The sequence below is a fragment of the Pangasianodon hypophthalmus genome, chromosome 12 (genome assembly GCF_027358585.1).
Source record: "Pangasianodon hypophthalmus isolate fPanHyp1 chromosome 12, fPanHyp1.pri, whole genome shotgun sequence".
Lineage (NCBI taxonomy): Eukaryota > Metazoa > Chordata > Actinopteri > Siluriformes > Pangasiidae > Pangasianodon > Pangasianodon hypophthalmus.
In genome coordinates, this window is record NC_069721.1 from 20,052,079 (window position 1) to 20,196,257 (window position 144,179).

The window sequence follows — 144,179 nt, forward strand, 5'->3', positions numbered from 1 at the left end:
GAAGCAAATAACCAGGGAAGTTCAAAAATAAATGTATTTTCTTTTTTCTTTTTTTTTTTTTACCTTGACCTACAGGAAGGGATGTGTGTATGTACATGAGTGTGTGTGTCAGTCCTTGCCAGTTTCATAGCCAGTTCCCCTGTGGGGATGGGGTGGGATGGGTTGTAGGGGCAGACTTTCTCCTACAGCACCACCAACCTGGGAACAAGCACATGCCCTCTATGTAGATAGCATTTGAACCACTGGAGATGCTGTATGCTACTGAGTGCTTTAGCGCACCCCGTGAAGAATGCACAGACTTTAAGTATGTCACATGATCGTGCAGATGGAGGCTGATACGTCACATAATGACTACAAGAAGAGCAATGGTGCCTGCATGTCTTCAGATTGAGAATGCATTCTGTTGTTCTTTTAGGAATGAACTATTTGGATTAAATATGAGTGATAGAGCTCACTTTAGCACTGCTAACGTTTTTTTAACACATACTCTACTCTTTATAATGATGTAATGTGTATCTTAGTAGAGAAATAAGCTATTTTGTGCAGGTGCAAGCATAGGTTAGTGGTATAACATAGCGTATTGCATAATGGCTACTTTTTCCTTTCCTGCACTCATGCAGTTGCTATTTTTGCAGTCAGAAATGAATGCCTCAGTGTAAACATGAGTGTATCTGCTTTGGTCCTACATTAAGCTAAGGTTGTTATCTCTTAAGATCCATCTTAGAGTAAATACAATCTGTTTTATTCCTTATAACCTTTGTGCAGGTTGTGTCATATATTTCGCTTTTGTTTTATCATTGTTTAAATGTTTGTCATATTTCTTTTATACCTATGATTTAGGCTCGTAACCATGTTTTATATGATTTTAACTGTCTACACTCCTGGGCAAAAAAATGGGCCAAGCCCAAAATGGCAAAATATTAAGCTTTTATTGGTCTTAACAACAAATCATTGGTCAGGAAATTAGCAAGAAAGCCTTGTGGTCCTTGACGGGATGCATCAGGCACATAACCAAATAATGACTAGTCTTTTAAGGAAAAAAACCATCCCAGAAGATATTTTTGGACAATTTTGTACACCCAGACATGTGTTAGTTTGAATTTAAGATCAAACATTTTAATCATTATCATGATTTTACCTTTGCTTACAAGAAGACTATATAAGTCAAACAGAGCACTGCAGCAAAGGTAAACAAGCAAATTGTGGCACAGGAGCTCTCAAGAGTGCATTCGTTTAATTCTTGCTAATTTTCTGACCAATGATTTGTTGTTAAGACCATTAAAAGCTTAATATTTGCCATTTTGGGCTTGGCCCATTTTTTTGCTCAGGAGTGTACAGCATGTTGGTCAACTTTTGTTATTTTAAATGCAATTTAATGTTAAAATTACTCTATTTATGTCATCCTACTTTGTAGTTGTTGTTGTTCTTTTGCTTGCTCCTGTCGGGGGTCGCCACAGCGGATCATTGGTCCACTTGTTTGATTTGGTACAGATTTTATGCCGGATGCCCTTCCTGACGCAACCCTCCCATTTTATCCGGGCTTGGGACCGGCACTGAGAACACACTCTCAGTGGAGTTTATGTCACCCTACTTTAACGTAAATAAATTACTTTACCTATTCTAACTAAGAACAACTTACTGAATTATTCGATCTTTAACAAATCAGAAGCAACAACTGTTCAGCTGTGGCTGTTAAATGGATTAAAACATTTGATGAGTTATTATGCACAAATCATAGAGTTGAAGAGAGTGGGGAAAAAATGTTAAATACCAGACTCGCCAAATTTATTGCCATCACAGAAACAAAGAATTTACTGATATAAATGTATCCAGCTGCTGATTTCTACTACTATAATCTTAACATAAAATCAGAATGAGAGAAAGTTTGATTGGGCATCACACATCACATTTTGAACCACACTTTGTCATAATGTAATAATTCTAACCTCACCGCTTTTTAAATTAGGCTTCTTATGGGTTAACGCATGCATGCTGGTCATTAAAACACTGAGAATATATCTGCCACACCCACACACACACACCAACACTGCATTTCCATTATGATCATAAACAACAGCTTTTAAATTTCTATTACACCATCTCCCAGTAACAAAAATAAGATGGTGGTTTATAAGAAATCATGTTCTAGATTTTTAACTATCTGCTTTTTCTTAGTCAAGTATATTAGGAGACTAGAATATTAATTCATGTCATTTGCAGTACCAGTTTATTTAACACGTGTATGAACGTGCATCTCTATAATAATGCTCAGCTTCTAAACAATACACATATACATAAGCACATACACACACACAGAGAGAGAGAGAGAGAGAGAGAGAGAGAGAGAGAGATAAATGAATCAGCCAGTGGAAGTTCTAATGAACCTGTGGAGCTAATTGCTTCCAACAATGACTGGTTGAAATGTAAATGAACTGATCAGAGGAGGGAGAAAAAAGTAGATAGAGAATAAATAGATACTTAAGGGAGGGTGAATCAATAGCCACCAAGGCTACAGCTCCCAAAGGACCATCAATCATGATGACCATTCCCACTACAAAACTGCCCCCTTTCCCAGCACACACGCATAATCACTCTCTTAATACTCAATGAATCTAAATTCAGACGTGTGGCTATACATGTCGGGTTAAACAGAAATTCAAATAATATTCTAAATAGTCTGGATTCAGTGTGTCAAACGTCACAATGATGCAGCCTCATTTTGGGTTGAAGTGCAATAAAGGCATGGCTTATTAAAAGCAGCAGTTTTAGACATGGTCACTCATGTACTGCACATTTTTCTGCCTTCGTTGCTATAACACACCTGAGTCAGCTTATGAAGGGCTTGATAGTTACCAGATGAAATGAATCAGGTGTGCAGGGAAAGCACAAATACTATACAAGGTCTCAGGATCAGGGTTGAGAAGTGGTGTTTAAAAAGCTTAGGATACAAATAAAGAGAATGATATAAAATAAAGAAAGGAAAAAGCAATGCACAAGACAATATGTTTGAAGTTTAGCTTCAGGATTATGTCACCATTATGTCACCATTGATTATTGTCACCATTTAGAGGAAATATATGACATCACAACAAATCCAATAGCTCTAATTGATTTGATCTGCTATATAACCTGAGGTGGTTATCATGAAGCAAACATAAGATACTCATGTTTTCTTCTTAATATTATTTAAATTCACAAATATAAAAACCAACTCTGTGGATATTCAGCTGTTTAAATTGGATAAATTGGTAAATCATTTCCACAATGGAATTGAAATGTCCCTTAGCTTCAATCAAGCACTAAAATATCACAATGTAACTTTCTCTTATGATCATCTATCTTTCTCACATCATTAAAAAAAACAATATCAGTTAATTGACGTATTGGGAAATTTCAAGTTTCGATGTACTGGTGTGTGGGTTATGTCTCCCACACAGCAGTACACCACAGACTAAACATGAAACTTAGGCTTCTTCAGCAATGGCTCTACGTGGAATCCTACAAAAGACGATTTTCCTTATAGAGAGGGTTCAAAGTTAAACCTTTTGTACCCTAAACTATCAAAGAACCCTTAAAGAACACTTTTTTTCTGTGAGTGTACTGGAGAAATATATATTCATTGCTCAATTTTGGTCCATCATGAGCCACATGTCCTCCAGTAAAAGCTGACTTTGCGCTGTCTCTGATGATCCTTTCTGCTGATGTAAGCCAAATTTTATGAGCCTGTTTTCCATTGCACACCTTCATTTATACCCTTAAATAACTATACACACAGTAAACCAAATGAGAAAGATATTGAACCAAACTTTACTCACATCTAGTTTGCACTAAAAGCAGGCTGTTTTCATACAACCAGTAACACAACTTTATCAGATTTACTTAGGAAATCATGGAAATTATGGATGATATGCTAATCCGTCTCTGATAGATTTACTGCTAACCCCTTCTTAAAGGAATAATCATGGTCACATAATGAATATCAATGGGATGAGGTGGCAGTGGGGTTAATCCATGTTGCTTCATATTTTGCCCCAAGTACTAAGTGAGACCAAATAAAATTGCCTCATGCTTGCAAATTCGTGATAATTGGCACAAAAAGTTATAAGGGTTCGGCACTGAGGCGAGATTGACATCTTTTCTTACACTTTTTATCTTTTTATTACATTCTTATGAAATCGAATAAAATCCAACCTCATCACCTTCATTTTGTGATCTCAGTATTGTAAGGATCTATCTGGCATTAAACTCATTAATACCTTAATTTTGTGATCTCAGTATTATGAGGTTCTATCTGGCATTAAACTCATTAATATTTTTGGATTCATATTTTTAAAAATTCTATCTACAAACTTATACATAAACGTGGTATTTTAAGGTTCCATCTGCCAGGCAATCATCATCCAGGATAATAGTGTTCATGTTCTATTTAATCTCCAACTGGAGAGAGCAGACATATTTTCCAATATAACTATATTGTTAAATGTTTCAAAATTAAATTTTAATGTAAAAATTAAAATGGAATTTTACATTTTCTTGTTTAGTGAAATAAATATATTTTAATCCTTCAAGAATATGTTGAGGACAAATCCATTGCGACTGAAGGATTGCATAATAAGAAAAGCCAGATAGAATCTGACAGAACCAAACAGTATTTGAGCTTTATATAAGGTGTTCAAAAATCTACTCTCTAAATTTCTTAAAATTTTGATGCTGTGACCTTGGAAAAAAAATGTAAAGTGTGGCCTTAGTTTACATACACATGTAGATTATAGTATCTTAGAGTTTTGCTAGCTGGAGTGTCAACATTTAGCTCAAGAAGGTTTGATTTGTTTGTCATAAGAAGCTAATGATTTGGATAAATTTCTCATAAGACCAGGTTTATCCTGATATACACACTCATGAAAATAAATATTCTCTGAGTTTGCAGGTAGCTCACTGGATTATCCTTTATATAAATGGATGTTTTATAGGCATCACCCATTCTCCTTTTTTCAGCCACACTTTAGATAAGCCATCAAGGTTATTTTTCTGAGCTCTGTAGTTGTACTGTGATATTGTTTCGAAGTAGAGTCATAACTGATGAAAACAAATACAGCACTTCTAAATTGGGCAAACATGCATTTGTTTAGAAATTGCTATTTCAAGTCTGTGTAGATGAAGTGCTGAGGATCCCTCTGCCACTGGAAAACATTTTTCTTTCCTTCATGGGACAAATGAACTGTCAGCGTTTAATGATAGATATTTGCATTGTGATACAGATTGTGTCCTTGGCCCTAAACATAAGATATAGATCCATTAATAATGAATTCAGATGAAGTGTTCCCTTTTTTCCAGGCTCGCTGTCGTAACGTCTTAATAGATGTATGCACCCATCACCAGTGGCTGTGGAGCATTAGAATGGAGACTCAGCGATGCACCATCTATCATATGAACCCACTTTGTCCTGCGTTGTTTCATCCGGTCGGTATCTGCTACCTTTGTGTGGCTTTTTATACCTACACTGTATATCCATTTTTCCTTTGCACTATCATGTGGTTTATAAAGTAGATCCTATCTTAACACAGTGTATACCCTTTTGAGGTGAAATTGTTACAGTTGCCATTGTGTAAATATGTGTATGTGTGTGCTTATGAAGTGTGTTTTTGTCTCTTGGTGCATGTGTATGTGTGTACGTATATCTTTAAGTGGTTGTGAGAGTCTGATACGATGCTGATACAGTGGAATGTAGTATTTATAGCTTTATTGTGGGTAAGCTGGGCTGCTGTGATGGTTCTTTTCCCCTCTGCTTGTTTCATTATGAGATTCCTGCATAGACATAATCTCAATAAATCAGTCCAACATTATCCATTCATATCCTTTATGTGTACAAGACAGGATCAGATCATCATTACAGCCACACAATATCATGGTAGCACACATGCATTTGGCAAAAGACACATTTTAGCTCTGTACTCCAGCACATTTCATATTAAATGATGTTTAAAGTGCAGAGTGACAGCTTTAATTTAAACTCATATATGTGTAGGAATCTGTGAAGCTCTTTTCATATATGTTGTCCCTCGTCTTTAGGGGGCCATATGGAATTGGACAGTTGGCTGCTCAGTTATTTCTTGGCCTGCAGTGTGTCATTGCATCATTAGTTCATACACGAGAGAGCTAAAAAAAAAAAATAAAAGGACTCTGGAGTCTGTAGTCACTAAGCATGATGGCCAGCAAGACTTAATGTCAGTAAAGCAAATCAAAATAAATCTAGTCAAGATGTAATACACATTTGAATGAATAAAATATTTTTCTTTCATAATGTGGCATATGTGAAAGGGTTTTTGCTCAATTAGCTGAGAATTTGATAGAGTGTCAGGCAAAACATGACATGATACTGTTGGTTAATATTGTTTATCTCCATATATACAAGCATGGTGATGTAATCAAAACCCAAACACATTACATAGGTCATGGGGCCGTGTTCGTCTGATACATTTACATCATTCATTTATTCATCCTTAGGAACTGCCTGGTCAGTGTCATGGTGGTTTAAATTAGGCTATGAATTTGCTTATATTTTTAAAAATAGAACCAAGTAAATTAGTTAGAAAATATCATAGGAATGTCCAAAAAATACTAAACAGATACAGACAGTGTCATTGCATTATATGCACACATTTGATTCCCTGAAATGAGAAGGCTGTGCATAAAAAGGGCTGTGACTGCTATATAGTTGACCAACTATGGATGTATTTTAGGCTTATGGATGTATATTTATATTAGAATTGCTGAGATTTACTCTTTAAGTGGTGTGAATACAAATATAAAAGTAATTTGCTGCATGTTCAAAGGGTCAATCATCAGTTCTCAAGAGGAAAAAATTATTTAGATATTGTATACCTATATACTGTATTTTATATTCCCTTTATGTTTTTTCCCCAGAACTTTAGCACTAACCATTAATACCCTGGTGTGTGGTTTTTTTTTTTTATTTGTCAGGTTGTTACACAGATGTTGTTCTCCCCCTCCACAGTGAGAGTGTTTTAGCACTTCTGTCCTAATTGTTCTGGTAACAGCTATAACAATAACTTTAAGAACCTTAAACTCCACCATAGACCCGAGCTTTTCCTGACAAAGAACGTTACACCAGCCATAAGTGCAATATAGAACCTGTATATGGTCCAGCTGAGACTTAAATCTAAAGATGTTAAGACTGAAAACTGTTCTGGTTGAAAGGTTGAGTTTGTTTGGTTTAGCAAATGACAGGGGACCAAGCAGTCACTAAACCTGAATTGCTCTTCAGGGTCAATGTGTTGGCAGTAACTTTGACTGTGGCTGTTTTCTTCCCATTGTTTCCGCAGTTTAGTGAGCTATTGAGGAATCCTTTAGCTGCTCTCCAGCAGAGACTAAATACCTTCACACTTTTTCCCCACCTGGACTCACCACCATCAGACCATGCTCAGTGTTTCTCTTTAGGAGGCAAGAGAGTGCTTCATGTACCTTCAATCTCAATTATTTCCACTGGCCAGTTTTATATAGCCATCAAACAAAGAGCTGCAAAAATTAAACACCAAAGCCAATCTTTTACCAAATTAGTTGGATTTCTAAACTTGAGAGAATATCTGAATCCTGTCAGAGCAGTCATATCACAAGTGGGATCAAATTCCAGGTTGTCTTAGAAGCATTACTGATTTTCAGTTATTTTGGTGAGAGACATGCTGTTTTTTTCTTTTGTTAAACTACAGAAATAGGGGTTACTACCAAGTTAGATTGTTTCCTCCATTATCCACAGTTTTGTCTCAAAATAAAGTTCAACAGAAAAAGTTCTTAGGGTTGTACTGTATATTTTTTTTATAAAATATGTTAATTTTGAGTTTTGCTTTTTTGTTGTTGTTTATTTGTTTGTTTTATGGAATAACGTCTATTCTGTAGTGAGCTTTTATTAAGTTACATACCTTCAAGATTCAAAGCTTTATTTGTCATATGTGCATTTGTAGCTGGTCCAAAGGTACAGTGAAATGAGATGCAGCATCTCCAAAGACTGTGTAACAAACAATAAATATGCTATATAGACAATATACAAGAGCACATAAACAATGCACATATGAAAAGGTATGTATCTGTGTATCTTTGTACAGTATATACACCCTAAAGTGTCCAGTTGAATGTGCAAATATGTCATATGTGACATGTATGAGCTATGTTCTGGTGCTGTGTGTGTGCATTAGTGTAAGGAGCTGTAGTAGTGGTCATGAGTTCAGGGTTCTGATTGTTTAGGGGAAGAAGCTTCTCCTTAGCCTCTCAGTCCTGCCCATGTGGTTGCGGAGCCACTTTGCTGACCTCAGCCACTGGAACAGTCCATTGTTGGAGTGTGGGGGATCCAGGAAGCTCTTTGCTGCTCTGGAGGATAACGTGATTATGTAAACAACTAAAAAATGCAAAAGCTTACATGCCTTAATGTAGGTGTCACGATTATTTGGATTTCATATAAACGGAATTATAAGAAAAGCTACACTCACTAACCCCACTTTTAGCTCTAATTTTTGTCTTATATAAATTGGTTCATGAAAAAAAAATCTGCTCTAAATCTGCTGCGTAAAGTGGACTTTTATTATTATCTTCAAATACCAAGATTGTCCTGTGCTCAAAAATCAGTAACAATTCACAATTCAATTTATATGAAAAGTAAGGAGGAGCTTTAAGGCCAGGGTTAGCATTTGCAGCTTTCTTGAACATGAAAATAGATTTGTAAGGAATTTTAATCTGCTTGAAGCTGCCTGATACCAAAGGGTTATTTTTTGACTTTTGTAGATCACAGACAAATTGTTTTATTTTAAAATGTAGTGAGCAAAAGTGAAAATTATTACATTAAAAAGTAAATTACACATACTTAAAATGTACTTAAGTACAGTAAAGAATTACTTATACTTAGTTAGATCTACTTGTCAGATCTTGCCTGAGTCCCTATCTAGTTCCAAACTTTCTGCCCAGTTTGTCCCTTTTGGCTTTCCACTTTGCTTGGAAAGCTGGCGTATGTATCTTTCCTTTTGTTGTTACCTGATTAGTTACACCTGTAGCTTGTTACTCCTGGCTAGTCGATCTATTTAAATCTGTTTCCATCTCTGCTCACAAAATCTTGTCACGGTTTTTCACTGCAATTCCAGCAATTTGCATTACTCCTTGTTCCCTATTATTGTGTGTTTCTCATTCTTGGTTCTAGGCTTATTTCTTGTTGAATTCTTATGAATTGTATGCTGTGGACTAGAACTACGATTACAGTCTTGTGTCCCACCTCTAGTAATGTTTCACAGTTACTTCCAACCCCTGCTAATCTTCACATTAAAATAGCATTTGGAAACAGGGAAACTGAGTTCACATATCATTGCTGGAAAATACTAACAGTTTTGGCAAGGTGGAATTGGCACTACTATACCTTCATCACAAGCCATTATCATCAAGGAGTAAAACATGATGTGGTGTGCTTTCATAGGAAAATAATCAAAAAATGGGGTAGTGTGATGGTGTGATTACCACCCTAATTTGATTATTTTCCAATAACAATTATTCCTCTTCTTCTTACTATCCTATACCACAGCAAATTGGCAACATTTGCCATTTTTATTAATTAAAGAATGACATGTCATCCTTTTATTTGTTTCTAGTTACTTTTAATGTTGTGGAGTGTCCATGAAAAAGCTATAACTTGTGTTTTATAACCAGATATAAACATAAATTGTTATATAAATTGTTCCCTGTACCAGCCTGTCTTTTTTTCTCCTTTTTGAAATTAACAAAATTAAAAAAGCTTTGTCATGTTAAAGATGAAGTCCTCTGGCCTGAAGACTTTCCTGAGTGCATTAATATAAACCTGCCAAAACCGCTGTCCATTGCTATTATAGAAAATTAATCAGAACAGATAACTCAACAGTGTTGTAGTATAATGTGCCATAATATATACAGTATGACTTTAGTTATCTTATTTAGTTATCACTGAATCTTTACCTTTGATAAATGTCATATGCAAGGACAAATGCTTGTTAGCTTAGTGCTCTCATTATCTCACAGCAGATCTTTTGTGCCCAATTAAATTCTTTTTTTAATGCTGAAAATTGGATCAAGTTGGCTATATAAAAGATGTAATGCTTTTGGGAGGATTTTGATTAACATAATGAAAAAATAGCCCATGTAAGTTTATATTTTAACTCAGGGAAAGATGGAGCAGCCCGAGGACTCATTCAACCTCAAATTCTACTAGCAGTGTGCTCAGGATTGCCTCAGTCTCACTGCATTCCCTGGGTATTTATGGAAAAACATTGAGCTTTATGAGCAGCATACTTAATGAGGGCCTGAGTGGTATGGAAGCTGCAGATGAACCCATATATCTGCCTTAAAGGAGCCGATTCAGAGACTGCAGATGCATTTTAACCACATTTTACACACCATCTGTCCTGCCACTTCATCTACCCACTGAGACTGGAGCAGCATTCTCAGAGATGGATCTTTTATTACCTGGTGATGTGCAGGTTAATGATAGACATGATAGTTTTAAGCAGAGATTATAAGAATATACAACCACTGGAATTGCTTTTTGGCTTAGTGAGTTCTTTTGAAGAGTCTGATACAGTAAATGCATGTTAACATCTTTGGTGTTGTTTTTTTTTTTTCTTTGAGTGCCAAGGTAGTACATCTAAATGTGTTTAAAATGCAAATGTAAATACAGCCAATAAAAACAAAAAAAAATGCTAAATTTTGTTTGATGAAATTTTGGTGCGATATTTAAATATCAATATATCATCAATATATCATCTGCAGCTAATTCATATACAGAACTGGGTATGCATGGTTACACTATAAAATATACCAAAAAAAAGAAGAAGAATTTGTTGTCAGAACACTATAAAATGAAAAAAGTGCATTTAATTAATTAATTAATTAATTAGGACATTTTGAATATTTGAACATTTTTCGTTCAAGTTTTTTATTATTGTCTTTTGTTTTGTTTTGGCTGGCTGATTATACCATTAAAAAACCCTTTGTTTGTTTTTGGGAAGAAATATTAATCCTGGTCCAAGCTAGCGGAGGTTTAGTGATATATCAGATGAGATTAGATTAGAAAAGAAATAAACTCCTGCTCCAATAATGAAAGATCACATTCACAGAATCAAACACTGGCAGGTAACAAAATTGGGGAAAGTCAAATTAAGGATATTTATAGCCATTTTTGTAATTGTAATGTTCTATATGTTCTATGATATTTGGTCCCACTTCTTAGCTCACATTCATTTCTTGGTGTGGGATACATTTGAAATTGAAGAATTCACTCAATCAGAGATATCTTCAGACATTCTTCATTCAAAATTCCAAAAAATCGCATTTGAAAATTTCCTAATACAATCATTAGATGCATCTAGTACAAATTGTTTTTAATAAAAGATACACAAAAAAGATACCTTCTGCAACCTAAAGACAACTTGATGGCAAATTTACCAATTACAAATTTACCAATTTAACTAAACATGGGTGGGTTTCCTGATAATGATCAATCTTAGTGAATAAACAACAACTTAAAGAAGGATTTGTTACATACAAGCCTGTTTTGCAATAATAAAAACCTTCATTAACAGATATATGTGTTGTAACTAGTTTTTTGTTGGCTCCGCCCAGCTCAAGTCTGGTGAAAAACCACAAGTCAATAGTCAAACATTCGACTGACAGTCTGGAGGTAATTTAACAGATGAATCAGAGACTTAAACAGCAGAAAGAGATGCAGATAGACTGGATTTATAAATAGCAAATGATAGACACACACATAATGAACAATTTGAAACAGAAATTACATTTGTTTGAAAGACTGAAAAAGATATATGTTGGTGCTGACTAGTATTAAATTAGCTTGGCTTAATGTGTGTGTGGTGTAGTACTTAGTGAATAATGAATGGGTCAGGTTACTCAATTTATGAACAACTTTACATACTACATTAGTTATGAAGAGTATTAATTAATGAATGTTCTTACGAACAAAATAATGTACAAAGTACTGACCATTATGAACACTTTAGGAAACACACCCCAGTTTGAACATGAATCTATTGAATCTCATGAATCTACTGAAATTTTGATAGCTACACTTTTGTTTATTAAATTGGAGTATCATTTAGTATTTCTGTCATTTATCAATTCCTAAATACAGACTTGTTTCTGTGTAGTGCACTCCCAGTGTCTGACCCTTGTTTTTGTGAACAGGTGTGTGTATAGCAGGGCAACACTGCAGATGGCAGCATAATTAACAACAATTTTAGCAGTGTCACTCAACCAAAAGGTCTTGATTGGCTAACTAACCTCCTCATCTCCTAATGACTGGGATCAATGTTCATTTTAACACTGCACACAGAGGCAGTCCCACTCCCTTTTGACACGTCAGACTCTATAGCAGACATCATTAAAATGAGCCATAATCTGACACCAAACATTGACAGTTTATTAAAAAAAAAATACATAGCATGAATAGCAGTTAAGCAGATTCTCTTGAGGTTCAATCGCAGTTTCCTACAGTTTCCTAAAAAAAAAAAAAAAAAAAAAAAAACATAAAGAGCCTCCAGATCATCTTCACTGCACCTTAGCATTGATTTTAAAAGTATGTCTAATGGTATTGGACAGACAAACACAGTTCCTCCAGAAGATATTCTCTTGCTTAGTGTTTTGTTTTGATGATGGTGGTAGAGAGTGCTGTCTGACACTTCACTCCAAAATCTCCCATAGATGTTTAACATGGCTGAGATCTGGTCACTATGAAGGCCATACCATATAATTTACATCATTTTCATCCTCATCAAACCATTCAGTGAGCCCTCATGCCCTGTGAATGGGGTGGGGTCATCCTGGAAGAGACCACGCCCAACAGAATAGAAATATTTCATCATAGGATAAAGATGATCAGGCAGAAGAACTTTCCATGGGTTTTCAGTGATGCTACACTCTAAGTGGACCCTAAGCATGACAGTAAAATAAATAAATACCCCTCACAACACAACAGATTCAGTGGTTGTTCCTTTAATTTGTCACCCATACGTCTATTTAAGAAAATGTAATTTTTGTCAAATGTAAATGACAAAAATGTATGAGAGGCTTACCAGTGAATGTGGTAGTATTTTTGTTAAAAAACACTATAAAGCGCAAATTAAAAAAAAAAAACATCTACACAATATTTACAGATTAAAGGCTACATTGGTACATTTGCATTACAATGCCAGCAACAAACAGTCAAATCATGTTAAATTCTTATATGTTTCACCTTCAGACATCAACCTACTGAGGTTATATACACTAGTTTAAATTTTAGAGAGCTCAATGGCTTTAAAAATGCTTGTGGCTGTTTAAATCTCGGGCACGCTTTGGTGAGAGAGAGAGAGAGAGAGAGAGAGCTCTGTATCCTTATCTGGTCAGGTGTCGTGACTCATTATATTTAGAGTCAATTTGCATAACGCAAGAGGCATCAAATTAGATTTGCATAATGTATTTGATTACACCTGTTATTAACTGTGAGTGACATTGATTTAGCAAATGGGCTGGTTTAAGGTTAATAGTGCCTGTCACCTTCTCCACTACAGAGTGTCAGAGTATTGATGCTGTTTTACACTATCTCTGCCCTTCTTTAATCTCTGTTAATCTTTGTTCCTGCCCTACACCTCAGGACATGAGCACTAGAAAACATGGGGGTAATTGTATTACTGAGAAATTTAAAAATTCCCTCCTTTGATTGAATTTTTTTTATTTAAACAAAAGTGGATTTTGAGGAATTGTGTGTTAAGAACAGGTAATTATTGCATATATATATGGAAATGGCTTACAGAAGGGTTACAGTTCAAAAAAGTGCTGCATTCAGCTCAATCAAATTAATATTGTTCACTCACAACTGCACTTAAGTGAAAAAACTGAGAACATTTGGGAAATTATTTTCAATGAGAGCTATTTCATATGAGGTTATGAATATTATATCTGCCCATAGGCATTAAATCTAATATTTTGATTTACATGAAGTCACAAAAAAATGAATGAGCCCAAAAAGTACATTTAGAGTGATTTTTTTGTTTCCTAAGGAACCATTTTATGTTCCTTCTCATCCATAATTCATTAACTTTTTTAAACAATCAAAGGATTAATCATTTTCCACCACACCTTCAATATAATGCTAACATTTTTTGTTCATACTGACACCAATAGCAAAAATACATCAGTTAAATTAAATTCAAAATAAAATAAAAGATTATTAATAAAACATTATTTCAGGGCATCATTCTAACAAACATTTCTGGCAGCTTTTTTTTTAAGAGCGTACCACAGGCTGCAAATAAAAGCAAAAAAGAAAAAATAAAGGTATTGTATAAATAAAGGAATTTCCTATGAAGGTTTGATTGCTAAATATAAATCTAGACCTAACATAAATGCATACAATTTTCTACTAACCTTCTCGATATGGATCTACAGCAGACCGCAAACAAAAGCAAATAATGAATAATTAAATTAGCTACACTATAATTCATCAAATTATGCTAATATGATTTTATTGGATAATTTGCAGAAGAACAATAATCAGTCATTTCTGAGGCATATGTGCATATATGTATATGTTAATGTGGAACACACAGAGCTCACAGCTGTATTGTGTGTAACACCCACACAAGCGTGCAAGGTCGTGACATAAAACAAATGCTTAGCAGTCTAATAATCTTTACACAAAGACTGGCATTAACACAAGCAGAGAGAAGGAAGAAGGGCCAAGGAAAACAGTATTGATACACCACACATTGCCCTCATCAGGGGCTTTCAGTGTTATTAGCCACTTTATTAGCCAAAGACATTCCATTCGGGAAACGGATATGGCAAAAGTTAGCACTCACAAGCCTGGAAGGCCACATTAATCCACGGTAATTACCCCAGAGGAGAGCAAATCAAAACGAACTAATGCTCAGTGTGATCATCAATTTCCCCTAGAATGCCCTACATTTTCATACAGGAAGCCCCACTTACCAGTTAGCACTGCCCGACACTCTTCAAGTTAAGCTATAAATCCAAGCACGTCCTTGGATAACAAAACATCACGGCGACGCATTAGAGCAAATTAGGCTATTAACATTGAAAAGAGCATTTGCGGCAAAGGATCAATAGGCCTCTGTCTCGTTTAAAGGACCCTGCAGTGTCCTTAAGCCATCAGAGAGAGATTATGATTCAGTTGTAATTTATGCCGTGCAGATGAGACAATTATCAACACCATCCGAACCAGTAATTACGCTACCTCAGGTGATGACACGTTTAAAGATTTGGGAATAAATTGTTTAAAATCATGAAAGCACTTCAGTATAAGGAGTCACATATGAGACATTAATTCAGAGAGAATAGGTGTGCATAGAAGTAATGAATATAGCAGTTATTTGGCAACATTAGCAGTACATTGGTGATGTATTTTTTTATATTTTTATATTATATATGATTGCTTTTCTTCACTTCAATACCTACTATTTCTGGAAATGTGCAGGTTCATTAATAAATAAATAATAAAATTATTATGACACTTTATCCACCAGCTCAACACAAGCTGTATAAATAGATAATACCCCATAAATTAATTGCATGTTTTCAGTACAGAGATTTATTGTAATTTTACGGCGTGAACTCTAAAGTACTGGAAAGCACATGTATGTTAACAAAGCCTGACATAAACGAAATGTCTGACAAGTTTTGCAATTTAAAGGAGACATTACCGAAAAGAAGCAGAAGGTGTGTAAACAGGATATTCGGATACTAAGATAGTTTTCAGTTTTAAATCTGTCTAATTGGAAACATCAGTGGCTCAAAGTAGACTCTTGTAAAAGGTTTATTCAATAGGCACTAGTTTTTATTCCTAAAGACCTGTACTGCTACATAACTGAAGATTTGAAAATGACTAATAATTGTATTATTAGTTGTAGTAATGTGCAAACCACTTTATTACTAACTAAGTCTTGTTATAAAAACTACTCAGCATGAAATAATAAACTGAAATCATATCTTATTAGACTCTCTATGTTAGGACTTTAGGTTCTCAGTTGTATCAAGTGAGTGCAATTTATGGCTTTAAGAGCTCTCGGTGTTTGTCATGGAGCTCATGAGCTGACAGTGAGACAGGCTGAGAATTACGGGAACACTAAATAAATTAGCCTATATGTCAACCTAACAAAAATACTAAATATTGGTTACAATTTACGTTAAATTCATTTCCAGACACAGTAGTTATTCAAGACGATCAGGAAATACCTACAATTTTAGAATAGAACAATACTAAATAAACTAGTACATTGTTAAAATTACAAAATAGCTGTTACTTATTTGCACATATTAACTATGAGTTATTGGCTGTGAGCCCCTATACTGAATTACTACCCAAATAATTAATGTTTAAAATCAGAATGTGACTAAAAAGTCTCTTTATTGTTGATTTTTAAAAAAATGTAAGTTTCCTTCATGCTAAACAGTATTAACACATAAATTACACATTATGCTAAAAATGCAGCAACCAAAAATATGTAAAAAAAATAAAAAATAAATAAATAAATAAATTTTTAATTTTCAAAAAACATTTATTTTTTCAGTCCCAGTTGAGATTGGAGATATATTAGCTGACTCTTATCTTTTGAGGACAGGAAGCCTGAAATGATCTTTTCATTATCTCCTCAAGCAGCCAGTCTTTTGACGTTAGCCGTGTTGTTGAATGTTGGACAGACGCCTCCCCTTCCCCCAGTGTTCAGAGCAATAATGGCTCTAAATGGAAATAAAATGACTTTTTCCTTTTCATCAGTTGTTATGCTAAAGCGCTAACCTCCGAGTGACCGCAGTGTGAGGACGGGGACGAGGGTCTGCTGGGGGTATGCCAGGGTCTGGCTACAGCTGAATAGGGCAGAGGGAGAGCCTTCTGTTCTCCATATGGCCACATTGTCTTGATAATGCAGCACACTTCTGGCCTCACTGCTACAGAATACACTGCTGCTTTGGTTCACACACACACAAACACACACACATACGCTGGCAGGCGAGAAAGAGGCCCCAACATGAGAGTGTGTAATGTCCCACAAAGTATGGCATGTTAGATTAAAAGCCTGTACAGACATACGGATACACACACCTGCTCACAGTGACATCAGTGATAGAAATACACATTTCTCCAATTTGAATATTTTATTCACTTTGCTTCCTTCTGAGATGGGCCACTAGAAACCTCTGAAATAATATGACAATAATATGTATAATAAACTTTTTTTCAATTATTGACAATAATGTTTGGACATTTTTTAAATAATGGCAAAAATATACATGACAGTGTTTTAAATATGCTTTTCTTTTCGTTTTTCATTTATCCTTGTTTAATTTCCCATTTTTCTCATTCTCAGCCTCTTCCTGGTTTATCTCTCTCCTTTCCCAACTTTCTCCCCCTCACACCCCCCCCTAAACATCCCTTCTCTCCGTCATACCTCCATTCCTTCCCCAGTTGTCTTTCTCTGTAATGTTGTGCTGTATGTCTCTGCATCGTGTCCACAGTGCAGGCTGGAAATAGTTTAGAGCTGTCTTAGGCCCTGCTCGTGTCTCCACTTCCAGTCCTGCAGTAGTTCAAGGTCACCTGGTCAATGAATATGAAGGCTCTTCCTATTACAACTCTGTCAAAGACAAATAACAAAGTGTTGCTAAATGAAATGCTACATTGCACCATTTTGTGGAGGACAAGGGACATTTTCAGCATGGCTGCCCGCGCACTCGCCTCACGGCCGTCCCCTGGTAAAACCACTTTGTTTGAACCTAAGGAGTGAGAATTGACAAAGCAAGCTGGGAGCATTTGTTTCATCTGCTAAGCCAAAGATTGAAAATGATTTCCCAACACCCGTCTGAGGATCCCGTGAAAGGGGTCATCAATTATTTCCTGCCTGCCCGCTGCTGGTGTGTGGAGGCTGTTTTTACTGAGCACAGGTTTCTGCCTGAGCAGCTGCCGAGCCACTCTCTTAGCCGCACGTTATTGATGGAGAAAAAGGCCAAAGTAAACAGAGTACTAAAGTCCTCAGGCACTTTTTTATTTTTCAGAGTTTTTTTCCCCTGTTGTTCTGGTGGCTGTGTTGATCATGGGAATTAATTCTTTTTAAAGTAATTGAAATAACTTGCATTTCTTTTTATGATTCACTTTACATTCAGTTACCTTTCTCTATAAATATCTATAAATTTCAGTAAAATATGAGCTAATGTTTTGTATATTAAGTAGCCAAAAACCTATTTCTTATCACTTTATAAGATTTATCAACAGAAATACAATACGTAAAGTTATAAACTTTCGTAATAATTATTCTGTATATATGACTATCGCTCTTTCCAAAACACTTTCAAAAATTTTGGTGTGTTTGCATTACCTCAGAGGAGCTTTACATCCCCCCTGACAAGCACTTCACAGCCAAAAACATGTGTAGTTACAATTCTTACTGAGATACAAATATAAATAATTTCCATTACATCCAATATTAAACCTTTTGTTGTTAAACCTCTATGATCTTAAAGGCCTTTGTTAAAAGAAAACTTTAAGCATAATGGACATACTTTATGCAAACCTGAGTGTATTATAAGCTCTTTAATAGTAACACAGGTTAATTCAGATTTTGCTGAACTAGTAGAGACTCAGCTGTAAGCAAACCCTTCGCTTTTTTGTGAAAATTGCCTTTTAAATTGGCTTTTTAAAGCAGTGAGCACTAGGCTAATGTCTGGAGGCCCATACTCAGCCCAAGCCTGTCAGTGATTTATGGTGTGGGTCAGCTGTAAATTGACTCGTATGCAAGGAATGCAAATGGAAGCAGGACCATTTGATGGAGAAGCTCATTCCCGAGCTTAAATGTTCTAAATTAACCACACTAACGCACACACCACGATCTAAACAGACATTTTTCTTGCTCTTCAACCCACCTACCCCTCCCTCAGTCCACCCTGAACTATACCTGTATCATAAGTCAATTTATTATATAAACAGTGATATTGCTCTGGATTTCCGAGGATCAATGGGTTTGATGAAGAGGGTTCATTTCGGGAAATAAACCTATGAAATTAGCTCTGCAGTGGAGTGAGTATGTAAATTGATTTGGGCAAGGTACACAGAGGAAGGCAATGTTTCATTTGATGCAAAAAAAAAAAAAAATCTGCTTCCAACAAAACAATAAACTGAAACAGAAGGAAAAAAAATCTCATCGCAGATTCACATTTATCCTTTACCCAGCCAACTAGCTGATTATGAGTCTGAAGCATTTGTTGCACACTTCGTCTCCTCCTATTCAAGAGTACAAGCATTAGATCTATAATGGTATGATAATAAAATGTTTGTCCAGTTCATTAAACCTAAACTATTCCCTCTCACACTTTCTGATTAGCCAAATGGAGCACAAGGCTTGAGAGGAACAAATATTGCCTGTATGCTTCAAGTGTTTTTAGAGTTCACTAAAAAACTCATACACCAGTCTTATCATGTGCTGGATCAATTCATAACCTAATGCTTCTAATTGCATATGCAATTATACAGGAATTGAGTAAGACACTGCCATTCAAAAGGCTAATAGCAATTCAACAGAAGCCAAATGACTCAAAACACCATGTTTAACATATATACTTCATGTCCAGTGGTCTGTGCAACACAGATTATTGTTGCAAAATGCCGCCGCTGAGTGAGTGCTGCTAGACTGAACATAATGATTAGCAGTATTGGCAGTATCAGTGATCAAGTGAGCTACTTGCACTGGCTTCCTATGACGATTTCCTTCAGTTTCAGAGGAAATAATGAGCAGTCTTCAGTATATAATTTTGTTTTATGTTTATCTTTGTTATAGTACTGACTTTGTCCTTGTAATTTTGATAATTTACGTAATAATCTAGCAAGCTGTATGTTGCAGAGTATATCCAACAATGGTTGTAACACTAGCAATTTTATTTACTAATGGTTATTTTAGAAAGATTTAGTAATCTTACCACCCAAATATGAAAGTTAATGTGCTACAATAAGGTTCCCATAACCACTGTTAACATGAACAAACCAGGAACTACAGCATTGCTACACCTTTAGTAACTTTAACAGTCACTAAAACATATTATATTGTTGATTTTTTTTTAATAATAAACCAAATAATCAGCACCTCAATAAACCAAAGTTTATATTACAGCTCGAGCTGTAGCAGATTATTGTATTTTCATATAAAACACAGTTCGAAGTGTGTTATTCCATTTATAGGACACCAACTTGCTAATGATTTCAATGTTTATTTTTTTTAATGAATGACACGTCACACATTTTAATAATTTATAGTCAGATTTAATGATGTGGAATGTCTGTACGACAGGTTAGTTCCTGTTATCGCTTACGTTATAGCAACAATAAACAGTTGTTCCATCACCAGCATCTCCCTTTCTCTCTCTCTCATAAAAAACTCAGCTTGCCGATTTACTGAGAAACTGGAAAGTGTAAACTCCTCTGTCCTGAAGACTTTATTGTGCTGGGAAACTTTAAAGAGCACCATTACTGTTACAAAGCCCTGATACCCGAGACTCCTCTTCCATAAATGTTAAATACTGTATGTTTTTCCTTGTTAAACAACACATTTTTTTAACCCCATTTATTATTAGTCTTAGATTATGTGGAGCATCTGCCATTCAAGTCCCTGTGTATGAGCTGTTACTATAGAAACAAAGCAGTGTTACAATAAGTGCATTAATATAAACCTAATGTTCGTGTTACAGACATAAATACTGTCCAAGCCGTGCCATTATACAAAAATAATGCACACCTACTGACCAATCAGATTCAAGAATTCAACCGCTCTATATAAGAATATTTAGTAACATTGCTGTAATTTATTCTTTGCTCATTTATATTATTTTTAGTCATGGATTGAATACACATTGATCAGTGTAGGTGTGTTTAGTAAAAATTTACACTTCAATTACTACATATGTTAATGTGTTACTTTGTTACCATTACTTATCCTTTATTAATGCTATGTTCAACATTTGTTGATGTTAATGAATGCAGTAAGTAATGTTAATTAAGGGAATCATAATGTAAAGTCTTGTCATATGAAGCTTCATATGATTCTTTGTATGTATCCTGATATGGAAAACTATCACACATCTTCGTGAACTGTGTTTTATTCCAAGGGCTGGAAGATTTGCCAAAAGGGACAAAAAGCTCAGAATAACCCTATTCCCTCTGGACCATCATTAAATGTTATTCCATCAAATGTACAGACAGTTTACAAGCTGCTCAATTTGTAATGCTATCGTCTTTGCCCTAGAGATACACTTTAGCTCTTGTCTGTTTATAGATCTTTGAGGTCTTTTAAAATACTCAACAGGGGCCGTTTCATTACCACAATCTATTCAGAGAGATAGTCAGAGAGAATGAAAGTAGGGGGGATGAGACAATAAAAATGTATGTTAATGAGGAAAATCTGAAGGAAATTTCAGCTTGTTTTCTATGATATCTATAGTAGGATGACTTTTCAGTTCAATTCTATTTTATTTGTATAGTGCTTTTAACAAAAGTCATTGTCACAAAGCAGCTTTACTAGAATCCTGATGTGAATTTAGAGCCCTAATGAGCAGGTCAGGGGCGACAATGGTAAGGAAAAACTCCCTGAGACGACATGAAGAAGAAACCTTAAGGCTCAAAAAGGAAACCTATCATCTTCTGGCTGACACCAGTGTGATTTTGCTAATTACAGTATACAGTCATATAAGTGATTGGTACTAAATGTGTTGAAAGGATACAGAATGTTCGGTAAGAACATACTGTGAATAAGAGTCCTGGATGTATCTCTGGAAATCTGCCTTTCTTTAAAGTCTGTTCTGAATCATTCATGTTTATTTGGATGTTTTTCATGACTTCATGTACTTATGTAGGTCATGCACTTACATTTGCAACATGAAATAAGCAAAGTAGAATATAAACCAGACATTTTGCACTTTAACGAGAGGTAGAATTATTTTGAGATTTTATGATAATTATATAGTATATAAGGTATATAAGTCTATACCTTATATCTATTGTATAAGATATATAATTTGGATGATAATATGTTAAGTATGTAAATACTATGATCAGTAACTAGTCATTAATAAGAATTCCGAAAGAAACTATCCTGCATCTGACATTGCCTCTGCCACTCACATCCCTGATTTAAAGACACTGTACTTTAGGAGATTCTTTCAACCTGTTCTGGGTGACAACAGTCCATTGTGTTCTTGCTCTTATTTTGTTCCTTTAACTACTCATCCGTGGTTGTGTGGGCTCCCGATCACAAGGACAAACGCTGAATAATGTCTTCCTCCTCTTTTAAAGAGAGGACCATGCTTGATTGATTATAGAATGGCTTTGCCAGAAAGCAGGGACTGTGGCTTTTGTCCAAATCTGCACAAAGAGAGGTCTGAAAAAAAATAAAAGTTACAGCTGATGCACAATATATGCCATTCCTGAACACTTAGAACAAATTAACAATCCTTATGTCTGAACTGAACTGGTCTCATGGAAAGAATAAGGTTAAAACTATAGCAAACAGGCATGCCATTTTTCCTCCTTTCTGAATCTGTCTCACTCTCCCACTCTCTCGTATTAACATATCCATCCTTTATGTCATGGCCAATATGTTCCCAGACACTCTGCCATACTGAAACGCTAAAACCAGTTCTGTTGGGAAGCAGAGCCCGAGGCCGAGAAAGAGACACTTGGGACACGAACACACACACATACACAGAGAGAGAGAGAGCTGTGAAATGATTTGAATGATCCTGTATTTAAGCAGCCTGTCTCTGCTACACCAGATGAGACGCACACAAGATTTACTACCTCTCACATTATGGGTTAAACACATTCAGTGAAAACTGTGCCGGAGGGAGGCTGCAGTCCTATGGGGACGTTTGAGCTCGGTTCCTCCCCATTCAAATAGAACAAGCACAAAGCTTTTGTGACAAATACCCTCCGAGACACCACAATATCAATGCATATGCAAAGATGGAGTCTGATCTCCTTGTATTATTCATGTTAGGGAAAAAATGATTTCTTTGAAAGGGATTAATGTGTCTTTTGATATGGAGAGTACCTGATTAAGCGAAGGTTTATGTAAAACATAAAAGTGAACACCGCTTAATCAAGACAATCTCTAGGTTACCTGATCCTGTCTACCTGATCTAATGGAAAAAATCCAAACAAATTCAAAATTGTGTGTGTGCAACTGGATTTATTTTTGATTTAATACAAATGAAGTTGTACAAAATGTTATGCTAATCTCACCCATACCCCAAAGCTAAACCTTTGGGGGGTTTTTTCGTATGACTTTTACTAACTTATTCAAATATTGAATACTAATTCATTCAAATTGCCAAGAATTGTGAGCTCATGTTGCCAATATGTACATTTTATCCATTTTAGTCTATTATTTAATTTAACTTCAGGAATATAATTTAGTAATTACAATGACTTAGTCAATAAATGCAGTAAATTAAACATACATTAGGTGCATATTTAGTTAACAGCATGAGTAATTTTATGGAGTTTCAGTATACTTAAGCCATTTTATTGTCCAGGTCCCAATAGTGCAGCATCAAATTTCTGTGATTCAATTTATATGGAAAGATTAGTATTAGGGACGTAGTTATAATTTGTACCTTTTCTTTGCAACTTCATTCGCATGAAATCCAACCACTTCTCCTTCATGTGTTCTTATTTGTAAAAATTTCTCATAACAACACATGGATAATGGATAGTTTTGATAGTCTTCAAGTTATTGAATAAAGTTTATTTAATGCTTATACATTTACAAAAGAGAGAATAGGACTCTCCAGCAGGCCACTGACATTCCTCTCTCTGTGTAAACACTAAAAAAACCATAGAAATCTTCTTAATAAACTCCACTTTTCCACAATTCCCATTAACCAACATGGACCCTCACCGTGGTCGGATAATAATAATAATAATAACCCCAAAATAAGTCCTGTTGTTCGGGCTATTTAACAGCATGGCTCCCAGGGTGGGGGGACATTAGCACTAAGTGTGTGTTAGTGACAGAGATTGGCTTAAGTATCTTCACTGTGTGAGTCCAGTCTTCAGTCTTTAATTCATGTCGGAATAAAAGGCACCCCTGCCAGGATCATATCAGCATGATTAGGCTCACTTTCTAACCAGCATTCATAGCAAAGCTGTGTCCACCAGCATCCTGCTGTACCAGAGACACTCTCAGCAGCGCTTCACTTACACACACGGTGTAATGGTGGCTGTGTCAGAGTGGGGTGCAGACATAAATGTTGCATTGTTTTATTGTGTATTTATGTGTTCAGTACTTCTATTTTGCATTGTGTGAAACAGTCCAGTATTAGGAACATTACCAGCGTAGCATCTGTGACCAAAATCCATAGTTTGCAATTTGTTCAGTAACAGGTCATAGGATTAAATATAAACATATAAAACATAAAAATATTAAACATAAAACCTGCAAAAGTTTCTCACATAAACCTTCACAAACATTTCTTATGTATCATTCAAACAGGTGCCAGCTTTCATAAATGTCTTTGACATTATTTTACATAACAGCTAATTCATACATTTTTTGTTGACATAAGGTTGTGTTATAACCCACTGATGACTTACATTAGGAGGTCATGACAACTGACTCTGTAGCTAAGTGTACTTCTGCTATATCACATGAGGGTGATGATGTGAGTAAAACCATTGAGCTGAATATCAGAAACTCACTTTAATTTAGAAACAGAGAAAATGAAAATATTTCTGCCATAACAACTTGTGACATGTCGTGACCTCGCGTCATGTCATGGCCTTGAATAAGCATTTTTAAAACTCTTATACGAAAGCAACTCACTTTACTTAAGCGCCATAGAAAATGAAACTCTTACAAGAAAAAAACACTTTACTTAAGGTCCAGAGAAAATCTGCATAACTATGTCATTGTGGTTACATAGCACTGATATATGCATTCATAATAATTGTATATACATGCATAAATAAATGATATATGCATTCATAATAATTGTATATACATGCATAAATAAATGATATATGCATTCATAATAATTGTATAAGCAGAAATATAAAATATTTTACTTAAGAGCTAGAGAAAACATACATAAAATTGTCGCTGTTGTGTATTGGCGTTGGCAAAAATATTCATAATAATCTTCTAAGCAGAAATATAAATCACCCTGAGAGCTAGAGAAAACATACCATCATCATCATGGTGCCATAGCATTGATATATGCATTCGTAATAATCATATAAGCAGAAATTTAAAATATTTTACTTAAAGGCCAGAGAAACCATACATAACTCTGTCAGTATGGTGCCACAGCACTGACATATGAATTTATAATAATTGTGTAAGCAAAAATATAAAACACCTTACTTAAGAGCCAGAGAATATATACAGTACATAACTCTGTCATTATAGTGTCATGGCATTGGCAGAAAGTATTAATAATAATCTTATAAGCAGATGTATGAAACACTTTACTTAGAGCAAGAGAAACATACCTATCTCTGTCATTGTTTTATCATTTTTTTATCATGTTTTATCATTAGCATTGATATAAACATTCATACTCTTATAAGCAATATAGAAAGCACTTACAGGCCAAGGAAAATATATATAACTCTGTCATTACAGTGTCACGGAATGGATATATTCGTAGTCTTATAAGCAGATATATAAAGCACTTGTGTCTCAGAGAAAACATATATAACGCTGTCATTACAGCATCACAGCATTGTTATATGCATTCATAACAATTGTGTAATAATTGTGTAATAAAAAAATTACTTTAATATTTTAAGTCAAGAGAAAGAAACCATAACTCTGTCATTAGTGTCATGGCACTGCAATAAGTATTACTAAAATGAAAGTGTGTTTTATATCTTTAATCTTGTTACACGAGAAAATATACATACCCCAGTAACTGTGAGAGTGTAATAAATGTTTATGTTAAAATGTATGTACTGTGTAACGGTTTTAGACTGTACGCTATAAAAATATTATCTCTACCTCCAATTGCACCACTATAGTTTTAAAATAGTTACAGTTTCTTATAATGTTGTTGTTTCTGCAGGGTTTGTACTTCCAGTATTGTAGTATATACTGTTTTGCACCGTTTGTCACGCCCTTGCAGTTCATTTAGTATTATAACTGCACTCTCCTGTCTCTTTCTGTGTACTGCTGTGTTTGTAATGACTGTTGCACCAAAGAGAACAGTAAGAAAGCTTTTCGTTATCCTGTACTGTACTGCAATAAAGAAAATGAAGTTGAAATAAATTATAGATCAGTTTCTCATATTGATGTTTCCACCAGTGCAGAGTTCAGGAAACAGTGTAGAGCATCTTTTGGTAATGTAACATAGCTATGTTATGTCTGACATGCTACAAAATCTATTTCAGTCAGCCCAGAAAGTGGCATAACACAACCTCATGTAAACAATCATTTTATTTAGTTGGACAATTTGCCATCAGGATTGTTTGGCAGTTCGAATAAAGAAAAATGTTATGTACTGTAGGTGTCAGCTGTTATAAGTATAGTGTCATCACTTGTTTAGTAACTAATTGCATAATCAACAAAAGCGAAGGAGAGAGAAAAGCAGTACGATAATGAATTTTAAATAATATACAAAGAAATATTTATACACATTCAGGTATGAGTGTGCTTATTTGCAGTGATTGGTTAAAAAAACTTGTAGAGGTGCTTACCGTATAAACGAAGCTCTTGCCTTCAGGGTTCTCTTTCTTTCTTTCTTTCTCTCACTCATGTATTTATTTACTTTGCTCCTCCGTAAAGATGCGTCTCACTGCCTGCTGCTCGCGCTCAGATAAATTGATCTGTGTCGGATCACCTGCGGCTCTGTGGCACGGATGGAGAGAGGGACTAAGAGAGAGAGTGAAAGAGGCCCACGGTCGCATCAATAAAACTCTACTGTATACATCCAGCGTGCTGTTCACTCAGTCGAGAAGGACTGAACACTATACGGAGGCCCCAAAGCTGCACTGAAATTGTTGAGTCACTGGGCCCTGACTGACAAAATGGGGTGCAAATGTTAAGTACAGCTAGAAGTAAAGAATGAGGGCATTAGAGGAGAGTGTTAGACTAAAACGCAATAGAAAAGAAAACACTCTCACTGCCAGAGCCAAGCATACAAGACGAGGCACTGCAATTCAAAACCTGATAGAAGACATTAAAGTGTGTTTAATGGGGTAGATTAAAAGTTCTTTCCTCACTTTCTATTTCATTTCCAAGTATTTTAAATAAATGTTTGATAAATGAATACATTATTTTAAACTTTGTACTAAGATAGGCATTCTTCTGTATATTATACTATAGGCTTAGTCAATGATAAAGTAAAAGTTCTCCATTTGCGTTCACACTGTGAACCGTTTTTCATTTATAAATATGTGGACCGTATACTTTGACTGCCATTTGTCCTTTTCAGACTCCTGGGTTATTAATACTAGGTTGATGAGATGCCAGCCGATGCCGTTAAGAGTCTCTTAATGACAGTGATGGCCTTTAAAAGCACATCGAGGGACTTTTTTCATCTGATTTGCTGCTGCTCAGCAGTGCTTTCCTCGTTAATGAATTTTTAATACCCTTAATGACAGCAGAAGAATGATGTAATTAAGGAGGCCAAGTTGGGGAAAACCGCTGACCAACACTATTTCTGGAGAATATCTTAATAGCACTTTCATTAAACGATCATATTATTTTAATGAATAGATTGTCTTCAAGGGACTATGTTTCTTTCGCGGGCCTGAATGCAGTCTTCAGGTTAAAAGTTAATGAACGGTTGGAGAGACTGAATAGGTTGAATGCACAAGTCTATGAGCACACTGATGGACAAATGTATGCCATTAATCAAATCAACTTTACTATAGGTTTTGTTTGTGAATTGTGAAACGATAAAGAGAGATTAAACTTTGTTTTGATGCCCTTCAAAAGTTTTCACTAAGCTTTATTTGTAAGCTTGTGCTGTTGCAAAAGTTTCAACCACAGAAACTGAGCATTAAGGGGGGAACCCCATTTTACATATTACAGCATTGTTATTGGATGATTGTAGGATAATTTGATTATAATTTGTGTTTAGTGCTAGTAATATGGAAAGAAAAGGTTAATCTATTGAAAGTTAATCTTTTGTAGTGAATGTCTGGTAAAGTAATAATACGAGCTATAGGATAATACAATATTTGCTGCTTTTCTTGTGATTAACGTAAACCACAATCACTCCAGTGTGTTTTACATCTACTATACCACAGTCCTTTTGAATTCTGAATGGTCAGAAGGTGTTGATGAATTTTCTATAACAGCATGGCTCTGACAGTAGTTCCTTAATTAGTTTCTTAGTTCCTTCTAATATCTTATTGTTTCTATATACACAGCTTGTTTACATAATCCAAGGTTAACAATTAACTGATTAAAGTGTGTTGTTTAACAAAGACAAATCTTTCTGTTGGAAGATGTTTATTGATGTTTATTAACACTTGTGGAAGGAGTCTCCGGTGTCAGTGATTTGTAACAGTACGTAAGTTTTTTCTGCCATGAGCCTTCAGGATAGAGAACTTTGTGCTTTGCAGTTTCTCTGTAACATAACCTTCGTTTTTGTCTTATTAAGTTTAAGAAAGAGAGAAAAAAAGAGTCTGGCAAGGGAACAACTATGAGAGATCACCATCAACAATAACAAATTGTGCATCACAAAACCTCAGAATCTTTCTAAATATGCTTTCCACAATTATCTAAAACAGGATGACTTTTAAGTCTCCTCACAGTCTCCATAAAATCAGAACCTAGCTGCAAAATGTATTTGAAATAATCAAGGAAAAGCGAGTTGTCGTCAGTTTCATAGCACTGAGCAAGCAGATAGCTTTTGGCAAAATATTTTTTCATACTCAGTAAAAAAAAGCAGCATTCATGATATCGATTAAAAGAAAAGAGCGAAGACACATCCCTTGGCAGTAAAAGGAATGGGGAATGATTAATGTCCTTCTCAGTGAAAGGAATTATATGGAATAAATTAAACTACAACGGCAGCAAATTGAAAAATAAGGATGCAAATGAAGTTTGAATGCTTAATTTCTTATAAAGAAAAATAGCCAATTAGGACCAAAAATGGTGAGGGATTGGTTGAGAAACATGATATTAGCCATAATGACCGAGATTTTGCATTCTCTACTGTAAGAATTTAACTGTCAGGAACAATTTTACTCCAGAGGGCTGAGAAACGCAGAACACCACCATGGATACAGAGCAAGAAGGAACGAACAGACATATAGTTTAACACAATTGCAAATTTACAGAGCATCTGAAAATAATTTCACAAGCTAAAACAAAATGTTTAATGATCAAAATAGCTACTGTATAGATCGGTGCTTATTTTGTAGATAAATCCTTAGTTATAATTTGAGCTGTGTCTTTATGAAACTCTTCCCACTCAGAAACTTCTTAGATGTAGAATTAATAGTTTGGCTCTGGACATTTATCAAAAGTGAATTATTTTCTGAGGTGTTTTGCGGGAGAGTCTGGTACGCAATACTTTTCATAACAGAGAAGGTAGTTTATAATACTTCATTATGATTCATGATGACTTTTAGTGCACTGACAGTTATTTGTCTTAGTTCTGCATAAAAAGGTCAGATTATTCAAACAGGATCACTGCAGTGTGTATCATAGCTACTGTGTGTACTGATTCAAGGTTCTTTGTTGTTGTTTTTTTTATTTTGTAACATTAATTAATTAACAAGGTTTAAGGCAGAATCTCAAAACTATCATTAAGCAGTTGAACCGGAATGCCTATTAACATTTAACATTTAACATTTAACATTTTTGTGACAGTTTTAAGAAACTACAATTTGATTGGTTGCACCCTTCATGCATGATGACAGACATCATAGCTATCTATGGTATATCCTGCCATATCATAGGTTGTTTATCATTTTATTATTAGATGAAATCACTAAGTGAAGAGGCTTGTAGGTGCAACATGCTCTTTTTACAAAAAAGCAGAGTTACTTAGGCCAACTCAAAGTTAATTATATTCCAGTAACCAGAAGTGTTTTATACCTCTTATAACACAGCAATTTGCCAGTGATTGTATTTTTAAATTAGTAATGAACAACAATTAATATTTTATTCATTTATAGTTACATTTATTGTTAATGTATGGTCATGTTTATAGTTAATATTGTGGAATGTTAGTGAAATAAGTTCATTCCTGTTATCACTTATGTTATAGTAGCTGTATAAACAGTTATTCTCTCACCAGCCTCTCTTTATTTTCTCTCATGAAATCAAAAAATGCAGTTGTCATGTTACTGAGAAACCACAAAAGCACAAAGACCTCTGTCCTAAAGACTCTTCTGTGGTGAATAATTTATTATATTTCACAAAGCACTGGTACCCGAGACTCCTTCCATAAATGTTAAATAAACATGTCCTTACAGAAATTATCACCATATGAATGGTAACATACTTTTTTTAAACAGCTACATGTTGATTATTTGGATGATTTTGTTGATCGTCCACCATACAAGATTCTGTGAACCTTCTGACCAATCAGACTTGAGCATTCAATAGCACTGTGGTATAACTGACATCAACACAACACATACTAACATTTATAGTAGACTGTAGTAAAATTACTACTATAAGGTAATAAAAAATAGTTTTGGAGAGTCTTTGGTTGATAAAAACTGCATTTATGTGCTACGTGTATAGAAAGCACACAAAGATGCTCCTTACATAAGCGTGTGTGTGTGTGTGTGTGTGTGTGTGTGTGTCACACCCCATTACCTGAGATAGATAGTGGAGAAGAGGTATTAAAACAATGCTCTGTGAGATGGAACCCTTAATTACCTCCTCCCACAATCTCCTTCTTCAGCTGCACACAGATGCTCCAACACCTCCCCAAAAGCATGACCACTCCCGTGTGTTTACTCTCTCTCTCACACACACACTCACACACAGACCCAACCTCTCTACCTCTCTCTCTGACTCTCACCTCAAAGTAAGAATATTCCTGTAACTCAGTAAGGTTTCATTTCTTAAATATTCCTTCATGGCATATATATATATATATATATATATATATATATATATATATGTATGTATGTATGTATATTGGTCAGGGTGGTCAGAGTCGCAATGGAGTCTGAGGGGAATGTATACCCTGGATGAGGTGCCAGTCTATCTCAGTGCACCATACACAACACACACATTCACACACTCATTTATACCTAGGGGCAATCTTACTCCTGGCATGTTTTTTGGAGGTGGGAGGAAACCCACAAAGAGTATATTCCTCCAAAAAATTTATCAATGCTAAATATCATCATGGTTTTGCTGGTCATAGTATTTTTGATGACCAATGCCACCACAGGAACCTGCACAGCCACACTGCCTCCAGTGCTTTGCTGTAAATCCTGAAACATGCATGAAATAGTGCACATCTCATCACCGAGCAGCTACGAAGTCACTTAGAATGTGGAAAACAGCAGCACTGAACAGGAAAGACAGACAGTCAATGGTTCATCCAGCACTCTTCCTCCACCACTAACAACTTCAGTGCAGCACACACAACCAACGCACACTCAGCGACAGCAGCAAGGCACTGCACTGGATTCACACAGATCAAGTCCAGAAGAATTCAAGAAGAAGTCAGGAAGTTCCACCACTCAAGCTTGGACATGTGTGACTCAAGAACTGGACTCAACCACTGGACTCAACATTCCAATTAATTTAACAGAAAAGTAAACAGCACAAAACAAATACAAAAATATGAAAACACATATTCTTATCTCCCTTAGTGTCAGTAGTATGTCCACATTTTGTCCCAGTGAAAGGACCTTCAGCTGGGATTTTTGCATTACTGTCTTAATTGATTACAGTCCTCCTTTTGAGGCTGCACTTTTAATTGAGCTTGTAAATTCTTGCTTTCATAAAACATTGCAAAGGTAAAACAAACTTATACAGCTCAGTAATGACTGGTTACAGGACTGTTTTTTATGAGTATGAGTTTATTTATGGAGGTCATAAATTATTTCTGACTAGACCTATAAAGTTTTGACTTTGAATTAGCATCGCCTTTTCAAACCTGCGCTGTTGATGATTATATAAACTTTGCCATGTGACTATCAGTATCTCTCCCTTGTTTAATTACAAATTAAACAAAAGCAGCATTTTCATTGGAGTGAGGTGTATAAAAATCTTATAGTGAAGTGAGTAGAGGAGGCCTTACTTAATATTCAGTATTTTACCAGCCAGCTGCCTCTATCATATAAGATACGGATGATTAATTTTCTTGATTATTGAGAAACAAAATGACTTGTAACTCTTTTTAAACTTGATTCTAATTTGTTATGAAAAGACTTGCAAAGGACAACAAAGTAAAGCCAAAATGTAGGAAAAGGATTTCCAGATGTTTCCAGGTTCATCATTATTATGTAAAATTGAATCCTCATATGAAGTCATGTAGACAGATAACAATTTTACCATCTTGGTCTTGCCCCATTGGTCTTGTGAGGTGATGGGAAAATGTTAAAGAGACACACAGCATTATGCTCTTCTTCACGCCAGATAATCATGTTTCCCTCCAGGAACATTCAGGAACATGGATAGTGGATATTACAATGGATGCAAAGACAACATTTCAGTGTGGAAGAAAGCATCCTGACTGACAGCCTCAATCTCTTTATTCTCTTTCCTATACACACAAACACACGTCTGTTCCATTAAGTCAGCAGTAATGCATGGAAAGTCCCATAACACATTATGAACTTGTCAAATATTATAATATCTTGTATTATAAAATGAACAAGCCAACAGTTTTGAATTGTGGAAACGTACACAACCAAATAAAGCTCAGAGTTGCACCTGGAAAAAATAGTAACATTTTCAATCTGTTCTGTTGCTGTAAGACAAACTTTAGGTCGTGTTTGGGACCATGTACAGTAACTTAGCCGAGTCGAGCAATGAATTAAACTAAAGCATATTCTATGCACTTCCATTCATCAATGTCAAACACAAGCCGTTTTTTATAGATTTAAACGCACTGGTGCATGTTACCGTCTCTTCCTCCCTCCTCCGTCACTGTGGATCTAATATCAATTGGATACATCTCTAATCAATCTATTTACAATTCTCAGTGGTTTTCTGTCGCTTTCTACATTTTCATATTAGTGAATGTAGTTCTATGAGTATTTTGAAAAAGCAAAGTGAGATTTTGAAATATTTAAAGAAAACTGCTTTACATGATGACAGCCTCACTTGCTATACTGTCCAGCATCCTCCATGTAAATGTATTATCAATGGTTCAACTGTGGTTCTGAATAAGGACTTACTATGTATCTTAAATGTGATTTAAAGGTGCACTACATTCACTTTCTCAGTAGAAAGACTGATACTAAAGATACAAAGCATTTGAACATTAAGAGCTCAGTTTAGTCCAGTGTCTGGCTTTGGGAAAAGATTCATTCCTCAATTCAAGTAGCAAGAAAACAAGGAAGATATAACTTTGAGCTGTTTTTATTTATCTTTTCTATGGATTGAGTCTCAAACCAGACTTAAAATCTGCTGCCACTAAAATTCAGCACTACACTACAGAGATGAAGAAACATCACTACAGAGGGAGAGAAGAGGAGCTGGAATACCTGGAGCTGGAATACATTTTCATTATTTTGATCATTTTTATTATCATAGCTGTGTTGATATTCAGTATAGCTGCACTCTTGCTCCTGCCATACTGCTTAAGTATAATCAGAAAGGCCAGAAGATTTCCTATTCTGTTCTTCAGTCTATATTAGTTTTATGTAATTTCAGTGAAAATTCAAGCGTTTTTTTATTTTACTTATTTACTGACCCAATCTTAGACAAAATTCATTGAAATTCTGTATTCGTTCTGAAATTCTGTTTATGAAATTATTTGCATTTTACACGAAGAAAGTAAAATGCAATTCCTCACCCCAATCCTAACCCTGTTCATAGCTGTTCATACGTACAATTTGGCATGCAGAAGTGCTTCTGATTTTTATACCAAGACATTGTTCTCAGATTGTTCTGATCATCTGCCAAACTTTTTATTGAATGCAGATGTGATGTGCTATTATCTGCAAAACACAAACATTATTTTAATCTGTATGTTTTAACTTTATAACAGTGTCACAATTAATGTCATGTAGCATTGCTTTAATATCAACAGTAACATAACATTTATATTTAACTTTTTACTCCATACTTATTTCTGTTTTTTTCCCTAAAGTTGTTCTCCTTTTTTCTTTACTTTCACTTTTTCTGTTTATTATTATTACTATAATATGTTGAGTAAAGGCATCTGAATACTGACAGTTCCTGTAATGTGTAAATGGTATTGTGGAGTAAATCAAAGTCAGGCCTTAGTGTAAATATAAGGTTGGGAAAAGTGACAGTAGTCCTGGTTTAAATTACACAATGCAGTTAAATGAAGAAATGAACATGCTTATTTTGTAATTAATTATTTTGACTCAGTTTTAACATCACATAAGTTGAGAAGATGAACTGAATTATCTACAGGAAGATGTTTACAACATTTAGAAGTTTTTTCCCTCTCAAGCACTAAATTGCTTGTATTCAATCTGCACTCATTCAGCTATAATCCTAAATAGATTTAGCGCACTAACACCAAGCTCTGATTAATCAACAGGATAATACTATAGATAATACACAGAATAGTCAAACAACCAAACATGGAGCTGGAGGAATTTATCGTATCTTCAGTTGTTGTTGTTTTTTTTCCAAGGGTTTGTTCAACTTGTCAATAGCACAGACCAATAATTTCTTATAGTTCAGTAAAATCAGGTATAGAAAGAGAAAGAAAAAAGAGCCACTGTAAATAATTTGACCATTGCAGAGAGGAAATCAACTGTAAATCGTTGCTCCTTCATGGATGGTTATTTTAGCTCAGTGAGAAATTTAATCAGTTAGAAATAAAATGCTTGACTAATGGTATGTTCCACAGAGTCAGCGCATGGTTGGGTGTTTTCCTGATCGTCCCGTATCTAGTATTGTCCTTTTGATTCACTAGAGCTTAGCACTAGAGCACTAAAGCTAAACAGAATAATCAAGGCCTTTAAATGATGCACTGAGTTTGAAAGTTAAAGTGGTTGTAAATTTGCAAGTGAGCCAATACTTGCTAAAATCATGGAGAGAAGAGATCTCTGAAGAGATCTGAGATTTGTTCCTCCTTCAAATGTTGACAGGGTGTTGTTTGACATGCTTTAAAAAAAATGACTACTCAAAATAAACCTCACACCATTTACTTTTCCATGCAACCAGCAGCATTTGCAACTGCAATCCAGACACCTGGAAGAGGTGTGTGATGAGGTGTGTGTGTGTGTGTGTATATATGTGTGTATGTCTGCGTGTGTGTTCCGTTTGAACGACGGCGGTTAATACAAAGGCATGTCAGTAATAACCATGTCCCTCTCAGTGGTGACAGAGACAGAGTGGCTGTGCTAGGAGCATTCAGGCCTAAGGAACGCCTGACGGCTCTGATAGATCCTCGCCCAGAGCATTTGAATTTCATGTCCAGGAAGAAGCAGCCGTCATTAAAAAACTCTAATTTCTGTGTCAGGTGGACTTACAGGTAATCGATCATCTTGTCAGCCTTATTTCTTTCTTTTTGTCCTGTTTGTTCCTAGACCTTTCCAAGTGAATTCTGCCTCTTTTCCAATTAAACTTGATGTGAAAGATAGAAAAGGAAAATGTCTGTGACTATTAAAGCCACACTTTGCCATGTTACTGCTTTTCTCCAGGCTTCTGCATGGTGATTCATCTGGTTTGGAGACAGAGGGTCCTTGTAACTCTTTGTTCACACCAGGTTTTTTTTTTTAATAGAAAATGCTCTGCTCGAAGAGCGTTTTCGCTGTTATGAAAGTAACTAATGTAATATGCCCATTGTAACTGTTATGCTACTAATAAAGCATTACCTTGTCTTACCAAAGAGCAGAAATTGTGTTGTTAATATCACAAAATACAGTACAACAGCAATACACACCTATAATCATCCAATTTGAAATATCTCTGATTTGACATATAGTAGAGCTCAATATATTTACCAAGACTAATTTTCACACCACCAATCTACCCTCCATGTTTGTTGTTTTTACTTGCACCCTGAGCTGTGACCTGAAAGATCAAGTAACTAAAAAAGTTAATCTCATTTTAAAAAGCCAAATGTTTCTTAACTTTTGAAACTTTTTTAAAAGCATACACATTCTGACAGCTTTGTTAGATGTAAAATATGCACTTATCATCAAATATGCAAGTATCATCACAGGCTTAGTCATGTTAAGGTCATGGGGTCGTATTCAGAGTTGGCAACACAAGTTCAAAAGTTACATCAATATTAATGCAGGGAAAGTTACTCGAATTCAGAGTTGGGTTATGCTTAAGTTGTTTTTTCTGGGAGTCCAATTCAGATTATGCAAATCAGCTGCATGTCATTCACACCTCCAAGGTTGGCAGATTTTTCTTGAAGTGTGACATCGCTGCCTTTAAACACAAGCACCTGCCTTTCAGGTAAAAATAATCAGGGATAGAAAATATGGACTGAAGAAGCAATTATTGTCTTTGCTCTCAACTACAATGTATATAAAAGCAAGAAATAATTTTAAAAGGAAAAATAAAAAGTCGATAGTCAATATCACACAAGAATAATGTGTTTAAGTTCAAGTTCAGATCATGTATAACTGAGACACATCTGCTTTAGGCGAACTCCTCCCCTCATTGCATAATTATTGCATAACTTCTGAATAGTGCTTACGTCTGTAGTTATGTCAGAAATCTGAATACTGATGTACCCAATTTCTGCATTAAATTGTCACTAAGTATGCGTAACTCAACTTTGAATATGACCCATTATGCGATTGAGGTTAGGCTGGACCAAAAAAAAATATTATTTTGACCAAAAATTATAAATGCTAACCCCTAAATGTTGGTTAATGTGATTAGTCCATACTGCAATCATATTTCAATATATATTTTTTGTTTTAAAATTCTGTTCTAATGAAACATATATATTAGTTTAAACAACCAAAGGTGATGTTGTTGGATAACTGTATCATTTGTCACTTTCCCTACAAATTGAGTCATTTGAAGTGTTAAAATTTGTAACTTGGGGCCATATTGCTAATTAATTTTTTAAAAGTTTTGTGGGGTTTTTTTTGGTGGCACAGTTTGTATGAATTCAAATTAGATAATAATAATAAGTGGAATAATGTGTTACATGTGAGTTGTTTCAGTTTTGGGGGAAGATTTTTTAATGTTTGTCATGAATAAAACTGAATATCTATGTGGAGAAAATGTTGAGTTTTTTTTTTTTTAACCTCTATTGTGTTTATTTTAATAGGTGTGTGAGTATGTTTCAACATTTAAAACATCTTTTTAAGGTTAAAATGGCTCCTAATTACAGAATTAATAGATCATACACCATATACCATATACTGTCATACATTTGTCACATGACTATGTTCTAGTGGTGTGTTTTGTGGGCCACAACATCCTACACACACTCCCAGTCTCCACCTTTCTTCTGGACAGAGATGTACAGAGACATATCTACAGCCCAGAAGAGACAGAAGAGTTGATTAGCTGGGTTCTACCCATCATGCATCATGTTGACAAATGATTGACTTGGAACAATATCTAAAGTGATGAGGATAAAGTACCTACTATTCGAGCCCTCAGCAGAATTCTAATGCCAATTAGGTTTTGCGCCACAGCCCAAATGGAGATTATACTCTTGGCATTTAAGCTTATAGTCTTTCTCTCTCTCTATTTCTCTTTCTCTCTCTCTCTTTCACTGCACCTTCTCTCTTTAACCTTTCTTAATCATGAATAAGTAAAATGGTGAAAGTCCTTACATAAAATTTCAATCACAAGGCTACTTCACCATGCTCCAGTCCCCAGCCTTGCCCCATCAGCACTACGAACAGAAGGAAAGGGAGAAAGCAAAAAAAAAAAAAATCCAAGATAGAGAGATAGCAACATGAAAAGTAGAAAGTGAGACACAAATAGGCTTTGAGCTTTACTGTTATTAATGACTTGCTCCAAAAGCTCCCCACTTTTCCAATCTCGGGGAGAAGCGCTTGAAGGAGCTCGCAGATGAGGACGACCTTCAGAGCATTCTGTGCTCTTTAGTTAAGAAATTCGCTCTCCATTATGCCATCATTAGGGAAACAAGGATAAAATTACCTCATGCTTAATGATCTATGGAACCCACACCAAAATTTGTCTCGGATCTAATAAAACCCGAGCTTAATACACACAAATGAATCACCAGCCTCTGTAAGGCCAGGTGCTGAATTATGGAAAATAGATTTGCCCGAGCGACTGAGACTGAAGTTTTTCAAATCAGCTCCTGGAATAGACTGTTATGGATGATTAAATTTCTTCATGTCTCAACGTAATAACTTTTAATATGGAAAATTCTTTAGGTGTGGTCCAAAAGCTAGGCTCCATTGGATCTAGAAATATTAAGGTATAAATATAGAGATATCTTTCTGAGCGGATCAAATGACTGTTGAATTTAACTATCAGAATCATTTCTTCATGATAAAAAAAAATTATATGTATATGAGACATGAAACAGGAAAATTCTTGCAGGGAAGGAATAATTTATTAAATCTGTGATATTAAATGTGATAATTTACCATTTAAGCCTTGGATTCTGTGCAAACGGGATTCTGCATTTACATATGCACAGCAAGCTGTCCACATTAACCTATTCCAGGGAGATCGTTTGTGTAACACATCATTATAGAGATCTAACACCTCCTGTCTCACTCTCTTTCTCTCTCCACTGCTTATCATTGCTAACTAACTCACCTGACCACCTACAGATGCCTGTTCTAGCAGATGTTCACAAATCACTTTGTCAAAATAAGGACAGGGGTATTGTAAACACACAGCGACAGGCTAGTGCATTTCTCTGCAAAGTCGGTTTCTGAGCCATAATGGCTTTTGCTGTCTTTAAACTTTAATCTTTCCTATTAATTCCCTGCAACTGGAGGACGTGAGCAAGTTAATGTCCTGTGAATATGCTGCTCACTCCACAATCTCTTCAAGCTAATTACACTCAGGGACTAAATGGAGGGAAATTGCTACCCGTTTGGAAGAGAAAAAAAATTTAACTCCCCCTCTCAAGCTAAAGATTTTCTTCTTTAAAAAAAAACGCACTCTTATAGTGAATGGAGATAAAAATATTCACAAACATGCTCTCTAAAGCTCTCTAAAGACTCATCCTGCTTCTCACAGTTGCCTCTGTTGGGGTCACGTAATAGCCAACAGATGTTTTATCTTGGAACAAGGAGCTGAACTGCTGTCTGTCTCACATAGATCACAAAAATGATGATGGGGAAGAACGCGGATTCAGCTGGCGAGAGAGGCTGAGAGGCTTTATTCCAGCATTGTGGCTAAACATAGATACAATACTGTGAGGTCCAGATAGAGTGCATCCAAAACTATGAGGTCATCAAACTTTTAGTATTATTAGTAGTAGGAGTATTAGTAGTAGTAGTATAATAATAGTATAATAATCTTGTGGAAACCAATTAAACACTGTTAATGTGGGTTTTTTTTCTGCTCATGATTCATGTTTTTTTAATGACATGGACAGATATCATATTCAGGATGTATTTACCTGAGTTTACCAAAATGTATATACCAGGTTAAAGTGGAACATACAATCCAAAATAATTCAATTCAAACTCTCACAAAAAGCAGTGAAGTGTAAGTAACCTAGAGTCAAAACTAATCATTTTACCACTTTACAGTATACATGATGGCATATTTTCAATATTTAAGTCCCTCCATGAAGGTGGCATGTTATACTTTGTTTACACTTTAAAAAGGGGGGGGGGGGGTACTAAGCTGTATCTTTCGTGTTGCTTATCTTTTGTACATGTAATATGTATCTTTCACCTGGAAATGGAAATGGATATAGTGAACCTTTAAAAAAAAAAAGATTTAAGGTACATAATTGACCCGTAAGTAAAGATACACTTCATGCACATTTCTAAGTAACAGATATATACTAAATGTAAAAAAAAAAAAAAAGATGTACACTTGATGATATCATGCCAAAGACAAAAAAGGTACAGATTAGTACTCTTTTGTCAGAGTTTACACAGTCAGAATGAAGGAATATAGGATATAGGAAATGAATAAAAAAGACCGTGGTGTTGTGTATTCTCTCCTCTTTACTCCTGACCAGAAGACACACCGCAAGAGCACAGACGTCCTGTAGGTGGGAAGGTTGAGTGCAGAAGGAGGGGTTAGTCTAGGGGAGAGAGCCTCTTAAAATCAGCCAAGCTGCAAAAGTAATGAATATTAAATCTGAGCCTAAATAACTGAGGTCCAAGTGTGACACGGTGGGATTACACCTACCGATTTGTCCTCAGTGCTCAGCCAGGCCCCGGTGATAACCAAATCAAATGAAATCATGTGTAACTGAGCACAGCCTGTGTCTGTCTACCGGTGTGTACATTTCAGCCCATCCGCTGAGAGGAAGAATCAGTTCCATAATAATAATTGTTTGCTGTACTAACAATTTCAATTCCACTGATAGCTGAAAAGTCATACCTATAACATATACAAGCTAAATCCAATGGTTTAATGGTGTGTAAATTCCACAAGGTCAGTGCAGTGTCCATTAAACTGCATGCGTTATACTTCAATTCATACATTTAAGCATGGAAAAGATCTAAAAACAGTGAATGGATATGATTGCTTTTACTGAGCTCTTCTAGCTGAGTGAAACAAATATGCTTCACTGCAGCAGATGCTTCCTCTGCTGTAAATGATGGCTGCCACAGTATCTTCTCAAGCTACGGTGTTGTCAAGTTACGCAAAGCACTCAGAGAAGAACACCGCTTTGTCATGTCTGCTACATGACCATGGGTAATCATGTCCTCGTGCACAACCATGATTGACATGAAGCACAGCTGGGACCCGAACCAGAAACTCATCATCTTTACAAACGCTGGTTTAAATAATAGACATGTATGTGTTCTATGTCTCTACTTATTCCTTAACTAGGCTTTCAGTCATTTAATTTCTATAGATGTTTGAAAATTCTTCAGCATAGCATAAATGTATATATGTATGATAAATATTATTAGTGTACCATGGTTTGTTTGTACAAATTTAAGATGGATTTCATTCTATTTTATTTCAAACAAAGTAAGAAAAGGCACAGATGCTGACCCACCCCGAAATCTAGCGTTAACTTTCATATCATTTAATACACTTAATTATTTAAAATAAATTAAATACTTATAAATTATAAGTTAATAAATTAAGCTCTGACAGTAGTTCCAGCTGTAATTCAAATTACAAGTTTATAGTAATGCGCTTGGCATGATACGTTATCGTTTCTATAGTAACAACTTGGACACATGGATTTGTATGGCAGGCAATCAACATGATCTAATAATAAAATAAAAAACTCCTTATTTAACAAATTATTGAAATGGGGAAACTTTAAGGAACATATATTAGATTTTATAGAAGGCGTCTCCAGTGTCAGTGCTTTGTAACAGTCATAATTAAAGCTGTTCCTTTAGGTTTTCCACCACGGAAGAGGCTTGAGGACATTGTACTTTCTGGTTTCTCAGTAACATGACAAGCTCCATTTTTTTTTTTTTTTTTTTTTTTTTTTTTTTTGTCTCATTAACTTCAAGAGAAAGGGGCAGGTAAGGGAACGACTGTTTATAGCTGCTATAAAGTAAGTGATAACAGGAGCTAACTTGTTTCTTGGACATTCCACAACATTAAGTGCAACTATAAACTGATATAAAAAAACTAGTATGACACGTTGTTCATTAATAAATAAAAAACTCTTAGCATTGGCAGATTGCTGTGGTGTAAGAAGAATAAAGCATTTCAGAACATTGTGTTGTGGGAAAATAATAGTACGACTTTACTCCTTATTGATGTCATGTGAAATGTAACAAACCACAGTGGAGAAATGTTCCACTGTATTCCACTGAAATTCTGTATTAGAAGCTACATTGGGTCTAGATGTGTTTCTATTTACAGAGCTGCCTTTCTCCGTAACTGTAGTGATTTTCTTTCCCTCCACAACATTGTGCATTGAGATGAAGGGGGGGGAGGGAAGGCTGGGCCATGCAGAGAGTGTGTCTCTACTCTGTTTGATCTCCTTCTGTGGATGGCACAGTAGGAAGTGGAGGATTAGAGGCCTTTTCAAACTGCTGTCTAAATGCAGAACAAGCAGAGAGAAAGCTGCTCATTTCCTTCTCCTGAATGACACATTCACTCTCAGCGGGCATCTCAGTATTTAGGCCTCGCCGTTCTCAATAATGTTAGTTTGATGGTATTGTTTTTTCTGATGGATGAGGGGAAAGTTTACTAATAATGAAGTGCTGCTAATTATATTTCAGTAATGTAGTAGCAACCAAGATAATATGATAATATGATAATATGATAATATTAGAACAAGCTAATTAAACTGGGCCTACTGTAGTTATGTAACATTTGCTAAATCACTATACTGATAGTGTATATGTCAGAGTTGGGGTAGAGTAATGGTTCACAGCATTTCACATAAATTCATGCATATGAAATCTGAAGATCTCCAACTACATATCCCTGACTTGTTTAAGTTCATGTGAATTGCGTGGACTAGTTGCATAGACTAGCTGCACAGAGTATGAACTAGTTGCATTAAGTCATGCATTAAATGCTATGTACCAGTATGGCATTATTATGTTTTACTGACTAAGAGCACCAGATTCCACTTTCCATCCAAGTTATCTGCCTTCACATTTCCAGTTTACACGGCGCTATTGCACAGGATCCAGACATCAAGATAACATCTACAGTAGCAGGTAAAAAAATACTAAAAAGGCTGTGGATATATTTATAGCATAATCTATCCTTCTGGCAGTTTAAAAACTGAATCGGAGATCCCTGCAGGCCACCTGCACTCCAAAAATGTCTCTTTGATGCCTTTTTCTTTATCAGTCCAGGGTCACCACACGGGGCGACGGAGGGAGATCACTCGACTGAAAACTCTCCATGCTAATCCAATTTGCCACCTCCCCCAGCTACAGATAATTACTAAAATTAAAGAGAGAGGGGGAGGCAGGGGGCTTAGGGTTTGTTGAATCGCTCTCTTGTCTCTACGGGGGAAACTCAAGCAAAGGCATTGTTCAAAACTAAGAGAGTGTGTTAACTACGGAGACTAATGGAATTCAGCGGCAGGGAGAACATCCACAGCCAAGTGTCACAGCATAACACACATAACACACCTTCGAGCCTTACTGAAGTGCAGAATAGGAACAGATGAAGACTGAAAATTCTGTTCATTTGGTGTTTGTTTGAATGCCTAATAGATCAGAATGATCATGAATAAATTTTTTTTATTTAAAATTTTTATTTAAATTTTTTATTTAAATTTTTTGAATTTTTATTCAGGTATTTATGGTACCCATTCACTTGCAGAATTGTACAATAAGTTCATTTCGTTTTAGTCACAATCTGAGCTATTAACTACCATAAGCTAATAAAAGCTCAATCACTTTGCAAACACATTCAGTTCACTTACGAATCTGTCATTTAAACTCTATACACATTACGGACGCTTTCATGTACGCAGTATTCAGTCAGTATGAATCGAACCTTGGTGCATTTACTTCCTTGATGCAGGTTGTTTGTGCAGGCATGAACACAGAAATTACATTTGTGCAGGCACCAAAATGTCCACAGTTCTTCTCTAAGTAAATCCTAGCATGGAGTGACCAACAGTTTAAGAGGAATGTTAAGAGTATGTTAACAACCCAATCACTTCCCACACAACCTGCAGCAATATTTTGCTTGGTCTAGTCTCCTTAAATTACATGCAGCCTGAAGCCAAATCAGACCAAGAATTAAGACTATGTAAAAGTTTAATAAGTGACAAAGCAGCCTATGAGATACATGTAATAACTGGGTCACTGTTAAATGTTCTTATTCTGTAAATAAATCTATGAAAATTGTGATCACACACATATACACACACACACACTCACACACACACTACTATGAGTAACTACTATGAAACTAATAGGAAATAGTGAGGAATGTGAGGCCGGACCTGTTAGAGTTTATGACATCCACATATCCAAGAGATACTAAAATACTGAGACTTTGTGTAAATACTGACAGTAAGGATATATAGCTTCCTTTTTTCAGAAAGGATTTTTTTTTAACAAATCCCATCATACGATTGCCAGTTATGTTTTAGCTCAGTTCAGTGCTCATACTTTATGAGTGTACACCATATCTGTATAAAATATTAATATTAATAAACTATGAAAAATGAAACAATGAAAAAAATCATTTAGATTTTCTTATTCTTCATATCTCAAATATGGCCATTCCATTGTTTTGTTCTACATTTGTGCAACAGGGCCATAGATTTACATGTTACATGACTAAGAATTTGTTCTGTTAAAGTAATTTCTCCTAAACGCACTTACCCTTTCACAGTCAGACACTTTGTATGTGAAAATTTAGGTGAACTCACAGTGACGATGCTTGCAGAGGGGCAGAAATTAAGTTCTTCACACGTTACATAACTACAAGGAGGCTTTTGTGTTGTTAAATGACAGAATGTCTTATATGTCATAACACTTTTTAAATTTTATCACATACTCTAACCTGGAGAACTTAGAGAAAGCTATGCTGTAATTTTATTGCTGAGAAACGCCAGAAAGATTCTACTCTACCAAATCTCAGGGGGAAAAGTGCTATGGATATAAAGTTGGAGCCAGAGAGCCAAATGTTTTGATGAAGGCTACTGCAGGCAGTGAGGAAGCATCTCCTGTCTCAGCTACAGTGAATATGCATGCTGGGTTTTTTTTGTTTGTTTGTTTGTTTGTTTGTTTGTTTGTTTGTTTTTTCATTTTTACAGAGTAGAGGTCATATCCTGAAGTACTTCACACTGTACTATTATTTCAGTGTCAAACACACATATAGACACATATACGAAACAGGAACTGGTGAGAAGGTTGTCCCAATAGTGCTAGGCCTACTTGGAAATATCTGCTGGTTCCAACAGATTGCGAAAATGACAGCTTTAATCTCAGTCCAAAACAGCACAATTCTAGGAACAGCAAAAATACCCTCAAACTCCCAAGTCTCTGGTGTGAAGAAATATACCTCCCACATCAATGAACAGTAGATGTACACAGTAGATTTGTAGATTTTTATATAGATAGACAGGACACTGAGTCAGATTAAACAGTTTGAATACTCTTCTTGTTATGATAAGTATAAAAAATGTAAAAAAATATAAAAAAGCACTGATCTGGTTATCACTGTATTAAAAATGTAATAGTCTTAATGATAACTTTTTGTAATATTTATCTGTAATCACCCTTTTGTACATCACATTTTCCAACACAATTAAAATCATGGGAATATAATTTGATTTAATGTGATTATTCTATAATGGTCTCAGAGGTTCATATACATTACATTTAAAAAGCCACTTCTCTAGTACTGCTAAAGCAAAAGGCTAGGAGAGCAACAACTGAAGTGTTCTACTGCCCTCTAGGGGTTTTCTCTCTCTCTCTCTCTCTCTCTCTCTCTCTCCATTCCTATATAACTGTTATACATAACACTGCTACTGCAGTATTAGGCTAATTTCTGAACCTCAGAACAGCACATTTATAATGCTACATATAAGAGTCTAGCCTTTAATAAAAACAAAGATTTCCTTTATTTGTGAATCAGTTTGTATACGCCATATAAATATACTTCAAATACAAATATGATTAGAAATAATTTTAAGTTATTAACAGATTTCTGCAAACCAATCTGTTGGTATCTTTGTTTATTTGCTCGTATTTGTTTTATATAAATTAAATATGCTGTTGTAATTATTACCATCATCGTCATCATCATCGTCCTTGTTACATCGAATAAATATATGTTTCATTAATAAATATTAGATTACTACTACTTTCTTTTAACCACTAAAGATGTTAATAATTTAAAATATTAACTTGTTTTAGTTGTGTACCTACATACTTCCTCTACTAGTTTCTCTGTTTAATATAATAGTCAGATAGTAGTAAAAAACAGACAAATATATATGAAATATATAATAATTAATAGACTGATCAACAAAACAAGATTTTAAACTGTTAATAAGATACTCATACATTTATATATTTTTTTAAAAAGTACTAGATTGTACTAGGCTTTTTTCTTAAATTCAAATGTCTAATTTTACATCTATAAATTTAAAAATAAATTTTTGTGGTCTTATTTTTCAGCATATTTAACAGTCCATAGTTAAAATACACGATCACTAGTATGAGCAGTAAGCATTCCCCTTATTCTGAACTAATACCTAAATGTTTCACCAGCTTTATGTTCCAGTCACTGGAATCAGAGATTAACCAGTAGGTGGCACCTAAAACACCACAGTACTTATTTACCCAATCATTGGCGGTTATGGCAGGGATTTCCTGTGTAATCATTCGCTGCCTGTGTCCTGTGGTCCATTACTGTGATCATTAATATTGTAGAATGAAGACTGATGGAGCAGAACTGACTGATTTAAGACTACGTACCTGAAACCCAACTTGGCTGATTTTACACTGGGTTGATTGACAGGTTTTAGTTAACATTATTACAGCGCATCACACAGTAATGTGGTTGTGTATTATACATGAAGATGTATATGCACAAGCCTTTTGATTAATAAATAAGTAGATCGTTCAGGGAAATGGGCTTCATGTCTATCTGTATGTAGAAATTGAAATACTTTAATTTTAATATTCTAGGTTCTCGAATGATATTTATTCATGACAGGAGATTGAGATGCCAAATTATATTCTGTAATGAAACAGGTTTCTCCCTAAAGTTATCATTTTATAGGTTTGATATTCACTAAACAGGAGCAAATAAATCTATAACCATTGCATAGCATTATAGTGTGTATATTACATGCACTGTACACATTACCCAATCACTGCATAACATAGAATTATCTAATAATGGTTATTATTTTAGTAATTATTTGTAGTTGGGGGAGGTGACAAATTGGATTAGCATGGAGAACAGTTATTCTTTCCCAAATTAGACAAGATGAGACAAGATGAGACAAGACACGACAGACTGCATACTTTCTCATGAAAGAGGAGTGTGATTAGGTGTGCTGATAGAGAACTGTGTGAAGGCCTGCACACAGTCCTCTGTCCATGTCTTGACAGCTTTAGTGATCAGGTTAGTGAAGGGTATTTTTATGCTGGAGAACTGTGTTATGAAGCACAGGGACCACCCAACTAGCCCTAGGAAAGAGCGTAACTCCTTCTTGGTGCGCGGTCTGGGACAACTTCGACCTTGTCAACTTGGGGTCTCAACTCTCCGTTCCCTAGCTGAAACCCCAAGTAACAGGTCTCTTGCCTCACCCACTCACATTTGGACATGTTCAGGGGCAGGCCAACCTCACAGATCTTCTTCAGGATCCTGCGCAAATGCTGGAGGTGATCATTCCAGGTGTCACTGTAGATGACCACATCGTCCAGGTAAGGGGCACAGCAGTCCTCACAGTCTCTGAGAACATGGTCCATGAGTCACTGGAATGTAGCTGGTGCCCCATGCAACCCAAACGGTATAGTCGTGAACTGGAATAGGTCCATGGGTGTCCTGAACGCAGTGTATTCCCTGGACTTTTTTGCCAGCAGAACATGCCAGTAACCCTTGCAAGGGTCCAGTATTGTGATGTACCTGGCTCACCCAATCCTCTCAATTAGTTTGTTAGTTCTGGGCATCAGGTAAGCATCGAACTGTGACACAGAGTTAACTTTTCTTAAGTCCATACAGAGTCTTAGTGAGTGCCAAGACGATCGGACCAAGCAACACACTGGTCAATGGCTATATCACTCCCATGTCTCTCATCAAATTAATCTCCTTTTTCAGCGAAGCAACTAGGCTGTCTGGTACACCTTAAGGCCTCTGCTGAATAGAAGTAGAGGCAACAGGGCGAAAAGTGTGCTGCCACACATGGGTTCTCCCTGGCTTGGATCCAAAGAGTTCAGGGTAGGCAGCAAAGATCTCCTGAAGCTCCTCCCTTTGGGGACCCTCCAAATGACCCAGGCTCACCACATACTGGGGACGCTTCACAGCCTCGTCATCCACTCTGTCATCGTCTTCCTCATCCTCAGGGACTACCTTGCACATTATCAAGGCCTTCTTCCCCTCAGCCATCCTCTCTTGCTAGTTCTTGATGAGGTTGATATGGTAAACTTGAATTTACCTTTGTCTGGGTGGTGAACCTCATAGGTGACCGGTCCCATCTTTCTGAGCATGGTGTACGGGCCTTGCCATTTTGCCAACAACTTGCTGGATGATGTGCAGGAAGAACAGCACATTCTGTCTCAGTTGGTACTCGCATATTGGTCATACCACAGCTTCTTGGCTTTCTGGGCTTGCTGTTGATTTTCATGTGCCTGCTCCTGATACGTCTCCAGACAGTCTCTCATCTGCAGTATGTACTGGACAATACCTCAGTTTCCCTCAACAGATGATGTTGGAACCTCCCAGCTCTTCATCAACAGGTTCAGCTACCCATGGACAAGCCATCCATACAACTCTCTGAGACCCCAGAGTTCATAGAGAAGCCCCTCCTCCCTCCTTTGCTGAGCCATCAGGAAGTCTTGCATCAGCGTCAGCATGTCCCTCTCTGGAGCAATCATGAGCGGCATGAAACCCTAACCCTAACCTGCACTGAATCAGGTTTAAGTTTTAAGTGTGTTCATGTACAGACACTTGGAAGCTGAATATGTGACTAATGAGTGCTATAATGCTTCTGTGATAGAGATGAACATTTTGAGTCTTTTCAGTGACTCAATCCATACGAATCTGGGGTGGATTTCCCGATAACAATAAATCTTAGTAAAAATAATGAACAGCTTAAAGAAGGACATACGTTAAATACAAGTCTGTTTTGCCTTATTTAGCATTTGTTATCAGAGATTTAACAAACAAGTTGTAAGTATTTCTTTGTTAACTCCACCCAGCCCAAGTCTGGAAAAAAGCCACACGAGTCAATAGTCAACAGTCAGCTCCCTAAAGCTCCCTAGATCATGAATCTGTATATCGTGTACGTGGGTCCAAGCACTAGTAAGGACCTTCTTCCGAATCAAAGAAGGTCCAATCAAATATGCAGAAGTATTATCTGCTGTGGTGACTCCTAACAGGAGCAGCTGAAAGAAGAAGAAGAAGGAAGTCATATTGTTATCACATTAGAAATACTGCCAGACTGCTGCTGGTTGTCATGTGGAGAGACGCATTTCTCAGACTGCAAATCTTTCATTTCATTCTATGGGATCAACTCTAAAGTTCTAGAGTCAATACTGGATTTCCTAATGCCTGGAACAAAGAATCAGCTCTTTTTTGCCTGGAAACAAAGAATCGGCTCAGTACACACTGGGACACTGATGACTAAATTTCTGGCAACATGACTATGTACTCGCGTTGTAAAACATCGCCACTGGCATTTATCAACAACAGGCAGGACTGATATCTTTCTGACATCATATGTCATATAAATTTGTTAGTTTAATCACACGAGTTTCTGTCATGGTACTTCAAGCGGGATTGTAGGCTAGCTAATGGATTTTTTAGTCATTAAACACTTGAGAGTCATTAGACCCAAACAAACTGTATATAGAACATCAAATAACCATATAGAGCTACAACAACGATAACAAGCTATTTACATTTGTAGACGAAGTTGGCTGAGAGTTCGTCTGAGGTTTTTTTCAAGCTGAAAGGCTTCGGAAAATATGACATCATTTCCAGTAAAGGAACATAGTGAGCATCGATGTTCACCCAAAGAATAGCTTCAGAGGTACATTTAATTGATTTAATAGATGCAGCATAATCAAAAATCTACAACAGAAATTATGTTTGTTTGGTAGAGATACACTGAAACGATGGGAATATGTTGACACTGAGTAGTTTTAAATGAACTTAACTAATTCCTGTGTGGTGTAATGTAGTGGATAAGATTGCTGTTACGTAACTTCAGGGTCTTGGGTTTGACCCTGAGCTGGGGTGACTTCAGGGAGTTCAATTTTATTCCAGGGCTTTGAATAAACAAATATATACATCATGTATATGATGTATATACATGATTTACAAAAACAAATTGTGTTTATGCAAATCAATTAATTCACATGGAACCAATGTCCAAATTTGAATCAAGTAAATTCAGTGAACTTTTATATTATTGTTTATATTGGTTTTACGCAAATGAAATATTTTACTTCAGCATAAATTCATCCCTTACACTGAATGAATTGATTTACTTGAACACAGTTTTAAATGCAGTTTACTTCATTTGTTTTTGTACAGCTAACACGGTTAATAAATGTGATGCAACCTCACACAGATAGTTACCCAACTGGAGGCTCAAACGTAAGACGCTGATGTTGCAATGTGGCCACGCTACCCACTGCACCACCACGTGACACACAACCTTGTCAATCAAGTTAAAACTAGGGCAACAGATCACACACACTCTATCTAACTGAAAGGATTTTTGTATAGAAATTAGCTGCCCCTGTCTTTTTGAGGTAGAACTGCACACAAGCTCCGAATAACAAAGCACTTAGTGAATAAAAAAATGCTACTTAATTTACAAACAAGTTTACGTAATACTTTAGTTTGGAAGGGTTTCAGGAAACAGTTGTTAATCAACCGTTGAAGGCAAACCACTTGAATAGTGTAAAACAGGTAATAATGTATTTTATTTTACAATGTGTTTGTATGTCTGTGTTTAGAAGGATTATTTTTCACACCAAACCCAACACAGTCTACTGAATTCATTTAAAGCATGGAGTTGTGAATGAGGATTTTATCATGATTTACATTTGTTGAAAGGCTGATGTATATCATGCGTTTGTTCCCCACCTGCCACTATGGAAATCGAGAGTTTGTTGTCAGCAGAGAAATGCTTTAAGGCAATTAAAAACACTTTTGTCTTAATGCTGGTGCAATGCAAACACAGTATTGACTCAACTAGCATTAACATATTACTTTAAAAAGTTACAGTATTAGTATGATATACAACTGTCAACTTAGCAACAAAATTTAGATTGCGCTAGATTGATTCGATTATCTGGATAAATCTCTCTACTGACTGTCAGCTTCTTTTGGAGAGGCAACATTGTTTTAGATGTTTTAAAGTCAGGTTGTCATCAGGGTCCCTGGAGGACTAGTGGTTAGGCCTTGGTGGTCTCAGGGAACCACAAGACAGTTGTGTCAGGAAGGGCATCTGGTGAAAAAAAACAAAAAAACTGTGCCCAATCAAATATGCTGAGGAATGATCTGCTTTGGTGACTCCTAACAGGAGCAGCTGAAAGAAGAAGACAAAGGAAGTCATATTGTTATCACATTAGAAATACTGCCAGACTGCTGCTGGTTGTCATGTGGAGAGACGCATTTTTCAGACTGCAAATCTTTCATTTCATTCTATGGGATCAACTCTGAAGTTCTAGAGTCGATGCTGGATTTCCCAATGTCTGGAAACAAAGAATCAGCTCTTTTATGGATTGTCTCATAGGTTTTCATGGCAACTATTCTTCCGTTTTACAAATTATTAAACAGACTGATTCATCAAAGAAAATGTTACTATCAGCCTCAACCGGTTTAACTAGTCTACTCTATTCTGATGGAGGTGTTCTTCTTTTTTCATTTTCTACTTCAGTGCAATCTGAAAACGCTTATAAAGGAATAGTAAGAGGGCAATGTGTGTGCGCGCGTGTGTGTGTGTGTGCGTGTGTGTGTGTGCAGGAAGTTGTCTAGATGAAAAGCAGAATTTCTCTGATGAAAACATCGATTACAAAACGAGGTTGTTGTATTGAAAAAAATTGCAGTACATGCATGCAAACATCTGAAGGTAGGTCAAACATCTGAAGGTAGGTCTGAAGGTAGGACAAAGATCTGAAGGTCGATAGTTTTGCTCACTTTAAAAACAAATCAAATGTATCATTTTAATAAAGTCTAAGGAGCGTTTTGTTTCATTTTGGCATGACTTTTCGGGTGTACCTACACTGTCAGTGTTTACATGCAGATATTCTCCAGCACGTATGAATTCAGTCCAATTGCATATTACGAATGTTTAGACTATATGCATCCTAAACTAGACACTGGAAACAATCTTCATTTATATGCACTTTGCATGTAATCCGATTCAAAGTTATTCGCATGGGTGGAGTAAGGTTTAGTGCCAGCTTTACCAAACAAACGTGCATTAAATGTTATGCAAGTGTGATTATTAAACAGACAGAGTTTGTGACCGCAGTAACGTTGTTCAGCATTTTGTATATATCCGACATTCAGGAGCAAGAACGCTCTGCTTGTTTAAAATAACCAAATGCAAATAGTCTTGTATGTGAACACTGATGGATGCTGTTGTCTGCTGTATCTCAGGATGGCTGCGGTGTTATTTGAGGGTTTGAAGGTCCTGCTGTCTCGGCTGCTGTGCGCGCGCGCACTGTCTGGTGCGCTCGGTGTGTGTGTGCTCGCGCTCCTGGTGCTATTCGCCGCACGCCTCGCGCAGCTGCTGTGGAAACGCAAGAGCCTCTCCTGCTTCAGCTGTCCTCCACAACGCAACTGGTTTCTGGGACACATGGGCATTGTGAGTTACTTCCTAAAGTATGCAAAAGCAATCAATCAATCGATAATATCAATAATAATAATAATAATAATAATAATAATAATAACAAAGAAATAAAAGCAGAAGTAAAAACCAAAAGTGATTTAATTTTAAACAAAGAAAGATATATATATATGTAGGCCTAATTAAGGGCTGAATAGTTAGAATCGTATCATTAGAAAATTTAATTTGAATTTCCAAAAAAAAAAAAAATCTGAATTTGAACATTATACCATACCAGTTTAAATTTTGAAATTTTTTTGAAATCGAATCTAAAAATGTGAATTAATAGAGAATCTGAATGCTATTCAGAAACTGAATATACACACACTTGATGGTGAACTTCAGACATTTAATAACATGCCCTTACACATGAAATTCAGTTTTAGATTTTATGTTTTACAAACCACGAAATTCAATTTCAGTTCAAAATTCTAACTCAGACACTGTGGTGCAAATTCACAATAACACAATAACATTTAACATCAGGATTATGCATTCAGATTCTATTTTTCTAATGGCATGATTCCAACCCTATTATGAAAGAAACAGAAATGCAGAAGAGAACTGAGAAATAATAGCAGACAGGAAGACAGCTCACACAAACACATTGTGAGAAAGACCAACAGGAAGGCAGATAGAAAGATAAACTACAGGAAGACTGTTCACTTTTGAACAGAAACACTACTGTGGCTGTTGACTGATTTGCCTGACAAGGCAAAAATATGTAAACTAGATTATCATCAGCTGCTACTTTTGGTTTTGAAATACACATGTGCTGTTGAGAAAGACTGATAACATGCAAATCATCACGCACATACAGGTTGCGTCCAGCAAGTGTCAGTAGTATTTGATAATACTGTTGAGTTTCTCATAGGAAAACATCTCAGTAGAACAGAAGACATAAGGACATTTACACAGATAGATATGTCAACGGTTTGGCAGACAGAATTAAAAAAAAAAAAGTTCAACAGTTATAATACAGTAGTAGTCTTCCCTTCAAAGTCATAAATACCATTTTCCTGTCTGAAAAAATCCACTGGTTACCTATGTTGCTTACAAAGTTAGCCCGCTATGAAACTAGCTGGCTAGTGTTAAAATGAAGGTTTGTCATTTGTGTAGTTTGGGAAAACAATAATAGATAGCTAATTGCTAGCTACATAAGTAAGGTATTACATATAGGCTAGCTAATTGTCTTGTGTAACACAGAGGGGATGTCATTTGTCATTAAAAAAAAAAAAAAAAAAAAAAAAAAACATAAATAGCTAGTCAGCTTGGCAGTCATCTAGCTTCTATCACTAAACAATTATTATTAAATTTGTATAATTGTATTATTATTGGTATTAAATTAGGTAGTAAATAATCTGGTGCTACACTGATACAGGCAAGACAATTAGCTAAACATTACCTGTACAACCTACCCAGGTTTGTTAGCACCATTGGGCCTGTGGACAAAATTACATTGGGCCAACGCTGGCACAACAAAATGGCTGATGGTGGCCTAAAGTCGGCTCAGAATCAGTTTTCTACCTGGGTAGATAGCTAGCTTAAGTGTCCATAGCAAACCTTGCCAGTGGAAACTGCCACAATCATCACATGGTGACATTTAGGACTGTCTCCTTGTCTTTCTCTCCACAATTGGTACTGGACCCTAAGGAGTGAAAAAGAAAATCTGCTTTCAAATGTATACATTTACAGTTCACTGATTAGTGCCAGAGCAGTCGTCTCTCCATATTTTCAAATATTAGCTAACTAGTTAGCTTTGTTTGGTTTTCACAGCTAGCTAGCTAAAACTGGAGTGGGATTTTGGGGACCTTTATTTATCTGTTTATCGCTGAAATTGGCCTATACAGTGTGATATCCATTTTTGGCTTATGTCCTTGATATCTGAAACAGACAAGTGACTATGCTGTTATTAGCAAGTAGCTTATTAGTGAATATATCACTGTTATTGAGTAATTCTGTAATACTGTTTCCCTTATGGCTCATAAATAACAAATAAATCGACTCATGTTATTAGCCTTATGAGAGTGATGGGATATAAGTGATATATTTAGGGATATTAGTGATATAATTAGTTCTTTATTGTAAGACGTATAGAGGCTGCTTTGAGTATGTTCATTCATATGTATATACTCATGTATTATTTAATATTTTTGTTAATTAATGAGAGAAAGCCAGTGCTACTCATCAAATATGTAAATTAGCTCCCCTATAGGACACCAAAGATGCATCAGTACAGATGTATCAGTATTATTTCTGGAAATTCAATATTGTCTATCGTCCTATTACAACTGCACTGCTAATTTCTCTCTGTCCTCCTGTCTCTCAGATTCGGTCTGATGAAATGGGTCTTCAGGAGGTGGATGAGCTGATAAGGACGTACCGTCACTCCTGTGCCTGGTTCCTCGGCCCCTTTTATAACCTTGTGCGCTTTTTTCATCCTGACTACATCAAACCTTTGCTTCTTGCCTCTGGTAAATGTTTTATTGAACTATACTGAGTGACATACATAACTTGCTAGCATTATATCTTCAATTGTTCAAATAAAGAATGGCTCCTGATTTGTCTCTGGGGTTTATCAACCTTTGCTTTACCAATCATTTTTGACAAACACATAGAATCCACATTCTTTTACCATAAATGTCCCTGAGGAAAATTATACGAACTAAGTGGATCCTGGCTGGTCTAAGATAAAATTTAAAGAAAGGCAATATATAATATTTTTTTAATTATTACTGTTATATATTTATTATCATCACTATTATATGTACAGTACTGGATCTTTGTTTTGTTAAATGAATGGAAGGATCTGGATTTTAATGGCATTTAATTACAAACTGTCTGAAATGTGCACTGATTAACTAACAGCACCTGAGAAAATAAGGCAATATATTGATCCTATATAATGCTTTTTAGTATTGGTATTCATATATGTTGATTTTTTTTTCTCACCAGCTTCCATTACATATAAAGATGAGCTGTTCTATGGGTTTATGAGACCTTGGCTTGGTAAGTAATGCCCCCTCTTTGCTTTTCTTCTCATACACTCACCCATACACACACAAACACACATTGCTAAGGTATAGTAAAGTTCTGGTGTGTGTGTGTGTGTGTGTGTGTGTGTATGTGTGTGTGTGTGTGTTTTGGTGCTTCAGGTTAGCTAACTAGAAACATCACTGCTGTTTCAACTAGGTTACAGACAGTATTAGCATGGTTCCTTCATTAATAAGGATACACAAGGCTCAATTTTAGTGAGCTTCTCATATCCCTTGTAAGACTGTCATTTGTCTGAACCCATCACATTGCTTCAAAACTTCTTTACAATTCCACCAAAGGGGATAATTAAAAGAACTACAGGGTGTCCCAAAAGTCTCCATACACAGGGGACTATGTATGCCAGCACCATGTCAGTTGTGCCTTTGTCAGTGGATGTTTGTGGACATCCACTTCTCAGCTGGTACACAACACTTCCAGTTTTCTTGAATTTGTTAATAAGTTTGGCAATAGTGTCGTGTGTAATGTGCTTGCCATGTTTCCTGTTAAAGTCCATTGCAAACCTGTGACAACTTCTCAATCCTGCCATGATAATGATTTCAATAAGTTCTTCTTTTGTCAACGGCATTCTTAAAGACTTTCTGAAAAAAAATCTTGAAAATTTTTGGAAGACATTTTAAAGTGTTAATTTCCCCTATGTATGAGTCTTTTGGGACAGGCTGTATTATTAGTGTCATTTCATAACCCACTTATGCAAGAAACATTTATTTATCTGTGTGAGATGAGAAGAAAGAAGGATTGGTACCAGATCTTAAGTCATAGAAATGCCATAAAACTATGTTATATCGATAATGTGATGGCATGTCACATGTAGATGATGTTATTAAATTTATGTGATGACTGGTGCACACTTGAGCAGGATGAAGTTCAGTGATGTGTGGCTGTGTCCTCTGATTTTTTTTAATCAATAGAAACTAATGATATGATGAAAACTACAAGTTCTTCTGAACTGAAACAGCTGGTGTCTGATCACAGATTGAATTGATTAGGTTTATGTCCATTTCAGTACAGCACATAACTCTCCAGAAACATGATCAAATTGTGAGGAAACCTCACCAGCGAGGTTGTTGGCAGAATAACTGCATTTGCTGCTGCTTTTGTTAAAGTGGCTCCCCCTTCCGTGATGTGGTCTTTGCAGGCAGGTTAGAAAATAGCCTAAATAAAAAGATTTCCACATAGTTTTGGTTAAATGAATTTATGTTTTTTTTAAAGGATGTATTGAATTATATTACTTTTATAAAATTTTGGTCAAAACCAGGTCTTGTCTTTTTTGGCTGTTTACCAGAATTCAGTTCTAGCAACTTTCTAACCCGCCTCGTATATGGCATGGAAGAGCATTTCTTTTATTCATATTGTGCAGGAGACTCACCTGCTTCTCAGATTTTATGTGATAATCACATGAGTGCTTATTGGTGCTTGCTTTAAGACTTTTTAAGTCTTAAAGCCTGTGGGACCCTTATAAACAGTTACTATGCACTATGTGTGTGTAAGGTCACGACTACACCAGTGATGTGTGTGTGTGTGTGTGTGTGTGTGTGTGTGTGTAAAACAGGACAGGGGCTTCTGATAAGTAACGGAAAACAGTGGTCTCGTCAGCGTCGTCTTCTCACTCCGGCCTTCCACTTTGACATCCTGAAAAACTACATTCATATCTTCAACAGCTCCACCAATGTCATGCATGTAAGTATCATGTATCTGACACATTATAGCAGTTATTAGTCACATATTCAGCTTTCAGCAGTGTGTGGAATGTGGGCTGTGAAAGAGGAAATCACCAAGAAAAATGCTGTCTGGGTACTGTGAATGAAAAACACTTCTGTTTTTCCTGTGATGGTATCAGGCAAACACAGTTTCTACAAATGTGCTTGAACTTGATCCACTGTTTTGACTCAAGAGATTATAAAAGGGATTGATGCATACATATTTTACTTATTTTACATATTTTACAGTATTGTAAGCTAAAATGACCATCATGATTATTAATATCATTTTATTTCAGTGAGCATGACTTAAAAAGATGCTAGCCATAATCTCTGCACCTATGTGACCACTTGCAATATTGGTGCAACTTGGTGCAAAATATCAGGTTCATGCTCTGCTTTACATGTAGTATGTCATTATAAAATTTCACATTCTGCAAATCATTACATGCACAGTGACTTGTATGGTGGACATTCCACATAAACAGATTTTTTTTTTTAAATGTAATTGTTGATATGGGTATGTTTTCTGTGAGAAGATTATTATGAAGGAGTCTCCAGTGTCAGTGCTTTGTGAGCATCAGGGGTAAAGCTAATAGGAAAGTCTTTAGACAGAGGAGTTTGGTTTCAGTTTTTTGTCTTATTACCTTCAAGAGAGAGAAAAAGGTGAGTCTGAATTGTGAGGGAATAACTGTTTACTAATGTGTGTACTAATGTGTTTCATAGACATTCTGTATCATTAAACTTCACTATAACTGACTATAAACGTACATGCTGCACCTTAATAAGGAATTATTAGTGTGGCAAATTGCTGTAGTATAAGAGGAATAAAACCTTTCGGGATTTGCTGTTATATTAAAATAATCAACTACCTGATGTTAACAGTAACTCCACTTCATGTCAAGCCACGTCACAATACCACACAGCATGCACCTACGTGTTTTATTCCTTACTTATTTTAAATGTACAAAGTAAATGAAAACACACAAAAAACCTCAAACATTAATGATTTACATACATTTGAACATTCTTTCAACACATTTAATACCACTTTCCTTTTTGCTATTGTGTAAGGATCAAAAGCACACTATCTGGTGTCACCTAAAAGAAAAGGCTTTCCCTTTTGAGTTGGGTTCCTCCGAAAGTCTCTTCCTAATGTCATCTCAGGGGGGGTTTCCTTGCCACTGACACATCTGCCTTGTTAAGTAAGGATCTAAATCTACTTCCGTATTTCTGTGCAGCTGCTTTGTGACAGTTCTTGCATTCCTGTGCTGTTTAGGAGAAGTGGCGCCGCTTGCTGGCAGAAAGAAAGAAAGACTTTGACATGTTTGAACACGTGAGCTTGATGACTCTCGACAGCCTCCTGAAATGCACTTTCAGCTATGACAGCAACTGCCAAGAGTGAGTGGAGCTCTGTCAACACACACACACACACACACACACACACACACACACACACACGCACACACACACACACATACACATTTAGACCTTACTGTATGTAATGGACGCATGGACCTTAATGATTCCCAAGAGTAAATATAGCATCTAGATGGTGTACACATAATAGTCACATATGTTCACACGTTTCACATATTTACACGTGTATTTTATGTGTAATTCTCTGACAGAAAATCCAGTGAGTACATCTCTGCCATTTATGAGCTGAGCGACTTGGTGGTGAAGAGGCAGCGCTGCCTCCCTCATCACTGGGGCTGGCTGTATAAGCGCACTGCAGAAGGACAGCGTTTCCATCGGGCCTGCGAAATCGTCCACAACTTCACCACCAGCGTCATACAAGAACGCCGTACCCAATTCCTCCATCAGGGACAGACAGACAGCGCCACACAAACAGGCACGACAGGCAAGAAGAGGAGAGCAGTTGACTTTATAGAGGTGCTGCTTCTATCAAAGGTGAGTGAGTAATTTCAAACAACATTTACATTTTTTCATTTGGCAGATGCTTTGATCCAAATTGAAGCTGAATCCAGTGTGTGTGTGTGTGTGTGTGTGTGTGTGTGTGTGTGTGTGTGGACTGGTGAAATGGTTGTAGAAGATAAAATGACCAAACAGTCTCAAACAAGAAGACAGAGTGCTCAGGATTTTATTTAAGGTTTACAGCAAATAAAGTCTTAGATGTGTCTTGTCTCATGTTGAGGTAACATTGTTGAATCTTACCGTTTATACTAGGACTAGGACAATGCCTACACAGACATTTAAAGGTGAAATGACAAATGGCCTGTCAATGAATAGAATGCAGTGTTATAGGAAGTCTTGGTTTGCTCACAATGGCCTATGACATAGACATTGTTAGGTTTCATTGTTTAGATAATGCAATCAGTATAATGTAATCAAGAGTCATGAATAAAAATATCCAGTGCAAGGTTAAAGGTTTCCTCCACAACATTAGAATTAGAATCCATTTAGAATCCATTTCAAATATTATATGCCCATAAAATATAACCTTAAAACGAATACCTTCTGGAGCTTCTGGACCTATCCAGCAAAGTTTCAGCTGTCATATCTAACATAGGAGTGTAACTTGAGTTGCAGAAAAAAAAAAATTAAGGATGATCAGAAGTTCTAGGTAGATCTATCAGATAAGAGGAAGATACATTTAGTGAATAAAACTATGACTCTAAGAAGATTAGGAGAGTAGGTTAGGTACTTCATGGAGGTGTTGCCTGGTGATAAATTGTTGGCCAGTTATGGAGATCCTGAGGTAGTCTTTTCCAAGAATACTGCTGATTGTCCACTGTAAATGCAAGCCAAGGTTGAACCTCTTTTGCCAGGGGCACAGATGAAAAAGCACTGGCCATGTCAATCACAAGGTGTTCAGGTTTTAGGGCACAGAAAATAAGAGAGGGATCAGTTACTAGTGAGTGCATTTAAGCATGTACTGGTTAGCTATCTGGTATTAGCTATCTAGTAGTCCCCTGTGATTCCCCAGGCTTCCTCACTGCCCAAAAAGGGCTATTGCTGGAACAGTTGAGTTTTAATTATAACGTAATTTTTTTTCCCAACTGTACAATGATGAGGCAGTTGCCCTCAACAGTATGTGAATTTAGAGGATACTGGTTGGTGCATGGTAGTGGCATACCAGTAACGGTGACAGGTTCCATCTGCAGATTCCCACACTCATTCTTGTCTGTTAATGATACAAATGATACAGAAAAAAAGCAATGACCAGAATTGAAGGTTGGCGCGAATGCTTATCAGAGGTTAAATTAGGATTAAGGAAGTAGAGGAGCTCCTCATTATTCATTCATTTTCAGTAAGCGCTTTATCCTGGTCAGGGTCACAGTGGATCTGGAGTCTTTCCCAGAAACTATGGGCACAAGCAGGGGACACACCCTGCATGGGACACCAGTTCATCACAGGGCACCATGTACACACACATTCATACCTAGTGGCAATTTAGTGTAGCCAGTCCACCTACTGGCTTTTTATTGGGAGGTAAACCTACGCAGATACTGGGAGAAAGTGTGAAATTCCACAGAGACAGTAACCCAAACTCAGGATTGATCCAGGGACCATGGAGCTGTGAGGCGGCAACGTTACCCACCTCACCACCATGTCACCACACCTCATTTTTAGTGAGTGAACACAATATGAGAATACCGTTTCATTTATGTGTTTTATGTAGAGTTCTCAAGATTTTTAACATGGAAATTAAGTTAAAACAAGTTTCCTGAATATATATTACTTTGTCCTTATGGTTCAAATGAGCAAACTACAATTAGGTTATTAATGTTACATATTATGTTTTCTTTTTTCGGTTTTGGAATCAAAATGAAAACAGTATTTTTTCTGAAATTGTCACCACTGAGCTTGAAAGGTAAACTGAACCTGTCTTCATGCAGTAAGCGTGATTTAATATTCTAAGGAGCATGCTGACACTCCCAGCATGCCACACTACTCAAGCAGAACTAAACACAATGGTTCAAGTGGAGAGAGTCGAGAATACCTGCAATTATACCAATTATACTCATAATAATAATTTATCAATTATAAACTTATCAGAGGGGGGCATGGTGGTTTAGTGGTTAGCCTCGCAGCTCGAGGGTTGGGGGTTCGCTTCCCGCTTATGCCCAGATTGCATGTTCTCCCCATGCTTCGGCGGTTTCCTCCGGGTACTCCAGCTTCCTCCCCAGTCCGAAGACATGCACTGTAGGCTGATTGGCATCTCTAAATTGTCCGTAGTCAGTTAATGTGTACATGAGCGTGTGTGCGTTTGTGTCCGTCCATGGTGTCCTCCACCTTGTGCCCCGAGTCCCCTGGGATAGGCTCCAGGCTCCCCGTGGCCCTGTTTAGTAGGCAATGGTCATTTTCTTTTACTCACCTTTGCTTCAAAGCTCAGCTTTGAATGAATGTTTCATGTGGTAGTACATACTGTAATCTTGAGTACAGTTACGTGAGAGGGATGTTACTTTGACCTTGTCATTGTACAAGGTCACAAGGTTTATCCAAGATTAGTTTGTATCACAAGGGAAGAAATTCTGTTGAATGAATGAAGAACAAACAAAGAAATTCATTAACATGAATAAAAAATTATCATGCATTTTCTTTAGAGTACTTTTTATTTAAACCAAAGTGCGGCTTTTATAACTTACTATAACTAACTTATAACTAACTCCAGGTGAAGTGTCTGATAGATGTTTTATGTTAGTCTCTATGATATATGCCATACTTCTGTCAAACATGAGTGGGTAATTTTAAAACAAATGAATAAACAGATAAATTCTAGATAAAGTCTTTTAGATAAGAGTGGCCAGTTTGAGCCAGTCTAATGTTTTGAACTGATCATTGCTGGCAGGATGAGAATGGAGAAGGCCTGTCAAATGAGGAGATTAAAGCACAAGCAGACACGTTCATGTTTGCAGGTAACGTGCTGTTTTGCATCATTACATTTATATTTTCAAGCACAGAAATGTGGCGATACAAGGAAAGAAGCTAGTTCTCTAGGAAGTTTGTCCCCTCTTTCTCTCTTAGGTCATGACACAACAGCGAGTGCAATTTCCTGGGTTCTGTATAATCTGGCCATGCACCAGGACTATCAAGACCGCTGTCGTTCCGAGATCAATGCTCTTCTTGAAGGCCATGACACTGAGGAGCTCGTCTGGTACGCAAGTCATTTATTCCACTGAAGTTCTCTGTGACCTTCATCAATTTTATCAGCATCAATTAATTAATCTATCAGTTTTCATATGTATCTACTAATAGGATCTTCTGTACATTATAAAAATACAGTCAGGTAAAGGTGACATGGTAAAAATGTTAAAGGTTTCAATTTATTTGGTGCATTACTTCTTCAATAGCCATATATCCAGTAATGATGTAAGAGTGCTGGTAAAGTTTAGGGATAAGGGTCTTCCTCAGGGGTCCAACAGTGGCAGTCCTAGGATTTGAACTCACAGTCTTTTGGCCTCTTGCATAGAGCCTTAACAAATGTACAAATGAAAGCTGAGGAAAAAACAACACTAGAACTATGAAACAAGATGAGAAAAGCAGACAGCTAGAAGAAGATGAGGAACACTGCTTAGTATCACATTAGAGATTTGTTCTGCAAGTTCTACACAGATACTTTTTTACTGCTGATATGGAACTGATCCAGGTTTACTACTGGGCAGCATAAACATAACACATATCATGGAGGATTTTACTAGGTGTACCTCTGGCTTTGGTTTTTATAAACTATGATTAAGTTTATGTTCCAAAGTCAAATCCTTCATCATCGATTCTTCAGCAGAGAACCGTCACTTTTGTGGAACACCACTTTGGAATAGAAAAGTTTATAGCTGTTATAATGTAAGAGACACGTTCCACAACATACGTCGCACAGCATTAAATGTAACTATAAATGGAAAAAGGTATGATGTGTCATTCATTAATAAATTTAAAATTTAAATATTTGGCAAATTGCTGTGGTATAAGAGGAATAAAGCATTTTGGGGCTTGTTGTTACTGAAAAATATCGCAACACAGCCACAATCATTGCTTAATAAACTAAAACTGGATAATGAAATTCCCAGATTGAGATTTTTAGAGATATTTCTATAAAAATACAGATTTTACATGAATCAAATACATCACACAGATATGCTAATCACTTAATCAAAATATAAAGACAAAAATTCAGGAGCACAAAGAAGCAAAATTAACATAGTGGATGATTTATATACTGAGACTATTTCTGTTTTACATGTTTATTTGCTGTAGTGAGTATTTCTGTATTTTTATTGACTCTAGGGAAGACCTCAGTAACCTGCCCTTCACCACCATGTGCATTAAGGAAAGTATGAGGCTTCATCCACCTGTGATTGCTTTAACCCGATACTACTCTCAAGATATGAATGTTCCTGGGGGACGCACCGTACCAGAGGGTAATTAATCACTTATTCATGCTTTATATCCTTCATAACAAGAGTGGATCTCTGAATACAGATCCAGTTGACCCCATATTCACTCTGCCCATGACCAAAACTGTTTAGATTTGACAGTGTAACACAATGTAACCTTTTATTTCTAGCTGTATTTAGACTGTGTTTTATACGCAGCTCTATTTACTCATGTTCTCCTTCATGTTAAGATCATATTCACCACAAGGGGGAGCTATCAACACTCAAATAGCCTTTGTGTGCCTCTAATGGTGGTGCTTCACGTTAGAGATACTGTGGTCCTGGTCTTTAATTCAAGCCTTTATTTAAACTCAGTATTTATTAAGGGAGCAGCCTGATTTGCAATGCAGCTGAGAATATATTTTCTTGTTCACAGGCGCTATCTGTCTGATCAGTGTTTATGGCACCCATCATAATCCAGATGTGTGGCCTAATCCAGAGGTGAGAAGTTCATTTTCATATTGAAACAACAGAGAGAACCTCTGTTTGATATATAGATTTCTTTTATAATGCTATCTCTCTAACCATTTTGGTTTTTCATCGTTTCATAAAGTCCATTCAGATTTATTATTTATTAAGCCCATTAAAAGTTAAAGGTCAATATCCTTTCATCATTACGTCACCTCTCATTGAGAGACTAGATGATGCTCATCTCAATATATGATCAAAGATCTGATGTATGATTTACGTATTTATAAAATCCAACAATTCAAGATAAGATTGAAGTGTTTCAATACGATTCAGTGCGTTGGCTTAAGGCAAAAAGGCACAGAGGCCTCACTTGGACTGACAAGTATAGAAGCCATGCCTCCTTTACTGAAACTGACTGGCACAGAGGCCACACCTCCTTCACTGATACTGACAGGCTTAAAAGCCACGCTTCTTTCACTGAAACTGACAGGCAGAGAGGCCACATCTTTTACCCTAGGGCTGATAGGCACAGAGGCCACACCTCCTTCACTGGGCATTAACATTGTTTCTTGCAGGTGTTTGACCCCATGCGATTCGACCCTGACAACCAGAAACAACGCTCCCCATATGCTTTTATTCCCTTTTCTGCTGGACCAAGGTGACATTTCTGCTTCTTAATCACACAGCTGCACACACATTTGAGCACAGCTGACCTGCAGTGTGTTGTGTTGCAGGAACTGTATCGGTCAGAACTTTGCCATGGCGGAGATCCGTGTGGTTCTGGCACTCACTCTAAGAAGATTCAGGGTTCTTCCAGGGTCCAGATCTCCAAGTCGTCTTTATGTGCTCACACTGAAAGCAGAGGGGGGGCTGCTTCTAACGCTAGAACCCCTGTCACCACCTCAACGCTGAAACACACACGCACATAGAAACATAAATGGCTGTAGCCTAGTAGCATTTTACCACCTCACACACCAACAAATATGTGACCCTACATTTTGTCATTATTTTCATTGCTAAGTGAGCTGTACTGTAAGTGATCACAATGAATTTGTTTATGTGTATGTATATATATATATATATATATATATATATATATATATATATATATATATATATATATATGTATGTATATGTATGTATGTATGTATGTATGATCACTTACAGTACAGCTCACTTAGCGATGAAAAAAAAATAATTTTCCTAGCCACTGTAGTGCACAGAATAGCAAATGTCTTCCTACCTCTATAGATTATAGAATAGATTATAACATGCATTATATGGCCATTTAGGATTCAACCACTGTACTTTGTGATTCCAGAAAGGTTATTCGTATATAATATCACATTTAGAACACATACTTTGTTCTTTTTCTTATATTAGAATATGAAAATTGATGCATTACAATTTAAAAAAAATACATCATTTATATTTATATGCATACTGTACATAGATAATTTTATACACAGTTCTGATACATAATTTTAGCAATTGAAAATAAATTATTACATTAAGTGGTGTGTTAATTGGAAACCCTTAAATACCAGATGATAAGGGTCATTTGCCTCCCTTCATATGGTTTGACATCTTGAATGTGGCACATTCATGAGTAAGGTGACCTAAAAGAGATTGAATGAAGGTTTATGTCCTGCTTCCTTTACTATTGCTTGTTGACAAATAAAATAAAAGTTACTTCATTGTTTCACATATGTGGTTCAGTGGTTCATGATTTTTCTTTACTCTATACTTTCCCACTGGTCATAACTATAACCTGTAATAAAACATATCTTTGGTAACTAAAGTTTCTGTTATTGGCATGCACAAGGAGTAAAATTTGGAATTCCAGAGGTTTACATGAGATTACATAATTTTCTAATTTAACAATCCAAAATGATTGTAGCATCTTGAGCAAGCACACTCATTACAAATAAACAAGCTATCAACTCATCTGCCTAATGCCTAAATAAACAACTATGAAGCCAACTACTGTCTGTGCAGGAAGTGTGTCCTAAATTCATAACAGCTCATCCAGAGTAAAGAGGAAGCCGTTTTTAAAGGAACAGTTGTGCCAAAAATAAAAAATTTCCACTTAAACTAAATGTAAAGTTTGCTTCTTTAACTTATTAGCTATTAGTTTAGTACTGTGCAGGCTGCATGTGTAAATCCTCACACACTTGCCTCAAATCATATACAGTTTGTATCTCAAACAGACTTGTTTGTGTGCTTTCTGACACAGTATGACACACTGATGTCTATAAAAATGAACAAACGGATGTGACAGAGCTAAAAACAGTCACAGTAGACATCCTGAAGCCGAAACTTTCTTCCTCGGCACAAGGCTTGTAGTCAGGACCAGTATTAGACTTGGGTAGGAAGCGTAATATAGTTCCAATTCGACTTTCATGTTTTTTTTTTTTTTTTAAACAAACTTATTTAGCTGTTTCATGAAACAGTTTATGTACTAATCCTTTTGCTGAGCAGTTTGCATGACACTAAACTGGTAGCTATAAGCTTCTCTTACTTGTCAGCTACAACTTCAGACACATAACATGTCTTGCATGATAGACTACATTTGGGGTAGATGATATAAATTCATCCATGTTTATCACGTCCTTTTAGAATACTGGAAATATATTTCTCTGATCATCTGCAATATTAATGCAGTCAGCTTATAAATATAATGAATGCTATAGATTATATGCTAAATGATAAAGGAAAAAATCCCTTCTTCCATACAACACTTTTGAAAACAAATGAAAAATACCATAACTTTAAAACTTAAATGTTTGAATAAATACTGGGCTTGAAAGAAAAGCTAAAACTATAATTCATTGTGTGTGTTATTCATTTTATATACATTTTATCTCTTATTGTCATGAAGGGTGCCAATAATTCTGGAGCTGTGTGAATTTTAATACAGCACAACTGAAATTAGATTCTCTTGCGTGGTTGTTGATTAAAGGTTTTATTTCGAGATAAATGTGCTTTGTGTTTAGTTACATGGTTACAAGTTATTCATGTGATATCTAACGTATCACTAAACACAATAAGCTAAGCTAACAATCCAGAAGTGATGCTAAGTTAGCTAGCAAACGGTTACTAGCAAAGGTCAGCGTTAGCCAGTGATAAAGGAACAAACGGATAATAAAAGAAATTAAACCATTTTTAATTAAATAAAAGGTTAAATAATAAAGAATTACATTTCAGTAAGTTGAATGTGTTTACAATTTTGTTTGAAAAATCCCTTCACGTATGAAAGGACGTAGTCGCGAGCTAGGTAAGTTCCCAAACAACTGCGAACTTCATTTCCCAGAAGCACTCCGGTTTTTTTTTTTTTTCCCAGGTCCAATAGGAGGCGAGGCCAAAAAAAAAAATAGTTTGGGAAAGAATCCGTGGAATTCATTTCCTGTGAAAGTTAGTCGTAGTGGCGCAGAGATGCAGACTCTGTGTCTCAGGAAAAACATGCGGAGTGAAGTTTAACTAAACAGCTTTTATTTGTTGTATTTTTTCATCATCATTGTAAGCTCGTGCTCAGCAGGGAGGAACACACTGCGGGAATGGCTGAGCCTTTACTGAAGCGGACCTTGTCCAAGCTGCGGGGGAAAGACAGATCCCGCCGCAAAACCGACCCCAGACTCAACGGTACTCCTCATCCTAACCTCCAAACCTCCATTATCATGGAGTTTACTACTTAGGTTGAATGTTTGTTTTGTTGTTTTTATAAAGCAGACTTCTGTTTATGCACATAGTTGTATTATAAGATGGAAAAACATGCAGTCATGAGGAGAAACATGGGGCTTTAAACCCACTTAATGGTTGCTTTGTAAAGGTAAATGCATTAATGACGTCAGAAGGATGCTGGAGAGTTGAGATGCATGAGCCATGGCTTTCTTAGCAACACTGCATCATTTCATTTCCAGTCAGTATTGAGTTATAGTTGATTTTTGTTTGTTTGAAAGATTTTGAAAATAGAGTATATCTTCAGCAAGAAACAGCTTCCCTGTTGCTTAACTACTGAGCTGCCTGACATTAATCTGCTGAACTACTGATCACAGACTGGTTGAAGAGTGTGTATAGAGAGAGTGTTGATCAGGCTTCATGCAACTAATTTCCTAAAGCATTTCCAAAACCACTGCAGCTGATCCAAATCCTGGTGACCAGGTTATTTATAATAATGATTAAAAAAAATTATGTTGTAATAAGAACATGTAATAGAATGCACAAGAATAACTTTTTTTTAATGATAAAATGATGTTTAAGTACAAAAATAATTGTAAGGAGAGTTTTAAAAAAAAGTACACGAGTATAAATAAAATTCATCTAAATAGAGAATAAAACAGGAAACTGGTAATGAGATGATCTGGACTGAAATGTACGACAATTTCTAGGAACAGGGTTTATTGACCCTTGGAATAGGAAACACTGGTTTCAAAATCTGATTTTGAGCAATTCGGTCAGAGGTGTTTCTGCTTTCATTTTGGGTTGTTGAACCCACGGGGTCTGTGTACACTGCCTGGTGATCCTGGAGAGTTCATCCGTGATCCTGTATGTACTGGGAGTCCAGCTGATTCTGGTGCTTATGTGTTGCTCTGATCAAACTGATGTGCAGGATCAGAGTTTTTCAAATCCAGTGCTGAAGAGTTGCGTTTTAACTTTTCCTTATCCACATGATCTGACTGCTCAGCTAATAGTCATCAGTTGTGTTGTTCAAGCCGTCCGGGTCCTCGAGACCAGAGAGTTGAGAACCCTTGGTGTAGAGTGAATGACAGAAGGAGGGAGGAGGGAGTCATCTTCAGTGTTGAATAAAGTGTTTGTTAGAGCAGGATCATCACCAAACTGTCCTGAACCCCTGACACACATGACCACAGTGGGACTGTATTGATGTGGCAGGTGAGCTTACGCCATATGGTGTCCCAGCTGTAGGATGGAGGTCAGAGTGATAACCTGCAATTAACTCCTACGTAGACACTAAATCTAACTCTTCAGGAGTAAATTGATCCGGCGTCTGATGTCACGGTGGATCTATTTGTTTTTACACCCATTCATTTGGTGGTGCTACTTTCCCTGCTGAATAACTGCTATTTGCTGCGTGATGGGCGTTCTTCTGTCCAAGCTAAATTTGCTCAAACTTGATCATATGACCTTAACATAAGTCTTTCATTTTAATCTCTTTGGCTTGATGTCACACATAGCATAAAATACTCCATTTAATTACACAACATACTAGTTTAACAACAAGCAGGCTGGACTTGACACAGCACTACAGTGACTATAGTTAACTAACAAGCATATCTAATATTAACATTATATCAAGCAGTAACTATAGGATATTTTGTATCTGTTTAGGTTTGCCAGGTTGGTTAACATTGCTGTGTGCTTAAAACCAGTAGCCAAGTTCAGTACCAAGCTATCTACCACTAGAAATGATGGATAAACTGTTGTAGTGATGTCATATAATCATGTTTGCAATTGGCTGAAGAAATTTAACTTGAGCTCCACCCATATTGAGCCAGGAACACCTGTCAAATGCATTACCCACATTAAAATTATATCTTTAAAAAAAAAACAACAAAATTCTAGTACTGCAGATCAATGCTTTATAAGGGAATGAAATAGAAGGGAAAGAAGGGCTATTTGGTTCTTGAAAGTGTTAATATCAGTAAGGATTTACGATTCAGTACTCAGTAGTCAGTAAAATACATTGCAGTGTTTAAGACTCACAGTATTGTTACTGTGAACACATCAGTACTGGCAACATTTTAGGCTGCCTTTTTGTGAAATGAGATAATGATGCTTTTCAAAGGCCTGCCTGTCTTTTAAGATTTCTTATTTTGGATGAAAGGAGTATTGCGCATTTTCATGGATGGCAATCGTGTAACTCAGCTGTTCAGCTGAAAAGATGAGAGTTCTATAAAAGTTTGAAAGACATACTTCATAAAACAACATTGTAAATTGTGATAAGAGATAAAAGGTTAGACTGATGTGATGGGAAAATGCAATATTGCTGCATGACTTAGAGATAGTGTGTGATTTAATGAAGTGGTTTCCTCGCTCTTTCTCTCTCTCTCTCTCTCTTTCCCTATCCCTCACTTGCAATGTCTAAAATAGGGAAGGTAGTTTGCTGGCTGGTCTACATTAACACGTGTGTGTGTGTGTGTGTGTGTGTGTGTGTGTGTGTGTGTGTGTTTGTGTGTGTGTGTGTGTGTGTGTGTATAAACACCATGCCACTTCAGTTCCTAGTGTGAGTGTGTGTTGGAGTGTTTGTCGTCATTTCTGATGACACAGTGTGAGGTATGTGGTTGGGAAAGGGGTGAGAGAGGTTTTGTATGTGTGTGTGTATGAGAGAGAATGAGAGAGAGAGAGAGAATGTGTGATAGAGAGTCTTACAGTGTGTGTGAGAGATTCTGATGTAATAAGTGTGTGAGAGGAGCAAGAGATTGGAAATTCCTGTGATGCCTTAGGGTTCAGACTTGTAGTTATGATTAATATATGTTTAATCTTACAGTCCAGACTGTGTGTATGTGTAGTTGTGTGTGTGAGAGAGAGAGAGAGAGAGAGAGGGAGAGGGAGAGAGATTAAGTGAGAGGGAGAGAAGTAAGCTGCCCAGCTGCACTGTCATGGCTGTTATGGAGTTATCTTCATGTTCCTCACAGTGTGCACTTGGCCTCCTAAAAGCCTTCTCGGTGGTGTGTGTGTGTGTGTGTGTGTGTGTGTGTGTGTGTACTGTCTGTAATGACTGTCAATAGAACTCTTTATCTTAAGCATCTGTGAGCCACGTGAGCGTGAAGAAACAGAACTCTCTGTTCGCTCTCTTTCCATCCCATTTTATCATTTGTGTATTCCTTTTCCTCACTGATGTATTTTTCCTTTCTTTCCATTTTCCCTTCAATATTTAGATTTCCAAAGTTTTCAACATCATGACATTATCCTAAAAATGTCTGACTATATTGTTGTATATTGTATATTTCGTAGGATTGTCCAGATAATTTGAACACTTGAGTATTTGTTTATTATGTTTGTGTTTGTTTCTGTATTTAGTATTCAATAGCTTCGTCTTTAATTTCCTAAGCCCTAGATTGTTGCATCACATTGGCAATGAAATAATGGTTTTTCCACCCTATGAAGGGTACTGTATGTTCAAATTGCTGGGCACTTGGGATTGACCTACGCACACAACTTCCAGGAAGACTGACATGTGACCTAAATCATGTGCTACTTTATAATGACAGTTGTTGATGAAAGACAGTATCAGACTTCAAGTGTGTTGATGTGTGTTCCTGAATAATAGTCAATCTACTGCAAATTACACCACACCAAATGTTATTTACATTAAATTACTGTGTTATTAACACCAGCTACTGAAACATATAACATTTTTCATGGTAGGATATTTTTTAAAATGTAAATTTTTCTTAATTTCTTTGTAAAAAATTTTTTTTTAATTTCAGAGGGTTTTTTTTTTGGTTGTTGTTGATTTTGTTTTGTTTGTTTGGTTTTTTTTTGTTTGTTTGTTTTTATTTTAACCATGGTTTATGTGTTGCACCATCAGATACAGAATCTTGGATTTGTTTACACTCATGTGTTATTGACTTAAAAGCCTAAAAGTATGGTTAATTCTGAAGCATAATGGTTTTGTGGATAAGTATTTGGGTACTGGTTGGGAAAAACCACCATATATGTGAAGCCAGTAAAATGCTGTTTGGGACAGGCCTAATGCTGCATTCAACTAAAGCTCGTAGCTCGTAACTCCGATCTCTGACTAGGAAAAACCAAAGAACACAACACTCAACACGGAAATCCTATTCAGGAACTCAGGACGGTCTCCTCAACGCCGAGTTCAGCAAGTGACATTAAATCAACATGGCTGCTCACAGCATGAACAGTAAACAGAGTAGCACTTCTTACCTTTAATAGGTTATACTGTATATAGTATGTTTCTAGATATATAGTATATAGTATAGTAATATAGTATATTTATATTTGCTTTAGATCAATCAACATACAGGCTTGTTAAATCTATAACACTGACTATAAAGTTCACTGTTTTGAGGAGGTACATCACTCATCACAGTTAGCTGGCTAGCTTGTTGCTAATAAACGAGGAACACGGAGGCGTCCATGGTTTTTCCCCAATTTGTAGCTCGAATGCACAGAGTTTGAAAATGATGTTCTGACTTCCCACTTCCAAGAGTCGAATGTAGTATAATATTTGGAATCGATTTTAATCTAGTATTTACTGTTGAATCCCTTATTTTGAGCGCTTGATTAAAGATAATTTAACTTTATTGTATTTGTTTATTTAAAGCTGTTTTCAAATGTAAATTTTACACAAAAAAAATTAAATGATGTTATTCGATCAGTTCAGAATTGATAATGGATAAAATGGTAGTCATAATTTTGCTCAATGGTGGAATTATAATTACTGAGCAAATTTAGGAGCATATGATTTTCTAAAATTATTTATCTTGTTAAATCAACAATTAAAATAGGCTTGTTTATGTTGTATATAAGGTAAAGTTCATCCAAAGGTATAAATCTGCTCTTTAATCACATTACTTAAGTGCTAAACATCACAGTGACAGACACGAGTAAATAAATACATGCAGAAATTCACAACGTGCGAATAAAATAGGCAGTTGAAATATATATGAGTTCAGAGCTTGTGGTTTAATGCACCAGAGATAATAAACATTAGCTAGCGTAGCTACCTAAGATTGCTAATGTCATGGTTAATTAAATAACGAAGCTGAACATTTAATTATAAGATAACAAATTACCAAGAGCGTAGAGCTGAGACTTGGATCAAAGCCGTAGCTGTGTGTCAAGTTGCTCATTTCATTTGTTCTGCGAATAAATTCCTATCCTCCTCTTTTTACTGTACTACATTTGTTTGTATTTCTCAATGTGAACACACTAGACATGTATTCTCAATCTAGAACAGTACAGAAGTATCTGATTGAGACACAGCTTTGGAGAACTCAGTGGAGCAGCAGCTTCAGTTCAGACCATCATTACGTAATGAAGGATTTTATTAGTTACCAGACCGGGCTTCCTCCAGCTCTGCATCCTGTCAATGTGATGAAGATTAGCCTATTTATATTCGCAATCCCCTTGTCTTTTTTTTTTTTACCCCTTCCTCTTCCTGGACTTCCTGATAGCAGCTTTGCTGAACTCTTTATGTTGTTACTGTAGACTTAGAAAGAAATAGATATGATATCTTAAAAGAGGAATACTGAGAGGTACTGACGAAGCTGCTGTCCTTAACATAGCTGTTCTTGTGGAGCAAATTAGACACATTATTGTACATAATCATGAGAGGGCAGAGGGATTATGTGATGGTGTGTAATTAAGGAAAATATGTTTACAGACTTACCTTTCAGATGTGTATGTGTGCATGTGTTTTGCCAGATGTTGTTAAAGAAAGACAGGGAGAATCCGTCTGTCAGCAGTTAACCGGTAAATGACGAAGCTAATCTTTTCTAAGTGTCTCATTTACTGTCTGCTCTGTGGCTGTAGCTTGATAACGTAACTCCTCCAAATAAACAAAGCAGGACAGTTCAAAGTGGGACATGTAGCTGTTTACAGCAGAGTTTCCCCCACTGTGTCTGATGTGAGGACACATGGACATTTACTTGACTATCTGATCTGCAGAGAGAGCAGGAGAGTGGAGGTGAGTGAGACAGTGAGTGTATGAGTGCAAAGTAGTGAGGGGTGCGAGTGCATGTGAGTGAGGGGTGCGAGTGCATGTAAGTGAGGAGTACGAGTGCATGTGAGTGAGGAGTACGAGTGCATGTGAGTGAGGGGCGCGAGTGCATGTGAGCGAGGGGCGCGAGTGCATGTGAGCGAGGGGCGCGAGTGCAGGGGAGTGAGGGGCGCGAGTGCACGTGAGTGAGGGGCGCGAGGGGCGCGAGTGCATGTGAGTGAGTGAGGGGCGCGAGTGCATGTGAGTGAGTGAGGGGCGCGAGTGCATGTGAGTGAGGAGTGCGAGTGCAGGGGTGAGGGGTGCGAGTGCATGTGAGTGAGGGGTGCGAGTGCAGGAGTGAGGGGTGCGAGTGCAGGTGAGTGAGGGGTGCGAGTGCAGGGGTGAGGGGCGCGAGTGCAGGGGTGAGGGGCGCGAGTGCAGGAGTGAGGGGTGCGAGTGCAGGGGTGAGGGGTGCGAGTGCAGGTGAGTGAGGGGTGCGAGTGCATGTGAGTGAGGGGTGCGAGTGCATGTGAGTGAGGGGTGCGAGTGCAGGAGTGAGGGGTGCGAGTGCAGGTGAGTGAGGGGTGCGAGTGCAGGGGTGAGGGGCGCGAGTGCAGGGGTGAGGGGTGCGAGTGCAGGTGAGTGAGGGGTGCGAGGGTAGGTGAGTGAGGGGTGCGAGTGCAGGTGAGTGAGGGGTGCGAGTGCATGTGAGTGAGGGGCGCGAGTGCAGGGGTGAGGGGTGCGAGTGCAGGTGAGTGAGGGGTGCGATTGCAGGTGAGTGAGGGGTGCGAGTGCAGGGTTGAGGGGTGTGAGTGCATGGGAATGAGGGGTGCGAGTGCAGGTGAGTGAGGGGTGCGAGTGCAGGTGAGTGAGGGGCGCGAGTGCAGGTGAGTGAGGGGCGCGAGTGCAGGGGTGAGGGGTGCGATTGCAGGTGAGTGAGGGGTGCGATTGCAGGGGAGTGAGGGGTGTGAGTGCATGGGAATGAGGGGTGCGAGTGCATGTGAGTGATCTAGAGATAGAAACAGCAATTGAGTGAGGAAGGGGGAGAGCATGAGTGGAATAAAGCTTGAGGGAACTGCAGAGTGAAGAAGAAAAAGAGGCAATAAAAGACTGAAACTGAGGCAGAGTTTTCACTAATGACTTTTAGGGAAACTCTTTTGGTTTTTACAGGCACACATAGTCTTTCCAGAGAAATGCATTATGGGAAAGTCATGTGTACTGAGGGAAAGGAGACCACAGCTCACTAGACTTCAGAGAAACCTATTTATCAGTGTTTTTTTCTGGCATCTGCTGTAGAAATGAGCCAGTAGTTGATATGATGTACTGTGATATTGCCATCATAAACACTTCAGAATATCATCCTATTCGGGAGGCTGACTAACTACAGTCATGTGCTCACTGATTTCCAGCAAATGTTACCAATATTTCATTTATCTAGCTGAGCTACCACAACCTGAGAGGAAGTGTATGTTATGGTGCGTTCAAAGGGAAATTCATGCTTATGAAATACCAGATACACAACACACTCAAGTATTAATCCATACAACTGTTCAGGTGGTTATAACACAGTTGCTAAGCAACCAGAAACCACTGATGCTCAGCATAGACTGAGCTAATGACTGACACTAATTATTAAGCTATCATTGTAAAGGCAGAATTTTCCACAAAGGTTGGAAGGATTGTAAGGACCCTGTATGACCACAGTTACTATGTTATTACACTTATCAACTGCAAGCTGAACTTTCAGGAGCAACTGCCACATTGTGTAACACTCATGAAATCTGAGCCATCAGAAAAATTAGACTTAAGAAGTGGTAAATATTACAAGACTGCACCATACATATGGTACACTCTTTTCAAAAACTTGGTGATTTGAATTCATCCCTTTTTATACAGACAAGGTGCTAGTGGCAGTGCCTAATCTGGAACCATTTTGCAGCTGGCAAATCTGATCAGTCCCAGCACCAAAACACGTCAAGGGCTTGAGATCAGGGGCATAGTTTCGTCCAAACAACTCCTCTGTTAACAACAAAAGTTTTCGTTACAACTATTAAAATAAGACATGAACAATGCAGGGTGGTTTACAGGTTATTGTTGAAAAAATTAGCCATGGATCAAAGTCCAAGTATGAAATGATACAAACATACAAGTGCAATTTTATCTGAACTGACAACAAAATCTCTCTGCTATATATTATAATTTTTTTATTATTATTATTAAGGAGGAAAAGAACTCTTCAATTTTTAGTCTTCAATGAGAAAATGAGAGTGCACTCTCATTTCATTTATATGGCCCAATCACAGAGACACCAGACAGGCAGTTAGTTTATTAAACTCTGTTACTTTTAAATTAATCAACAAAAGTAAAATCTTATGTACAAAAAGTACAAAGGTATGGTCAGAAATGCTCCATACAAAAAACGAAAATTTAATAGCAAAAAACCTCCACATTTAAGGATGAGATGATCAAAAAGTAGATTAGAAAAAACTCTGAAGGGTCATTATAACCCAAAACATGTCAGTTTTGAACAAAACTACCCTCAGAACATGATGGTACGAACCACAAAACTAAACCAGCTAAAATCATCACATCGTGCTTGCTTTTATTTACAAGAGCTAACCCTGTTTAAAACTGCTAGTCAAGGAGATAGCCACTGGTATGCATTGAATGATATCAAGCTAGTCAGCTTGCTTTAAGCTATATGTTAAAGATTATATAAAATATAATTAAAAAAAAAAAAAAAAAAAAAAAGAAACTTCACTTACTAAGTGCTTGGTGTAAAACTGACTCACTAGCTAGCTGACTAAAACTAGCAAACACTGAGAGCTTAGCCTGTTTAAAACAGACATAGATAAATACTATAACATCATGCTTATTGTAAACATTTGAACAATTACTGTGATGTAAAAAATAGCAGTTCAGTACATGGAAAATCTGTTTAAAAAGATGGAATAAATGTCTCTGTTTATTTGGAAATTGGTTTCTGTTGCATGGAAAAGTTGCTCTGGAGTGATAATTATTTTTGATCTGCAGCAAAGAGGTTTAGAACAGTGCTGCTTTCTCACAGGATGTTTCAAATTATGTGTGTGTGTGTGTGTGTGTGTGTGTTTTAGGGGTGGGGGCGTTAGAGTTGGTATTTTTGGGAAAACACTTAACGGGTTGTTCGAGGCATGCATTCTCAGCAAACTTTTCCACCATGTCTTTGACTCGCTGCCGAACATGGCACGACACAGCTGGAATCAAATAAGAGCTTTCAGTTCAGGGAAACACACACTCATACCGTGTATACGCCTTCTGCATGTCAAATATGCATGAGCACAAAATCATCTGAAAATGATCAGTTAAGAGATGCCTGTTTGGCACCATTTTTTAGTAAGGATCAGATTTAGTGTAATCATTCATTGAATTTTTTTTTACAGGATTAAGATCCTTTTACGCAAGCAACGATGTTAAAATTTTCATATTGTGTAACTGTCAGTGTGGCAGTTTATCTTTCATGGCTTTCATCAAACTCTCGTGCTCTGAACTGAATTATGGGATTTCCTTTTCCAGGAATGACATGTGCGGTACTGCCAACAAACTTGGCCAATTAAGAAATCTCATAGGAGAGTCTTTATTTAATTCTGCCCCAAAATGCTCCCTACCCAGGCAGCCTCTTTTAAATAGAACACTGCCTTATTTCTAAGATAATGATGTTGTAGTTGCTGTCAACTTTTTTTTTTCCTTCAATCTTCCACTGCTTAGCGAACCTAGCCTCAGATTTATGTTCTTGGCTGACAGGAGGGGCACCTGATGTAAACTTTTGCTGTTGTAGCTCATCCACGTATGATATGCTGTGCATTCTGAGATGCCTTTCTGCTCACCGTGGTTGTAAAGAGCGGTTATTTGAGTTACCGTAGCCTTCCTGTCAGCTTGAACCAGTCTGGCCATTCTCCTCTGACCTCTCTCATCAACAAGGCATTTCTGCCTGCAGAACTGCTGCTCACTGGATGTTTTTTGTTTTTCGTACCATTCTGTGTAATCTTGAGAGGCTATTGTGTGTGAAAATCCCAGGAGATCTGCAGTTTCTAAAATAATCAAATCAGACTATCTGACTCAACCATGCCATGGTCAGAGTCACAGAGATCACATTTTTTCCCCATTCTGATGTTTGATGTGAACGTTAACTGCAGCTCTTGACCTTTTATTTATGCATTGTGCTGCTGCCACATAATTGGACGATTGGATAATTGCATGAATGTGCATGGGCACAGGTGTTCCTGATAAAGTGGATAGTGAGTGTAGGTTTATATTAATGTGTTTGTTCTAATATTTTATTGTTTCATTCACAGGTACTTGTATGTCAGACACTCCGAGCTAGTAATAAACGGGTTTTTAAAAATAGTGTTATTCTACAAAGGGAAATGTGTAATCATTGATATGGTGAAGCTTTCTGTGAGGAGATGCTTATTTAACAGTGATGGAAGGAGTCTCCAGTGTCAGCCCTTTTTAGCTGTTTGTTTTCCAAAGTCTACAAGCCAGAGTTTTGCACTTTACTGTGGTGTACGAGGAATGAAACACATCAGGATCTGGTATTCTATTGGAAAATAATTGAATTTGAGGAAATTTCTGAATAACGGTGTTGTCAGTAGGTGTTTTGCAACAGTATTGCTAATTTTCATCTGTCCTGAGTGTAGATACAGTCTGTCTCACATACACAGTGTTGGTAAATATGGATTCTCTCTACTATTTGACAAAATCGTTTATTTGATATTAAGATTACATAGTATAGCAATGCTGTGTAAAGTGATTGTGTGAAGATTTGGGTGTGTTTAGTTAAAGGTTTAAAGATTTTGGCTGAGATGGGTGTGTATTACATCAAAAGTGAAGAAGCAAATGATTGACAGGGAAATTGTGTAAATTCAATTTTTCACTAAGCTTTTCCTGTAAAGTTTATATTGAACATGCACAATCCTATCATTGTGCTGACATCAGTACCTCTCCGTTCCACTTTGTACCTCAGTGTTCTGTGTATTGTATGGACTGTGAGGGAAGTACATGTGACTGCAGTTTTTATTCAGCAGTGTTATTATAATGGGGCTTAAAGCTGTAGTGACCTCTGCATTCCTACTCTCGTTATGTTTAAAGACAAGATGTTCTGTGCACTCATGAAACATTGGCCTGATTAATTAATTGTGTGTGTGTGTGTGTCCCTTTCTCTCATCAAGCAAGAACCTGAACCTCTGCCCTGTGTGTGTGTATTTTTGGACATGGCAATGAATAGTGAATAGGGTTATGTGTGTGTGTGTGTGTGGGTGTGTGGGTGGGTGGGTGTGTGTGTGTGTGAGAGAGCGAGAGAAGCTATAAGGGAGGCTGCTCTAACAGACTGGTCATTGATGAGCTCTAGGCTGCACAACAGCTGCTTGTTTAGTACTATGATGACGAAGGGGTGTGTATATGTGTGTCTTTTTCCCTCTTTCCCTCCCTTTTCCATCTATTTTTTAGTTTTCTATCTCTGTTGCTTTTCTTTCCTTCTTCCCTCAGTCCCTTTCACTCTCTTTTTCTTTTTTGCCCCGATGTTTCCTTTCGTGTCTTTCATTTTCACTGATTCTTCTGATGTCGTCACTCTTCAATTCTGTCTCCTTCACATTTTTTCTCTCCTTCTTTCTGTTTCTCACCCTCTTTCTGTCTGTCTCTATCTATCTTTTTTTCCCTCCTTCCTATTTGTATCTTTTTCCTTTTTGTCCCCAATGTTTCCTTTAATGTCTACCATTTCCCACACATTTCTGTCTGTTCAGTTCTCTCTTTCACCTTTTCTGCCTCTATCCTTCTTTGTTTCTCTCTCTCTCTCTCTCTCTCCCTCTCTCCCTTCTTCTGTCTTTCTCTCTCTTTCTCAGCCATTTTGTCTGTCTCTTTTCTGTTTCTGTCTCTCTTCTGCTGTCTTTTTCTTTCTCTCCCTCACATTCTCTTTCAGTCTCTCTCATCTGTATTTTTTGTCTCAATCTCTCTCTTTCCATCTTTCTCACTCTCTCTCTTTCTGTCTCTCCATCTCTCTCTTTCCAACTCTCCCAACCCCCCAACCCCACCCCCATTCAAAGGAAGTTGTTATCAGGTCTAGTAAACCTCCATCCTCTGTCTGAGCATGCATGTGTGTGCGTGTGTGTGTGTGTGTGTGTGTGTGCGTGCGTGTGTATGAGTGTGTACGCGTGTGTTGAAATGCCCCCTCTTCCTGTATGAAGCTGTAATCTTCTGCCCCTCAGACATTCTTGACCTGCTGTTGGAGAGCTGACCCCGTCTCCATAGGTCAGGCTGTGTATCAAACACATAATAATCACTTAGTAGTGACAGTTAGTAGTGAACTCCACAGATTACCATTGACTGAATTGGAGCTAGGTTCTGTAGCAGCACATGTGTACACATGATTATAAGAACAGAAACACTAGCTTTAAAAAAGTTAAACGCACATTCACACTAGTAAATTCTGGACTAGATTCAAGCTGTACGACATGGACGAAAATAACGTGCAGCAATTATATTGGCATACACTGTGAAGATGATTAACATATGTCTCACAAAATATTTAAATAAGCTGGTGAACCTGTGATGGGCCTTTTTGTTTTGTTTTGTTTTTTTATTTTGTTTTTGTGAACGAGTAATACAGTTTATCAGCTCACCCACTCAAGCAATAAGCAAAACTGTAATACAGCAGTGGAATGAGTATTGGGCAATTATTCAACTGCAAAAAAACAAATTAAAAAGCAAGAGAAGAATTGCTTTATATGTTAAAAGATTAACTGTCCTCAGAAGAGATTAAGGATTGATGTAGGTTTGAAAAAAAATAATTTGAATTAGAAATGCCTGAATAATTGCTCTGTATATTTTTAAAGAGTAGTGACAAAGCCTAGTGCGCTATTTCCCTATTCATGGGAGATTATGGCTAAGTTTTTATCCTGATGATGCAACAGCTATCCGTGGCCAAGAGTCCAAGAGAGCAAAATTGGCCGTGCTGTCTGGGTGGGAGGGATGATGTTACTGTCCCCTTGTCAATCAGAGCAACACTAACCAATCGTGTGCTTCTGCGAGCTTATGGATGCATAGGAGTTTATGTAGAAGTTTATGAGTTGTATTCAGCTGCTTTGTGAGATATCATGAGGAGCCATTTGAAATGATGTGATAGTTGGCTTTACTTTCTTTTAGACGAAGCAAAGTGCCGAAGCATGTGTTAATGTTCATCTCTCCAGCTGCTAGCTGTCATGTGTTTTGGTATCATCCATCATCCAACTAATATCTGGTCACCGGTAGTCCGTTTCTGTTGATGAGATACAGGTGGGATGACAAACTGGAGTGCAACAGATGGGCTGCAACAGTAATTGTACACCTGCGTAGTGGTATATATTGTGCAGGGACATGATAAAATGGCAACATGGTGTGTTGTGTTTTAGTGGAAGCTGTGTTTAATGTGTTAGCTGTAGATCCATTTTTGATCACTTTTGTCACCTCAGATAAACAGTGTCATTACACACATCTGACTGACATGTTCACACAGAAGTTTTATCATAGATCAGGGAGCTGAATAAGCTATTCTCTGTGTCATGGTGAACTGTTAAGCTGAAAGAAAGAGAGGAGAAATGGGAGAAACTTCCAGATGTGCAGGATGTGAGAGAGAAGAGGAGGGGGTAGAGCTGGAGCGAGAGAGAGAGAGAGAGAGAGAGAGAGAAGGGGAAATAATGAGAGGGAGAAAAAAGTAACTTCTGCCATCTTCATGACTGTTTGGTCTTCTCCCCCTCTTTCTCTTTCCCTGTCCCTTTTGTGCTTTGGTATGTGCCGCAGTGCATCAGCAGAAATTCATTTCAGAAATGTTATATTTTGAGAGGAATGCTCTCCAATTAAATTATGTAAAGGTTAATGACTGTCTCAGGCACCACGTGGATTAGCCATTAAACTAAATCACTCTCGGTTTGGTGGCTTCGGCTTTGCGCCATTCCAAAGAGCCATTCTTTATGCAGTTAGTCACTCTGCTCAAATAAAATACCTGAGTGCCAAATAAGGTCTAATAGATGGTCTAATAGACAGTCTGTTTCCTCTCTCTCAGATGGACCGAGGAAGACAGAGCTCGTCCACAGCTCTTCATCATCCTCGGTGACTGAGATGGAAGAGGAATTCACAAGACACACACAGATCACCGTGTCTAAAAAACAGAACTGGGCCAAGCTCTCATCCACCTCCCGGGATGTGGAACAGCTCTCAAGCCTGAGCTCGGTGTCCCAGGAGCGCGAAAGCAGCTCGGGCAAGCCCCAGGCTTCCAAACAGGCGTCTTTCAGGGAGAATGGGTTCGAGGGGAGATGGAAAGATTTACATAAAGACGGAACCTACCCCAGAGCTTTCCAGAAGGCCGACATGGCTGACAGTGCTGACATGGCCGACACAGGTCTTCCAGAGTTGGTAACACCTCCGGTCACGGATTACTGCACCTCCTTGGGCATGAGTAAGCTCTCCGGGCAGGGAGTGTACCTTCAGCACCTGGAGAGGAGTAGCCGAGCTTGGGTGCTATCCTCAGGAAAGACCCAGGCTCCGGATGAGGCCTACACAGCCTGCTTCACAGAGCGAAGGCACGTGACTGAGAGCGAGAGCAACATTTGGTACAACCCAATCCCAGAGGAAGAGGACACTCGAGCCAGCGTGGAGAAGCTGAAAGAGAAGGAGAAGGATGTACTTGAAGATCCATGGAGAAGAAGAGAGGTAGAGGGAGCACCAGAGGAGCGGAGAGGTGAGAAATCGACTAGAGTCCAGTGAAGACCAAAATGCGAGCTGTAAACCGAGGAAAGAGTGCAGCACTTAACGTCAGAGAGATTGTATTGAAATTGGTGGATCCATTAGATCCACTGGCTGAACTCGTACTTTAAAATAGTTCTGAAAAAAGTTTCAGTGTCGTAATGATGTCACCCAGTGTGTGTTTAGTTACGGGATTAAGGTTGGCTTCACAGTAAGTGGGCTTCTGTTAATTTTATGGATTTTCTTTCTCAGGGTTTCACAATCAGCTTTATTAGTCACTGTGCACAGCATAACAGGAAATGATTTGCATTCCATGCCTTTTAATAGTCTGTGGGAGATGTTCTTCACTGTAGCCCTGGTTGAGTTCCACTATGAAATTCAAATTCTTTTCAATCAGTTGAAGGTTGCAGGTTTAGTCATGTGAGTCCAGTATGAAAAAATGATTTCATTTTTACTTTCATTTTTGTAATGCTGTAGTGAATTCTGTTGTTTTGAACTCTTCCCCCTTTACACAGCACAGTAACTTTACTTCTTCCCATATAGGTCATTTATTCCTGTAAATACTTTTATGAGACAACAGAGAAGAGGGAAATGAGCTAATGTGCAGTAATTATTGGCACCCTCGAAAAGAATGGGCCAAAAATTCAATGATTTAAAGTTTCCACTCAAAAAATAAAAGACATTATAGAGTGACAAATTAAAGGAAAAAACAACATAAAGCGTCTTAATAAGGTGTTGGGCCACAATTAGCCACTATTAGAACATTCAATTCCTCGTGGCATCTATACATCTCTGGAACTGTCCTGGTGTGATGAATACCATTCTTCTCAATCGGGTTGATGACTGTGAAGGTCATAGCATATGATTTATATGATTTACATCATTGTCATATGTTACATGTGTCATATGTTACATCATTGTCATCATCCTGATTGTAATTTGTCACCCATCTGTGCCTTTTCTCTAATAAAAATCATTCTCATAAGACCTTGTTTGTTAATATCAGTATTCCCTCTCCGAACCAAATATAGCAAGATTGAAACCCTTAAGGCTCATAAATATTAACACAAAGAGTCATCAGTCTAATAGAAATAATTATATTATTTAAAAATGAATGAATAAATGGAAAGGTCTGTCTCCAGATTTAAGCTTTTTTGAAACCTGTAGTCTGAATTGAAAAGGGCTTATACACATACACCTAACAATATGAAATGTCCTGCGTGGAGCAGTGGACCAAGTCCCTCAAAAAAGATTTCTTCAACCTAAAAGGTTTTACACATACTAATTGTCGGAGGATAAATAATTTTGTAGAGTAAGTACTTTTGTAGGTTTGCAAAATTGTAAAATCTCATATTTTAGCATGTGTTATTTACTAACAATTCTCACCTTCATGTTGTATGTTAACTTTCAAACTATGTAAACTTACCAAGAAACTCCAAAGCACACATTCTGAATAATCTGGATATTTCAGCGTTGCTATTGCTTGTTTGTAGTTAGTTTAAAATGTTAATTCATAGTTTAGCATTAATAGTCCCTCTGGAGCTTGGGTAATATTTTCTAAGCAAACATCTTTAATATTCTCTTGGTTTATTTTCTCACAGATATTCTTCAACAGTCTTGTCACCCCGATGCTCTTTATCTGGGTAGCAGCAGCGGAGGTGCTAGTAGTGTTAGTGAAGGTGCTAGCGGGGCTGCTAGTGGTTCAGCAGGCTCTTCTGGAAGTCCTGGAGCACAAACGAAAAGCTCAGGAGGAATCACGAGCAGCAGCAGCATGATGGAGAAGATTAAATCCCCCGGCACAGTACGGCGTCTCTCTATGAAGATGCGCAAGCTCCCAGAACTGCGTCGTAAGCTCAGTCTGCGCTCGTCACGTAACCAGCGGCACGTTCAAGGACAAGGGGGTGGCAATGATGCACCAGGGGGCACCGACGAGGCCTCACCACCCAACACACGTAAAGAATCCTCCAACAATGTCATCACCAGGTACCATCTGGACACCAGCGCTCCCGCCAGACCGAGGCGTCGATCATCACGCATGCGTTCTGCTAGCAAAGGTGGTTATCTAAGCGACGGCGACTCCCCTGAGCTTCTGCCCAAGCAGGATTCGAGTCAGGGTTTGACCGAGGGGTCTCAGGGAACGTGTCAAGAGACCCAGGAGTCACCCCAAGCTCCTTCACACCGCGGGTGGCAGGATGCAGTCGGGTCATTCCGGCACTACTCACTAGCAGAGCAGCCGAGGTGCGCCCAGAGAGTGTCAGGCCTCCTCACGGTGCATCTGCTCGGTGTCTCTGAACTTGTGCGATCTCGCACCACTAAAGACGTCTTCTGTGCCATCCAGGTGGATGGAGTGACGCGAGCCCGCACCGCTTTGCTCACCTGCCAGGATACGTCACTCCCGCTAAACCACACCTTCAACCTGGAGCTGGAGCGAGCTCGCATGCTAAAGCTAATTGTTCTCACACCAGCTGCTAACGCTGTGGATGGATCCACAGGCCTCAGTGGTCAAACACGCAACCGGGTATGCTGCCTCGGCGCTGTGGCAATCCCCCCGCTGTTTAAAGGTGAGAGATTTTATTCTTAGCCACTTATTCATTCATTCATTCATTCATTTAATTTATTTGTTTATTTAATTCATTATTATTATTTAATATGTCCTTTTTACTGAGCACAGTCAGTATTAAGAGTAAAGGTCTCAACATTCTCAGTTCAGGCCTCAGTTCACATGCTCTCTGTGATTTCCTGCTTCAGTCGCGAAGGGTTTGTCATGTAACATGTTCGTCTGCAAAGTGAGCAAAGCTTCCTCACGTCATTCATTTGCTCTGAAGTTACGTCATGTTGTTTGTTGAAGCCAGCCGAACATCATTTTCGCATGAAGTATGCTGAGGCCTTAACAGTGCCTTTACGTCATGTTGGAATTATAATAATTATTAGTTGGTGCCTTGTAAATACCATACCATTGAACTTAGAATTACTAGTTGGAATTTTCTGAACTAATATGATTATCGAGGATGCACCAAATGAGTAAAATAAGGGAGCATGATCAAACTGAATTCTGAATAAGACACTGCCAAGGTCCAATTAAGGTTAATAATGTGTGGCTACTATATAAAGATAATTTCAGATTTCATGCACATGTCTGTACTGGCCACTGCGGTCATTTCTAAGAAGACTTATTTATTTATTTATTTTTATTTTTTATTTTTTTCAAATGTCTTCATTTGACAGATGGGTTTGTGCAAAACAACTTACAAGTGATACAGTGTCAATATCTGAGAGCTGTTAAAGCAAAATCCGATCCAAGAATAGAGCTGTTAAAGGCCTGATACTTGTGCTGTAAGGTTAGGTTTCCCCCCAGTGAGCTAGTTGGGGTTGTACAGAGAGAGCAGTAAACACAATGGCTGTCTTCATGCAAAGATCTGAATGAAGTTATTCTGATTGCAGGTTCCAAATGAACTGTTTATATATTTACTCTAAACGCAGCAATATGTTAAATCTCCATTTACGTCACATGTAATTCGAACCAGATGTATAGGAATGGTACTTAGTGTCAGCATTAGCAATACAACAAGTGTGTGAGTTTTGGCAGAACCAGTTCTGTTTAAGGTATTAGCCGGTATTAGTCATCTCGCTTGTACTTAATGGTGTCAATGCCAGTTAAACAGATATCCTTATTGCTTTACACACAATTAATTTTAAATCTTAAAATTATTAACATGAGCTTCACAGGAGGAATCAGAACTCGCATGTTATCAAATAGATTACGCAGTGGATTATTATGGGTATACACAATGTTCTTTTATTCCAATCGAGCTGTCAGTTTTCTTATTAACAGATTGTTCGTTTTTCATGTAACGGTAACAGTGCTAGTGCTCAGCTCGGATTTACAGGGTGAAAGTGGAATAAGACATTTTACTGGATCTCGTGTCTGTTAGTGAGTTTATTCTTCCTCAGTTTTGGCCCCCTTCTGCCCTTCTGGTTGTTTATCTTTACCCCCTTTTCCCCTCCCTCCAGCCTCCAGGACTCAGCAGCTGTGTGTGAAGCTGGAGCCGAGGGGTTTGCTGTATGTGAAGCTGACTCTGTTGGAGCAGTGGGAGGCGCCGTCGCCCCGCCTCAGTGAGCTGCCGCCCCCCTCCGTATTCGGCGTGGAGCTGCGCCGCCTGGTGGAGAAAGAGGCCTGCGTTCCCAAAGTGCCTCTCATCATTCAGAAATGTGTGGCTGAGATTGAAAAGCGGGGACTCAAGGTAAAACTTTTTTTTTTTTTTGGTAAAACTATATACATTTACAGCCATTAGATTAGTTTTCCAGTTTAGAAAATTATGAAATCTCATGCTTACAGTATGCATGGTTCTAGACATTTTTTAAGTATATATAACTGTCTAGTATGTTTGGGCTGAAAAATACAGTATAAATATAGTACAGTTAAAAGGTATGGGACTGAAACTATAGTGACTGACCAAATTAAATGTGGAGTGGTGGAAACTTTTTTATCTCCCAACTAAGCAATCATTCGTCACAACTTCATATCTACTTGATTCTGACAATGGGGTCTGTAAAGTATAGCCAGGGGGTCTGTGATTTGTTTAATTTAGTTACAGCAGTGAAAATCTCAACCCATCATTATCAAAGTTTTTATATTTATTATTGAGCTCTTCAAGTTATTAGCCACTTTGACTGTTCACTTCGAATTGAATGGGTTTGATCGAGACCTCAATAACTGAAAAACAAGTAGTCTATTAATAATGTCAACATGAATCTAATGTTTTGGTTCTAATAAACAGACAAAATATTATTGTACATATTTACAATAATTTTCCATGAAATAAATCTGTACTGAGGGGGAATTTATTTTACAGTTAAAGGAGTTCCCGGCTACAAGATGCTTGAGAAGCCCTGGGTTATACCATAGCATGGGAAATACTCATTTCTACCTGCAACTGTGTTGAAATAAAACCATGATAACAGTCATCTGCTTAGACAAATAGCACGACAAAAAAGACGCATACTAGCAATGTGGATAAATAAAATGAGTGTATTGTTTGCTAAAGCATCTGTTAAGATGAAGCACAACTTACAAATCTTCATGTTGTTTTTTTTTTTTAAATGTAGACTTGGTGTAAGCACGATAAATCTATTTCCACCGTGTCAGGTTGTTTTTGATATTGGGACGCCTCATTGGCCATTATTCTTAGCGAAAAGACCTGACTGTTCTCATTGACCTGTAATGTGAGCTCTCTAAGCATTACAGCTACCATCATAAAGCTTTGTGTGTGTGTGTGTGTGTGTGTGTGTGTGTGTGTATTGTATAGGTTGTGGGTCTGTATCGTCTCTGTGGCTCTGCGGCTGTTAAGAAGGAGCTGCGTGATGCATTTGAGAAGGACAGTGCGGCTGTCACTCTCAATGAAGAGCTGTACCCTGACATCAATGTCATTACTGGTGAGTTTATATACACACACACACACACACACACACAAACACAGCTCGAGTTCCTCAGTGTGATGTGTCAGAATGCTGTGTCTACAGGCATTCTGAAGGATTATCTGCGTGAGCTGCCTTCACCGCTCATCACGCGGACTCTGTATGAGGTGGTGCTGGAGGCCATGTGTGTTAGACCAGCGTGCAGGAATGACGACACACACAGATCACACAACACCGTCGCCCTGCTGCAGTGTCTACCTGAACCAGAGAGGGTACTGTGTCTGTGTGTGCATGTCTGTGTGTGTTTCTGGGTGTTTGTGATGTCCTGTGTGTGCCTCGCTGTATGTTTCGCGCTGTGTGTGTGTGTTTTTGTGTTTGTGATGTCCTGTGTGTGCCTCGCTGTATGTTTCGCGCTGTGTGTGTGTGTTTTTGTGTTTGTGATGTCCTGTGTGTGCCTCGCTGTATGTTTCGCGCTGTGTGTGTGTGTGTTTGTGATGTCCTGTGTGTGTCTCGTTGTATGTTTCGCTGTGTGTGTGTACACGTGCATGTTTAATCATAATACACCTGTATGTATCTGTCGTTGTTGATTTAGGGAACTGGCACAGCATCGACAGAAAGTTTGTTCTCACATACTTGATGAAATAACTGTGTGTGTGTGTGTGTGTGTGTGTGTGTGTGTGTACGCACTCTCTCCAGGCCACACTGTCTCTCCTGTTGGATCATCTGAGTCTGGTGGCTTCCTTCAGCGACTGTAATCTGATGACATGTCAGAACCTTGCTGTGTGTTTCGGCCCGGTTCTGCTCACTCCGACGCAGGACTCATGGAAAGGGGCAGGGCCTGGCGCTTTCCCATCAGCCCCTGCAGGACCCGGAAGCAACCTGGGAGGAAGAAGCTTCACACAGCAGAGCATGGAGATGGCCAGTGCTGTGGACTTCAAGCGGCACATCGAGGCTCTACACTATCTGCTGCAGCTCTGGCCGAGTGAGTGAGAGCTTAACATCATCTTTCACTTAATGTTCCTAAATCACACACACACACATTATATATATATATATATATATATATATATATATATATATATATATATATATATATATACATGTAATAAGCCTACATTTAAATAGCGTACACACAGAACTGCTTCTTTAATAGCAGCCTGCTTTCAGAACCTCTCACCAATATGAGTGATATTTGGTGAAGCATTCCTTAAAAACTTCATGCCTGTCAGCAGTAATGGCTGCCATTTTTAATCCTGCCACATGCCTCATGTGTCATGCACACAGCTGGACTTTGAGCTTCTCTTTCCAGCTGTGGAGAATTTGTACAGTAGATCAAGCACAAAACCTGCTGTGTGTGTGTGTGTGCGTGTGCGTGCATGTGTGTTAATGCGATTATACACATTTTTATCTCTTCCAGTCATAACATTTATCATAATAGTAAATACTTTACAGCTGTTTGTTTGTATTATTTAATGTCAGTCTTCCATTATCTTCTCATCACTTTCACCTCTTGTACTCATAAATGTTAAAGCAAGCTGTTAGTGTAAGAAATAACTAATAATTTCTTCTTCTTATTATTATTATTATTATTATGCAAAGGACAAGATGAAATCTTTCTTTGTTACATAAGTCCTCTTCTTCTTGCTCTGCTATTTCAGTGTGTCCGCATTTTTATCATTAGATACTGACTGTTACGAAGTGCTGACACTGAAAACTCCTTCCATAAACATTACATAAATATCTCCTAACAGAAAACTTCATTACATGCTTTTCTTTGTTAAATAACAACATGTATTATATAGCATAGTATATTATTAATTAGACTTAGATTATCTGGAGCATCCTGAATACAAGTCCCAGGGAATAAGCTGTTACTATAGAAACGATACTGTATTAGAATGAGCGCATTAATTTTAACCTGAGATTCAAATTACAGCCAGCATCACTGTCAGAGCTTCTGGTACAGAATATTAATCAAAACCTTTGGACCAATCCGGTTTGGGAATTCAACAGTGCTGTGGTATTAATTTTACTATTGAATGTATGCAACACTTCAGATTATCGTCACTATAGTCCCAGTTATCTAAGCTGGGAAGCTAGAGGATGTTTACAGAAATGTTGATGTTTAAATTGCTGTCCAATGAGAACATGCATGGGTAATAATGTATAAATTCTTTTTAAAAATAATGTGATTTATTGTAAATGCTTCCCTTCTTTAACAAAATATTTCTATTATAGTTCCAACAGGAAGAGTGCCAGCTCAATCACCCTACCGTTCAGAGGATGAAGAGGCTCCTCCCTCCCAGAATTCCCTGCAGCGTTGTGCTCAGCGCCCGTCATTACGCATGGAGCTGCCGTTACCACAGGACGTGGCGGTGGTGTCGCGCAGGGGGCGTGGCCGCCTGGAAAGCCCACCCTGTAATCGCTATGCTGGCGACTGGAGCGTGTGTGGGCGGGACTTCCTGACCAACGATGACGCCGATTACGACGAGGTGGCAGGCAGTGAGAGCGATGAGGACGAGGAGAAGAAAAAGGACTGGGTGTACACGGACGATTTTGCGCTGGACTTTGACGCACCGTTTACATGCAGACTGAGTCTAAAAGACTTTGATAACCTAATTTCAGACCTGGAGCGTGAACTCGCCAAACAGATCAACATCTGCCTCTGAGCACCGCCTCCATGTAAATCCCGTATCTGCACTGAACTGAAGTCATTCAGCAGGAAATACAGAATTAACTATGTGCTATGAATCAAATAACAGTTAGCTTAGATGGTGTTGATCAGCCAAGACATGATGTGTCTCTCCATCTGGAATGTGCTAATTTTGTTTTAAAAATTATTTTTGCTCTGAAGCTGTGAGGCTAGTGTAGCTAAGTAATGGAAACTCCACTTTAGTGCTGTGAAGAACCTCAAACCATCCAAAAAAAAAAAAAACTCACACTGCAATAATCTCAGACATGCTTATATGTTTATATACATGGACATTTTATAGACATGCTTATACACTGTTATCTTTAAAAATTGACAAAAGGACCTCACAGAGCTAAAAACAGTCGTAGCTGCAGCCATTTTGAGGTTGAAGTTCTTCTTCAGCACATAGATTGGTATCAACAAAAGCATAAGACTCACCTATAAGGTGTGGCACAAAAATGGAAGGCTCAGTGGTATTTTTGAATGATTTGGATGATAATACAATTCACATTTTATTTGTGAATGTTTATTTACACAATGCTAAACTGGATTCTATAACTTTCCCCTGCTTCTTAGGTACATTAGCCTTGCAGTAGCTCCAGTAGAAAAATTAAATAAGCAATCTTCAGACACCTTCGTGTCTTGGCTGACTGGTGAAGGGGATTAAAACCTGGAGTATGCACGTAATTAAAGACCTGATGCTGGAAAAATGCACTGCAGATACAGGCGTTCATGTGGGCGGTTTAATGATGAAGGTTGACGATAAGCAGGTTCTTCTGCTTTAGTAAAGTGTGAAGTTATATTTAATAGAAAACCCAGACAGAGGTGTGTGTAGGGCAAGTCAAATCCTGCAGAGCCTCAGAAGCACAGAGTTTAGTTTTCATTCCCAGCACAAACACAATACAGCAGACCTGATTCGTCTAGTTTCCTAGGGATTCCTTTGATAACTTCTGGTCTGATGTCATTATAATTGCATTAATACTCAAAATCATAGTGTTACACCCCAGCCCATTAAAATACCACCATCATCTCTGCCTTTATGGTCAGGATTCACTAACACTGCACTACTGACTGCAGTTAGTACACGATTTTATACTACACCATTTATTATACACTTCCTGCAGAGTTTCCTAGCAGTTTGATGTTAAATTATAACATGTCGCTTAACACAGCGCTTGCTAGAGGGCACAATCTCGTCTCACGGTGCAGATTCTTAGCTCTGTTTAAGCAGGAAGGAAACATGCAATGATTCTTCCGTTCAGAAAAAAAAAATTCTTTTGGAACACATTACTACTTTCAGGTCTGAGAGCATCATAGCTGCGTGAAAACTCAAAGATGATGTGGATGGCCGTACCCTGATCCCTTCAGGAGGCAGCTGCTTAGACACCTTTCCATTTGGAAAGCAGAATAAGGAAAGCTAATTACTAAGGTTACTTGTTTTAGTCAAATTTGGGGGTCCCTGGAGGACCAGTGGCTAGGCGACAGTGCCCTCACCACCGCGGCCCAGACTCCACTCCCGACCAGGGAACCCACCGCAGCAACTGGGGTTGCGTGCAACAGTGCGCGTTGCGCAACAGCATGGTTGAATTCTCTTATCTGATTGGTCAGAAGCTGTGTTATTTTTGTATAACAGCACGACTTGGCCAGTAGTTCCAGCTGTCACATGAATGATACGTTAATATCAGTGACCTTGCTCAAATACGTTATTATTTCTATAGTAACAGCTTTCCTTGTACACAGACCTGTAGAACAGCATGAGCAGCAGTTCAGAAAGATGCAGTTAGCTGGCTTCACATGTCTCAGAAGCATGTGTTAGCCTTCACCCTCCCCGGTTGGTAGGTGTTGTGTGATAGGGCAGAGTTAGCTAGTGGGTGGGAATTGACAGGAAAATCTGTGTCGGCCTATGCAGCTGCCTCCTAAAGAAAAAAGTGATTTGCAAGATTTCTGTTAGGCATAATGCTCATCTCCCTAAATAAATGTTTCAGTTAGGCTATATTTCAGCCTTAAACAATCTCCTCTTCTCTACTTATGGTCAGAATTTTCACTTCATTACTGACTTATTCTTATTGTCTACAAATTGTTAGGGCTAAATCTGCATTTTCGATACACGACTATTGATTTAAAGCAGCAGGAAAGCCTGTGCAGTGCCTATTTTTGCACGTCTTCTTTCCCCCTGAAATAAATCTTCCCATCCAGTGTGACCCGCCAGCAGCACTTGGGCCAAATATTGTGTAAAGTTTTCCACTGGGACATTCCGCTACAGGTCCAATCTTAATGCTTGGGATGGTTTACCCGTTCTGTTCCTGAGTTCATAAAGATTGCATTTTATTATCATACTGATGTGTTTCCTGTGCCAAACAGCAGTCAGTGATGCCTTAATGAAAACACAATCTTCTCCTTAACCTAAATGTAGTCTATGAGCCAGCACAAAGTCCTAGGATTTGGACTCTGAACTTTTTGGTCTCTAGTGATGCCCCCAACCTCTGAGCTACCAGTCAGGTGTTTGGATTGCAGTAATATTCAGTATTAGAGAGAAACTGCATTTTGCTTTCATTTAGAAGGATTGATTACTTAATTTGCACAGTTCACTTTGAGCTTGTCAGCATTTCAGCAAAGAAGAAAGAATGAGCAAATAAAGAATCCACATTTGCAGGATCGTTTAGCCTCAAAAACAAGCACAACGTGGATCAGCTAATCAGGACACACACACACACACCCCACTTTCTAAAAACTTCCAGACCAAAGACATGTTTGTTGGTTCTTTTTGCACTTCTGTATTGCGTATATGGTTATATGATGTTGCTGCTTACTTGGTCGAGTGCAGTACAAGGTGTTGCCGTTGCTGGTGTAGCACTGTTTCTTTAACATTTGAGCACGGTACATATGTTTATCCGACTGTGATTTAGTTAATAAAAAAAAAAGAAGATGAAAAAAAGGACATAAGGAATTCAAAGGCCATTACTGAGCAATGGTTTGCTCATCATGAAAAAATGTTTAAATCATTTTTATTCTATTTGATTTTGTTCTATACAGTATTATTTTGTATTGCACATTTACAGCAAGCACTTATTTTTTTCTGTTTACTATGCCTATGTGTACTAGTGTAAAAAAAATACTCTTAAATTGGTACCTTTAAGTACCCTTCAGTGTTAACCAAATACAAATAAAAGCACAGTATTATAATTCCTCAAGAAATTTCTCAAGTCATAATGATTAAACCAGTATTGCATTCAACATTTGGAACTGTGTACTCTTGTTTGGTAAATCTTACTTTAAATACTTTGTGACTATATATTTCGCTTTCTTTATAGTGCTTTTGCTTCCCCTCTCAGTCATCAGTGGGAATTATATTTCATTATTTGACGCTTCCAGGAACATGTCAGTGGGTTTTTGATTGTTTGAGTGGCCTGCAGTCCCTAAATCTCAGCCCTGTTGAAAATTTTAAGGATTTGTGTGTTTGGCTTCATGAGCAAGTGGAATATTGGATGTGTCAGCTCAGAAATTCTTCCTAAAGGTCAGTCTTCTCTGTCTCATATTGGATATAACCCACAATGTACTGTGTGAGAACAATGTAGATCACATTTCATTTTTGAAAGGATAAATCTCAGCATGCTTTTCCTAGAAATGTGTAATAATTATAATATCCATGTAAAAACCATAGCGCAATGAGGATACTATGAAAATTGAGATGTGATGCAATGTCACTATCTGTATCTGAAAGATTTAAACTCAGTGTGGGCATGGCCTAAACTGGCTTTTTTTATTTAGTCATTCCACTATCCTCTGGAAACACTACAAAACACTGAAAAAAATGCAGAAATACCAGCGCTATCAGCATGGTGTGTGAATTCTGGCTCTGACAGTTCTTCAACCTCAGCTACATCACTTGAGTTCATAATTGGTCTCAACTAGTTGTGTGAAGGATCTTTTTTTTAATCCTGTTCATGCAGTTATTATTTTAGTTTGTACCCTCCCCTGATTTTTTCTAACAAGTGTAGTTGGTTCTAATTCACAAAATGTAAACAATCTGGTAGCCTAATTTGAAACCGACCAGGCAGTCACTAAAGACGCTGTAAATGCATCACCTACCTCCTCAAGCTCCCATTAAAGTAAAAACCTCCTGCTATTGGGACATTTTTGTTGCATCGTGCAGGGATCCCAATCCTGAGGCTCACCTTTTGTTTAGTCTCAACCAGATGCCATGAGAAACTTCCTGGCAAGCTTTAAAAGATGGATGGTGTGCTTTTGTATCATATCTGTATTTGTGTCTGTTAGAAACACACTATCTGTTCACTGCAAATAACGTGTTTGCATTCGGTTACATCCGTAGATACATACATAGTGAGATCTTAAAATAGTTTAAAGTACTACATCTTTGTCATCCATACACATTTTGATTGCAGTCCCAATACATCCTTTAGCCCAGAGACTGAGGAGATCTGAGGCTGCCTGCGGTCCTCCTCATCACTGTCCTGCAGGGGACAAGAGGAAGGAAGTGTTAAATCCTCACTTGTGAAAAAAAATTTAATTTGTTTTAATATTTGTCTTAATATTTGTTCTAATACTTATAAGTATTAACAGTGTACTAATTTATAACAAGCTTCAAGACTGGAACCTGGAATCATGACTGACCTTATTCATCTTGTTAGTCTGTGGTGGTGTATGAGACAAAATTCCTGCTTAACTGCAAACTACCATCAAAAAGCAATGACTGTTTTCTGACTTCTGACATCTTCTGATTTTTAACATCACCATACCTGCGGCCAACAACTAATCACTGAACATGTTTGTACATTGTTAGTACAAAGTGTCCATTGCTTCACATTTTCTCTGTTCAGCAAAATACAGTCCATCATCTGGCTCTTGTACTGTACTGTAGCTGTTGATTGGTTCTCAGTTTCTCAGAGAACTCTATAAATCATAAAACTCAAGATTAACTAGTTAATGAGCACACTCACGCTGGTTTGAGTTTCTGAGAAAAGATCGGTGCATTCTGGCTCTGAGTCGGCTGCAGAACCCTACCAGGAGAGAAAATATGAATGTAGTGTTTACAAAGTAATGCATTTTTTTAACCACAATTTATTAGCTTTGCTTTAAAAAAAGACACAGTAATATAGGTTATTTAATGGTGTTGTATATCTTGTGTGTGTGTTTACCTCTGTCTCATGCGGCCCAAGGAATTCTGGGTAACAGAGGACTGGCGGGGTGGGTTCTGATCACGCTTATCTTTTTCCTGTGGCATAAACATTCAAGTGTGTCCTTGGTCTTGTATGTGTCAGGTTTTTTTTTTCATATTATCTGTGTGTGCTTAGTATATAATCTTTTTTCTCTGTACTGTTGCACCTGTGTGTGTGTGTGTGCACGCATATGTGTGTGTGTGTTTGTGTGTGGGTGTGTATATATACCTTTTTTTTTACCCTCCTCTCACTGTGCAGCTTTCGATCCTGTTGCAGTAAAGCAATTCTGTCTGTCACAGGCCACACAAAAAAGATCTCATACACATCACGCATGGCTGCATGCAGCTGCAGAAACACACAGACACATAATAGCACATAAAAAAAAGTGGTACATTTCTATGGACCAGAAACTACTTGAGAGAAGCTTGACACATTGCAGATCATTGATTGGTCCAACACAAGATTCAACCTCCTCACCTGTTAATTTTAATTTAAATTAATTAGTTTTTTAGCAACTCGTTTTTCTGTGAGTGGTGTAACACAACTGGCAAACTGTGTATGTGTGTGTTACCTGTGCTCTGACTCTGTGCTGCAGGTTGAGATCCTGCATAGTGAAAGAAGCTCTCCTCTGGTGTGTATCCACCTGAAAAAAACGAATGACCTCTCTGGAGTCCTGCATAACACACAAACACACAAGCAAAGCTGATAAAACTTGCGTATTTCACCAGATTAAACATATGTGAGTGTGTGCATGCGTTTGTCTACCTGAATGGTTTTGTTCAGTTGTTTAATCTTCTCGGTCTGGAGAAGACGGCGTGTGAGGAAACCTCGGGCTGCAGCAGTTAGACAACATGCTGCCTTCTGCCGTTCCTGAAACTAAATCGAACTAAAATGAGAATCATAAATACTTTCTGATCTTACCACTTCAGAAATGTGATTATAAGAACATTCTGTCTCTGTGTAAGCTAGTCAATAACCACATTTCTTTACAAATACATGCGATAAACACCTACATAATTGCTCTGCAATCTAACAATAAGCCCATGGTAGAAGAAGGATGTTAGGTAAAATTTACACTGCTGTCATTTTTTAAAATGACATTACTGTCCTTCTTCAAGCTGTAGTGTTTACTGCATCCACTGCAGCCTCTCTTTATCTAATTTTGCAGAAATGTAGAAAAAAGGACTGATTATGGTACACCTACACTGTTTACCCCCAATTACTGGGCTAAAATCTAGATGTTTTATTTAATTATTAGATTAATAATTAAATAAAATAATAATTAGGTTAATAATTAATTATTAGATTAAATTGTGATTGCATTATTAGTGTGCATGTAAACAAACCCAGCATACAATAAGCCTTGAAATTGTTTCTGCTAATCAAGCATTTTTTGAAGACCATGACAGTTTTCTATATAATAATTAGTATTTGGGATATTTTAAGTGCTATTAGACAACAAAAAAGGGCACAGACAGCCTAGATTCTCATTGAGAAGTACCGATTCTATAAATATCTAAATTCAGAGAGGTCCCCAATCTTACACACCTCACCCCTTTTTCCTGGTAAACCACTTTTACATGCATATGGGAATCTATCAAACCTTCCATATTCAATATTCAGTAACAGTTGCTTGTCCTGTGTTCACCACTGATTTTTGCCATGCGAATTTTACAAAAGCATGTTTTAGAAAGTTTAGGCTGTCTATTAAAATCCAAGGTTGTGTGATAGACCTGTTGGTGGCACTGTGTCTCTTGGTCCTGTGTTTTGGGTATGTCAGAGAGCTGGAGAGTGTGTTGTTCTTTCAAATGCTCACATGGTGTTTCTAATACCTGGACATCACCTACAACAGAACACAGGTTACAGAAATGTATAATGTATAATGTACTTATTTAAAAATATTTGTAATCAATTATAGTCTTTAACTGTACAATGAACATACACATATATTAGTGTTCCCAATTAAATGACTAATTTATGTGCTATGCTAACTTTCATTGCAGCAATGGTGTCCATACTGGTTGATTGGGTTAGGTTTCTAGGTAAGGCGAGTAAGGTGACTTGGCTGTACTGAGACAAATGCACTGCTCTAGCCAGAGTGAATGTATGAGTGTAAACTGACTTAATCTTGCTCAGGGTCGAGCTTTCAGAACACTGCGAGGTGGGAATACGCCCTGGTTACACTGAGGGCACCATGCACACACACATTCACACACTCATTCAGACCTAGGCCAATTTAGTGTAAGCCTATTCACCCACCAGGATATTTTTGGGAAGTGTGAGAAAACTGGAGATCCCAGAAGAAACCTGTGCATACAGATATAGAGAACATGCAGAGGAACCCCACACAGTAGCCCAAGTTCAGACCAGGATCAAACCGAGGACTCTGGAGCTGTGAGGATGCAACACTACCCACTGCACCACCAGTGTAAAAACAAACTGAAAGTTATTAAGAAAAATGTGATTTTGTACTTTGCAGGAAACAAAAATTTCACCAAAAAAGACCTGGCAAATTTGGTGAAAATCACTGCAAGTCTATGGGACACTCACTTATAAGCACTGTGCTCCAGTATGCATATCTATGAAATTAAACTACAAGAACATTACTAAACTCTACTAAGCTCTAATTCTCACTGACCTACTGTTTTATCTTGGAGGGTATCAGCTGCAGCCAAGTGCTCCTGGTTCATTCTGTGCTGTGGACGTCTTACCAGCTCCAGCCTGTGTCTAACGAAGGTTTCTGAGGCCTCAGGGCCTGAGCTGATCTGTGGCCTGAGCAGTGTCGGGGACGGACTCTCCACATCGTAGGACTGATTGAGCGGAGCTGGAGGGATGCGCTGATGGGTGGTGCAGTGGTTACGCTGGGTTTTCTTTTTTTTAAGGATCTCTGGCTGGGTTGTGTTTAGCACGCAGATTGGTCTGCTCGACGTTAAGCTAATGGGAGTGGAAGAGATGAGTAAATTACAGCTTGTCTTTGTTAGGTCAGAGCAGCTGCAGTTCCACTCCGCACCAGAAGATGCTGATAAAGCTGACTGTTCTATAGAAATTGTCACTCCTCGGCTGGAGTTTTTAAATGTTTCTTTAAAGTGATGAGGATGGACCTCTGACTCGTTAATGGGAACGGAGATGAGCATTTTGCGTGAACAGTGGATCGGTGGACTCGGTAACCGGGCATAAGAGCCCATTACACTGGCACAAATAGAAAGTCCAGTCAGTGATGAATCAGGTGACCTTGGATCAACATCAGAGCTACAATCCAAGCAATTACTACACTCCATCACCTGTACATGCTCCAGTGTTCTACAGCTTTCATTCTCCCTATCAGAGACAGGCTCTTCCCTTTGCTTTTTCTTGTCACTTTGCAGCTCTACATGTCTCAAATCCTCACTTCCTACTTGGATCTCTCCAGTACAGCCTGGCTGAAACTCTTCCTCTCCTTTTTCCTCTCCTCTTTTCCCCACTCTCTCCATCTGGCTGTTCAGGAGCTGTAGGGTCTCTTTCCGCTGTGCAGTACTGTTTAAGAAGAGGCCAGTGTGTGGCTGCTCCTCTATTTGTGTTCTTTCGGAGCATGAGGCTTCTACAGTTTCGTTAACTTCATCATCCTGCACCTTCCGCAACTGCAAAGAAAAGAAAATATTCATTTTAGGTCATGAAATACAAGTTTGGAGTTATAATGCACATCTCTGCAGTAGGTGGCAGTATACACCTAACATGGGGGTCAGTGAAGAAGAGTTGCAAGGAACTTCACTACCATGTTAGTTTTTCCCCCAAATCCCAGATATCTCGCAAAAGGCATCTGTCAGAATACAGGTAGGGAAAGGTAATGCTTCTCTGTTTCTCACGTTTTGCTGTGGTTACTATGGTTTGTGAACAAACTACGAGCCAGTTGTAATACAGGTGCAGGGATTTATTGAAAAGGGAATGTGAAAAATAGTACATATTTATTTCGTTCTCTGTCAGAAATGCTGTCCTTTATGTGTGGTAGCAGAGACGAATTGTAAGGTAGCTGGTAAGGTAGCTAAAGGTGTGTGAGCCCTTGCAACCCTAAACCCTTCCTTTTTGTGCCGAACATTGTTAAAAGCAAGAGTTGAGACAGGTTGACATCAAACACCCCATAGGATTAGTCCAAGAAATTTACTTATTTACTTAACTTATCATTTGGGTGTGTTGCTTTACTGAGTAATAAGTACTCTGCCTAAACTTAAATGCTGTTTCTGTCAGCTCTGTGCTACAAACTTGCATAGGAAATGAAGCTGCACTCACCTGTCGCTTTGTGGACTGTTTGAGTGAAAGCAATGTTTTTGTGTTTGCCTTTTCTAGCTACAGTAGCTCTGTTCTTCTTCATAGTAAGACAAGAAAACCAATCAAATGCTATCATACAATCCAAGATTTACTTTAACTGGACATAGACCTCAGATCCCATACTGCTGTGCTGTTGATAGCGATCCGGCGTAACTAAAGTTGCCTAGTCTTGTTTTCATTGCTGTAAGCTGTTTGTAGTCATTACACTGATTGTGTGAGGTATATTCTGATATATGACCCAAGGTTAATTTGTTTTCCCTGTAAAGCAAAGTTAGGCCAGGGGGAAAACAATAAGCACACATTACCTGTCAGCCCAATGAGGATCCCACTTCTCAAAGCGAATTTGTATTTTCCTTCTCGAAATCCAAATTCAAACAGTTTCACAAAGTGTTTTCTGATGTTTGGAGGTTATGATGATGCATTCATTTATTTTAGCCTTATCAACTATTTGTACTAGCGATGTCATTTGTCAGAATATGTTTTTCTGTATGTCGTTCTGGATAATGGCATTGTCAAAATCGTCAAAAGCTGCAAATGGAAGCGTAAATGTAATTTATGTGTTTTACTGTTGAACCTCTTGCCATTTCTGGTGAGCTGGAAAACTGGAACTGTGGAGGTTCTTTGTAATCGTCAAATCATTTTGAATCATTACAACCCTTTTTTTTTTTTTTTTTAAAGAATGTCAGTTATTTGTGTTGTACAGGTGAAGTGTAGTGCTTTATGTTATTTTTTTTTAATAGCTAAATAGTTAAGCTAAATAGTTTTTCCGTGCATGTGCATTTTTTTGGCTTTGATAAAAGATGTGCTACACACAATGTACAGTGCCATGAAAACATGCAAGAAAATTGGTGACATTTACTGAGCTGTGATTATAGACTGTTTTTTCTCTCTTTTTTTCTCTTTGAAAAGACCTTTAATGTAACACACTTAAAGAGTCCTTGTAAGCTACAAGGGAGTTAAAGGCCAAAGAAATTAGATCATGTCATCACATCAAGGTTGAAAAGAGAGAACTCATCAAGGTCAGAAGAACTAGTTTATTCCTGACCACTCCAGGAAGTAATCTGGTATGTTATGACAATAAACATAAACTTGGATGTTGTGACTCTCTCCAGATGGCTCACTAATTGGACTGACTATCCCATCTGTTACTAACACATTGAGTAACACTGAGCACATGTACTGAGCATGTGAAACTGTTCAATAAACCTGCCCAAACCATAGAAGCATAGTCTCCTGAATTCTTTAAAAGCAATACAAATGTTTTTAGGCAAAATAGTTTAGGAAAAGCGTGTTTAGAATGTTCAGTACAAAGTTGCAGTGCAAAGTTCAGTACACTGGGTTTAGTGTGTGTACAGTAGTAAGTGTTAAGTGAGGTGTTGAGATGACCTGTACATGTTTGATGACATCTTGCACTCGATCGAGCAGAGACCCGAGTCTCAGTGTGTGTCTCTCACACTCCCTCTGCACTGCTCTCTGTCTCTGTTCAGCCATCTCGACACGCTGCTCTTCACTGAGCTGCACACACACACGAAACACACAGACAGCGAATTACTCACTGGCATACAGTCGGATCCATAACTATTTGGACAGTGACACAATTTTCGTAATTTTCCCTCTGTCTGCCACCGCAATGGATTTGAAATGAAGCAATCATGATAGGATTGAAGTGTAGACTTTCAACTTTGACTCAAGGAGTCCCTCCATTTTCACAGGCTCAACAGTAAGTGGACGGTTGACTGATAAGCAGTTTCATGGTGTTTCTGGTGTGGCCTGATTCCTCATTTCATGACCAATTAAGGCGATAAAAGGTCTGGAGTTGATTCCAAGCGTTGAATTTGCATTCGGTAGCTGTTCTTTCACTGTGTTGACCTTGTATATACAGTTGAGGTCAAAAGTTTACATCCCCCTTTCAGAATCTGCAAAATGTTTATTATTTTACCAAAATAAGAGGGATCATACAAAATGCATGTTATTGTTTATTTAGTGCTGACCTGAACAAGATATTTCACATAAAAGATGTTTACATACAGTCCACAAGAGAAAATAATAGTTGAATTTATAAAAATGACCCGTTCAAAAGTTTACATCCCCTTGATTCTTAATACTGTGTTGTTACCTGAATGATCCACAGCTGTGTTTTTTTGTTTACTGATAGTTGTTCAAGAGTCCCTTGTTTGTCCTGAGCAGTTAAACTGCCTGCTGTTCTTCAGAAAAATCCTTCAGGCCACAAATTCTTTGGTTTTCCAGCATTTTTTGTGTATTTGAACCCTTTCCAACGATGACTGTATGATTTTGAGATCCATCTTTTCACACCGAGGACAACTGAGGGACTCATATGCAACTATTACAGAAGGTTCAAACTCACACTGATGCTCCAGGAGGAAAAACCATGCATTAAGAGCCGGGGGGTAAGATCTAGGTGATGACAACACACACAGCTCCTCTAACTAAAGTTCCCCCCTGATGGACATGGGGCCATTATTATACACAGATAGATGTATATTAATAGACTCTGGCAATTATTGTAAAAACAGAGATGTTTCCTGGCCATTTTAACACATACTCTAACAGCTCTTCTCAACTCAAAATGTGTCACAAAGAAAGAAAATTATAATTTCCAACATTTTAATAATGTTTTCTTTTAATGATTAGAATGATTATTATTAAGAAGTGTTGGCAGAGATTCCCAACGTTTTTGTCCAGTGACCCCATTTTAAGAGAAAATTCTTGTAACCCCAACTACATAGCCATCCACTGCAAAAAAAAAAAATCCTAATGGGAATCTAGAAATTATAGAATATAGAAATTATAGGCTTACTACTTTAAAAATGTAAATACTGTAAATAAGTTTATAATCCAAAGAATGCTAGGTACAGTAAAAATCACTGATATTGTTTGTGCATAAAAACACCTATATCTATCATTTTAATTGCTATATACAGTATTAAAGATAGCACATGGGTTTATATTTACACATTTAACAATGTTTTTATGAATTACTGTGCCTAAGAGCCCACAACTGCAGGCGCTCTGCACTCACCATGCCTAATGACAGGTCTGAGCTTGTGCGGTGCACTGCAGCTTATTAATGTCAGTGTGGATCTCATCTCATCTGCTACAAATAGATCTCTATTTCGATTTAATACACACACGAGTACTCAACCCTGCATCCCATAATACCTAAATGCTATTAAATAGACGGGCTCATGTAGTGCCTTTCCGCCCATTTTATTTTATACAGAGCATGGAGCATTCGTTTCTCGCACTGGTTTAGAACATTTAAGGCATAATAAATAATGCGACAGTTCTAGCTATAATTTTCAAAAATCTATATTACATATATAAATACATAATGGTTGGTGAAAAAACTCCTATGACCCCTCAGTGTTTCAGGCAACCCCACGTGTGTTGATCTTAAAGGTACATTAGGTAAAATTAGGTAAGATAAGATAAGATTAAAATAAGATTATCATCTGAATGATTCCCGCCCATGTTCATGAAGCTCCGCCCTCAGGATCTACAATGGTCCGCAGAGTATCTATAAAACGACTGACGGTAGGCGCATCCGGACCGGAAGTCCGATTTTCAAACAGGTTTTCTCAGCGACTTTAGACACTTTTGATAAGGACACGACTTTAACCATTGGTTTTGTTGTTGTTGTTGTTGTTTCTGCTGCATTTACCATGTTCTACATATCTTCCAGGTTATTTGTGCGTGTAAGGAATAAAAAATAAATGGACTATTACACCTTTAAGGACATCTGAATGCACGATTGTGTCAGATTGTGACAGAGCGGTCTTATAAGATTGTTAATGTGATATTTTATGTCCTTCAAGGTCATATAATTCATGCATTTTGATAATACATCACAAAATATCTTAAATAAATAAATAAATAAATAAATAAATAAATCAATCACTCGAGGCTTGTTTTACCCTGGGCAGAAGCGCGTGCCTGCCGTGGAAGCAGATGGCGGACCGCGCCTCCGTGTGGCCGTGTCGCGCGCTGCACCTCCTCTCCGCGTGCAAGAGGGCCAGGCTCTTCAAGCAGAACTCCTCATAGCTCTCCATCACCCTTTTCTTTAAAGATAAACATTACACTTCTAATAACATCTTCTCAAACTGATTTATTGTTGTTATGAATATGATTATCGCTAAGTATGTAAGTAAGTAGGTAAGTAGGTATGTAACTAAGTAGGTAGGTAAGTAAGTAAGTGAGTAAGTAAGTAGGTACCTAAGTAGGTTACTAAGTAGGTAGGTAAGTAAGTAAGTAGGTTACTAAGTAGGTAAGTAGGTTTGTAACTAAGTAGGTAGGTAAGTAAGTAGGTAACTAAGTAGGTTACTAAGTAGGTAGGTAGATAAGTAAGTAGGTAGGTAGATAAGTAAGTAAGTAAATAGGTAGGTAAATAAGTAAGTAGGTAAGTAGATAAGTAACTAAGTAAATAGGTAGATAAGTAAGTAGGTAAGTAGAGAAGTAAGTAGGTAGGTAGATAAGTAAGTAGGTAGGTAGATAAGTAAGTAAGTAAATAGGTAGATAAGTAAGTAGGTAAGTAGAGAAGTAAGTAGGTAAGTAGATAAGTAAGTAAGTAAATAGGTAGGTAAATAAGTAAGTAGGTAAGTGGATAAGTAAGTAGGTAAGTAGATAAGTAAGTAAGTAAATAGGTAGGTAAATAAGTAAGTAGGTAAGTAGATAAGTAAGTAAGTAAATAGGTAGGTAAATAAGTAAGTAGGTAAGTAGATAAGTAAGTAAGTAAATAGGTAGGTAAATAAGTAAGTAGGTAAGTGGATAAGTAAGTAAGTAAATAGGTAGGTAAATAAGTAAGTAGGTAAGCAAGGTTTAGCGCGAATTGGTCTGCTGTTAGATTAAAAGGCAAAACTTTCCAGCTTACTTTTAAACTTCAAATAAGAAAAAGCAAGGTTACGTTACCTGTACACTTTTATCCGTTTATCAGTTTGTTTTGTTTCACATTTTGAGGTATTTTTCTTTCCTTTTTTACTCGCTAGCTCAATAGAAGTATAAAAACCTAAAGGTCCATCATTCTCGTTAAATCTTTAATTCTTTATTCTTCTTTTTAAACTACTACTTTTTTACCATTACAGCCTGATATAATGACAATGAAATATATAAATATAATCAGATAAATAGTTTAATTTCTTGTAGTTTATCCGCGGATATGAAGCATCTGCTCGGTTTACACTTCCGGAAACTAACGGCTGTAACTCTGTTGCCTAGAAACCGACAAGCCCCGCCCACTGGCCTGGCCTAGGTCATTCTGGCCTAGAACAAAAATAAATGAATAAAAATACATGGCAAACAAATAGTATAATGATATTCATTTTAGTTATTTTCCTTTCATCTATTAGGCTGCATTTAAAGTTGAGTCTAGGATTGTTTCACATGCCATTTTGGGATATTTTAACAATTTGGTGTGTGTGGTAAGTGTGTGTGTGTGTGTGTGTGTGTGTGTGTGGTAAGTATGCTAGACATCTTGGTCAATTTCATTTTTTAAATTTATATTTCCTGTAAACTCCCCAGAGCAAACTTATTTTCTTCACTTTGTTACTTTGTTTTTATATCTTGGATGTCCCCACAAGGATAGGAATATCTGGCCGTTTTGACCTTGACGTATGGCTAGTCCCTGCTTGTTTTTTAATTTTATTTATTTAAAAATGAAGACAGCTCGTGATAATTAACCCCAATGACACACAACACTCCTCAGACCTGCACAAGCAGAGCGCTGAAGTCTCTCTGCTGTCTTTGATGTGCAGTGACCTCTGGCTGAGATTTTACCTTAAGAGGACACTGGATCTGTAAAGTGTATAAAGGTTCAAATATATTAATACTGCAGTCCTACCTGACACCCTATTTACTGTCTATTACAATATCTATTTCAACTTCATCAGTCTTACAGGTCTTATAATGTTTTCATGTTTGTCCATTTACTGTTACATTGTGTCACAGTAACATCTCTTACTATGAGACCTAATAAAACACAGAGAGGAGCTTTTTAAAACATAGTGATTTCTGACACACACACACACACACACACACACACACACACTGTGTATTCCATTAAGCACACATTCTCCCTCAATTCTGATGCCACCTGGTGCATTTAATGGGATCTGAGAGGCTAATGTTTCTGAGGCACAAGAAGGAGCAAAAAAAAATTAAATAATGAAGAATGGCATTTTAACATAAAAATACAGTGCATGTTGTACTATGAATTGATATTAAAATTTATGTATTTTTTTTTCAGATAGCTACATCTTTTCATTTCCATTTGACAAGCTTCCCTTCTATGTACAGTGTTGGCATATCTTGACAATCCACCATTACCTCAGAAAAAACTTTTTTGGTGACATCTTCATTTGAATTAAAAACAAAACTCTAACCTGGTGAATGTAATTCTTTGATCAAGTTGTTGGTTACGTGATATTGTGAATGAACATAACACTAAAAGAGTACCAGCTGTCAAACGATCTGCAACACACACACTTCATCGCTGACCCTGTAGAAATCAGGAGGGCAAGATGAAGTGATGAAAAAAATAAATTTGAATGCTAATGAGATATTTATCCAACTGAAGAAACTCACTGAATTACTCAATAATGATTATTTCCACAGTGATATAAGAAGGGACAGTGATCATCTGAGTCAAGAGAATAAAAACTGATGTGGTGGGGGTACTGGAATCCTCTACTTATTGTCATTGATATAGGATGCACTAAAAAAGATTTTTTTGCATGTCCATTTCAGTTTTCTTCCCCCGATACAGATGAGTTACACTATATGGCCAAAGGTATGTGGACACCTGACCATTACATCTAAATGAGCTTGGCGGACGTCCCATTCCAAAACCAAGGGCATTGATATGGAGTGTATTGAACAAATGTGTATTATGGAGTATTGAATATTTGTTAGATTAAATGAGATTGCTTTGCCTTGGAACATCTCAAGATGTCCTCATGGTCGCCCATCCATCATGCACGCACTGCCCCAACTCTACGAAACCAGGGACTACCTGTATTGTGTGAGATTAAGATGTGTTTAATATATGTGTAGGTCTTATTTCATAGCACAATCTGAAGCTAACAAATGATTGCAACATATTTTGTAGTGACTGGTTAAGACTTGTGAGCTACTTTACGCCCTGGGACGTAGTTCAGCTGTGTTTTCCTCAAGGTAATTGAATTTATAAGTTGAATAAGTATAAATCAATCTACAAACAGGAAAAAGAAACTTTCTGAATAATTGCCAAATCTGTTCCACAAGTTTTAAGCCTTGGATTAAAATGATCAAAAACCTGTACTAGATAAAGTAGATAAAGAAAAACGTAGTATTAAAGCAAAACTCAAAATATATGCCTCTTTTCCACACTTTTGTAGTGTTGATGTACTTTGTCACACATATGGTAATGTAGATTTCAGTTTTGTAGCAAAAAAAATAACAAATAACTAAAAAGTAGTAGTCCATCTTATTACAAAAAACAGAAAGAAAAAAAAAAGCTTTAATGCATAGCCATTACGTATCTGTATTACATACAGTATCTGTATTTTTTTTTAATCAGATGTGCTTAATATGAATGTGCTTGAGTACAGAGGCATGATGTGTTTTTGTGGTGAAGCGGCTTGTGTACTTAGGTGAAACTCAGGGTATAATGGTCACCAGTCGCTTAATGCTCTCATTTGGGTCACCCTTATTGAATAGACCTGAGGGGAGAAATCTCACAAAGAGCAAGTTTAATTGCCTCTGTGAAAGGTTTAAAATAAAGGCTAAGTGCACTATGCTGGGGAAAGGGTGAAGAAAAAGAAAGCGGGGGAGTTGTTGAGTTGCTTTCTGAGCAATGCTCATGGAGGGTTCTCCTGATTCAGTTGAGAGGTCTCAGAGAGCCAGAAGGGCTGTGGCTAAAGCTGTTGCAGATGCAAAGGCGCAGGCATGAGAAGAGTTCTGAAAGGCCATGGAAATATACTTTCGGATGACCCCAAAAGTGTTCTGCAAACCTCAGGCACGGGATATGAGACCATGCATAAGCCATTAAGTGCACTGCGAAGGGGCACTGGAGTATGCAAATCCAGTCTACATGTGTTTTGTGGATTTGGAGAAAGCCTATAATTGTGTGCTTTCACATTTCTTATGGGCGCTGCTGCAGGAGTATGGGGTATCTGGGTAGCACCTCTAGAGTTGTGTCTGCCAAAATAATTTAAAGTGACTTCAGTAAGATTGTAACTTGTCTGTACTTGTCAGTTCTTGAAGCAAAACAAAATTAAAAAAAAAAAAAAAAAAAAAAAAACACTTTTTTGCATAGCCATTACATGGGATAAGGGATTGCCTGAAGATTAAGGTACATAGAAATTGAAGCAACAGGAGAGCTGTTTTCAAAACTGCTTTTTTTTTTATCAGATATGTTTAATATTCTTCAAAAAAATGCTTAAGTGCATAGCCATTATGTGACATAAATTATTGCAGGACTAAAGTACCTCTTCATAAAGTACTTAAATTAGCACTTAGCAAAAAAAAAAAAAAAAAAAGTATTGTCTGAGCACTTGTCTATTACCTCCCCAACACAGTTTTTGGACTGGTGGTGTTCCTAGTTTGTGACCTAGTGAGCCAGTATCAGAATGTATTTTTGATAAACTTCAAAGCACTTTTGTAAGTCGCTCTGGATAAGGGGGTCTTCCAAATGCCGGAAAAAAAAAAAAGTACATCAGGGACAGAAAAGAGTAGGGAAAATTATTTTCAAAAGCATCTTAGTAATGTTGGATTGGTGAAATGGGTCTTGAAGATGAAATGACCAAACTTGGGGGACAAGAATATGCTCAGAAGATGCTCAGTTCTTTAGGCAGACATGAGTCAAGATGGGTTACAGCAGATGTTGTCTTGGCTGTGGCTTGGCATATAAAGGTGAAAAGACACACAACTTGTCAAACAGTTGAGAATGCAGTGCTGGTTTAGGAAGTTTTGGTTTGCTCACACAGGCATATGACATAGACATGATTAGGTTTCATTGCTGAGATAATGAAGATCTTGCAATCAAGAGTCACAAAGAAACACACAGTGCAACAGGAAGGATAAAGGTTTCCTCCACCACATTAGAATTGGAATACCTTTAAAAATATACCCTTAAAATTATTGCATATCTTTAAGAAGTACTTGTAGAATGTTATTTTTTTATAAATAGTACAACCTGTGTACCAAAATGTGAAATGTCACTTGAAAGAATAGAACTAATAAAGAAATTTCCTGATTAAAAAAAAAGTTTATGTTCCTCTGTAAAACCTGAACCTCAGACGTCACTTTCACTGTGCTGAAATTGAGATCTTCTACACTTTGGCCATTTGCTCTCTAAAATTTTGTTCATTCATACTGGAAGTCTGGCTAGTTGTTATACACATGTACACGCAGCAGGTCTCTGAAACCCTTGTAACTGTGCCAAGCTGACACTGCTGCTCCAGTATTATAGTATTACAGGTGCAGGTTTTACAGATAGGATTTTTCTTTTTGCCAGTCCAACACACCTACTGGTGTAGACCAGAGTAATGGTCTTATTACCATTACAGTCATTTAAGGATACATGCATGAAATCCATGCCAAAATTCAGAGAGCACGTTCCTCAAACTCAACAGCTTTTTCTCTTTCCCAGTGTTCCATCAGGAAGTATCACTTGGACAGAAAGGTCAGCCATATTCATCAAAAAACCTGAAATTAGTTCTTTGAGGATCTGCTAACAGAATTTTCTCCACTCTTTCCCTTTAGACAATGGGTTCCTACAAGATATTTGTCAGAGGAAGAGAAAGCACAAGAATAGATGACAGCTAAGACTGAGGTAACGTATCATCAAGACTAGAGTTCTTCATCCCACAGATGTCTCCAGTGTTGAAGGTCAGTGTGGCTATCCTCCAAAACATCCACATTCCTAGAGGAAAAGCTTTTGCATTTTCATGCAAATGAAAGAATATGGCTTTTGCAGCATTGTGGATCAATTTTGGCCCATTCCTCTTGTCAAATCGTTTTCAATTCCCCAAAGTTCCCTGCATAAATTTTCAGTGGAAATCAAGTCCATGCAAGTACCTTCTTGAGTTATTCTGGCTGCATGTTTGAGTTTATTAAATCTGCTTCGACCTAATCTAATGAAACATTATTAAAGGCCCACAGCAGCTGTGGAGAAAGTGGGCATTGTGGGGCGTACAGTCACACTCACTATCCACAAAGGGGATTTTACACTAAAGAGCTAGTATAAGTACCATGGCACTAATCCCAGACACTGCACTGCACTTAGAGCCTCCTTACTGTTGATGCCCATTTCTTCCACATGTTGCATAGGGCCTCTGAACAAACAAACAAAATGAAAGACTACAGAAAATAATGGAAATTAAACAAAAGTTCAGCTTCACCATCTCCATACAGCTAAAACTTTGGCTGTTAACTCAGCCCAAGAATGCTGGACAAAGTCAAATGTGAGTTTAGAGAGAGAGAGAGAACTAAAACTGCAGCAGGAGAAACCTGGGGAAGTGTAGACCTACAAGACATTTTATACAGCTTTTTTATTTTATTTTTTTTCACAGTTTATACAGCTTAAAGGCCTAATACTCAGGTTTCTTCTGTCCTTTAATGCTATATCCTGCAATTTCTTTGGTCTCTGTCATGGAGCTTGCAGGAAGTAATGTGAACATTCATCACTATAGGTACAGTGGATGATAGGTGACATTTTAAAACCCAGAGCTGGTTTTTTTTTTTTTTTTTTTTTTTTTTTTTGCTCTATGGCAGTTTATATTGCCCCATTATTTTGATTTTGTCATATTTTTCAATAGAACATTCCCAAAATCTTGTTCAAAACTAATTAATTAATTAATTGGTCATAAAAATTTAAATATATTTGTGAGATAATTTTATTGTTTATTTTTATGTTTTTTTATATTTAATTTACATATATAAAAAATAACCTTAAGGGGAAAAAAGTCACAGTCATGCAGTATCCATTACAGAAGGAGAAAGCTGAGACAGAGCATCAGGCACATTCTGGTCCCATCACCAATGTATTTGTGTTCTATTGGTGTCATGAGTGAAGAAAACAGAAAGAGTTATATATAGTTAATGATATGCACTGTAAGAGATAATGACCAAAGAAGCATCCTGATGTCAGAAAATACCAGCCATGGAAGTGACAAAGAACACAATAAGTTTGTCATTTCCTTGGCAGTGTATGCTTCCTCCTGACTGAATGATTTAGTTACCTAATGATGGTTGTATCTGTTCTTGTGGCTTTTAATGAACTTTTCCAATTTCTCCAATTCCCTATTTTGTCCAAGGCAGTAATGTTTTTTTTTTCCAAGGCAGTAATGTTTTATTGTGTGTGCGCAGATGGTCATCACACCTGATAATCAGTTCCTGCTGACTGCCTCGGAGGACAGCTCCCTGCTCATCTGGAGGATCACTGACCAGGAGGGATGCATGTTGAGCATGGTGAAAGAAACAGACTATATTGAGTAGTTCCCTGTACCAAGGCTTATCTGGAGAAAAAGGACATACTATATATTCTGTGAAACTGATAGAATGATGTTCCCATTATAGTAGAAGCTTTCACCGTAGTGCAGTGGCGTATTGCCACCTCAGAGCTCCAGGGTCCCTGGCTCAATCCTGAGGTCAGGTGACGGAGTGGAGCCTGTGTGGAGTTTTGCATGTTCTCTCCATGGGTTTCCTCTGGGTTTTCTCTACTTAGTAATGGCTATTTATTTTATATTTTGTAGTAACATAGTTGCAGGATAAAATGCTCAAAGTTTCATCCTGAACCTTTGCTCCAGCCTTTGATATTTTTCTGTGTTAAACCCTCCAGGACCAGAGTACACTAGAGGCAGAGGACCAGGAGGACAAGCTAAATTACAATCACATGGACTGCAAGACAAAGATTAATAAAATCAGGTAGAATTTCCTCCAGGAGATTGAGACTTTGAAAAGCCAAATCCAAGTTAGACCATGAGATCTCAGTTCTGATAATTTAGCCCCATTAATGAGACAAGGACAGTAGATACTGATCAATTTATGATTTATGGATTGATGTAACACATTAAGTGCGTCAAAGCCAGTGTGAAAATATTCAGATAAACTCTGTCATGTACTATGTCTAGTTTTGGTGCAAGGTTCAAATTGAGAAACTTAGTTTCTTAGTGAGATGTAGTGTACAATTTTGACTTAACACCATGTGTTGGTGTACATAATACATAATGAATAGTGTAAGAGTATAGCATGTATCATGATTTTAGACAACCATATAATTCAATTTCATATGAGGATTTCTTAAATCAATTTGTTTCTGATTTTAATGTATTCTTGAGTATCAGGTATCAAATGAGTACAAAATATTATTACATATTGATTAATAATTCAATAAAAATGATATATATCTCACTGTAGGTTCTGAAAACTGAGAATGAGGAACAGAAGGTCTTTCACCACCAGATGCTGACCTTGATAACGGAGAAATATGACAAAGAGATGAAGGATGAACAGTCTCTCTTTATTTTTCACCATGCAGTATGGCTTGATTATACTTTAACACAGAATTTGGGTTCCAAGATTCAGTGAATCATTAATCTTGAGCTCAACTGAAATTTATTTATTTATTTATTTATTTATTTATTCCCTCAGCCTAAAATATGTTTGTCTCAGTCTATCTAATAAGCCGCACTCATGTTTTTTGTTGAAATTTCTAGGCTGCTCCTAGCACTAAAATGTTTAATGCACTAAAATAGTATGCATTTTTAAAAGCATGGCTAATTTTGTTCCCAGATCAAACCCAACGAAGACACTGTGTTAATAGCATTCAAGAAACACAAAGAGATGGAGCAGAGAATGGAGGCGATGCAGAAGAACTATGAGGAGAGACTGCACCAGCAAGAGGACGGCCATCTCTGCACGATGGAGGACATGAAACAGTCCTATGAGGCTAAGCTGCAGGAGCTAAGGAAGCCACACTGCTGTTCTGCTTTCTCTTAGGATCCTGTTTTCCTCATCTCCAGACCATGCCCCTGATCATTATTGTTATCTGTATCTAGTTAGCTTAAGTTGTGTCTTGTTTTGTCATTTGTTGTTTGTTTCTTGTTTGCTTCTTTTGTTTCTGAAGTCCTACAACTGTCAGTGCTGAATCGTTCACCTGGTTTTTGAGTTCCAGTCCGCCTAATTCCTTTTCCTAGTATTCTTCCTAGTTAAATGCATTATATGGGTCAATAAGCATTCATTTTTAGTTAAGTCTTGGGATTAGTATGTTTGGAGTGTGCATCTCCTTCTCCATCTTCTCTCTACAGCAACTGGCCGAGTTGCTGAAGTTGGAGGAGAGCCAGAAGGAGATGAAGCAGAAAGTTGACTCTGAGTTCAAGGAAATCAGCCACAAATATGAACAGCAGCTCCAGGAGGAGAAAAAGCCCAGCATGAAGAATGAATTGGAAAGGAAACTCTTGGAGAAGCAGGTGTGTTTTTGAAATTTATGGAGTAATATGAAAAAAAATATGGTACAATAATCAATAACTTAAACAAATATTATGTTTCAATATATGGTATGCACTCACAACTTAATATTTAGTAAGAACAATATGAAAAAACTGATTTGTGGTGACAGGAATAGGTGACAAATACTATAGGTTATGGCAGGTAAATATGCATCTGGCTATGATTATTTTGTATTTTGTATACACCATTTTCAGTACAGTAGTTTGCATGTGGTCATGTCAAGTAGTTCTACTTCACAATTTTTTAAAGCTGAAAAAGAACAGTATTAGCAGAGTCAATGGACAATGAGGAGATACAGGCAGTTTTCAACAGGGGCCCTGAATGTCTATACCTAGGGCTGTGAAAGGTCTCTTTCCAATCAGTGTAGCTTTTTAAACCAGCTGCATGTGGGAAACAGCAATCAGTTCAGCAATCAGTTCCACAAAGTGCTATTTTTCTATAGTTTTAGTGATTTGCTACATGTAGAAATGTGTACAAAGTACACACCTGCCACGTTTTAAAATCCAGTTTAACGCCACTGTCAATCATGATGCGATTTGTCACACCCACACAGCGTAATTAATACGTGCATGTGTTTGTTGTAAATTGTTGTAGTTCTGGAAAATAAAAAGTGAGATACTGGACCAGGGTCAAGAGATTGATAAGGTAAAGAAGGAAGTGCAGAGCCTGCAGGACCAACTTAAGAAAGCAAAGAAAATCGAATATCTCACACAGAAAACAGAAGTACAGAGCCTGCAGGACCAAGATAATAAAGAAACAAAAGTCAAAGATCTGACACAGGACAGGACGTAGCAGCATGTGTTTTGGAGTAATTCCGTGTTGCATATAGTACATGCTTCTATGTGGCAAAAAATTTTGAATAAGATATCTGTACAACTCACTATCTTGGTTTTCAGTACTTTACTGTGTAAGCTAGAACATGGTGATCAGATTCAGTTGCATGTTAGACTTTCCATAAACAAGGTCTTTAGCAAATTTCCATTTGCTTTGTTTGTTCTTTAAAAAGAGGCGGTAATGTTTTACAAAACTCTCATAGCCTATTTTAGGGAACACCTAAGAATAACATTATTCTTGGGATATTATTATCTATTCTGGTATAACGTAACAGTGTGTACGTTATGCAGCAATTGTCAGTAATTAATTGTTGTCAGTAATTAATTGGTAAAGGTCTTTGATATAAATAAAGTTAAATAAGCTAACCATGGACTGATTAGATTAGATTCAACTTTATTGCCATTGTGCAGAGTATGAATACAGAGCCAGAGAAATGCAGTTTTTCACAAATCCCAGCTTGCTAGGAAGCTGGGATCAGAGTGCAGGGTCAGCCATGAAACAGTGCCCCTGGAGTAGATGTAGTTAAGGGCCTTGGTCAAGTGCCTAACAGCAGCAGCTTGACAGTGCTGGGGCTTGAACCTCCGACCTTCCAATCAGTAACCCAGAGCCTTAAACATCCAGCCACCACTGCCCACAAAAAAATAAAAAGGGTGAATTTTGAACTTCATGTTTTCATGCTTTCATGTGTCTTGTAGGAGAGGAGAGGCTTCCGTCTGGCCACTTTGCCGTAAAGCCCAGATTGTGGAGTTTTGCAGTGATGGTTGACCTTCTGCAAGTTTCTCCATCTCCACACATTATCTCTGGAGCTCAACCAGAGTGACCATCTGGTTCTTGGTCACCTCTCTTACCGAGGCCCTTCTCCCCCGATTGCTCAGTTTGGCCAGGCGACCAGCTCTAGGACAAGTACCTGGTTGTTCCAAACTTCTTCCATTTAAGAATTATGCAGGCCACTCTGCTCTTGTGAACCTTCAGTGCAGCAGAAATTTTTTGTAGCCTTCCCCAGATCGGTGCCTCGACACAATCCTGTCTCTGAGCTCTGCAGGCAGTTCCTTTGACCTTTGGATTGGTTTTTGCTCTGTTTGTTCAGCTGTTAGACAGGTGTGTGTCTTTCCAAATCATGTCCAATCAATTGAATTTGCCACAGGTGGACTCCAATCAAAGTGTAGAAACACCTCAAAGATGATGTAGAGAAATGGGATGCACCTGAGCTAAATTTCTAAGTGTCATAGCAAAGGATCTGAATACTTATGTCAATGCGATATTTCACTTTATTATACAATATACAAACAGTTTTATTAGAACTTTATGCACAATGCTTAAAAGTTGTATTTGCAATCATCTACAGTGAGGTACAGCATTCTTGACATGGCTAAAATTTCTTCACCTGGTTTTAAATCACTCAGAAAGCATATTTACTTTCTTTTTTATTTCTGCAGCAGTATCCTCAGGGAAGTCACAGTGGAAATCTCCAGTAGAGTTCAAAAGCGTGAGCCATCTGCAATGTGCAGGAATCCAGAGGCTAAAGAGGGATATCCTGGAGAAGGGACAAGGCCAAGCCACCCATTAACATAGCCAAGAACACCAGATTCTTGAATAAAGAAACACCTTGAATAAAAGCTGTAATAATAAATGGTATGGTGTTATATCTTTTTTATTTACTTTTATTTTTAACAATAATTTTAAAATTCATTTTAGCATAATTTGTAATCAATTTTTCTATTCTATTTTAATTTTGACTCTGGTTTGTGGAGATGGCATCTGATTAGTGGTCCCCTCAAAGATTGTGAGTATTGTAGTGATTAAATCCATTTAAAAGAACAGAAAAGAAAACCAATCTGACTTATGGCGTGTACCAGAGCATATATGGCTTTAAAACAGTGAGTCAGTCTGGAAAAGTATAAATGTCGTTGATCATAATAATGTCCGTTAAAGGGGATCATGGATGAAACCTTTACTTCTGGACACCCGCTGATCATGTGACAGTCTGGACTTGAGTCCATGGGAGCTGAGTGCACATTCTCTGAATAGAAAACTCCAGATTAGTGTGTGTATTTTAAGGTTAAGCAACCAAGGGCAATAAAGAATGAGCTTTTGCCTCGTAAATTATAGTGTGCTGTCACAGAGAAACTCGTGCAGCCATGAACCTGGCAGTGGAGGGCCGAGCTGCGGCAGCAGTGGGCCTGAAGGCGGTGCTGAAGAGCAGGGAGGCGCGGCCTGTGCCAGCCAAGAGGTCGAAAATCATGACATGTTCACTTGAAAAATGGGTGGCTTCAAACAAAATGTGCCATGTTCTAAGTTGTTTAACAATCTAGATGTAAATAGCGGGAAATGAAAGTTGGAATTCTGCTCTGTCGTTTCATATTCGTCTTTTGATCTCAAACCCAAATGTCTTCAGTGTATAGCAAAAACAATAGAACTGGTCTTGCTGTTCCAATACGTTCTGAGGGGACTGTATGGAAAATATGATTAGGCTGGAAAGTGCATTCAGAAGGCTTATTAACCTTATGGACTGGAGGAGCATTCAAGGATAATTATTGTAAGCTATGTTAAATGCAACACACTGTAATACTTATTTCAAGCTCTGTTCTATTTCGCTCGGTTCTAGAAATGCTTGATATAAACAAAACAACTCAAAATAGTTTCTTAATAAAATAAAATAAAATAAAAATGAACTATTTAAAAGAAAATATATTTTTTTAAAAAACTGTGCAATTAGAAAAAAAAATGATGCATATGAATAGGTTAACTGTATGCAACGGACGACCTTAACCTTTTTTTTTTTTTTTAATCCCCATTTACACACTGTTAATCACAGGGGTATTTTCATGCTGGAACAGGTTTAGGCCTCTTAATTCCAGTGAAAGGAAATTGTAATGCTACATTTGTAACTGTGTGCAAGCAAAAGTGTCTGAATTTACCTTTACTGTATAAGGCCATTACTTTATTGTGCACATATACTTTATACATACTGTAAAGTAGGGAAAATCATTTTAAGCTGTGGTAAAATGTAAAAGGGGCCATTTTGACCCAAAAAATACAAATACAAAGTAAAAGATCTTTTGTTGATGTTCCTGTTTCATTAAATATTATTTTATTTCAGGGGTTTTGGAATTAAAATAATTTTTATTAAATAATATCTTTTACTTCAACAATATCTCTCTGTCTGTGTGTCTGTGTCTCTCTCTCTCTCTCTCTCTCTCTCTCACTCTCCTCCTTCTCTCACTCTCCTCTGTCTCTCTGTCTGTGTGTGTGTCTGTCTCTATCTCTCTCTCTCTCTCACACTCTCCTCCCTCTCTCTGACACTCTCTGTCTGTGTGTGTGTGTGTCTCTCTCTCTCTCTCTTTCTCTCTCTCTCTCGCTCTCTCTCACTCTCCTCCGTCTCTCGCTCTCCTCTGTCTCTCTGTCTGTGTGTGTGTGTCTGTGTGTGTCTGTGTCTCTCTCTCTCTCTCTCTCTCACTCACTCTCCTCCTTCTCTCACTCTCCTCCGTCTCTCTGACACTCTCTGTCTGTGTGTGTGTCTGTGTCTCTCTCTCTCTCTCTCTTTCTCTCTTTCTCTTTCTCTCTCTCTCAGACACTCCTATGTCCTGAAGCTAAGAAACTGTTAAAGCACTGTCCTAAAATGTCACCACATCAACAATTAAATGATTTTCACATTTTATTAAGAAATTAGACAATGAACAATAAAACACAGAGAATCATAAATATTGAGACAAATAGTCACTTATCTTTAATACATAACGACTGTGGGTATCTGCAGCACCATTTAGAAAATAAAACAATTGCAGTAATTTAATTTTTATTTACATTAAAGTAGTAGTAGTAGCCCAAAATTAAATTTACACATTTTTCTGCTTAGCGCAAAAGTAGTCAGTCAGCCAGGAGATATTTTCCTTGACTAGTTTCGCACTGAAGCTGAGCAGTTTAAATTTGAGATCCTTCCTTGAAGGTCCAACAGTCGCTCCCTGATAGTCCTGAGAGTTCAGTCTTCCAGTTGCTTTCACAGAAGGCTAAGAATTGAAACTCTGAGCTATGACAGAACCAATTTATGGTGCAGTATATATTCAGTATGCTTTACATATTCTTATAGACACTTACAGTAGCATATTTAAACAACATGCTATAAACATGTTAAAAAATAGCTAGAATCATTAATGAAAGGCTGACACAATGTACACAGCACACAAGACTCAGCTGCAGGTATATAACTGAGCAAGAGTCACTAAAAACACAGCTGACTGCAAAACAGACCGAAAGACAGAAAGGGTCTGGATAAACATCTTGCTATGTACATACATACACAGGTTACCGACAAAATAGCTCTTTAAGCTTGCTTGACCCACAAAGACGCCCCAGTGCCTGTCGCACCTCCTTATTTCTGATGCCGTATGCCACTGGGTTGACACATGGTGGAACCAACACTAGCATTAACATATACATCTGATTGTCAAAACCCATGCCACACATAATGATCAATTTAATTGTGCTTGGAAATAACTGAAGCAAAAAGATGGCAAAGTAGAAAAAGATGGTACATCTGGCACGGGCGTTGTCCTGCTGGAATGGTTGCTGCACCTGCCGGGCTTCCTGATACATACGGCAGTAGGAGAACAAGAACACGAGGATGCAGAAGACAAGCATGGATCCAGCGAATATTTTGTTGAATGTCTCAAAATACTTTGACTGCTCGAGCTGGGCTTGGACAACTTCTGGCTCACACACAAACCCTGCAATGATGTGACCAAATTTTGCTCCGGCCATCAGCACCAGGACAGTAGACGTCCCAGCACCTGTTAAAGCCAGCAACCAGATGAGAATCACAAAACAGTACATTCGCATGTTGGTCATGATGCCCAGGTAGTGGATGCCATGGCATGTGTACACAAAGCGCTCCAAAGCCATGGAAGCAACAGTCAGAAGTGAATTAATGATAGCCACCGTCACCGTGAAGTACTGTGCTACACATCTGAAGCTGAAGCTCAAAGTTTCACGGCACAGCAAGCAGTAAAGTGCTGGAAGACTGATGGTCAGAGTTAGCAGCAAATCACTCACAATCAGGTTCTTCAACAGCATGTAACGTGGATTCCAGGAAAGAGCTTCTGAGTGTTCCAGTCCCAGGAGCAGATAAGTGTTAACAACCAGGGAAAAAGCGAAGAGCATTAGAACTGTAAGTATTGAGATGTTCAGGAAAACATTATTGTAAACAATGCTCCAGAAGAGACAAGATGTCACATCAGAGCTCCACTGAACTGAAATCTGTGTCTCATTGAAATATAGTGATGAAAAATTAGTGCAGTCCACTTCTTCCTTCTGTAAAGATTTCATGTTTTGCTGTAGCTCAAATTGCGAGACACAGTAAATGAACCGGGGTGCTGGAGATCTGCTTGAGGCTGAAATACCAACCGTTAACAGTCAACTACTGCGAGGAGTGATTAAGACTCAGGTCTTCAATTCTTCACTTTCTGTGACTCTAAAGTGACGCGATCATCTCCTAGCAACTAGCCTCTGCTGTATGGAGAGGGGAGGGATTAGTTCCTATTCCTATTAGTACCTGTTTTAAAATGCCTTTTGTTTTTACAAGTATATCATTAAGGGTATTGTTTGTATTTATTGTTTATAGTTTTATTAACTCAGCACTACTCTTCTTGAGTGAGTAATTTTGTCTTTTAATTGAGTCTTTTCCCAGTATAGTCTCCTTAGTCATACTTAACATTGGTGGTCAGATGCTTTTACAGCTGTGTACAATGTTTCCTACAGATCTGTGTAAGAGTACAAGGACTCTGGAGGACACACCACACGCTAAATAAATGCCAACTGGTGACAAAAAATAGTCTGTAACTATTTATTATTTTAACACATCATTATGTCCTGTTGTTTTGTTGGTGATAGGTGGTCATGGTCATGTGTTAGTGGATGTGTTAGTATTTCCTGGTGAAAGATACTTACTAAAGGTATAACAGATAAGTGTACAACCCCAGCAACCAGGAAAGATCCACATTAGTACCGTGATTTCTGAGAGGGTGATGCTGCAGTCCTTTATAATGATATGAATGTGAGTTGCTATCCTCAACTGTTACAGAACTGCAATATTCATTTAATTTAATTATTGATTCAAATATTTTAAGCCAAAATGTAATTGTAATGTGAGTGCTTTATGACATATAAAACCTTGAGTGCTTTTTATCTTAGTTCACTTATTGTCAGGATAAATCTTCCACCGGAACTATTTTTTTTGTCCTAAGTAATTACAAGCATTGTAATGCTCAGTATCATGTGTATATGTACCTAAATGTGTTTTGCTCTCTTTGTTGGCGTTTACTGTCAGGGCCAAGGTCTGACACTACAGCTACAGCAGGTACAGTTTCTGCTGTAAACCCTGAGCAGTAGACAGAAGTTTAATCTCTGAGTTATGAAGAGTGAGACAAGGAGCTGTAAACTGTTCTAAATTGTCTATTCAATTTCATTAACAAGCTGGGATATGCGAAGAAAAGAATTTCACTGTGCTGTAATGAATATGTGACAAATAAAGGCTTTGGCTCAGCTCTAATATACAGTACATACTGTATAATGTCAGACTTAAACAGCAACCTTCTCCCACTTCATACTCCTGAGAGATTATTTACTCATTAATTGCCAGTTCTTATGCCTCACTTGTTTTCTGTGTATATAGATTTTGATGAGCAACAACATATGAAACGATTAGATGACTTGACTCCAGTACTAGATGATAATACAAGATAATGTTACAAAGAGAACACATTGTAATTTATTCATTAATCATGTGTACAGTATTTTACTGGGCACATTAGCCCCAAGCTGACATAATTTATAGCACTTTTGTTTGAGTAACTGAGATTTGGATTAAACCCAGTCTATTCAAATGACCAGTCATGTCTAAGAACTCAGTAATGAATATATGTAAAAATTATAATAACTTATATTTTTATAATGGTGGGTCATGACTTCCACCACTGTAACAAAATGAAATTGCAGAAACCCTTGCTATGCTTCACTGACCCCACTTTTGTAGAACCACTGTTTTATGAGTACGTAAATGTAGATGTAAAAAAATGGCATTTCTCTTGCAGTGTAATTTAGCAAAATGTTTCCATGGAAACCTGCTTTCAACATCTGTTTTTATGAATGAGGGAGCATAAAAGGAAGGGTGCTCTGCTGTGTATATAGTCAAGTGTAAGGTGTTTAGCTGTCAGGAAAAAAGGAAATTAATCTTCTCAATGAAGCACAGACACAGCAGGCACAATGAAATCAATGAATCATAAGAGATTTTATCAAATGCAACATAAAGGAATGCTATTTTCTTAGAAGGTAGAGTAAGTTTTCATGAAATCATTTCATAGTAAGGTGAAGAAAGGCAGTCAGCATATATCGCAAACATCATCTGAAAAAAAAAAAAAGGCAATCAGCTGTTTGGGAGCCGAATGGATCTGCTCTTATTGGTGAGCCAAATGATCTGACACATTGAAAAGAACCTGTTAAGAGGAGTGAACATGACCTGTCTATCTCTACCCTGTACAGTATATGCATAATTCTTTCTTTCTTTAACCAAAAGTAGATACTACTGTATATTATTCACAGCAAGAAATATTCTAAAACAAAACCAAGCCAAGTTAAATCTGCAAATAGTTCAAGTGTTAAAGCTACGATTTTGTCTAATTATAATTCATTTTATGATAGAATAAGATGAAGAGATAATACATACATTTGCTTTTCATCTCAGAATAAAAACAGGAATTATTTTTACAGCCCTCATGACATGGTATAAAACAAATAATTCTAAAACATACTTAAACACTTAGTGATATAATCTGTAATCTGTGATGCAGTCTGTTTTTTAAAGCCCCAATATCTGTGCATTAATTATGGGAATATAAGAACAGAAAAGGATTAAAGTCAGGCATTAAAAATGGAAAAATCACCTTTCAGCTTTTGCTCATACAGTAAGTTCAAACAGTTTTCAGAGAATTTCATTGTGTGAACTGTTGAGTAACACTAAGTGCGCACAGATATATTCATTTATTCACCTGTGAAGCAAATTCATTCATAGGCTAAAACGATTATTACTATTATTATTATAATTATAATTACTATTATTATTATTGTAGCACTCATTGATTGTGGCCTTGAAAGAGGCTATGTGGATCAACTGGAGGTCTGGGAAGTTGTCCATCCTCTCCTGTTGTCTTTGTCACACTTCTTCTATTGACTGATTGGCTTTTGGTATTCCAGCTAGATATCAAATCAATTTTCAATAACAGGATTTGAAAGAAAAAAAAACTTCACTAAATTCATCATCATACAGTGCTGTGTCGGCCTAGGTAACATTTTATGAATAAGTTCTTACAACAACAACAACAACAGCAGCAGCAGCAGCAACAGGGTTTAGAACATCAGTATTTTCCAAATTCATAGCCGGTAAGACTGTACCACTAAAATGTAAGTTACTTTTTATAATTAATTTCTTGCAGTGGAAGCATGAGACAGAGTTTTAAAAAAAATAAATCAGCATTAGCAGCAATCTAAAATTATATGAATCCAGTACACTAAGTTCCAGTACACTAAGTTCCAGTACACTAAGTTCTACTGCAAGCTCTTAGTAACATCTTAGCAACTCTTTCATTAGTCAAATCTCCTGTTTTTAGAGCTTTTGCTCAGTTAAACTGTCCCACTTAGTAATTCTGTAGTGTAGCTGTTTAATTCGGATTGTTCAGATGCATATTAAGTGTCATTTTCCTCCTTGTGGCATATGATCTTGCATTGATGCATGGCAGAATAAATGTGTGTTTTATGGTTAATGATTTCAGTAAAACAATCAGAGCATAAAGACAAATCCATGTGAAATGACGTGGCTTATTCTGGAGGTTTTTATCTCAGCTTCAGTGTAATCTCTTCTATCCTTTCCCGGCTCGTCCTCTCGGTTTTCACGGTCACCGTCACCAGGGACCCGGTTGAAGGTTCATCCGTCACGTGACGTGACAAGGTGATATCAGCGCGAGCACGCGCGCGCAGTGTGTCCAGAAAGGGCGCGTGAGGGGCACACAGAGGCGGCGGGACGACACACGACTTAGACACAAGTTTGAACGTGTAGCATCGGACAGCCGGGAATCAGGCATTTAATTCTTCATAGGCCCGGGTTTGTGTGAGCAGAGGCAATCCAATGATGATGACGACGATGGTGACGATGAAACAAACGGAGACGCATTACAACAACGGCTACGTGCAGGACGAGTACATGCTGCAGGAGGATGAGTGGGACCGCGACCTGCTGCTCGACCCCGCCTGGGAGAAACAACAGCGCAAGGTGGGAGTCCCGACAATCTGCCCTGTGTGTGGGTGTGTGTCTGAGAAGAAGAGTCTTGTTGGAATATTAGTCTTTGCAGTATGTATATATATATATATATATATATATATATATATATATATATATATATATATATATATAGCATTAACAGTTCTATAATACTAACCCTGTGGGTTACAAGGTTGGAATATGATAATAAGGCATCTGTCCAACCCTGTGTGTGTGTGTGTGTGTGTGTGTGTATGAGAGAGACACTCAAGGGCTTGGACAATATGGTCATGGTCTCATCCGACATTTTACATTTTGCTGCCGCTTTTATCCAAAGCGACTTACAATCAAGACAGGATACAACTGACCCGTTTAGGGATTTAGGACCTTGCTTAAGCATCCGACAGTGACCCAATGCTGCGATTTGTGAACTTATGACCTTCCAATCAATAGCATAACAAATTGCCCACTGAGCCACCACTGCCTAGAGATAATGTCCACCTTGTCTTTTCTCATGCACAAAGTTTGACAAAAAGTAATTCCTTCTAGATTGGTGCACTGCACAAATGGAGCTAACTAGCTGAAGTAAAGGCTTGGCCTTGATTATTTTCAGTCTCGATCTTGACTTGCTTTCATCCAGACTCGATTTTGACTTGCCCTCAACCCCCTTAAGACTCTGTTTTGACTCGATCGCTGCTAGTCCTAGTCTTGGACTTGACAGTGATGATCTTTAATACAGCCCCAGACTCAGGTGTGTGAGACTTCACCCTGATTCATTTTTATTCACAGTTTGACCATTGCAGAAATGTACACAATCACATTAGACGTAAATATAACTGAAATGTGGTATGGTGCCTATATCATGTAAGTGGTGTGTGTGTGTGTGTGTGTGTGTCCTGAGCTATCTAACAATAGAGCTCAGTAGCAAGCAGCTTTCCCACTGTGCCATCCCGGCAATGTGCATGCCACAAAGACTGTCAGCAGTTTGAGGACGTCCTGGAGATCAGAATGAACACAACAGCAACTAATTTTAACCTTAGAGCATAGGGCCTGGGGAACAGCTAGCTAGCTGTCCATCTCCATCAGGTGTCACCTTCCCTTAGGCATGATCACACAGGCATGTTACATTGGGGAGTTTGATAGTCAGAAAGGGTGTGTGTGTGAGTCCTAAGTGGATAGTTTGTAATAAAATGTAACACCTGTTTGCTGTTTGTACCTGCCAAGTTAAGTGACTCTGAAGGACTGTCTGGATTGTGAACATTAAAATCTCAACTGTGAATATAAAAACACAATATATATATATATATATATATATATATATATATATATATATATTATGTTTTTATATTCACAGTATATTAGGCTATAAATTTATGTATAAATTAGGCTTATATATATATATATATATATATATATATATATATATATATATATATATATATATATATATATATATATGTATGTATATATATGTATGTATGTATGTATAAGCCTAATTTAAAAAAATCCTCATTAGGCTACTCTGTGCTTTAAGATGACTGTGTTTGTTTTACTGAAGTGTAATGGGGATAGAGATGTTAGCAGTAACCTGTCAGCCCATGTGGACTGTTCAAATCAGAGCTTCATGTTTGTATTATATGATTTAAAATTGTACAGGATCTTCTCTCTCTCTCTCTCTCTCTCTCTGTGCATGTCACAGGTAGGTGATGGATGCACAAAATATATTGCTATGTGGTATTCTGATTCCTCTGATTCTCTGTATACAGAACTTGTATTTAATTAATTGGAAATATTGACATACAACTCAAACAGCTTCAAGTTCATCCTTAAGTTTTTAACATTCTGTATCTCTGGATTCATATAGTAATTCAAGGCAATAGATTTGTTGGATATATTGCTACCTTGTATACTGTGCAAAGGTTATTTTCTCTGTATATACTATAGCAACCTGTGTGACCTTACATGTCATTTAGGGGTATTTAAATACAACCCAATGGGTGTTATCTCAAATGTTGATTGACAAGCACTGTTTTTACATGGCATGAAGGCCAGGGCTGCAAGCCCGGAACAAATTTCAGCATGAGGTTAATTTATTACAGTAGTGGCACACAACACAGCTGACACTGACAGAACAAATGTTCTTCTGTCCAAGTAAACCTACACCCTTTGTTTTGAGTTGTAATATATTCATAAGTATTCTGCATGTTTTGATCATTATTGAAGGCTAAGAATGATTTTCTTAGTAAGAAATAATATTCCACAGTTTATTGCATATATCACTGAAAACTCTTATTTAACGTACAGTAAATCCTGTAAAGTAAGTTTAATGGATTGCACGGAATTCATTCTTCTGTTATCAGCATATTGTATGTATGAGCACAGAGCTTTAATGACAGACAAAGATCCAGCAAATAAAAAAATACATGAGTAGTGGAGCCAAAGTTTTACACAGGAGCTATACAGCTAATAGCTTCTCTATAAGTACTGTTTAAACTCTGTGTTTAAATCATAACAAACACATCTATAAAACTAGGCAAAAGATCATCAGTTTCAGGTAGGAGGTGTGACCAAAATTCTGACAGCAGAATTGCATGTTGGAAGTGATTTCCATGACACTAATTGCTCCCTTGATAACACAGTGTAACAATTATCATTTTTTTCCTGGGTTGTAAGTGCTATTTCCTAATAGCTTATACAGCAAAAGTGTAGAAAATGGCTATTAATCCCCTCAAACTTTGCTTTTGTGACCAGGACATTGGTATTTTGAAATTGACCTATTTTCTTTAAGTGTCAAGACATTGCTGAATGCCTTGAAGTATGATGAGTACGGCTGGGACGTCATCGGAGACTTCAAAATGGTGGCATTCCTGATGGGTCTCCAAGGAGGTTTTACCATGTTTCCCTGCTATCATTGTCTTTGGGACACCAGCGACACCAAGGCACACTAGCAAAGGCGGGACTGGCCTGCCACTGGTTCGCTGTGGGGAGGAACAACGTCAACCAACCATAGGTGGACCCTTGGAAAACTGTGTAGAGCTGGTTGAGACTCTGGTGAAGAACTATGGCACAATGGGCTGCAGGATGTCTCTCAAAGTGCACATTCTTGATGCTCATCTTGATAAATTCAAGGAGAACATGGAAGCGTACTCAGAAGAGCAAGGCGAGTGGTTTCCACCAGGATATACTGGACTTTGAACTACCAAGGAGAATATAATGAGAATATGATGGGAGACTTTTGGGGGCTTTTTCGTGAAAGTGATTTACAATAAAATCTTATAATTCTTATACAACTCTTAAATCTTCAAACCCTAAAGCAATTACTCCTGCTGCCTTTGTGGCATCTCTACAGTCTTCCTTCTTCACAGACATCTCCAAATTATCCAATCCTGATGACATACAGTACTTTGCTGTTTTAATCACCTTTTCTCTCTAACACACTCAGTGACATTTCTTCTCTTAAGCAACAAGTCATCCCATCCACTCGCACCTCTCCATGGTTTACATATGTGTCTATATAAGAACACTGGCCTTGCTGTACAGAAAATGAGAATATTAAAAAGAACAAAATAACATCTGGTGTGTTTTATTGTTGATATAAATGTATGTAATAACTTTGTGCTAAAAAAAACATACAGTGGTAAATTACCAACCATTTTTGAGCAGCCCACATGCCCAGGGAACAGCATCCAAGATAGGGCTTCACGATGCTTCTTGTACATAAATTGAAGCACTAATAAGCTGATTAACTTACACATCTGCTCATTACATGTTAGCACTTGACCCCATTACCTACATTTTAGCATGAGATTCGCATAGGCACAATTGTGATTATGAATGCTATATGTTATTATTACTCAAAGGCTACTACTTTACATATTATATATGCTGTACTTATTTATTATATTCATATAGCTTTAATACAAACTAATCCTGATGTTTTATAAATCTGTTTACATATAGAGAGTATCACAATCAAACATAATAAATTGGCTGCTATAAAGAATTTATGCATAAAGTATATTGGACAGTTGGCTTTTCAGGTGAGACTGTGTATATAAAATGCCATTTTCATTAAGGTAAAATCTCTCGGGTCACATCTGGAAATCTGGCTAGCAGTCATGGATTATGTTCAGTTATTCATCTTAAACCATATTATTCAGTAATTACTGTGGAGTGCATGTGTTTGAGTACTGATTAATGGTTTGAAGTTGTAAGGATTCCAATACTAAAATCACGGTTTGGTTATTATCACTTGAGAAACATGCTCTCAATACATGATGCTATTTTTTTATTTCTTCTGCCATTATGCATATTATTTATTGTTTTTGTCTTCATCTTAGTTTTATTCTTTTTTATAAAAAAAAACTTCAAAATACTGTATGAAAAAAGCTTGTTATTATTCATTATGCCCTGCGTCCATGGGAAGCCAGTGTGAGAATATAAAGAAGAAAGGTCACGACTAGCAGTATTTAGTGCAGGAAGCAGCACTGTGTCAATGTGTACATCAGGACTACAAAAGTGTCAGGAGTGTTCGGTCAGTTATGAAGCTCACAGGAGAGAAAGAAAAAATTCAGTAACATCCAGTACAGCTCTGTTAAAGTCTTAAACTAGAACGGACATGTGTGTATTTATTTCCGTGTTTTCATTCACTAGTGTAGTGAATATAACATAGAAAATACACAGTGTCATTCTGATCACATAGAGTCCTGCACACTTTTGCAGTTAGACCTTTCACAAAAACTGCATTTTAATTGATGCCGGAGATCACACTGCTACAGACTGAAATAATGAGCTCACAATATGCAATCAGTAGTCCTGTTCATTATTTCTCTATAGGCCATTTATCTCACAGCCATAAAGACAGTACTAAGGCTGTATGTACTGTAGTTATGACAGTGAGGGGGATGCAGCTTGAGGTAGGCATAGGCCGTTGTGTTTAATCAGAATCAGTGTGTCTGATAGTGGAGTGAAAAGTGTTACTTTTATAGTACATATGTCATAAAAGTTTAAGGACATGCCTGAAATCTGTTAACTCTAAAGCCTTTCCCTTTCTTGTTCATCCATCTCTCTGTCTGTGTGACTCAGACTTTCACTGCATGGTGCAACTCACACCTGCGTAAGGCTGGGACTCAGATTGAGAACATAGAGGAGGATTTTCGTAATGGACTCAAGTTGATGCTCCTTCTGGAAGTCATCTCTGGTACTGAGATAAGGCATTTTCACTCTGTGTATTCATTTTAATGAACTTTGTAGTTGTGTAATAAATGTTATTCTATTAATAATGATGATAGTAATAATAATCATCATCATCATAATTATAATAACAACAACAACTGCATATCATTATTACATAGTCTCTGAGGTGACATGGTGGTTATTTTTAACGAAGGTTAATAACAAGTTAATAATTCAGGGCCAAAAATTGTTACAAGAACAGTAATAATAATAATAATAATAATAATAATAATGACAATAGTGAATTTTATTGATGTTTTTACTAGCTCAGAGACACAAAAATATTACACGTAGCACAAGTTATGTATATAAAATTAAGCATACAGGGTGATCCAAAAGTCTGAGAGTACTAGTGTAAATGCTTCTATTTTGCACTCTTTTCTAACTGAATACCATGATTTTCTTTACAAATTAAATTATTGACAACATTTGAATACATGAATTTCACAATTGGACTCGACAAGTTTGTGCAAAAACTTACGATCCATTTTAGATCAAATCCATCAGAGTGTCGTCTGAACACATGCTTCAATAGAAGAGCTTAGACATGAGGAAAATCTGTACAAAACAGTTAACATGGTCAATATCAAACATTTGCTTACATTTAAATATGGACCTAGAAATAGTGCACTATTGTTGTATAATGTTGACTATTAATTATTCAAGATATTGCACATTTACTTAAACCTTAAATTCTTAAACCTTAAATTCTTAAACCTTCTATTTATTTCCAATTTCAAATGAAAAAAATTCCCAGATTTTCAGTGTGGTCTCAGAATATTGGACCCCACTGTATATACACTAGAGAGTGCATGATATGGCAAAAATATCATGTCACAATGCCTGAAGTCACTTTTCGGTGTACGCAAATTTCTGTTCATGAGATTTCGGTTTGTTAACAAAGTATCAGCAATTAGTGTTATAAGAGCAGTGTCATATTTGAAATTAATTAATTAAAAAAAATGCAGATTTCAATGATAAATATACAAAAATGTGTTTATTTAGGAGTGTAATATACAAGAAGACAGACAGATTGAATGGATAAATTGTAATCTTGGGAAAAGAAAGTAAGTTTGATCATTTCAGGCCTCAGGTCTGGTAATTTTTCATTAAACTGTAATTGAGCTTTAATGCATAAGTGAGTAATTGAGTGTTACAATAATTGAGCACTGCTTTTGGATAGAGTCAGAAAGTCAGAAACTGATTGTAAACGTTGCTGTATTTGTCTTTAGGTGAAAGGCTGCCTAAACCAGACAGAGGAAAAATGCGATTTCACAAAATAGCCAATGTGAACAAAGCCCTGGAGTACATCACCAGTAAAGGGGTAAAGCTGGTGTCCATTGGAGCAGAAGGTAATAAACCAGTGTTTATTGTGATGATATTTATTGTTGCTGATCACAGCTCAGTGCAATCTAAAGAGCATTTAAAGACAAAGTATTATCTTTCCAGAGTTTCTAAATACTGTTAAATAATAACAGCCGTTAACTAATAATAGCTGTTGCCACAGATATAGATTTGGCTGTAATTACTGTTGCCTCTCTGAATAGATAGACAGAGAGACAGACTCATATTAGATTAAAGTTAAATGTCAGCTACATGAAATCAAGTATTGTAGTTATGCATATGGGTTAAAATCATCTCAACCTGTCAGTAGAGTGACTGTAGTGTGTCAGACACACATTATGAGACATGTATGATAGATAGTAAGATAGTAAAAACAAAAAATGCAATCATAAAAAATAAATGAAAAAAAAATGTATCACACTTGGGAGGAGTAATTAAGAGTAATGTGTTATTTTACATATTTTTAGAGATCGTTGATGGAAATGTAAAGATGACTTTGGGAATGATCTGGACCATTATCCTCCGCTTCGCCATCCAGGACATCTCAGTGGAAGGTAAGAAATGAAAATGCACCTAATGATAAAAACATACACCAATAAATCAATGCAATATAAGTGCAATATAAAAACAAAGTACTTACACATAAATAAAGATTATAGATAAATCTAATACAGATTAGAGCAGGGGTTCCCAAACTAGCAGTCGCAATCCCCTAATTTATACAATTTATCCACAGATGCGGTTGAAAGAGAAAATCACAATCGTCTTTTGTTTCATTTTATTATTTTTCAAATTAATATTAGAAATATCAAAGACGGATTTTGTGTGCTAATATTTTGAAATGTTACAGGGAATTACATACTGACAAGCTACGTTTAAATTAATATGTGCCGTTGTGCTGTTTTAGTATTTTTTCCACTATCCTGACACGCTACACTAATAATAAAAAAATGGACAAATTTCTACCTCTGCTAAAAAAAACCTAGTATTGTGTCTCAAACTGCGTACTGATTTACTATTCTAAACCGCTATTGCGTACTAAGACTAACCGGTTTTCCTGTTACAGTTACAGTTACACAGTCTCTCGTCACCTTCAAACCTAATGAAATGTCTGGTTTTTGTATCAGTCTTCTGGATTTTCTAGATTAGTGAATACTTTTGAATGTAAGATCAGATTTTTCAATTTGAAGTTTTAGAGAGTTTTCAGAGAGACAGCTCGATATTGTGGTTAATATCACTGTGTGTTACAAACATTTTACACTTCGACTTGGAAACCTGACAGAGAGGGATGTTTTGGCCATCAAGTGAATGCCACTTTTAAATATTCTGGATGTGTGTAAGATATGCAGGCGAGTGTGTAAATAATGCTGCTCACGCTACTGCTGCTTCTGCATAAGCACGCAAAATCATGCATCAAGTATAAAGCAATCTGCTTCGCGTTGGGTCATATCACACCACCCCGGCTTGGATTGTTTTCCTATAACAACACAACACTTCCTACTAGACAGGTAAATCATTACAAGGAATATTCCTTTGGTTTTTAGTCACTTATGCTATACATACAGTATGTTACTGACATAAAATATTACAGTCATTCTATATTTCAAATCTGGAATATTAAAAAAAATGTAGGATGTTCAAAAAAATTCAGAATGTCCATTTGGGGTCATTTGCCCAAAAAGTTTGGGAACTCCTGGATTAGAGTGAAATGAAAATACAAGGTGAATAAAAGTATATTTAAGTATATTTATATTTAAGTATATGAAGTATATATCTTAGATATAAGAAAAAATATTAATCCAGTTGAACGCTGCCCATGGCCCAATTTTTTCTTATGTGAGCAATAACAAAACCTGCAAGACTTACTTTAGTTCTGGCAACGAAAAATGAATGAATGAATAAATAAATAAAATGTTATTTGTATTCTGTTTCTGTAGCCATTTATGTTTTGGTAAGACACAGAATTCTTTCTTTTGCACATATTATTGGATCTGTTGGTTATTAGTGGTGATTTTTTTTTCAGAAACCTCAGCTAAAGAGGGTCTGCTGCTGTGGTGCCAGCGGAAGACTGCTCCTTACAGGAACGTCAACGTCCAGAACTTCCACTGCAGGTGAGAGATTATGTACTCCAATAGATGACATACTATTTCTAATTTACAGGCCAGCAAAAAACGTATATATAAAATGAGTAACAATGTGTTGTAAGCTTAAAGACAGGAGATATTTTCAAAATTGTCCACACCCTGACAATTAATAATTTGTACAACCTCCCCTGGAGAGAATAACCACTCTCTCCCGGCAACAACCAGGTTTTTCCGCTGAAAATATTCTGGTACTTAGAGAACTTCGTGATGCCATCAGCTGCAGAGCATCAATGATCCAACGCCATACATTACAGTGGGTTTGGGGAGCAATTTTCACCAAACATACTGATGCTGTGAACAGCAAAAAATTTCGATTTTCTCATCTAAACACAGATTTTTAATTGTACTTCCAATTACACTCGAAGTAAATAAATCTTTTGCAAGTGTGCATGCAGATCGGAGCCATCAAGTGCCAGTACACAAACCTAAATAAACGATTACACTGCAAAAAATGACTTATTAGCAAGTTAAAATATTTTGAATATAGTCAAAATGATCTAGGATTTCCTAATAGAACGTTACAAGAAACCAAATAATTAAGATTAAGAAACCAATTAAGTTTATTAAACCTATTTCTAGACATTTCGTTGCTAATTTCAAGCTTGAAATAGTCTTGTTCTGTTGGCAGAAAATCTTGCTAATTTTAAGCGTTTATTTCTTGAAGCAAAATTATCTGCCAATGGAATAAGAAAATTTAAAGCTTAAGAAATAAAGTAAAATAGTAAAATATGTCTAGAAATAGGTAAACTTATAATGTGAAATGGTGGATAAATCTGACTACATTCAAGATATTTTCACATGCTAAGAAGCCATTTTTTGCAGTGTAAGTACTGTATGTATTCCATGTACTGTGTATTTCAACCCTAAGGAACCCTGCACTATTACCCTAACATTACTGTTAACTTAACATTGTTCATAAGTCTACTTGTTTTTTATTTTTTTATTTTTTGTTTGAGGTTTGGATTGAACCCATTGAATTCAAGTTAACTGTTCAACTGGATCATTATACTATAAAAGCTCAATAATAAATCTAATACCTTTCCATTACTATAACACAGAAGTGTTTCACTTCCTGCAGTTAGACTGATTCAGAGTCAAATTGCTCTCTCACCGCAAACACTGCACTTGAGATGACTCAGTTTTGTTGCTTTTTTCCTAAAGAAAGGTTGACTATTTAAGGACTATGCTTCACTGGTTAAAATAATTTTAGTAATGATCAAAAATGGGGGGGAAAATGACTCAATTATATTCCTGCATTTATTCCAAGTATACATGCACTGTGTATTTTTATTTATAAGTAAAATGTTTTCTTTTCTTTTCTTTCATGCTAAGTAATGGCGTATTAACCATATTGCTGTCATGCTACGTAATAGATGTCATGTGATTTTTTTCTACTCTGTTTTTTTCTGCTCTTTCCATCATGGGTGTGTTAAGCTGGAAGGATGGCCTGGCCTTCTGCGCCCTTATACACAGACACAGACCCGATCTGATTGACTACTCCAAACTCAGCAAGGTCTGTTTGCTATTCTACAGGCTTTCTGACTGAGACGCTTGTGTCAGGTGCTCTGAGTCCAGCACAATTTAGTGATTTAACAGCTCTAACACGCTATAAATCACAATTTACTGATTTACCAACTCTAATATTTCTGACAGGCATATATCAGAGAAACATTTTGAATGCATTTTGAACAATCAGTGGTCTCTTTAGTCGAAACACCATATCACATGAAGATTGTGCTGTATTTCATTGTGTCAGATTTAGTAAATGCAGCATGTTATCTTTCATTCTGTGATTAGCTTTGCATTTACGTGCCTATGCCCCTGTATATATAAATAACCTTTAAAACTGCTCAATGTTGGAATGGAATGTGAAATTCTAACAAAAGTAATCAGATACTTTTAGGTTGGAAAAAACTAAAATACAGAACGCTGTTTGAGCATTTTTTACAATTAAAAAAATCTAGCTCATGACTACAGTTGTGTCTACCTATGAGGATAATTACAAACACAAAAAAGGCTTTTTCTTGATAATCCAGCTCTGTTAAATCTAGAAATACCTTATATATGAGTTGCCTTTAAAGGAAATGGGGCAGGGCTAAAAAGCTCTGTTATGGCTGTTATTGAGCTTTGGATTGAACCAAATGAATTTAAGTGTACAATCAAATTGTCTCATTTTGCTATAAGAGCTCAAATAATAAATATAATAACTTTGATAATATTGGATTGATTTCAATTACAGTAACAAAATGAACCCTGGCTATGTTTCACATCCTTGGATCCTTGGACCCCACTTTGCGAACCACTGTTCTTTGAAATCATATGATATTTAAAAATTACGTACTATAATTACATACTATACTAACTTTATGTTACTAGCTAACAAGCTAAATAGTTGTTTGTTCCCATCAGTATTCAGTGACATGTTCTCGTGCACATTCTTTCTTTGCAAAGCAAAAGTGTGCACTAAATGGTCCCTTTAACACAGTTTCTGGTCCCTACGAGACATCAGCATCCATCAAACTAAGATGGTCTAGAACTGTCAGCAGTAATAGTGTGGCAGGTGCTGTTAATAATCCGTTACATATCTGAGTGCATCCTCTATTCGTGTATGTGCAGGATGATCATCTAGGCAACCTGAACCTGGCTCTGGAAATTGCAGAGAAACACCTTGACATCCCAAAAATGCTGGATGCAGAAGGTATGCTGCACATTGCACACAGTAGATATTCTAAACAGAGTTCATAGCAAGTAGGGAAAACACACAAGGGTCAAAATCGGACTCAAATTGAAAAAAAAAAAAAAAAAAAAAAAAAAAAAAAAAAAGGCATATAATTGCACAAGAAATATATGACTTCACCACAAAGCCACAGAAAAACACAGAGGGTTTAACAAACTAGACAGGTATAACAAGCAGCTGGTAAGACTAATGATCTGCCATGGTAACTGGGTAAAAAAAAGATCAGGAAACATTGCCCATATAAGGAAAGGAGGAGAAAAAGAGTTGCTCAGTGCATATATATTGATCTAGTGGAAACTAATTGACTATATGGGCTGTATGGGCTATACGTCATCACGACACTGCAGGACGTGCACTAAATACACCTGTCCTTTTAACTGATTGACATCAGCCTTGTTCCATCCTTGTTTTTCTTGATCTGCATAATTCCCACTCATCACTTGAATAGAGAATGCAAATGATTACTGCTTGCTTTTAAACACAAACTTGATGTATTATGTCTGTTTCTTATGTGGTTATGCAGAAGGTCACCCTCTGCTTGGTTCTTGTTCCTTCCGTACTTATTTTTCTTAGCATAATTCCCCCTCATCAGCTGTACCTCAACTGATTATGAGTGTCCTTGGAGCATTTAAGGCACATTTTCTCCTTTCTACACGGTTATATTGATCCCTTTGTGGCCTTTCTTTACATTTTTTTGGTCTAAATTAGCAATTCCTGCCTAGCACTACTACATGATGGATCCTACAATAGACACTGTAATTGGCTCGTGTGATAAAGAGACATCGGTTCATTATGCTATGGTTTTGAAAAAATGAATGGGAAAAAATGAGAGTGTTAGGTACTCAAATCTTTATGTATTTCCTTGTCTAAGTTATGATTAGACTACTTAATCTCATTTGATTAAGAATCTCAAAATGATGTAAAATTGTCCATATTTATATTAATTTAAGTTCAAAGTGGAACATAACTTTCACTTAAGAATCTTAAGATCTGCTGGTGTTGATAGTGAGCCGAAAGGTTAAAGGTTAAGCTTTCAGCAGGCTACACTCATCCACGAAAGAACGAAGTAAATGGAGAGGGAAGAAAACAGATTTCAGTGAAGCTGAAACAGAGATTCATGTCGCCAAGGTTGCTGCAAATCAAGATGTTTTTTTTAACCACTGTCAATAATGGCAGATGTGAGCAAAAAATGAAATATGAAAGAAAACAGGATCAGATGTTAACTTATTTTCACCAGAGGAAAGGACTGATTGAATAGTTTTTTTTTTTTTTTAAATTTATCATGAAGATATATACAATTATGTAAGTTTTTCTTTAATGAAGCTGTTTAAGGATGTACGTATGTAGTAAACTGAAGCATTTTCCAACTTCACATAATGTGGACTCCATTTATAGATGGGTGATAGATTAAAGGAAAAAAATTAAATTATGTAAATTAGATAATAATGTAAATTATTTTTTGCAAACCTAATTGTAAGTCAGGTGTAAAACTAATACATTTAAGGAACACATTTTGGTTTGTTTGAAACTTTTCTCATTTAGCAGAGGGCATAATAACAGTGCTACAACCAAAACAATAAACTGGTAAATAGGACTTTGATTAAAGATTTAATTAGATCTCATCCTTGCCCTGTGTAATATTTTATTTGTGTTTTTGCATGTACACATGGTCTATGATTTTCCATTATTCCCTAGTGCATTTTTCATTTTCTATTTTTTGCTTTACCATCCTTGCATTTCCCTCCACCACCTCAGACATCATCAACACCCCCAAACCTGATGAGAGAGCCATCATGACCTATGTGTCCTGCTTCTACCATGCTTTTGCTGGAGCCGAGCAGGTACAGTTGGTTGGCCTGATGTCATACACACCTCTCTCATGCAGGGTTAACGCCACATTGACCTCACACAGGAGTTTGTCACGTCTTATCCATCATTTAAACATAGGCTAAACACTATGTTGATTTGTTAACAGTTTGCCTAAGCTAAATGATCAAATATACCATGTGTCTATGCGTATGTTGTCTCTGAAAGGCGGAGACTGCTGCTAACAGGATTTGTAAAGTTCTTGGGGTCAACCAGGAGAATGAGAAACTCATGGAAGACTATGAGAAACTGGCCAGTGAGGTGAGACACACACACTCATGTTCTCTGAGAATGTACATCTCCAACATGTTGTCTGATTTCCTGTAATCATTTAAGATTTGTTCAAGCTGCTAGGAATCTGCTAAGATATAGTAAGCACTCAAATAATGATGCAAATAAGCACTCTGTACAACCGTGGTGAGCAGAAAAGCATCTCAAACCATAAAACTTTGAGGTGGATGAGCTAGAACAGCAGAAGACCATATTGGGCTCCACTCCTGTCAGCCGAGAGCAAGAATCTGCGGCTGTCGTGAGCAAAGGCTCATAGAAACGGGACAAAAATCTAGAAAATCTCACCTTGACTTTTTGCAGTCTTCAACTGTTATACTTTTAATAATTAGAGATTGTCATATAATTGCCAGTGAATGGAATCCAGCACATCTGAACACTTTCACTTTGTCTGATGTTTTAGATGTTTTCTGCCAATAAATGTCCTTGTACTTGTATCCAAATGCCTCCACCTCATCACAACAAGGGCACTGTTAATAAATATTAATTCCAGTTGTGATCCATCCTTTTAAATTTGGTAAAGATTTTAAAACATTTTTACATTTTTTGGAAAAGCTACTAAAGGCTAAATGTACTGAAAGTACTGCGGTGCACTGAACATTGGGCTGTTCCCTTACCGTGTGTTTTTAATACTGTTCTCTTCTACTGTGGCTTTTCTTTTCCCTTTTTCCTCTTTCTCTCTCTCCTCCCTAGCTGCTTGATTGGATCCGCCGCACCACCCCATGGCTGGAGAACCGCTCTCCCGAGACCACTATGGCGGCCATGAGGAAGAAACTTGAAGATTTCCGTGACTATCGTCGCATTCACAAGCCGCCAAAAGTGCAAGAGAAATGTCAGCTGGAGATCAACTTCAACACGCTGCAGACCAAACTGCGTATCAGCAACAGGCCTGCCTACATGCCCTCTGAGGGGAAAATGGTGTCGGTGAGACGCCACACACACCACATACTCAAAATGATATTTATATTTAAATTTATATCAGTAATGGCACCAATCTGATGCCCAGTATCGTTATCAGTCCGATACCAGCAAAAAATGGCAGATCAGATATTGGAGAAAACATGTTGTATAATCACATCCTGTAACAAATTGCAAAGATTGAAATTGGATTGGGAAAATCAATTTATTTTTGGAACTGGAAATGTTTTTAGACAAAGAGACTTGACTGGTTTTTCTTTTGTTAGGATTGCTTTTATTATGTTTATACTTAATAATTTATTATATTTATTATTATTTATTATTTACAATGTAAGCGATGTCATTTTCAGTTAATAAAAGCATTTTAAAGCTCAGTAGTTTTCAAAGAAAACTATTTAGTGTCAGGAAAACTTCTAAATAAGGCATTGAAATTTATTTATAAATCTAAAATGTTAATATATTATTTAAACATATAATTGCCAAATTGCCAACATAAAAGATGCAGATATAGTCAACACGCAGATATAGTCATTGGTAGCCTTCATGAAATAAAAAACACACACATAAATAATAATAATAATAATAATAATAATAATAATAATACACGGATGCTGTATAGTTCTATTTTTCACACTTGAATTATTTAAGAGGTTAAGGACAGTTAATGAAAAAATAGGTGTCAGAGGATAGGGCTTTATATATACAAGACAAGTTCTCTGTGAAGGTGAGTAACAAGTATACAAGGCCTCTGATTCTCTCTAGGACATTACGAGTGCATGGCAGGGTCTGGAGCAGGCAGAGAAAGGCTATGAAGAGTGGTTGCTGAATGAAATTCGACGCCTGGAGCGTCTTGACCACCTGGCTCAGAAATTCCAGCAGAAGGCGTCCACCCATGAGAGCTGGGCTAAAGGTGAGAGTGTGTGTCATTACACACAAACAGAAAGACACACAGATACACAAGAGAGATGAGAGAACACCCGATTCAATATGATTAAATACTATACAATTGTGATAGACACTAAGCCCCATAAGTCCTTTTGTTTCTTAAGAACATGACATACTTACTACTCACTTACGTAAATGCTTACTAAATTTGAATCAGCAAAATTTCTCCAGCACCATTGTGATTAACAGTTATAGTTAATTTCTTTAATGAAAATTACATTTTTTAAAAGAAATTATATTTAAATTACAGTCATTAAGTTCAGTCCATTTAAGCCCATTTAACAGCAGAAGCTCAGTGAGTTTTCATTTTTCACCAGCTGCTGCTCTTTCACGGAGCATTTATTCCTGTGTTTCATTTGTTTCTATATTTGTCATTCAGTGGTTTAGTAAATATAACATGCATATATCTGTACTGACCATATGAACATGCCTTGGTTCGGGTCAGGCTCCATCACACCACCCTGCCATTGGTTATTTTCCTATAAGAGCACGCCTCATCAGGTTTTATTCCTTACATGTTATATTAAACACACTAACACACTCATGTGCCAATAATGACTGAATTAAACTGACTGAAGTTTGCCACAATAAAGACGTTCTTCCTCTCTCCTATTAAATGTAGTGTATTACTATTTTATTTGCTGATCTAGACTGCACCATATAGCATAGCATGAAGTATTTTTCTTGTGTATGTTATACTGTATGTTATTATGAAAGTGTTACTGTGCTGCACTATGCATGCTTGGTTCCTAAAGGGAATGATAATTAGATAACTTCATTCATTCTAACCCCTGTTTACCTGTGTTGATGGTCAAAATATACAACAGTGCAGTGTTATGCCTTCTGTGTGTGTCATGTGTGTGTTTGATGTAGGTAAGGACGAGCTCCTGACTCTGAAGGACTACGAGCGGGCCTCTCTGACCGAGGTGCGGGCGCTGCTCAGGAGGCATGAGGCATTCGAGAGCGACCTTGCCGCACATCAGGACCGAGTGGAGCAGATCGCAGCCATCGCACAGGAACTCAAGTATGACCACTTCCTGTTTCTTCTCCTTTCTACATGAAAAAAGATCAGTATGCCAGAACGTCAGTGGAGAACATTTTGCAGCAGATGATGTACAAAGGCTTTAACGCTGACTGTTAAGCTTGATCTCTGGTCCTGATCCTGACCTCTGACCCTAAGTTTGGATATGCAAAAAATTAGCTTCTTTCTCATTAGGGGCAAATAAGGAGTCCAAAGTTCAACCAGGATGTGTTAATAGGTTTGTAAAATAATAGTGATATATCAGCATATTGGTATATCATGATAAGGATATCAGTAATAGTCTTACCATTAACATTATTCTATACCAGTAACTTATAGATGATGACATCACAAAAATGTTATTTCCAGGTGAAATATGCGGCATTACCACAAAGCAGTTTTACCTACTTTTGAAAGAGGTGCTTTAATTAAGATTGTTTCTGTATTTATATAAAGAAAAAAAAATCATATTCTAATCTCTTTCACAGCATTGTGTCACTATTACTTTTATACACATGAGCACATACTACTTTAATCTAGTGGTGGGCGATGTGGCAAAAATATCATATCAGGATTTTTTCATGCTGGATTACAATCCACAATCTGAACAGAGCAACCAGTCTAATTTCCTTCTTGTTGAAAATATAGCTCTACAAGGAAAAATAACCTCAAAGAAAAAGAATAACAGAGATACCTTAGGCCAAGGTCCTTTTTTTTAAAATCAAATAAATCATAGGATATTTCCCAACAAAATGTAAACAGTTATTTCTAAAATAAATACACTGGATAGTGTATATAAAAATGTTCAATAAAAGTACATCACCTCTAATAATGTCTTTGGTATTTCAAAGTGCAGCAAATGGAAAGGTTATTGACAGTCATTGTTCGGGCTTTTATTGCACTTCTCAGTGCATTCTATGTTCAGCTGAGGAAATGGCACTGTTAGAGAAATGTTTGTGACTTGGTTGTTAAAAGGATCAACTATTTTTAGAAGTAGCTTTTAAAGCCTCATTTTCAACAGTGTTGATTGGGTATTATATTTTTGGCAACTTATATGTCACGGCATCACTGAAGTCTTTCCAGCATTTATTAGTTTTTTCATAAGGAGTACTTTTTCAAACACATTTGTTTTGCATTTGTTCCACTCACATGCTCTCTGCATGTTATCTCATTCAGCACACTCATTGGGGAGCTTTCCTGGTGGTTAAACAAATTTGTCATATTTTCTTTGACATGCCAATCTTTGCATATTTTCAAATAACTGTTGTTTGCGCCACGTCCATTGTGTAGTGTAAAAAAGTTCCATGTAACTGATTTTTTTAGGCACTAACTCCTCTGTGTTATCAGCCATGCTGCTGTGCTGCCAAACAGTGAGTAGGAAACATGAGCTGCCTACTTATTTATTACTGGTTTGTTCCTGTGTGTGTCATGGAGAACATGAGCTGGACTTGTAAAGTACAGTAAAGTCTGGTTCATTAAACTTGCAATGTCTGAACATTTTCAGCACAACTGACAAAATGTCATTAGTCTCACAGATGTCATGATCTCTCTGTAAAAAAAACAGATTGTGGAGACATGTTAATTGTTCAAGATCTAAGATCATCATATCACCCATTTGGAGCTCGTACAAAATATAAAGCCAATTTTAACGAGTAATAAATTCTGTTGGCATATGTTGATTCTAAATGCCATTGCACTGACTCTCTGCTTGCTGCTGGTTTTTCTATAAAGTTTCTCTGGGGATCACTGTTATCTAAACCGAATAAATAATAATATGTGTAATATTCATATTTATAAAACCTCTTGGCTGCATTCTGTTGTATAGAGAATGTCAAGTGAGCATCTTTTTGAGTAGTTGTGTTATTAGCTGTCCAGTTTAAAAGTTACCAGTTGAATAAACTCTGCTAGTTAAGCCAGCTTTTGTTTCAAGGCCAGAAAAGCCAACTTGAAGCATCCTCTAAGACACACTAATGATTCATAACTTCACATACTCTAAATACTCTGATATTTACAACCTAATCGTGATATAGAAATATGAAACAAGAAAATTGTGAGGTAGTTGTAAACATTGTATGGTGTTTATACGCTCTGTTCTGTGGTGTATTTAAAGATCTTGCTTTGAGTGTGTGAGTGTGTGTGTTGCTCTGATTTATGTTTTGAGAGCTTCCTTTTGTTTCTGTTGTTATTAATGTGACCTATAGTGTGGGCAAAACACCTGCTGGTTTCCTTCTGTGTAAATGCCATCTCTCTCTCTCTCTCTCTGTCTCTCTCTCTCTCTCTCTCACACACACACACACACACACACTCTATATGTTCAGACCAATAAAGCCATAACGATAATTACAGACTACATGCTGTTGTTCATTGAAGGCAATGGTGTTTTTGTTTAGGTATTGTCACACAGTTACAATATACTGTATATATATATATATATATATATATAGGGCCTGACTAGTGTTCTAGCTGTATTGTAATCTGTTTCCCTTGAATTGTGGACATTAGTTTCTGCCTTTATGTTTGTTTGTGCCATTGTGTGTTTGTGTAAATACATACACATTGTTCTGGGTCAGGGTCAGTTTGTTCTCACACGCCTATATTAAATCACTGAAAGCTTCAGGGGTCAGTTTAAGAGATGGGTGTGTGTGTGTGCGTGTGTGAGTGTCTGCAGGTTTTTATTTTATAATGTATTTATATTTTAAGACATTGTGTGTTCCTGCTGGGTATTTGAGTTTGTGAAATTGGGAAAGTCATTAAAGCCCTGTTTATCTTGAGCTACTGACGTCTGTGGAGGTTTTGATTAGACTGATATTCTCCATTATTAGAAAATTTTCATTATCCGTGAAAAAATATACAACACTTGTGGCCCAATAGCAACCACAGATGTTTTCGGAAAAAAGCAAGTACATGTTCTCTCTATCTCTCTTTCTCTCCATTTCTCTCTCTTTCTCTGCTATATTATCATATCCTGATCTCACTGACATGCATTTATTAAAAACATGTTTCTGGACTTTGGCCATGAGGTGATCAGTGTAGCATTAACTGTGTCACTGTGTTAAAAGTTATAGCACACACACACACACACACACAGACAAGCATACACATAAAACTTACCCTGAAACACCAAGAAACAGTTATTAGACACTGACAAACTCACATTATGACATTATATACATATAAATATGATATTATCACACATTTAATTTTATAATATTTAATTTAAAGTTAAGTTGTTGATTTTGGATCTATGGAAGGATATTTTTACTTGCGATTATATTTAATAGTATAGGCTACTGCTGTTCGAACTGTTCTCCTGGCAGCCTTGTGGTCAGACCTTGTACTACATTTTTACAGTATATACTACAGTGTACATTTTCACATTTTGATTGTTTTGGTTGTTCTCTTGGCATTATTCAGGTTTAAATAATCGTTATTTAAAATATAAAATAAATATGTGCCATTTATACACATAGATGCTTCTAAATATACATTTTATAATAAATAAATACAGTATACATTTTCTGGGACTGTCATTTTGTGCTGTTTACAGCGTAAAACTAAATGCTTTGTCATAACTTCATGATTGATTATAAAAAAATACTATTACAGAAATCAAACATTAGGACTACACTGAAAAAAAAGACTTCTTAGCAAGGCAAATATCTATTATCTATTATAAATATCTATT

The 144,179-nt window shown here is 37.2% G+C and overlaps 4 protein-coding genes and 1 long non-coding RNA gene across 12 annotated transcripts in view; 4 read left to right on the top strand and 1 right to left on the bottom strand.

Annotated features, from left to right (window-relative positions):
• Window positions 1-51,908: 51,908 nt before the first annotated feature.
• On the top strand, window positions 51,909-66,043 carry LOC113527727 (cytochrome P450 4F3). 3 transcript variants are annotated; one of them, XM_034309636.2, is made up of 13 exons: window positions 51,909-52,030; window positions 52,545-52,752; window positions 55,103-55,247; window positions 55,729-55,782; window positions 57,380-57,507; window positions 58,807-58,928; window positions 59,159-59,441; window positions 62,344-62,410; window positions 62,520-62,649; window positions 63,777-63,910; window positions 64,302-64,366; window positions 64,912-64,994; window positions 65,071-66,043. In XM_034309636.2, the coding sequence occupies exons 2-13, from the start codon at window positions 52,546-52,548 to the stop codon at window positions 65,246-65,248; spliced, it is 1,596 nt and encodes a 531-aa protein (XP_034165527.2). In that variant the 5' UTR covers window positions 51,909-52,030; window position 52,545; the 3' UTR covers window positions 65,249-66,043. The 3 variants fall into 3 exon arrangements, with proteins under 3 accessions (XP_034165527.2, XP_026771611.3, XP_034165526.2); XM_034309635.2 differs by having other exon boundaries at window positions 51,933-52,042; XM_026915810.3 differs by having other exon boundaries at window positions 51,929-52,752.
• Window positions 66,044-67,706: 1,663 nt separating this feature from the next.
• On the top strand, window positions 67,707-94,110 carry LOC113527333 (rho GTPase-activating protein SYDE1). The gene is made up of 8 exons (XM_026915022.3): window positions 67,707-67,978; window positions 82,090-82,764; window positions 84,371-85,330; window positions 86,781-87,010; window positions 88,076-88,202; window positions 88,290-88,456; window positions 88,881-89,166; window positions 90,423-94,110. The coding sequence occupies exons 1-8, from the start codon at window positions 67,894-67,896 to the stop codon at window positions 90,851-90,853; spliced, it is 2,961 nt and encodes a 986-aa protein (XP_026770823.3). The 5' UTR covers window positions 67,707-67,893; the 3' UTR covers window positions 90,854-94,110.
• On the bottom strand, window positions 93,865-105,565 carry LOC113527334 (uncharacterized). Its single transcript, XM_026915023.3, has 11 exons — window positions 105,282-105,565; window positions 104,291-104,434; window positions 101,742-101,870; window positions 98,692-99,670; window positions 97,787-97,896; window positions 96,819-96,929; window positions 96,625-96,726; window positions 96,282-96,398; window positions 96,033-96,109; window positions 95,835-95,894; window positions 93,865-95,348 (listed from the first exon to the last, which is right to left on the bottom strand). Exons 2-11 carry the CDS (start codon window positions 104,423-104,425, stop codon window positions 95,294-95,296), a joined length of 1,875 nt encoding a protein of 624 aa, XP_026770824.3. The 5' UTR covers window positions 104,426-104,434; window positions 105,282-105,565; the 3' UTR covers window positions 93,865-95,293.
• On the top strand, window positions 99,671-117,202 carry LOC113527335 (uncharacterized). 5 transcript variants are annotated; one of them, XR_008303007.1, is made up of 7 exons: window positions 99,671-99,863; window positions 109,999-110,031; window positions 110,112-110,237; window positions 111,717-112,274; window positions 112,767-113,818; window positions 115,388-115,790; window positions 116,129-117,202. It is a non-coding gene; the product is annotated as an uncharacterized LOC113527335 (long non-coding RNA). The 5 variants fall into 5 exon arrangements; XR_008303008.1 differs by lacking the exon at window positions 109,999-110,031 and having other exon boundaries at window positions 99,673-99,863; window positions 112,767-112,886; window positions 113,142-113,818; XR_008303006.1 differs by lacking the exon at window positions 109,999-110,031 and having other exon boundaries at window positions 99,671-99,873.
• A 6,507-nt stretch (window positions 117,203-123,709) lies between these two features.
• Window positions 123,710-144,179, top strand: part of zgc:165653 (alpha-actinin-2) — a 29,186-nt gene continuing 8,716 nt past the window's right edge. The window contains exons 1-12 of one of the 2 annotated variants that reach the window (XM_026915804.3): window positions 123,710-124,008; window positions 129,082-129,196; window positions 130,464-130,583; window positions 131,043-131,129; window positions 132,599-132,686; window positions 134,154-134,232; window positions 135,336-135,417; window positions 137,212-137,297; window positions 137,491-137,583; window positions 138,304-138,534; window positions 139,291-139,438; window positions 140,347-140,497. In XM_026915804.3, coding sequence (XP_026771605.1) covers window positions 123,865-124,008; window positions 129,082-129,196; window positions 130,464-130,583; window positions 131,043-131,129; window positions 132,599-132,686; window positions 134,154-134,232; window positions 135,336-135,417; window positions 137,212-137,297; window positions 137,491-137,583; window positions 138,304-138,534; window positions 139,291-139,438; window positions 140,347-140,497 — 1,424 coding nt within the window. In that variant the 5' untranslated portion in view covers window positions 123,710-123,864. The remainder of the gene's footprint in view (window positions 124,009-129,081; window positions 129,197-130,463; window positions 130,584-131,042; window positions 131,130-132,598; window positions 132,687-134,153; window positions 134,233-135,335; window positions 135,418-137,211; window positions 137,298-137,490; window positions 137,584-138,303; window positions 138,535-139,290; window positions 139,439-140,346; window positions 140,498-144,179) is intronic. The other variant, XM_026915803.3, reaches the window with a different exon arrangement.

Coding starts and splice junctions, on each gene's coding strand:
- LOC113527334 (XM_026915023.3), bottom strand. CDS start 104,425: ATGGAGAGCTATGAGGAGTTCTGCTTGAAGAGCCTGGCCCTCTTGCAC. Junction 96,110..96,281: donor AGAGGAGGGTAAAAAAAAAG/GTATATATACAC, acceptor TTTATGCCACAG/GAAAAAGATAAGCGTGATCA. Junction 95,349..95,834: donor TCTCAGAAACTCAAACCAGC/GTGAGTGTGCTC, acceptor TGTCCCCTGCAG/GACAGTGATGAGGAGGACCG.
- LOC113527727 (XM_026915810.3), top strand. CDS start 52,489: ATGCAAATAGTCTTGTATGTGAACACTGATGGATGCTGTTGTCTGCTG. Junction 57,508..58,806: donor GCTCCACCAATGTCATGCAT/GTAAGTATCATG, acceptor TGTGCTGTTTAG/GAGAAGTGGCGCCGCTTGCT. Junction 59,442..62,343: donor AGGTGCTGCTTCTATCAAAG/GTGAGTGAGTAA, acceptor CATTGCTGGCAG/GATGAGAATGGAGAAGGCCT.
- LOC113527333 (XM_026915022.3), top strand. CDS start 67,894: ATGGCTGAGCCTTTACTGAAGCGGACCTTGTCCAAGCTGCGGGGGAAA. Junction 82,765..84,370: donor AGCACCAGAGGAGCGGAGAG/GTGAGAAATCGA, acceptor ATTTTCTCACAG/ATATTCTTCAACAGTCTTGT. Junction 88,457..88,880: donor GTCTACCTGAACCAGAGAGG/GTACTGTGTCTG, acceptor CACTCTCTCCAG/GCCACACTGTCTCTCCTGTT.